Below are 144,179 nucleotides of genomic sequence, written 5' to 3' on the forward strand. Positions count from 1 at the left end.
AAATAAGGACTGGTTTAATAAAACTCTTTACATTCTTGATGATTACATAATAAGCCAGTATTATGACACAGAATGGCAAAAAAAAAAATAATAATAATAATAAAAAAAACCAGTCTGCAGTGTTTGCTACTGTGCAGTATCACATATTAGCAGACAGACCGAAGATATTATAAAATCGGGTCTCTCACATCAGAGTGTGTGAAACATCAGTGATGTATATTATTATCACTTCTCCTGGGCTGTTTGACTGCTACTTACCTCTGATACCTGTAGGAATATAATATTTTCTTCTTCTCAAATAACCCTTCAAATCAGAGTGACTCTGCAGTTCGCTCCATCAGAGCACCACACAGGCCCAGCAAATGTTCCTCCCATAGCTGATTTAACTGTCATATCACATCTGCATCAGCAGCAGTGTTGCTGAATCCTATGTTGAAACCCCTCATTAGTGTTTCAGTGCGCTCTGATTGCTGATTGACCAAATTGAGATTGCAGGCATTAAAGCTATTTCCTCTTCCCAGTCACATCCTGCCCCACATTCCCTTCCTTATTCTCTCCTGTCTGTCAAGCTTTAAGGGTTTCTTAGGGTTTGGTTCAGGTCAGACCTGTTTGCTCCTTCCTCAGGTACTGCTTTAGTAATTTGGCCAAAAAGCAAAATTTTTCTTCAAACTAATTTTAGATCGCTCGAAAGGTTTACACAGAGATTCAACAAAGCACATAATAGACTGAGAAAAAAAGATAAATTTGCATTATATTTCCCTGTATACTCACAAAATAACATTTTACTGGAGATTAAAAGATCTTTCTCTTTGGCTTGTGGCTTTCTGACAATGTTTAAAACATGCATGTCTGATGTTATCAGAACCATGTTTGCACACCCCTGTGAATATTTCAGTCTACCTGCTGTTGACAATCAGTAACCAGCAATCAGCTTACATCTCTTTCTCAAGATGAGGATTGCATTCCCTGCATCCATATTGTAGCTCCATTTAGTTTCTCTGAACTCGATTTCAGCAATCAATATATTCCATGCAATGAAACATGTATAACTGCAGAGATGAGATCCGCGGTTATTCCTTTTCATTTCCCCCTCATGTCTTTTACTCCGCCCTGATGTGGATTTCAAGTCACAATTTTTCACTCTTGATAAAACTACTGAGTCGCCTCCTGTGTTTTGGCATTAAGTTTTAATGACATGCAGCATTCATTGGCAGAGATGAGAGGGCGGTTGGTTTGAAAGGCTCTCTGAAGTGTTACGCTGCACCCAAATGGCTCATTGGGCTTTCATGCCAATTTGGTATGATCTCTGCCATCTCAAAATGTAAATAAAAAAAGCTTATGCAAATAGGAAGGAGTTCATATTTCAGCAAGGATTTAAGTGTTTGTTTATTCACATGACTCTCTGGGAGGATATGTGTGTATTTTCTTTTTTTTTTAAATATAAGAAGCTGTTGGGAAAACACATGAATATGCAGATTGTGTTGACTTACTTTTGCATTTGACGACAAGTTTTGATTTTATTTATTTATTTGGTTGGACATAATACGTATAAAAGACACAGGAGGTAAAATTCTCTGCTAGACATAATTCAACAAGCGAAAAAGAGAAATGTGTCATGCAATATTTTTTTTGACATGATAAATTGTAACTGAGTGAATCATAAGAAACAGGTCACTGCAACATTATAAGCACCTGAAAATATTAATTAAACTATTTGGCTTCAAGGGTAGATGTCAGACAGCACTGTTTTCAAAAACTAATGTCAGGAGTTTTCATTTAGTCAAAAAGTGTGAAGTTGATTATCACAGTTAAACTTAATTTGGTTTAATTCTGGAGACCTGCTTTTAAAAACACAACATACTGTGTTTTGCTTTCTGTTATCTGGTACAGACTAACCTCCATTTGTGGATGCTCAACATTTCAAAAACATGACTGTACAAAACAGAAAATGACCTGACACCGAAATATCCCATTGAATTAGCCTGTGTAAAATTTACTACAGTTGTACAAATCTGTTATCAGTAAAGAAGTCGCTACTTCCATCACAGTGACCCAGGGATTCAATCTCTGTGTAGTTAAAATGTCCTTTAGGTTCTGATCATGACTGAGATACAGTGTTTACCCTCTAGATAACAATGTCACCCTTCAAATATCGTATCAAAGGGAGCGCATTCAGCTCTGATGTTAGAGGACAGGCACATTTACAAGCAAGAGCTTCCTCAGTTGAATCTGACTGTGTGCTCTCCTCCTGTGACTCTGAGAGGTTGTGAGGCTGCACAGCTATTATAAAACTCCAACACACTGGCTCTGAGAATGGCACACAAACACGCACATGCACACACGCGTACATGTGAATGTGCAGTGGGATCCAAAAGTGCAAGTCCATTCAAGTGAATGGAAAAGGGGTCTCAGACATTTGGACCCACATGTGCAGACTTTGAATCGTTCCAGCTGTCTGGTAAAAGGATCACTAGTCACTGCAAAATGTTTTCTGAGGGAATCATCCCATTAAAACGCTTTAATTACATCTGGCTGAATACAGTCCATTGGCAAAGTGGAGTAATACATGGGATGAAACGACAATGAGAGCATTCAAGCCAGGGGGGCACTCAGAGTTGTGCGAATCCAACTGCCTGTATAAATAAAATAGCCAGATATTCAGCTTTTGACTGTAAAGATGAAAACATTGATACAGAAATCACAAAAGCAAAGAATATTTCTCAAGTGTAATTTTATAAATGGAGAGGGAGATAAATTCTCACTTGATCTCACTTGCTCGTACAAAAACAAACTACTATTTTTCATACTGCACATAGAAAAACTGAATTATGTGGACTCAACGATAACAAAAACTTTATCACACTCTAATGTCACCCATAAATGATTTAATACAACAAAAATATAACATGACCTTAACCACAAAAGCTTTAAAGGCCAGTCTCATCATCACTGGACTTGTACTTTTTGAGGACAACCATCAGAAAATGTATGCACACATTACAGATTCTTAATCCTCAGTCAGAATAAAGGTAAGCACTCTGTGTTGACTATATGGAATACCTGTTTCAGATGAATGAGTCAGCTGAATTAAGTTTATCCAGAACAAGCTCAAGCTCCAACAGAGCAGTATATAGTTTTAGTTCTATACAGCAGCACAGAAGAAATGTGTCCTTTTTTAAATGAAATCATGACTTGATTTTTATTAAAAATAGAACCAGTAACAAGTAAATAAAAGAGGTAGGTCACCAAACTGACAGCATTTGTCCTGTAAAAGCCAAATAATTGCATAAGGGTTGAATTTATCTCATTTTGTTGGTTATGCTATGTTTCAGAGTCCAAAAATGATTTAAAAAGCAATAGAGGACAATCCCAAATCTAAATGATGCAAGGCCAAAGTATTGTTACAAAATGTATGCCGTGAAAATGCTTCAGGCGACAAAGCACCCCATATCACTGCAGATACAAATATCCAAACCACATTATTACTACCTTGAGGGATTTTGTTTGCATTATTTGATTCTAATTGGGTCCACAGAGGGTCTACAGAAGGCATGCATATTTGAACTACCAGACAAAGAAGTAAGTTAAACATGTTGGCTGGGTTTCACAAGCCTACAGGATCAACAAACAGAGTCGCTGTAATTCATTCTAAAACTGCATTTATCCAAAAGTCAAAAACTCTATTCAAAAGTCACTGGATCAGCGTGTGTGTGTGTGGCCTTGAAAGTATTTTTCTGCTCAGAGCGACAGAAAGACAGCGAGGTACGAAAATATAATTAATCAGATTTTTGAGATACAGCATCAAACTGTTTCTCAGCACCATGCCCTCAGCATTCCCTCTGATGAAATTTACTTTTATAAAAGCAGAACAAGCGTCCATGAGAAAAGCTATATTTTGTTGTTTAAATGGCATAGCTTTACTAAACTACATACTATGTATGAATACATTATAACAATACTGTGACATTCACACGTTACATTAAATTAAAGGGCAACATTAAACATAATATATTAAACATAAAAGAAAATGTAAACTGATCTTCAAGAAGTCAGTGCCCTGGAAACTCATGTGACAAAGGGCTGTTTTTGTTTTTTAAGGCATGTTTAAATGTTCCACATCTTTTATCATCTGAAATTCTTTTTTTGTCTGAGGAAGGACCAAAATAAAATAGTTTGACTTTGAAAAGTAAAATGGAAGTTGACTGTGCAGTGTGAAATGCTGACCCAAAGAAGTGCTTGGATCTCCAGGGACTGTTTGCCCTGACTCTGAAGCTCTCGCTGTGTTCTCAAAGCTGTAGGCATTACTTACACTACTGAGTAGTTTAGAGCACATTTCTGCTTGGAGTTTGTGCAAGTCGTTAAAGAGGTAACTGTCTCAGGCTTTGGGCTCTCACATTCCTCTTGACATGGACTGGAGGCTCACTGGATCTCGGCTCATGTATCTTTCATTGACTCTGCTGCAAACGTCTTGTCACCTCCATCATATAGTCATATCATCATTGAGGGACAAGGACCTCATCTCCAGAGGTCTCATTTCTGTATTGAAAACTTTCCCTTCTTCATCTCTTTCACAACCTTTGATGACTTTTGATCCCTAAAATCTGTTCTTCATTTTATTGACATGATAAAGCATATAATATTATAATTAATCACAGTATAAACAAACCACACTTTCCTAATTTTTTACACACGGTAAATTTTTAGTAAGTTATTTTTTTTATGTTTTGATGTAAAGCTGATGCAAAGCAGTAATTTTTTTCTCAGTGAGAATGGAAGCTGTTCTGGTGAAGGTATTTATTTGTTTATTATGTTAAACACTATTAGACATTATAACCACTTCTACTACCATAAGGGAATTTTTTTAATCCTTTTTTATCAAAGTTGATGTAGCCTATTGTTAGCAAACATCCAGATATATTCAAAAGCCCAATATTCATTCTCCACTTAGCTCTGTTGTGGTCTCTGCCAACTCTTAAGGGAAATATATGGCTCTTTAGCTGCTAAATGTTCTGCTACGTTCACCAGCTAGTCACTAACTTTGCCTGTCTGCTATTTGGTATTTAGCATGTAGGGCACAACAAGTTTTTCAGAGCGATTTAAACGAAACAACTCTGATGAGAGCAGTAAGACTGAACCAGAACAACCAAGGTGCAGGTTGTAAAACCAGAACAATGAGCTGAGAAACTAAAATGCTCTGTAGCACAGAAGGGAACTGTTGGTGCATTGCTACAAGCTCTGCTTTAATCAGACAGGTCAACTAAAAATTGACTTTTTTTTTAACATGCATTAGCAGTCAAAAATAATGTTAGTCTATATGTTTAACTCACAGACATATACTGTTTTCAAATGTAAAATGATTATGACAATTACTAATAACCAGTGCGTAAAACCTTGGCAAGACAGTCCTTGCTCTTTCAGAATACATTTCCTATGAGCAGATACACATGTCACACAGTGAAATAATGACTTATCTAGGGGATAACTGGGAAACCATGCAGTCTAAATTGGCTTGCAGACACCTCCATGAAAATGTTATATAAAATAATGTATAAACTCACCTGACTTGGAGCACAGATTCTGTCAAAAATGCCTCAAAAATGACCTTGTGGTTTTTTGTTCATGTGCTCTGTTCTCACGGAAACTGGAGTTGTTTTATCACCTCACAGAGCCTTGCATCGCCATGCTTCTACTGCCAAATACATACAGTAAAAAAAAGGCATCCAAGCTGACCTCAATGATAAATGACGAGAGTTAGTTTGATGCTTTCGGGAGCTTTTTAGTGGTAATTTCTGTCCCACTTGATTGTTCTACAGGTACCAGAACTGAACCCAAAATAACATTAGCATCAATTTCATTTGAGAGGTGAACCGTGCACACAAGGCTGGCCCAATTCTGCCAAAAAAAAAAAAAAAAAAACTCCCCAAAGACTACACAAACAAGATAACAAGAGAGATATCACTTGAAACTCATTTGCCCTCAATACTCATCGCGACAAACAGAGCGCCATGCAGACAAATTTAGTCCATATGATTAGTGACACTATATATAGCTCAAACATTGGGTGGTGCCGTTATGTTCCAGATATAAACGCTCTGGCTGAGTCTACAAATGAGTTAAAAAGTGAAAACCATGTAAGATGGTTGAATAGACAGTGTGAGTAGATTTGTCCCGTGGAGCAGAGATCATTACTTTACCAGCTGAAATGAGTGATTATTGTGTCTGGCATCAAATCAAACTACTTTACTTTTACTTTACAACTTTACACAGGAGACTGCAAAAATGAATTATGTGTTCATGAACACAATCCATGTGTTCATGAATACAACCCATGTTCATGTTGCCTGTGAAGTGATTTCTTGCAGTTGTGCAAATACCTTCCAGAAAACACTTGCATTGGATGGGTAAATGTACAAATGCTTTCCCACGATGACCTGCTCCATGTCCCACTGAAAGGGGCACCAGATCAACAAAACAGATGGCTATCCTATTTCTGATCAATGCCTTTGAAAAGACTTTATAGGCTGTGGCTAATGACTTTGTTAATGGCTGACAAATTATTCACTAATGGAACTGTTATGAGTCATACATAAGAACTAACTTTCAGGTTGCCAGGTTGTGAAAAATCCCTCTGGCTGTTTGATATCCCCCCTCCAGCATGATAGTTGCTTGGTGTTTTTCAGATATGTTTTTCATCTCCCGTGCTCTATTCGACTTAAATTCTGGAAAAGGGCTGCAGGGCATTTGGACCAAAAGCCTGAGTGGACTGTTTATTATAAAATTAGAGCTATAGATGCATGCAGTTAGAATGCAAAGTTTCTAGCCTTCCAAAAATGGTTGTTAAATGCATTCATTAAGAATCAGACGTGTGATTTATTGATTGAAAGGAGTTGTTGGTTAAACCGGAATACACTGTGTTACACCATCTCCATACATCTTATATTTTTAAATAGTGCACTTTCCATTACTCTAACCCACTGGTCAGGATGAAACTTTAACATCAGTGCTGGAAATCGCTTTTGTCTGTGTAGCATCTGTAGTGTGAAGCCGGGCTCTGCCAATTGTAGTTGTGCAGTAAATGTTGTCAGCTCCCAGACAGCTCCCATGACCAAGTGAGCTCTATCAGTGAGATATTAAAATTACCCCTATCCCTCCCTACACTGTATATTCATGTTAACACACACCCCAGACAGAAGAGGACCCACATTCACAAGCTCAGAACGAATCAAAGCTGGATTTGCAATGGGACGTATTATAGGATCAGCAAATTATCCATCATGGATCAGAATTGGCTTATTCATCCTTGACAATACATTTGTTGCTGCGGATTTACTATCTTAGTGGAACTGAATGGCATATTGCATCGCTGACTCGGACAGTACTGACATGGATAACATAACAAATACAGAACTTTGTAGGCCTGATTTCTTTCACAGTTCTGCAGCATACAGTGATGAGTACAGTGAGTGTTCACCCGGTTAATGTAGAACTGGAAGCGCTAGAGCTTTCAGCCACATCACACAGTTTTCATCAGCTGATGGAGTTTCCTCAGTTGTTAAACTTTCTATTATCCCATGGTTGTTTCTATTATTTTGTTCAGAATAATGTAAAGTCTAAACATCTAGAGTTCTATTACACTGAGCAAACTGTGACACAGTCAAAAGCTGTGAAAAGTAAATGAACTTTGAGTTGAGACTGTTTTATCAAAAGGAAGCAGGGGATGAGAATCGAGAACCGGCTCCAGTTGAGTACTGGCTCCAAACCATGTGAATCGTGTGCCTCCAAGCTTATCAGATCCTTTTCTTGGATTTTTTTTTTCCACAGAGAAAATTGATCAGGAATCAATGAAGAATTGGACCGAAAACTAGAACTGATAATGGCATTGGTATCAAGAAATTCTTATCAATTCCATTCCCTAATGGACACGCATCTGATGGGATCTAGACTCTAATCTCATCACGTTTCTTCAAATAGATTTTTGAGCATTCTTTAGACAGGTGGCCAGGGAGACTCCAGATTACACTGCACTCTCTGTGAACATCTTTCTCTTTCAGCCTGCCCTTTTAAAAATAACCTTCATGAATCATAATATGCTACTTTTAATATATCTCAGGCTTATGCAACTTCGTGCTTGAAACTTGAAAAATTCTGAGGGAAAAGAACATGTTTGAAATGGATCCTGGCAAGACCTGGTACATTTTTGATATTGGAAGTTCTATGATGCCAATGTGCGATATTTAACACAACTTCTTCTCTGGAGTTTTGCATTACTGAAGCACTTTCTAAGCGCTACTCTATTACAGTAATACTGCTTATAGTTAAAACCACTGATCTCCATTGATAGAAAAAATAAAAATCACTCATAAAAGCACCTAGTCAAGTTCTAAGAATTTTGAAGAATTAGCTGCTCTTAAACCACCATATTTTTTATATTGGTGACAAAAAAATCCTATCTTCACAGAAAGCCTTTTGTAAATGAATGTGTATTAGCCTCCTTCCACCTCAGGTTTACACAGTGCAGCGATGCTTTAATCTGGAGACTCATTTCATCAGTTTGCAATTTAATCAGTAGGTCACCAGAATAAATATGACTTGCCTTTTGATCGTGGTAATAGAATTATGCTCCTTGCATGAGAAAAGATAAAAGAAGTGAAATTGGAAAGGGAATAAAAAGGTCAAGGAACAGAGAGAAGTCCAAACAGCTACACAAATGTTGAAATTAAGATGGCAAACCACGAGGCTGCTTTATTACACAGAGAGCTTCTTTCATAGAAAAACAACAGCTTCTTGAAACCAAATGAAGATGCCAGGAATTATTGTAGATGTGTAGTTTGGGAGTTCAAAAGTAGGAGATGAGAAAACAATGTAGAGATGAATAAACAGTAAAAAATTATAACAACGAAAGGCTGAAGCAGATCACAAAGAAAAGCCTTAGCCAGGTCCTTGGCATGTCTGCAGCAATAGATAAGAAAATATATTCATAAAATTACGAATATTGGTATAATGTTTTGCAATATGTTATTGCCTCATTGTGTATTTAAAGTGAATTTAAGGGTAGAGACTCTGTGTTCCTGCAAACATCTTCATGTCTTTCTGTCACTTTCCTTTATTCTGCAGGCTCCAGTGAATGTAATGAAAACCTCTGCACATTGATTACACTAATCATTTCAATGAAACGGCTTTGAACACAATATCTCTTATCAGTTCTGTCCAGCCAGCTGTACTAATTACAGTCAAATCTAACAAACTCAAATAATGATATTATGCTTTTATAATTGGCATCATTGGAGTCGGAGGAAATTAGTGTACCTTACTGAAAAGGTGCTGGAAACTGAGTTTAAAAAATAAAAGTTCTAAAATGTTGAAATGGATAATGAAACTTATTTAATCAGACAAAATGAGCAGTTCAGTTTTCTATGTGGAAAAGCCCCGTGTTCTGCATTGATTCGATGCATGTAAAATACCACTTCGTTGACATTTATATAAAGAGGGAACAATCCGTCACCATACTGTGGTCATTCTCACTTTAAATGTAAAATCTTTACTGATGAAGCTTTAATGGAAAGGACAACAAGACTAAACTGATTGTTTTCTAATCAGCTTTTAATTGCCAAGTAGCTTCACTCACCTCAGTTACGAGGAAATTGCCTCCCTCTGCGCTGACACTTTGATAACGGAATCATTACTGGACATTTCATCTGCCACCGCTGCGATTCAGCCCTGCAACGCACGTTGATCCCCTGCCACAACTGTGAACCCCCCGAGAGACCCAGAAACTGGCAATGGCTGGACAAAGAAAATCAATGAAAGCAACTTAATGTGGTAAAACCATGCTGACTCTGAGCCAAGCTTGACAGAGTAGAGGGCCAAGTGCTGCAACAATCTTTATCTGATTAATTAAAAACCAAAACTACAGTGTGTTTATGCTAATTTGCAGAATAGTTTGTAAATTATTTAACTTTCCAATTTTGTTAACAAATTTGTAGGAAGGTTACAGTTAGCTGAGTTAGCAATGGCCAGAACATGTAATGCTTCTCTTTGCAACCTGTTATATACTGCAATTACTGTACTGAGCTGTTTGGACATGGATAGTAAATCTTGTATCACTACCTGATGCATCCACAGATGAAAAGTAATCTCTAAGGGATCAGACTAATAAATATAAATCTCAATTTTCACACATCTACTTGTTTTCTGTTACATTTCTGCATTACCACTTACAGGTTAAAGTGTCAGCATTAAAGTCTGGGTTATCTATGATGGGATGTCAATGCAGAATTCATCCTGTATCAAGATGTGTTTCATACCGAAGGAATTGACAAAAGAAATCAAAGCAGCCATGTCATTTTCACAGATATGTTTTTATTTGTCAAACTGAAAGAGCTTTTGTTTGAAGCAACATCTTTTTTAAGACTGTACACAGTTCCTCACTCTCCTCTGCAGGCTCGAACCTAACCAGCATTATAACAGGTACATTTTTTTAGATAGTGATTGACACTCAGACGGAGGACGTAAGAAATAATATGTGAACAGCTGATGCAGAAATACAAAGACAGGATGAGTTTCCACTTTGCGCCCGTTTTTAACCCGTGAGATGAAGTTGTACAACGCACAAGACAATCAACGGTGAGTACAAAGTAAAGGCTATTAGATCTTTTATGATATGCGAGAACGTAATGTGCCGGTGGACATCTTCGTCATATTCTTCTGTTCAAACTCATATATCATGCAAACTTCCTCAAAGCTTAGTAGTTGGCCTGCTCTGTGATAAGAGCTCACAGGAAGCGAGCTACAGAGATCAGTCAGAGCAGATGCTGGCCAAGATACAGATATTTGGAAAGAAACAGCTGGAGAATCAAAATGGAAAATGTTCAAGACAAATAATCTGTAACAAATGGTCGGTTTGTGATTATTCTGTGTCCATGAACCTAAGGAATGACAGTCACTGATTTACACCAATAACAATTTTCACATATTGGTAATCTACAGCAAAGCCTTTCAGTGTAACTTACATTGAACTGACTGAGTTTGGCAACAACACAAGTAAACTTTTCCAAGATATCCCTATATTTAGACACATCAGGGTCATTACAGTATACTGTATCATACGCTGTGTATCATATTGTAATTTGCCAAACCAGAACACAATTGGATTTTCTCTGTTACAGTTACCCAGATACCAATACCAGTACTTTTGTTTTGTTTTCAGACGTCATATGGTTCCTTGTCAACTGCAACAACAACAATGTTCATGGTATGACAGCTGAAAATGACCTGGAACACAACAATACAAAGCAAGCTCCAAAATATTTGGACGGTGACACATTTCTTGATGTTTTCTTGCTGTGCTTTTCATCAGTTTGGATGTAGAAGTGAGTCTAAAAATGTTTGATTCCAATGCATTTTTTTTTAATTCATTAAATATAAAGTGATGAAAATAATAGTGGCACGCTTGTATTTCCAGCCTAGTCAGGCAACCACATCTGAAAAGGTTGGTGCATTAAATTAAATAAGGTTTTCCTATAAATGTCTTACTTTCTCTTTCAGGCTGTGCAGCAATCTTAGAACAAAAAAAAAAAAAAAAACACTGTATTCCTACAATGTGAAATGATTGGTTAGTTAAGTGACTGAAAGCTGACAAGTCGGAAGTGAAACATGAAGCATAGAAGTAGACATAACTCCTTTCAGCTCTTATTGGAGCACTTGAGAGCTTTGGGGAAACCAGTCAAGAGTGGAAACCGCTAGAGTAATCCAGGCCTATTTTTAAGCAGTGCAGAATGGGCTGTAAGGTTTGACACTGCTGCAGTACCTCAGGTACTTGTTTACTTCCATTTATTTAACCAGCCAAGCATCGCTGTTCATTTATTGCAGGATGCAGCCGACAGCAGAAGCCGTACAGTGAAAACTGCGTGTTTTGACATGATTGGCATAACAGTATCTTTATCCCCTGTAACCTTAATGCGTCTAAATATTTTGAGCACCCTGAAAGCATTTAAACATGCAGCGAGCTGCTGTCATGTCTCGTGAAAATACCCCGAAGTTCTTTAACATTTCATTACTATATTATCTTAATCCAGTATGGAAATAAAGATTAAATCCCCCGAAATAAAGACACTGTCCATATTTAATTTAGAGCTCTGAACTGTTACTGTGGTTTATCTTGACTGTAGGTTTGAGATAACAGCACATATTTATATATTATTTATCTTGGACATGTGCTCTCTTTTGAAAATAAAAAAATTAATTATCATTTATCACGTCAAAGGGATTATAGAAAATAAATGACTGCTGTCAATATTTGAATTATGCATATATTGATATGATTTAAATAACTGCTCTCACTCATTTGACATTTTCTTTAAATAATACAAAGAAATCTTTAAATAGGTGGCCAAAAATTATACATATGTGGGTTTTCTATAAATGACATCTATCCTGAGCTTTTTAATTGATTCAACTTAGATCTCCAAGACAACACTAAGACATTATACGTTTGTATGCATCGGACAGCGGAGACAAATAAATCTACATAAATACAAAAAAAAGAAAAAAAAAGGAACAAGCACAAAACAGTAATCCCAAATATCTTAGAAAAAGTGTAGCGATAATCAAATAGATACAAATAAAAAAAATGGAAACTTCTTATGAGAGAGTTTAGACATTTCAACTAGAGACAGCCTAAAAGCCTCAGTGTCAGTGCTGCAGTACCACTTTGAACTGCAGTGTTTGTTTATTGTCTCACATATCAGTCATCTTCAGTAAGCTTTTACAGTGTGTATTAATGTTTCAGAACTATTTAAAAATGCACATAAAAATAGGTCCCTAAATCAAAGCCATTTGCTCTCAGGGCTAGAGGTTTTTAAATGATTTGTCATAGTATACATTTATAATTCACGCACCATGCAATTTCTTAGTCTTTTACATATAATACAAGAGCATTAATAGTGTTTTGATTGATGTAGTAATGCCAGTGTCCATTAGGGTAAAAGCATGGCTTGAGGAAGTGTAGTAATCCAAGTAAAAATATATTTGATAATGTGATAACGTGTGATCTCTACATTGTATTTTAGACAGTTTAGTTATGGTATGAAGTTGGTTAATCATGTCCAATGAAGCACGGCAGACAGATTTCACATCTTTGTTAAAAAGTGACACTGTACAATAGCTTCCATGGCAACAGGTTAAAACCACAGTGAGAGCACCCCCCCCACCACCACCCTTTTCCAACTCCACCCCCTAACCCCACCCCTCCCTAATATATTACAGAAGTTCATTCCAAACAGGATGGTAAATCTTGAAGAATAAAAAGACAAAGATCACACTTTAAAGAGGACAACTTAAAAGACAAAAGTGGATCAGGGGCAGGTTTTAAATCATTGTACAAAAGAACAAACAGCAACCCACCACAACCAAACACCTATTCTTGAAAAATCCGTTTGGAAATTGATTTCTTTTTACAGGTTGCACAGTTTATTTTTAAAATACTGGGTGAGATACTCCAGTATGCCAAGGGACAGGGGGTGATGGCGAGAAAGATGGAGGAAAGGACTTCACTCTTCCTCTGTGCATCCGAGTATTTCTACACGCAAAGTGATCCTGCCGTACCATGACCAGGGAAGGATCCGGATGAGCCGAGCGTAGATGGGTGGGTCTATCACATTCTTTCTGTGTGTGTCGTTGTCAAAGTTCCCCTGGAATACCTGTAAAAACCGGAGCATGGAAGATTTTTTTTTAAACAAATTTCTTTTCTTCTTTTTTTTTTTACACAAAGACAGAAACACGAGTCAGGTTTTTATCTGCTTGACTGCATTTTCTCTACAAAAACAAACCACCATGAAAACCCATTAATTAGAAAAATTAATTTTAATGCTGCGGCAATATTCAAAGGCTTTTAAGGCTCAAAAAATGGTAACCAAATGCTTCAGGAGTCAACATGTTGTGGAAAAATATCTTCAGTGAAAAACCACAGAAACCAAATCCGATTTTTTTTTTTTTTTTTTACTGGGAGGCAGGTGCAGAACATTCCATGGTGCATTTTTTTGCTGCCTGATTTCTCCTGACTCCAGTTACTTTGAAGGCCTCATGCCTGAATAGGTAATTAAGTGCAGCCAATCAGAGCTTCAATTCGAACACTGCCAGTAATAGAACATTCTCTGAACTCAGCCCTGTGCTTGGCACTTTTCTTTTATGCGGCACACACGCAAGCGCATCAGCAGTTTTCCCCCTACAGAAAATTGTGCGTTGTTAGAGTGGCACAGCTGGAAGACCCACCTTCACAATTAGTGACAGACATCTACTGTTGTTTTCTCTTGTGCACTGAGGGCTGTTATTAACATGCGCCCTATGCTTGTTGGTCTTGTTTTCTTTCAATTTTGTCATGCATTTTCTCAAATTTTTCACCTTGGCATTGAAATAAAAGCTTTGGTGAATGCCAGAAATGTTGCCATTATAAGAAAAGGCTAGATAAGAAAAGTTTCTCCAGCTTTGGCTCCAGAAAACTTCCAACTACCCTCACATTCTTCACTGAAAGTACTGAAAATGTATCTGTATTTTCTTGTAACTGTATTTGCACTATGCATTAAAGTTGTCAGGAGAGAGATTTCAGTGTATGTGCCACTTTTATACCGATTCTGTGACATTTGAGAGCCTTTAGATAAGCCTTGAAACACCAGTACAAGGATTAACCAGCTGCCACACACAAACAAACATAATTGTCATACTGGGACGTGTTTTCTGTTGTTGATTTTTAGAAGCTTTGTGTTGGGGTGTGCTTAATAGACAGCAGAATGAAGTATATTAGGAAGAAATGTATCTACAGGGACTGCTTCATTGCAGGATATGATCATTTAATTTAAACAGACATGATTATGCCTGTGTAATTGGGATGTAATGGGATCCACTGTTGTGCAGAATAGAAAATCAGTGGGCTAAATCCAAGCAGGTGCTGGAGACGGGGGTTGACCTTTTTTACAGCAAAGCTTCAACTAAATCCCTTTCAAAGAATCATAGGTGCTGGTTTTGGATTTAGACAGTCAAAACATCACCTCAAAGGTTTCATTATGACAAGTGCTACAACAAAGGCCATGCACCAAAAATAACAGCAGGGATTTTGAAGAAAAATAGTTTAGACTCTGTGTGGCTGGATGCAATATTCACACACTACACAGCACTGTGTATCCCAAAATAGAAGGTCAGCGAAGAGATTAGAAAATTTATGTTTTAAGCATTCCAGCCTCTGTGCTTGGTGAAGGACAGAAATACAAACTTTAAGTACATCTGTTTTACACTGCAGTTGAGAAGATTAGAGAAAATAACACTGTAGTTATTTTACCTGCATGAAGCAGCGCGTAATTTCATCCACCTTCACAATAACCACAAAAATCTTATGAAAATAGGAATAAAAATATGATTGAGTCAAGCACATGATGGTAAAAAATTAAACAAAAGTTAAAGGAAAATCAAATTATTGAAATGTTGACTTTGATTTGCTCTTGAAGCTGGAATTTATTTGTTAACCATTATATTAAAACCTAAGTAAACTTTGCAGTTAACTTTCTTCAGATAGAACTTAAGATGACTTAAGAAGATAAAATACGAAGCTCAAACAAACAAGATATTGCTTTTTATTTTCTTTTTTATGTGGTTGCCACCATAGAGAATGAAACCCATATTTAGGCTGTTATATAATACCTTCCTCTAGGTATCATGTTTGATGTTGGTGCTTGTAAAAAAACCTGAAACATTAAAACTGGAATTTCCATTTCATTTTGAGCCTAATGCCACTTTTCATCACTCTAAAACCTTTATAAAATGATTCTCACCAAAGCATATAGTTGTATGACATATATGACATATATGTGTTTTCACATGTAATAGATACTGTTATGAGCCATTTGACTATCCAGTAGCAGCTGGAGACATAAGATGTAAGTGTCCCTGATCAATATGCAATACTGTCACAGGATATCAAACCTCTGCCTCCTCTTCCTAGCATGTGTGGGTGTGTGTGTGTGTTTCCTTTGATATGATTACTTTAATGTAAATGTTCTTTATCTGACACATATTGTTGTTTTCAGTGTTTTTTTTTTCAGGTTCTCTAACTGAGGACTAAAGTTGAAATCCTATGACAGGTGTACACTTTCATTACTTTCTTTATTTCATGTCTAATATAAAGGGGAGCAGGCCACCTTTTCATCCTGCATTCTTTTTCATTATCGTTCCTCATCTATAGTGTAGCATTGAGTTGAGACTGTAGTCAGACAAAGTTTGCATCTGCAGAAAAGCAGAAGAAACTGTATCCCTCTTGCTCTAAATGTCCTGGATGCTTTTTTAGTACAAGCGCTTGATAATGAGAGCAAAAAGCATTGGTTTCATTATTTTGTAATTCTGTGCTCTCCATATATTCTGTATATATGTATTAGGTACTTAACAGTTAATCTGAAGAGTATTTTTAAATGTTGTTGAGTACCTGTGTGGTGTGGTTAGACTCTCCCGTCTGCTCTGGCCCACACCTGCTTCATTGCTTTTTGACAGTGATTCCCAATTGCATATTGCTTACACTGATAAAATAATAAACCTAGACAGAAGAAAGTCAAGTTTTGAAACCCAGCATAGAGCATAAAATTCTCCAACTTTCTAAACCACTCTGTGCTTACTCCTTCTTTTCACCTTCTACTGTATTTTAGAATAACGCAGTAAACATTTGACACGGGATAGAGAGAAATGTGCCACTTCCAGGAGTGTCGCCACAACTGTAATGTGACAACCAGGGCACATAACAGCACAATATAAAAGGCAGGACAGGAAGGCCACACAAGCAGCAGCTGATTGAAATATGACAAGAATCTCTCCTAGACTGTCTGGGGACCTGCACAGTGTCAGATGCAGTGTCTCTAAAATAAACTGTCTGGAACAGGATATGGGAAGAATCCCAATAAAAGGACAAATAATGTTAGGGAGAGATCAGCAAGGTGATGAAAGTATCCTCCACAACCAATATCTGCAAATAACTCTCAGTGTATCAAATAATTCAGAGGCAGAAAGAAAACAAAAACAAAATGTCATTTCAGAAATTAAACATACCTAAACTGGAGGTACTCTAATGCAAAGATAGGGTGGAAGCAATTACCAGCAAAATTTGTTGACATGTAAGTAGGCGACGGAAGCCCCACAAGCATGCAATGTACAAACATTATGAAGAGTAATTGAAAACTTGTCAATATATAGATTTATTTTATTTGCAAATGATCAGACATACTGCTTTAATGAAGAATATTTCCAAATTTCTATAAATATGGAACAATTGTATTGTGGGTTAAAATATATCTTTTTCTGTGCTGATCAGGTTGGTGGATGAGCTTTTAAATTCTTCTATTGTGACAACCATTGTGACGACCCCTGCCCAGCCTGTCACTCTGTGTGTGTGTGTGTGTGTGTGTGTGTGTGTGTGTGTGTGTGTGTGTGTGTGTGTGTGTGTGTGTGTGTGTGTGTGTGTGTGTGTGTGTAAGCCCCAGTCAGATTTCTGACCATAGACCATAGACACCACAACTGTAATTTAATTTGCTTGCATTTGCGGGTCCACTCATTTTTCTCCTGGCCCTCTTGCTGTGTTATGATACTATCCAGTGACATTTTTAAGTAAAATTCACTGTCAAAGTAACCAAAAGTCCATTAGGCAAAACAGCTACTGAACTGTTTCAGTGGATCCAATTTGGACAATTTTAGTTTTTTTGTTGTTACCAAAAATATTCCAGAAATCAGTAATTTTCTACTTATGGCTGATTCTGCTTTGGTGATTTAAACCTTAATGAAAGCAGACTTACTGGTTGAGTTAGAGCAGCAGCAGAACCTACAGGTTGCTGTAAATTGTGACTTAACTGCCCAAGAATCGAATTGCTGTAACTACATTTAAGTTTCATTAAGCAGAGGAAATAATAGATTTTATTTGCGTCCCAATGCAGCAATGAGAAAATAAAATCCAAATAGAGCAGAGTATAAATAAGTCAGCTACTGCAGCTGAAGCCCAGCCTGCTGTGTCTGACCTGTGGTCAGCCTGCCTGACATTAGGAAAATAGAGGAAGAGACACCAGCAACTGACAGGTGGAGCTGAGCGGTAATATTTGTGCAAGCTGCCAAATACTGGCAACTGAAATACTTTAACAATGTGGTAGCTTTTCACTTTAAAGTATTAAAAGTTTAAGTTGAATTCTGTTGCCAAAGTCAGGCAGCACTGCTGATAGTTCCGGAGGCAAAAAAGCTGAGCGCTTCAGAGGCAGCAGCAGCACTGATACCAAAAACCCTTTGGCATTTTATCAACACGCACATCCAAGGTGTTTTTACATGGCATAGATTGATATCATTCAATGGTCAAGACACAAACATACAGGGCACATTTCTCTGTGTGTCTTTAGACTGACCCAGGAGCAACAACTCTGTTCCCACCTATTGATTTCCCAGGCTAGTTGGAGTCACTGGTACGCATTATTAAGGTATGCTTTGTGTGCCTCTGGAGGATACAACACTGCCCATTCACTATTATTTAAACCTGCTTCACAGGTCAAGGGAGCAGGTTGCTCAGATCTTTTTGCTCTCTGCCCTCTTGTTGTCTGAGCCAGCCGAGGTGATACCAGGAAAACTCAGCCCGTCTTCACTGAAAGGGTCAAGAGAAGAGTGCAGACATAAAAGAGGCAGTTACACTCAATCAAGCTGAAATGCACAACTAGTCACTTCTCCTAAGAAGCTGGGATTATGTTATCTAGTTATGTGTTTTATTAATCCTGAGCTGCATTAAACCTCGCAGCCAATATTTTCCAAGACTGTAGAGACAGAAGATATGACTATCAGTGGTTAATCTCAAGATGATTGTATTCACAGTTGTCTAACATTCAGTTACCTTCTGACCTGGAGGGAATTCAAGGCTCTAATGGCTAATTAACCCTGTGTCACCTGAGTGAAACACTATTAAACATAAATCAATTACTTTTGTGCTTGATTGCCCCCATCAACTGAGTAAATATTGACACCCAGGAAAGAACAGTGGTGCAGGAGCAGGCAAAGTAGTGACCCAGGTGTGGAAAGCGTGTGCATGTGGGAATGCGGCCAAGCCAAAATGTATAATTATGGAATGTATCCCTGCTTAATTATGTTTAAACGATGGACTATGTTGTTACTTGTCACTTATAAGAGCAGTGTGTGGGCATTTGGGATTTATGTGTAAAGAAAAGGCAAATAAGGCACTCCATGGATTTTGTTGAGGGATACTGTGGAGTGTGTGTGTGTGTGTGTCACTGTGCCCCGCTTTGACAACATCTGTATTCTGACAGAGCCTCCTCTCTCAATCTAGATGTAACTGCCTGCAGCCTCTGCCACACAGGAGCTGGAGGGGGGAGCTGAGAAGAATACTTACAAGCCTCTACCACTGTGCCCGAACCAGACACCCAGACACACACACAAACAAACAGTGTATATCCCTGCCAAGTCAAGCATTGTGGTGTGGCAGAAGGACCCTCGGGAGCCCAACAGCCAAATGTGTCCTCTAGCATTAATGGCTGCTTCAGCTGACTGAAGGGGGAAAACACCTTGAAGAATCGTACATCTGAACAGCCCCTTGGCTCCGCTAGGGACAAACTGATTGACATTTTCAGAAGTCTTGCTAAACACGCCTGCCCTCTAATACAGAGCACACTCAGATTAACTGCCTATCCTTGATTCTGCTCTGAATTATGCACTGCGAAGGCTATAGATGATTGTAGAAATGGCTTTTGTCTGGTATAATTCTTAAATCCATGCGTAGCTGCATGAAAGTCCTGCGCTCCACTGACTCTTTCTTCTGAAAATGAGATTTTAAAATAAAACATAATAAACATAATAGGTTCCTGAGATGTCACCAGTCCTTTTCTCTCCTTCTCTTTGCTATCTCAAATGATACTTGCCAGGCCTTTGGAAGGTATCCAGTCCTCAGTATTGAGATTGCTTGAGTGAAAATCATGCTGAGCCTGCAGTGGCCCGTATTCAAAGATCATCATGGGTGTTGAGATTATAAACTCCTCAAGCAAGGAAACTGACTGCAGAAATGGAAAATATTTCTGACCATCGGCTGCTGCACTGGCTCCATAACAAGGAAAAGGGCATAAAGTGATATCTGGCTATTGAGGGGTATTATTTACTTTAACAAGGTGCTGTCGTGTTTTGGTGTTAGATCTATTACACCGAACCAAACAAAATAAAAATCTTACTTTGAAATGGCAGCTGAAGTTACTACACAACCTCTACAAACTGCTCAGAATCAGTTTTTACAAGAAAGCCAGACATCATATCTGATGCTTTTATGTGCACAGACTGCAGGGCATGGACTGCAGTAGAACTGTGAAATCAAGCATTATGGAAAATTAGCGACTTTTTTAGGATTTTAAACCGTTAGAAAGCTATTCACATTGGATTCATATTGGATTATTATTTTTAAATGTGGGGAAGAGATTTGCATAAATACATGAATGTGTGCCAATATGCATTAAAGATTGAATCTAGCAAAATCTAAATCAATCTGTCTTCAATTATTAATCAAATACTTTGCCAAATAAGGGTCTAAACTTGCACTCGCAGCCTCACAAGCGTAGTAGTAGTTGGTAGTTTTTTGTGCTTGTTTAACCTCATCACAGAGGTTGCTCAGGCACAAAAAAAAAAAAAAAGGCTCCACTCGAGCATGTCGGGATTCTCTCTGCATCTGAATATCTTACAAGCACTCAGATTGAATTATCCACAAAAACTTTTCCACTTACAACTACAAATCTTTTCAGTCTTCAAATAATGTGGACCAAATTTTACACTGTCAAATACTTATTTTTTTTCAGGAGATCTTTTACACACATCAGCTGTTAATTATTCATACAAATGTCTTCCACAAGTTTAAACATGATAATTACACTATAACGCATTCTTCATATGATCATAGGTACTTTCGTATGAAGACCTGAGCTACAATGCAGATTGAAACAGAACATATTGTACAGTGGATTATGTTCTGAGTGATTTTAAGCACCTGTGCAGTATTTGCTTTTCTGTGCAATTTGCATGTGTGAATTCTGCTAGATCTCAGCTCAGCTTGATGTTCTACATTCAACACATCAACAATAAATGAATAAGCAGAAGAGGTAGGGCTTATCTTTCAATAACATAGTAAGAGGAAAGCAAACACTCCCTCTCTTGCCACCAATATCTGAAAGACAAGGGGCTTCAGCTCAAGCTATAACCTGCTGCCTGCAGTTATCAGCAGAGCGGCTGCTGCGGCCCTGCACTGTCTCTGTTGTCGTGGGCGATTGGAATGGACATGTGTACTTTGTTGAAGGGCCGTAAACAAGATTTTCAGCATGGCACTGGCCAGGCCAGGTTGACAGCACAGTCTTATCTGATCCCAAACCAGAGAGAGGGAATAGGACAGACCAGGCAACCTCAGCTGGAGCCGCAGATCAGGAGATGCTAAGGAGAAGTGAAGAGGAGAAACAGACGGGTTCCAAAATAGACATTTTCACGCTTAATACCTGTCTTTTTTGACAGCTGCTGTTTTGTATTTTTGTCTGTTTCAGGTTTCCGTCCTTCATGTGCATTTTTCTGTTGACACAGTTTCCCTCAGAATGCCCCCTTGCTTTCGTGATGTTATATATAATTCAAAACCTCAGTACTCACAGTGCCCATAGGCATGCATTTATGATTCCACTGTATTTTTCAACATGTTTGCTTTGCATTCATGTCAATAGAGACGTGTTTTATCTGAATATAGAGTCTTGTCAGACAATGTGCTGATAGACCTGTTTAAACCTGTTTGGCTTTGTCATCCTAGTCATTATGTGGTGTGAAAGCAACTTACCTTGTCCTTCCCTTGTTTGTCATCTTGATATACATTCCACCGCTCTCCATCATTACTATAAGCAACTTTGTATGAGCCAACAAACTGGACATGGCCAAAGTCTTTGGCTCCCTGGGTGATGATTCCTGTGACCTTGGTCGGCACAAGCAAGTCCACCTGAGAGAAGCATAGGTCACAAAAGTAGGGAACGAAAGCAGAAAACAGAGAAAGAAAGTATAAAGTTAAATTTCATTGCTCAAGAAACTTAACTACTGAAAAAGTTTCTAGTTTTTCTAGTTTCTAGAATCTAGTCAGCATCTTTTTTTTAAAGGTTATTAGAGGATTTACTGTATAAAGACACTGGGCGCAAGAAGTCAGTTTCAATTATTCACAGAATATTGAACAACAAGGCTAAGTCTACAACCTTGCCTCAGCAAAACAGAAATCACACACTGCAGCAGCTTCTGAGACCCAGACTGCACCATTTAGGTTAATTTTTAATAGATTCGCATTTGTTGCAAACAATTTGCAGCGCAAGGGTGCTAGGGAAGTCAACACATGAACGTGTTCCTTTTTGTTGAGGTTTTAGGGTTCAATTATACGTCTTTATTTAGAAAAGTGTGCAACGCTGTTGGGTTGATTTCGAGCTGAAGCTAAAAATGCATGACGACTTGTACTGTGTATCACCTTTATCTGTAGGCATAGTTTCAATAAGGATCAAATGTTTGCTTGTTTAAATAAGTTGAAAAAGTCAACAATTTCCATGGACTGTATGTCAACAATCTCAACAAAAAAACAACAACAAACAGCTCATATTATGACGGAAGATCAAGGGTAGTATTATAATATCAGTCACTCCCACCGATTCTTTTCATAAGCATAAGGTAGCTGTATCATGTTAGAGTTCACTCAGCATAATGGAAACTGTGCAGAAATACCTTTTAAATCTCTGCTGCACATTAAACAAAAATGTTTATTGTTGTTTTGGACACAGCAACAAACCCTTTAACACTTCGAAATATCAAAAGTGATGAGAAATTAAGGGTGTGAAATTTCCATAATTTCCCATGTGATTCGCTTTCTTTAAAAGAGCACATTGTTTTATGATGATGGAAAAGAAAAAAAAAGAAGATGTGCATAATTGATAGCATTGCCTGGGATATTTCTAAAACCTCAAAATGCTAACAGCCAAAATGTCAGTATAAAAGTGGCTCACACATACATCTATGCTGCACCAATTTGCAGTCGATATAGGATGGAAAAAAAAGGGTGCGAGCTGGCATTTTGCTGGGAAGATGGTGGCAAAATTTAGAAGCACGGAGAGAGCAAGAGAGAAAAACATAAGCATGCAGATTTATTTCTTGTGCTGAATATACACAGCACCGAGACAACCATACATCACACTAATTGGCCTGGTCATAGGCCAACATATAGTGTGTCACACTGCTCTGACAAAACAAAATAGGGGCCCCGTGTAGATTAAACAAATAAGCAAACAAACTGAAGTAATGCATGAGATATGGGCTCAGTTTCATTCCACCACCCCGTCTCGACACTGCAAAACACCACAGTGCATCTCGGCACATTGCACCACTCTTTTATTGCCTGCAATATGTTATAAGCCCCAAAACAATTCTTCTTTTTTTTCCTGAGCTGTGATGTGAATGGGCTCACTCAGAGTTTTCATCTCTCATAAGGTTTCAACACTGCTCGAGAGCTTCTTTCTCCTCCCAGCTACTCTCAGATTGAGGACTGTTCCCTGGGTATTAGAGGGGCTTTCTTAAATGCAGACCCCCTGCTGTGTACATAAGCAGGCACAGACCTGAGTCCTGACACACATGTAGACAAAGCCATGCCTTACTGACAACAAATCAAACTAATTTTTTAATTTAACTTTTAACAATGCTGTGGTTACAGGTATGCAATTATGCAGATGCTGCACACAACGTATACATGCTTCATTTGTCATGAATACACTATTTATGAAGTTTCTCCTTCAAATGGGAGCTGGCACTGCTTCTCCTTCTGTGTAAAGTAGTGCCCATTTCTGTCTCTGTGGCAGCAGTGTGGTATATTTTCCTGTGATGTATATGAATACCTTGAAAGAACAGCTCTGTTCTTTAAAGGTATATACAGTTTGTCCCGACAATAATGGTACAACAAACCCCTGGTTAAAGGGGCCAGAAAGAAACAGTGGCACGGGCTGCCTGCTTGATTTAGAGGGGCATGACACCTCGCATTGTGAGGCTTTGATTATGCTCCAGTTGCAGAACGCTGAGGTAAATCTCGTTCTAGCCAAGCAGTCTAATCTGCCACCAAAACAAAGGCACGTTTGAAGGGGGAACCTGTAATTGCTGTCACAGGTAGCGGTCAAAAAATACGACCGCCCCTAGCGACGTCAGCTCTCAACACTTTGATGGCCCAAACTGAATTAGGGAGCGAGATAAGCTTGTTAAAGCAAGGTCTCTCCTCCAGCCCTCGCCTTCTGTTCTTTTTCCATCAAACTCTCAACCCCATTCTCTCCACCATGAGCTGTTAACCCGGACAAACTAGGAGTGTGTAAAGTCTTTGTAGCAACCTCTGAATGCTTGTGGCATAGATGTTCCAAAGAAATAAAACACGAGAATCAATTTAAGGATTTTGCTTGCTGTGTCTGCGATTAAAAAATAAGATTCACGTAGCTCTAATCTAAGCTTCGAGTTTTCCCAACAATACAGCTGCACATCGAACAGGGAGACAAGGTCAATTACTTATTTGTACTTCTCTTTGATGACAATGTGCAAAGGGGAGACATTTGTACACTTCTTCCAGACAAACACTCATCTCATTTGCTCATTAAGACAAGAGTTGGTGTGTAAATCTCATGTCCCTATTTGAAGTGGTTTTGCCACTGCAGGATAAAGAGATTAATGCAGTGAGAGGCAGCTTTATAAGGAGTCAAACGAGGCCCAGTTTCCTATTTTATGCACACAGCACATGTGTACATACAGTATCCTGCTGACATTCTCCCTCCAGCTGTGCTAATTTAATCGTATGTGTTAAAGACTCATTTAATCTTCACAGCCTGTGTATGCATGTTTTTTATACTCTCCACCTAGGTCACAGTGCACAATTCAGAATCGCATGCACACAACTCACAAAGCCGTGAGGACAGTGCTATGGCCCATCAACCCCACAACAGGGCAGTTAACATTAAAGCTTAAAGCTGGTCTGAGAGCTTGAAAACAACACTGTTTCACTGCTCCTGTTTCCCCAGGAAGTCACGGAAAAACCTACAGCTGTTTGTTGTCTTTATCATACACTGAAACATTGCTTCATGCAAAAAATCTTTAATGTAAGCTTCATGTGATATTGCTCAGTATGGAAAAAAACAAAAAACAATATGCCCGGCCATATCACCATAACAACACACAGTCTTTATCATGCTTAATGTAAAAGCACAAGGTCTGGTCAAAGTCCTAAGAAGAAACCATGTTGATGTCAAAAGTTTAAAAAGAAAGTCTGCATTAGAAACTGGAGGGGTGGGATCTGAAAGAAGTGGGCATTTAGGAGGTATAGGGAGGGTCTTAAAGACAGCATTGAGTTTCCCTATGAGAAATGTAGGATCCAGCATTTCTGGAGCTTTACTAGAGTCTAAGCCATCTCTGCCTCTTTGGTTTTGATTTTGACCTTCTGTTTCTGTATCTCTTGTGAGTCCCCCCAAACTTAATAGAAGTGAAAAACTAAATTGTCGTAGAAACAGTCATCCACAGTCACTTCGTATTTTGGTGAGACTCCAACTGGAGCAGCAACAACAACAGACACCAGTCAGGTCACTGACCAGACACCAAAACCATAGTGAATGCTCACATGCGATCACTGTTGTTAGTTGACATGGAGGGAAAAGTGGGTACCATCAGTGTGTTTCAGGCCTCAGGAGAAGTGACCTGACTCTGATTCTGAATCCCATTTGTATGGACTTTTACATGAGATGTTAGATCTGCCTGCTACCTGAACACAGTATTACTTGCCACATGCCAAAGCGCAATATTCTGTGCTGCTGCAAACCTACCATCTCCAGAAAAGCCCCTTAACCCAAAAAGCAAACCCAAAGTGACTAAAAAAACCCAAGGGATGAGGCTGAAGGCAGACAATTTCCAGACAAATGGCTGACTGACTACAGCCCTTCTCTGCAGAGTGCAGAAAAGCCTGTTTGTGTCATGACACCTTTCTGAGTTTGAAAATGTGATGCTCCACACACAGCCGAGCTCGCTGAGCCAATTCTATAGGATGAAACAGGGGTCTGAGTCTCACTGAGCCTGAAAGGTTATTATGTGAAATGTGTGTCTTTTTTGTGTGAAAGCACATGGGCCCAGAACCATGAAAGTAAAAATGAAGATTGTGCGTAGCATATTTAAAGCTGTTCACGGAAATCACTTCAGCCCAAATGAATTACTCTGAAACTTGTAATAGTTAATTTTGTGTGTTTTGTTCATTACTGTAGCAAACAAACAGCCTGTAGCCTTTCACAAACTCAGCCCGTTGGACGAAGAACCCTAATGACTTATTAAAATGAAAAATCTGGGTTGCTGTTTATAAATAGCTGCAGGTTAAAGTGAAAAAAAAAAAGTTTTTCAAGAGCTAACAGCCTGTTCATGGCCAGATTTAAATATTCGGTGAAAGTACACCTTTACGGCTGCAGGTATCCTGTAACATGAGGCCGCACTGAGCATGTTTGCTAATAAACAAGAAAGTGTTTTAGGATGAAAATCTACAAATTAATCCACACATTTCACCTGACAGATAAAGATTTCTGTATGCCTCAGGGTTCAAGTTAAATATTCTGAATAAGCAGATACCCTGTTTGGAAATGTACAGCTCATTTTTAGGAGAGAATGATAGTTTGACTAAATATCACAGTTACTTACTGTTGTTGTCACCACAGATAGTATCATTTATATAATTATACAGTTCAGTTAACCACAACCTTCATATACACTTCTGTTTACTTTTTCTCAGGAAGGGGTCTCACCCACCATCACTACATTATGACTCACTATCTCTTGCTTTTTCTTCACAATACACGCGCACACACACACAAACATTCATTCTCCTTGTTTCTTCCTCTACAGTATTGTGATTTATCATTTTTTGTGTGTATGTGGCTGCTTGTCTCCTTCATGGTTTTTATCATGTTGCGTTGGATTTTACATTAAAGTCTTCATGTTAACGGGCTCCATGCAATAGCACAAAGTCAAAGGCCTGTGTCTGACATTAATGTTAAGTCCTCTTTTTAATTTCACTAAAGCTCTTATGCTGCAGACACTCAGCACACACACACACACGCATCGACACTTCTTATGACCAGGGTTTCCACATGGGGTGGTGCGATGTCAGAAGGTATAAATGCCTGCTGAGCGCTCACACAGTGAAAGGAAGGTGTGCAGACAGTCAGACAGAAGTGTGACTCAGTTGTCTGGGATTACTGAGGATCATAAAGGCAATGTCGCAGAGAGAAAACATCATACTGTGCTAGACATTCCAGCATCAAGTTAAACAATTTCTCTTTTGTTTGAAATTTGACTTGTGTACAGTGTTTTTGAAACTGCTAAACATGCGAGTGTGTGAGTCAAACACTGTGCTGAAAGAAACATCTCCATGTGGAATGAGCTGTGCTGACATGAGGACAGATGTCTTTGTTACAGGGCAAGATGACTTGTTTTGGCAGCGCATTATAAACGTCAGCTGGTTGGCTGGTCAAGGCACATCTTACAGCCAAAATGCTGGAGATATAAATAAGAGAAAAGCACTGTGCAGTGACTGATAGTGAATTGCAAAATGATGGCAGGCACACAAATTTGTAAAAACTTGTTTCACATGGCACAGGCATTGCTATGCATTGAACATCCTCCCCTCTGCTCTGCTCTATTCTTACATGGAATGATGCATGTAACTGAAATTAAATTCCTTCTTATTCTCTTTAAAAAGGTCTACAGTTTCCATCTTTATGTTTGTGTTAATATCCTTCAATGCATAATGAATAAAACCTGCATGTAGATAACCATAAGAAAGCTGCAAAGACCAAAATAAGTGCCTTTCAAAAACAGAATCCTCAAAATTCAAGCATTTTCAGTCATGCTAGCGGCATGCCCATAGGGATGGATCCACGACTTTTGACATGTAATTTAGAACAGATATTTATGGAGCCCACGGGCTAAATTCTATTGACTTTGGTGATCACCTAACTTATTTTTTTAGCTTCAGCAGCAAGTTACTTTAATTTATCCAGTGAAAATCTACTAGATGGACTGGCACAGATGTTCATGGTCCCCAGAGGATGTATCCTAATTACACTGCTGATCCCCTGACTTTTCCTGTAGAGCCACTGTGAGGTTGAAGTTTGAGTGAAATGTCTTGACAACTATCACATGTAGACCTATTGTTGTAAAAGCACAAACATTCATGTTACCCCCAAAATTAATTGTAATAACTTTGGGTAACTGCTGAACTAGTGACATTACCATGCAACTCAACTGTAGTTTGTGTTTAGTGCTGATTACCAAACGTTAGCATGCTAGCACACTAAACTAAGATGGTGAACATGGTAAACGTGATACCTGCTAAAGATCAACATCAAAATGTTTGCGTGCTGACATTAGTATTTAGCTCAAAGCACTGCTGTGCCCAAGTACAGCCTCACACAGTGGCTTGAATGGTTGGAGAGTCAAAGTGTTGTTTGCAACGACAAACACCTGCATGCTGACCTGCGTGGTCAGCTTTTTGTTTTGCAGACATCTTTGTTCCATTTATAATTTAACACCGTAAGTGCTTCAAAATGGAAAGTGTACAATAAAGTATTATTTAATTCCTACTTTTTTCCTCCAAAGCAAAGGCAGACCTTCATCAAACCCAGTGTATTAAGGTACAAAAATTACTACCTGAAATTCTAATAGGTCACTTTGAGCACACAGCCATAAAACAGATGGAGCCACATGTCAAGTTTAGTCTAAATGGTTGCAGGAACCGAGGAAGGGAATTGGCCATGGCAAAAGGAACAGGAAGGAAATCAACCATGGTGGTCTGGATCATTTAGAGCTATTACAGCAAGAAGAACAGCATCTGTACAACCAGCGGGTTGCATACCGTGTCAGTATGAGTGAAGTGAGGGATTCGGATCCATATGCGTAAAAAACGGCCTTGACGCTGCACTAGTAAGGGACTTGGGGGATTTCACACTCTGTTTAATGTTCACTGTGACTAGACGTGATGGACACTTACTGATAAAATCTAAAGTAGTCTGTCTGACTGTGTGATCTTGTCTGGAATCAAATCTGTAATTCATGCTGGAAGGAAATAAATGCTTTCTTTTGGAATATTAAGTAAGTGTAAAACCTGAAATAGTTTAATGATCTAAATGATCATTAAACTGTTCTCACAATGATGATACACGTTTAAAAGGTCCTACAAAATATGTGAGTTAAAAATAAAATCTTTTACGACTCTGACTGCTGCACTACACAGCTCATCATACCTCACTCCTCTCTACCCTCTCCTGTGTCTCACGTGGTATATAAAATATTCATATCAAAGTCTCACACATGCTGCGCAAAAAACATGGTGTGCTTCACACGCAATAAAAAAAGGCAACCATTAAATTACAAAATAGATAACAATTATAGACATAAGTGGTCTCTGAAAGACAACAGTCACCCTGATATGAATGAATGCCCAGTTTTTTTTTTTGTTTTTTTTTTCTTTTTTCCACAGAGCCTTATCTTAACTTCGGACTATTCTGAATTAATCATCATACTCTAGCATGTTGTAGTGCTGCTTAAGTGCGGTCCATCCTCTCCTGAGTGCCTAACATAAAGATGTCCTATAGAAGACAGTGGGGGATACCCTGCTTGTCAAGAAATGGCTTAGAGACATTCTGAAACCACAAGATACACATGCAAAACACATTGGACCCAATCTCTGCTGCACTGATTTAAGCTCTGGCGCCTTCACTTCTGACAATTCCTGCAGATCCCACGATTACAGCTGGCGCTGCTGCAGACTCATGAATCAATCATCCCAAGATAAAACAGATAAATGCATCCTACGTTAGCTGAGAGGAAGCGAGGGAGAGAGACAGTTGGAGAGAGGGAGAGGGAGATGAGGATCAGGATGTGGTGTTGAAGGATAAGATGGCTTCCTTGGATAATGAAAACAAGAGTACCATTACACAGGTTCCAAGCAGACCTGTACATTACAGTTGGAGGGATGGGACACTAAAAACCACCCGATTGAATCAGGGAGGCAGATGGATTTACCATCCCTTCCGTAACTTCATTTGGAAGCTAATTGAATCAGCATACTAGCTGCAGGGAAACTGAATAAAACAGAGCAAAGAAAGAGCTACATTGGACAGGATTAAAATGAGGCTCTGATGATAATGCCTTAATGAAATTTACATCAGGCATGTTTTCAAATTAGTGTGGATTCTTTCTAAAATTCTTCTTGAATTCTTGGATAATGGTCAGAAGATGATTGAATTAGCAATAGCTGCGGGCAGAATTTCTGAAGCAACATACTGTACTTATGTCTATTCAAATTAGAATAAATTTTGTATTACAGAGTCTCTAACTAGGTAGTGAACATTTAGATATCCGGTGTCAGACGGGCCCCAGAGGACATGTGTCTCCATGTCAGACGGATAATGACTCACAACAATCCCCCTTAACATTATCCTCCATACTCTAAAAACTTGCCAAGTCTTATTATCATGCACACTGTGCATGGCTACGTGGTGCAAATTTGATCTCGCCTTTCTGAAACTGGACTGGCACATCTGCAAAAGCAAGTGCTGGCTGAGGAATTTGCAGTCATGGCTACATCTGTTATCCTGGCTTCCAAGTTTTGTATCAGTGGGCAGTGCCACAGCTCAGATCTTGTCAACAAAGACGTAGCCGTATATCTGATAACAGAAGGAAGCAGGGATGCAACTTGGCGTTAAAACTACAAAACTGTTCAACTTGTTTTGCTTTTATCTACACTGACAAATTGTTGGCTCAGTTGAAAATCTATGTCTCAGTTTCTACCATTGTTGTGCTGGATAACAAACAGTGTCATGATAACACCTCTGAAGGTTGAATCGGGATGAAATTCACATACACAGAAGTGTAGCCGGACAGATTAGAAGGTATGCTCGAGCCAGTATTTCATAAATTTCATACTTTTTTCAGCATCACAGCTGTAGCTAAATGGTTGTGTGCCTCTCGCTGATTGCAACAGAAACCACCTGGAGACGTTGTCCCTCTAACATTCTGTTTCTTTAATTAGTTCAGCAAGAATACTTGGCTGCAGGTGCTGTTCCTATTAATTCAGCTATGCGTGTTAGAGTAGTAGGACAAATAATGATAAAACAGCGAACAGCCGGTAGAATAAAGGATGTATTTTGTGTGATTAGAACTTTGAATAGTCAGATCTGCAGGGACAATTGCCTTTATCTGTTTTCAACAAGATCAATATAGTAGGACAGTAATATAAATGCTGGATTTAAGATGATACCCTCCGTATGATGCCTAACAATTCATGGTTGTAAGGACTGTGGGGGGGGGGGGGGGGGGGGGGTGTCAAGCTTGAAGGACACAGAAGACGGCTCACCCTCGAAAGTCCCCAGTAAAGTCTTACTGTCCATTTCCCCATGCAAGTAATTTCAACAAAGTACTAGTCTCTTGTTCTTGAAATAAAGACATGATCACTGCTACTCCAGATGATCAAAATCCCTCTTAAATCCTTTCATGCAACAACGCCTTTACGCTCTCTGAGGCAGCTTTTCCGTTTTTAGAAAGGACACGCTTCATCTTTGCTGCATAAACACTCTCGAAAAGATGATAGTTTCAATGGGACAAATTAAAGCCATTCTTCTCTGTGGATGGATGAAACAAACACCCAGCTAATTCTATTGATTAAAAGAAATAGTTTGTTGTGAGCAGAGCTGTATTTGAGGTAGCAATTTGATTAGGAAGCTGTGCTCGGCAAAATTGGTGTAATGATAATACCCGGTTTGATTACAACAAATGCACACTCACAGGCACTGAGCAGGAATCAATCTTGTATTATGTCGACTTATTGTTCCCTCTAGCCTGTACTCCACATGGGGACAATGCTCTACGTTAAGTGTCACCACGCACTGAAGCTTTAGTAACCATTGGAAAACAGCTGGGGTAATTAGCTTGTTTAGTATATTAATTTATGCAATTTGAATTACACTATTAGATAATTACACTTTTGGAAGTATGAATTACACTGTTAAATAAAACATACTTTAAAATGTTTACAGTGTGATGAACACTTTATAACACAACTAAACCGAATTGCTGAAAAGTGAATGATGGAAAGTATTGGAAACACACGACTGATACTGAAACTGATTCACCATGTTAGCTGTCAATAATCACTTCACTTATTCTGGTTTAGCACTGTATTTAATGTCTCGAGTTTGTGTTTGTGTCAATCCAAAATCCACAAAGAACTTTTTCCCATGATAGACCAAATCACTCTGTCAGTCCCTGTTTCTTCTAGACTGTAATGAACTGGACAAATGGATTTTGCCAAAGTCAGGGTATAAATTGCTGCAACCCAGTTCTGTCATACAGTTTTCTGAGGATTGCAAACTTCTACCACCAGAATGTCCACTTTTGTGGCAGTGCCATTTATTGTTCTAACATCCTATTCACACCTGGACTCTTGAGGCAGTGTGTCAGTGTGTCACCCTGACCATCATGGTAGTCATCATGTTAGAAGCTCCATTAGTTTGCATGCTGCTCTAACCAACTGTCACCAGTGGAAAGAAACTATGATGATGGCAATCAAGAAATGCATGCAGGTAAACTGAGGCTAGAGTAATAACACTGGCAGGAGGCTGTCGATGGTTCCTGCCAGTGTTATTACAGCGATGACTGTGATAGGTCACATTACTTATGTCTCTCCACTTGTCTTTGTGGATCAAACTCATCACAAAGCTCGCGTCTGTCTCTGGTGTTCGTTCTTTCCCTTGTTCAGTGTCCTTGCTGATTCTCCAATTGTAGTGCGCTTCATTTATAGTCTCCCACTCTTCTTTCTCCTTGGTCCTGTGTGTTCCAGCAGAGAGACACTTTCCCCCCGTGTGCCACGCAGTGCCTTACCTGCTAAGCTGCCACAATTTACCTCATCAGCAGCTGCCTATGCAAACCTCTGCTCTCACGGTAGTCATTTGCTTAATTGTTATGTGTGCCCTGCTCTGCATTTGTTAGTCTACATTTACTCAAGTTCCTGGGATACTGTGATTTTACTGCACTGCCTTCATTAAAAAAACAGCTACGTTCTAATCCTGCCTGCAGCTGAGTGTTTTCATTCGTGTTCCTACTCTTCTTCAAACCAAGCAGCAACAACCATATCACTGTTTTTTTTTTCTTACATTGTTGGTTAAGCCTCTCTAATACAGTGGAAACATCCACTTTGTTCACCTATGTAGAACATGAAAATTATAGAAATCCTGAATTTGTGTCTTAGTATTCACAGATCCTGATGACAAAGGTGAACTTGTATGTAAAAATGCTACGTGCAGGCCTTTGGTCCACTTATCCGCGATGACTTAAATTACCTGGTCAGGCATGTAAATGACATGTCAGCACAATAGGATGTCATGCTACAGCTGCATTACTGCATTATCCAGATTGTGCCCTGACGTGTGACGATGACTGCAACCTGAATTTGACATTAGAACCAATGTATCATTTGTACAGGGGCTACTGTTGTTCTTTCAGAGTTTTCACAGACAGGTTTTAGCTCACTCTGCATCATCAGAGGCAGAGGTGATTATCGGGGTGCCACAGCCACACACCACACATATTTATCATTTTAAGGAGATAATTGAGTGTGAAAACCTTGGAGACAGGGTATAACAAATGAACCACCAGAACGGAATTACTTTCATAGCTTGTTTTGTAACCTTTGCAGGCCACAAATAAATTTAACAAGTTGCAAATGAAGTGATGATTGATCAGTGTCTAAACAAGGCCACATCTACACAGCACCATACAATGTTAAATTACATGTTGTAATGGTGTTTAAAAAAAAACAAAACTATACCTTATCATTTACTGTACAGATGTATATGTATACATGACAAGGAATGTACATGATGGAATTATGTAGGGTATTTATGTGACTGAATTACATTGTACATGGCTTCATGTTACTGTGTTTATGCCTACAAAACAAACACATTTGGCCTTGTTTGCAAAATCCTGGCAAGGGTTCTTGGTCTTAAAAGAGTGCACTGGCAACTCCCACTTGAAACTGGGGAAATAGAGGAAAAAGGGTAATGGGGCTTTCAGACACAACGTGGCATGGTGACAATGACCACTGCGCTCTGCGTAAATCGTGTTGTGCCTCACGGGGCCATAAGGCAGTAGCCAAAAGTGGAGTTACATAGCTGTGCAGTTTCATAGAGAACTAAGCTTTTTCTAAACTGGGAGGGAAAAATGGGGGCAAACAATAATGGAATTACATTTTCACAGACATGAACCGCAACTGTGTGGAAAATATCTGATAGTATTAAGAACCTTAACTCTAACATACACTATATTGCACCTACATGGCAATGGTTGTATCAGGCACCTAAACTGCTTGTTTAGATGCTGCGTGACAGAAAAAGAGATTTTCCTGATATGAAAGAAAACAAGAGTGTGTGGAAACAAGCTTAGTTTTCCTTAGGTGAATGCAATTTGAGACACCTGGGACCCTAGATACGAGATCTTATTTTCAGTAACAATACATTGTTAGTCAGCCAACATCCAGCTCATAGCTAACTATTAAACTGATATCTTTACATGCAGAAGGATTACAAGTCTGTCAGTGCTGAATGGATCAGTGGAGGCATAACACCACAGAATGTGGTGCTCAAATTTGACATACATGCAGATTATTTGAGCAATTTTCTCTTCACACATGAGAAACTTTAGCAAGATGTGTGCATTTGGAGAAGAAGAAACATTACAAAATACAACATTAATTAGTTAGAACATGTTTTTCTGTCTGCAGATTTATTTGGCTTCACTGTGTGCAAAGGCATCCATTCCCTGCACAATACTCAGTGCACCCAGCGTAGCTACTGTACAGAGTTGAGCTCTTCTTTTTTTTTTTTTTTTACTTTGAAAAGCTGATGTTCTCAAATTTGGTCTCAGATCAATGTCAACATGTCATTACACAGTGGAAACTTATTCAAGGTATATAATATAAGGTATATAAATATAACAATGTTTGATGTAATTTTAAGTTTTATTTCAGATATTTAAATACATTTAAATAAATAAATCAAATCATGTGTTGGTTCTTACACTAACACATGATTTGATTTACCTCAAAGCATAGCAACAGGAAATGATAAGTAAGACTAGGTGTGTCACTGGACTATTTGTTCTCTGCAGTTTAGTAGAGAACACAAAACTTATTTCAAATTTTCCTATTCATCACTTTCTGTCAGTGGACATTCCGTGAGAGACACTCTCACTCCATTACAACCTTGTTTATTTCTTTGTTGGAGTAATGTTTACCATAATCCACCAAAAACACTTGCCACAGTCCTGCAACAGTACTTGCCAGAATATTTGGAGTACACAATGTTGCATTAACAGGAAGAGTGAAATTGAAAAGTAGCTGCTGTCTCTGGCTCTTTTTCTTTGCTATGTGGACATGTTAATGTGCACAATTAACTAATCAGCTTATGCCAGCTGGAACACTTGGCAGCTCAGTCTGACAGCTTCAGCTCCTCTCATGAAAACATCTTGAAAGATTCTAGTTCGGCCTCCCTCCCTGTGCAATTTTATCTCCTGCCAGGCTAGAATAACTTCGTGGGCACAAAGTTTAAATTCTGAAGTATTTAGTCTGCTGAAAGCTATGTTCTCAACATGTTAATCAGAATGATGACATTCAAATGATTCATCAAAGGTTTGAGCTGTCAATTGCTATGGTGGACATAATCATTCAGTGGAGCAATGTGCTAATTACTGATTTAAAAAATAATGTATAGTCAGTGACTTGCCAAACATACATACTTAGTGTCTGTCAGTTTTAAAAAAAATCTTTGAAAATGACAAAAGACCCTTTAAAATACTCTGGCAAACAACTAAAATATACATTAAAAACACAAAATGCAGAGAAGAAAAATCCTACTTGCCAAAAAAAGGCTAAAAGACAAAATCTGTGCATCAGCTTATGTACTGAGTAGCACTGTGTGCTATTTGACTAGGATCTTGTCCAGTCCTAAGCATCAAGAAATCCAGTTTGATATTTGGTGTCTGTAAAGAGTTTCCCACTGCTTCCACTCCACAGCAGCGCAGTTGTCTTGATTAATAGGAATACTTAATTTGTCATTAAGGCTGATTAATTCCATTAATCTTTAAGGTTTAAAGTCATTCAGTAATGTCTTTGGGAATCAATTATTTTCCATGGCAACCAGTATAAAGGAGACACTGAGTGTGGGAGTTTAACAAATGCATATAAGATGATCACTAAATATTAAAAACTGGTCAGTTCTAACAGCTGTATCAATATAAATGTGAAACAGCACTCTACAGTACATAACTCTTTATGTCTTCTTTTCAGACGCGTGATATTGTATATGCCTGTGTGTGCAGAAATGGGCCTTGGCAGTGGAAGCCATTGATTTTCTCACAGTGTCTGTATAGCATCTCCCCTTTCCTGCCGGCACAGCATGTAATATGAGACCACAAGTTTTCCTTTACCCACAGCAATCAATTTTGCTTAGCCGTGCTCCCTGGCCTGGATGGGGTCTGGCTAAGTACCTGTCTCCTCCGACACACAGCCCTGCATACCCTCACCCTTGGCAAAAAAGCTTTCAGCGTAATAAAAAACATATCTGACTCAAGACCCAACCAATCTAATAACGGCCAGACAAGTCAGTGTGACTACAGCGCGCTAACTGTGTCCCTGCTAGGGAGGCGGTGTGCGTGGAGCGAGAGTGCAAGAGAAAGGCCAAGAAAACAAAGAAATCCCTCTGATCTTCAGTTCCCTGAGAAGATGATTCACATCACAATTTCTTCAATGCTATCAGTTTTACAGCTTGAAGTAAGATGCGGTTTCTCAGTCTGAAAGCAAAGAACATTTATTGCCTTTTATCTTAAAAGAAAAAAAAATCCAATATATGGGACCATATGTGAGGGCATACTGGGCATGATTGAGTCTGATTGATATGTATCTTGAACTCCCTCAGCCTCTATCAATCTCACGTATTGTTAAGCAGAAAGACTGGGGTGTAAACGTTCACTTAGAGACGTGTCTTGTCCCTTTCAGGAGACATTTTCAGCCATCAGTTACTGTAATGAAAACAAATGGATTGGCCTGGTTTCATAAAGATAGAAAGTCTGGGCTGCAGCCAAAGATAACAGGGCTAAACTCTTCCAACAGAGGCAGTGTGGGTGTGGGACTGAGAAAGACTGGCATGGAAAAAAATAAGATATGACTACCTATTACTGACTGTTTCTAAGAATGATACTGAGAGCTAGCTAATAGAGGTAGGATTTTAAGATACAATTTCATTCAGAACTGACACTGTGCCCATCAATGAAGTCTTTGACTATGAAATATAACTGAATCCATTGGCATGCAATACCATGTACACACCATCAATTACTATGCCAGGGAGGTAAGAGCTAATCCTTTAGCAGAGTGAAAGTCAGCTATCTGCAAGAAGATGGCTGTCTCTTCTTCTTTTCCCTGCTAATATATTGATCAAATCTCTACAGTAGCTGGAACAGATTTGGATCAGATAACATCTTACCTGTAGCCACTGTGACTGGTCACTGTGTCCAGCTGTCCACGCATTGACCTTGCCCTGTTTGTCCAACCGGGCCTTCCCGGGCTCCCAAGTGAACATGTCCATGTTGAGCGTCCTGAAGATGCTGGAGGCCGTGACCTGGTAGTCCTGGATATGGCCCGACTTCATTCCCAGTGGTTCAGAACAGCCTGGCAATAAGAAAAACAGATTTGTTCTAACTGTACTGACTGTACCTAACCCCTCACATCCCCCCAAAAAGAAAGGATATCCTCAGTGCTGTGACCACATAAAAAAAAGGCAGCATGAAACAACTGTGCAGGAGTCTCACTGCAGTGGATTTTGAGATCAGCTCTGATTTTGTGCACACAGCTGGATGAAATAAGCTCAGCTCACTCACCTGTTAGCTCACAACCGAGCAGCTCCATGCGTAAGGTACAGTGCCTCCTGCAGACTTGGGGGTAAATGCGCACGTACTGGGCTTCAATGGGAGGGGTGAAGGAGTTGGCTGATGGAGCGTTGTTATCGACATTTCCTCTGAAAATCTGTTGCAGGGGATGAAATAACAGCAGATGGGGGGCGGGGAGGACGGTGAAGCAGATCAGTTTTGCCGTAATGTAACAGTCTATCTGGCACTGTCTCTAGTGTCTACTCCACACTCAACAAATTGCTGTCATTCAAGGTCAATGAGCTAGAATTACAGGGAAAAATAGACAATTTCTCGCACCATTTGAGCCTGTGATTCATAAGAACAGTGGTGTGTTTTAAATTAGTGCTCCAATTATATAGCCATACCTTCTGGAGTGTTTTATCCAAATGACCTGAGACTGAATCTGACAGAAACTCTCTGATATGAGTGACTGATGTGCTGCTTGTGCGAGGTACAGAAAGACAGGGACAAAGAAAGAGAAAGCAAGGGAAAGACTGAGCAGTGTGTTTCTGCAATACTGGAAATAATTGTGTACAAATTTACATTTGTGCACAATCATGCTTTCTGTATGCCAAATTGTGACAGACAGCTACACGCTTAAAAACAAAAATACAAGACAGGCAAGGAACAAAACCCAGATCACAGACTATTCAATCCCAGGCTTATTGTTCTGTGTAATAAATTTGAGAAGAAGTTTGGAAGTCAGGGTCATTCGGAGCTCGGCCAAATGGAGGACAGCCGTGGTTTGCTGTCAAAAATGATAGAACGCTGTGTGGCCTATTTGGTGGCTGTTCATCCCCAAATAGTATAAAAATTCAATCTAGAAGTCATAAAAGTGGAGGGGGTAAGGGGCAGCAAGATGGGCCCGGTGTGTGCTAGCTAATTAAAAAGCCATCTCATCACGTCCTCCACCCTGCCCTTGACTGAGTGCATAGTCTCATCGCTGTGTGTGCATGTGTACGAGTGTGTGTCTTTGTCTGCGTGTTACAGAGTGAGAAGCTAAAGGGAAAGAGTGGAGAGATGACAATGAGTGTGCATGTCTGTGTTTGTGTGCACATGTGTGTGTCTCACCATATCCTCGTCTTTGCCCTTGACTTTGTATGTTCTCCAGGTCTTCCCGTCATCACTGTAGGCTACCTTGTAAGACTTGACGTACTCTGGGCTGCCGATACGCTTTGCGCCCTGGGTAATTAGGCCAGTGACCCTCATTCTCCTCTGCAGGTTTATCTGTGGAGTCCCAAAAAAAAAAAAAGGTGAAATCAAGAAATTATAGCTACATTTTTAGACACTATAAATTCGTGTATCTGTATCTGTCTGTGTGCTTGAGCACTGTGGGTATGCAAGTCATGGGAATCAATTCACCCCCTTGTATCTTTTCTGTCAGGGCCATCCATCTTATTCAGAAAGTCTGTGATCAAATGGAACATTTAATCAATCCTCACGCTCCAGATCCATTCTGTCAACCCTGTGCAGACTGTCAATATGGTGCCAATGTAAAGTGGCCTGAGAGCCAAGAGGAAAAGAGGGAGAGCTTAGAAAGAGGAAAGTGATGAATGCTTCGATGGATCCTGCTTAGCGCCGACATTGCAGGATCATTATTATCTAAGCACGACGGATGTGTTGCACACCAACGTGAGGTTTGCTTTGACACACTTTTCACTGACAGGTCACACTGAAAAAGTACATTTTAGCAAAATTGCACCTTTTCCGCATATTTGACAAAGAGTCATACATTTAGAAGAATTCTTCCTTGACTGACAGGAGTCTCAGCCTATCACTCTTGTGGTGGGTTGGTGATTCCTCAGTCCTGCCAATCCTCCAACACCTTTGGCAAATTTTCAATAGCCTGCCCTTGATTACAGGATTACAGCAAGGTTCAGCAAGCTATGAGTATCATTACATATGCCGCATCCATGCTTTTCAACAGTCTACGTCTTTAACCCGTCACTGTTGGTTGCCTCACTCGCCCTGTAATTCTGGTGAACATGTATCGAGAAAAAAAAGGAAAAAAAAAGAGAGAGGAGACTCCAGAGTGACAATATGAAGAAGCCTGAGGTGAATAAGGAGTGGTTCTCGCTGGCAAACACACCACTCACTCATAATGCTTTTTTTATAGTGAATTTTAATATGTATATAAGAAAAAGTAGGGCAGGATTACACAAGACAATTTCAGAATTATAATACTGCAACCCACCTTTGATAGTCTGTGACAACTAATACGAAGCAAATAAATGGTGATGACAATTATTCATGAATCATTTTGGCACTACATTCACACCAAGCTGATTCATTTTCAGGAAGAAAGAGACAGTTTGGCTCATCTAGCTCACCCTCTGACAAAATGAAAAAACACAGCTGTCTATTCTTCCACAGCCGCAGAACTGAAGGGCAGCAGTAATACAGTATAGAGTAAGTATTCAGCAAAGGACCATTAACCTGAAAGGGCCAAATCTAAAAAAAAAAAAAAAAAAAAAAAAAAAAAAAATCCCACTGAAAGAGAATTAGAATTACTCCAATGAGTCTGGCTCAAGGTTGCATGTTTTTCTTCATGTCATTTTGATATTGCAAACAAACAAGGTTGTGTTTCAGCTTGTGTTTGTGAAGCTGAAGACAGTTTCTTTTTAAGAACATAAACCATTTTAAAGCTGATCCACCAGAAATGGAAGTCTAACTTCACTGACAATGCGACCATATTCAGGACAGTGTTCCGGGGGCTTGAGCTCATTTTCCGGTACAGAAATGGTGGCATTACTATGAAATAAGGCAATTTACAAGTGAAATATTTGAGAGCAAAAGCTCAAACAGATATGCAGAACCCACTAAGTTATACTCTCCTTTTCTGTTAATGAAAAAGCTCTAAGCTGTGTCTCCTGAGGACATTAGAGATTAGAGTATTGGCTCTTACGGATCCAGAAAAGAACTGTTTATGTTCACTGACCTTGTCTGAAATGTCAAAAACTAGGGGAGTAATGTATAATAATTCTATTGCAGCATGGATTTCTTCACTAATTTCCATTTGTAGCGACAAGACTCAATTACACATATTTTTTTTTACACATACTTAAACCAACGTATCAAGTTAATTATACATAAGGACCCCTCTTAGAGCTCTGAGAGCTGCAATGACCCACTCTTTCTCATTCACAGCATTTCTTGGCTCTTCTCAATTTTCTCCATAGAGATAGATACTTCTCACACTAATTAGAGGCCCTGTCGCTAAAAGGCCGCTGCCTGGGTAATTGGGGTGATCCCTCACATTTTTAATGACCACTCAGAAACACACCTCTGTCACTTAAGCGCTAATAGTGATGCATTTATTTGTTTGAGTGAGGCATCGTTGGAAACATCCTGCGTGTGCAGACCTTTGTCTACAGAGTTATATGTGTCAGTCTGAAGGAAAATGTCTCACTGTGAGAGATAATTAACCTAAATTGCTTGAAATGCACCCAGGGGTGTATGAACATTACACTGACAAACATAAATAACACCACAGCAAGTCCGTAACATGATTGTGTGAACCAAAAACAGTTATGAATTTGTTTCTCGATATACCATTTTTCTATATGTCACCATTGCGGTTGCAATGAGGCTGGCTTCTTTCAGAATTTTCACAGTACATCTCCATGAAAGGACAAAATTACGCACATTTTTCACACATTTTTCCAAAATCAGTATTATGCTGAAAGAACATAGTTTGAGAATTGTGTGTCCTTAGGAGGTCTGTGCACTCTGTAAGACTTACTAAAAAAATAAAGTTTAGAGTGAACTCTTACCCTTTCACCCTTTCCTTTTTCTTTGACACACACAGTATCTTGCGTCTGAAGTGCTCTGGGTAAAAATGCATGAGCCTCTGCAAAAACTTCTGCATCAAACCATTTCTGTTCTCGAACTTCATTTGCAACACAAAGAAAATAACCACTTGTTTTCATGGTGTGATTTAACCTGTTTTCTCTCAGAAAGATTTTCACTGCTGTGAGAAAATGTTCCGTTTGTAACCCTCAGCAGCATCCTGGAACTGACTATTTCCTGTAGCTGTAATTATACACATACTACCTGGAAGCTTCCTCAATATCCGTGGAACTGTTTTCCTATAGTAAGTCTTACAAAATTATCAGCTACTTTAGGCCATGGCGCTACTGACAAACATGTCTTTGATTTCCTGTTGGTCCTTTCAGATCACAGGTATGGTTATAATGATAGCAGCAAAAAATAACTGTAACAAGGCGAACAAAGCTGAAGACTGCATTAAGATGATTTTTGGGTCAAGTGTGGCTCTGAGGAACTGTAATGGCCAATTTTTCATTATTTTACAACATTTTGTAGACAAAAAAACATTGAGTGAAAACAATGAAATAATTACGAAATGAAAATAACTATTAGATTCAGCCCTAATCATGACTAAGACTTCAATTTTTCATCTCAAATGCTTATTCTGTAGTGCTGCTGTTAGGGACTGCTTCACTAACTTACGTCATGTTACAGTAAATCAGAACATGAAAGTCCTCTGCTAAACAATGAAGAAAAACATCAAATAACTTTTTTATACTTTCCATTAAATTCTCTCAACGGCTCATTAGGCCCTATTTAAACAGGAGAAAACACATTTATTTACAGCAACAGCCGTCGGGTGAAAATGGAACTGACTACACAGTGGCTAACTTCCAGTCATTTATACTGATAGGGCCGCTAAGTATTACTAAATATAATCATACCAACAAGCAAGACCTCACATGCACATACGTGTATAAAGGTGAAGAGCATATAAAGTGAAAAGATACCCTGTGTGATTGCACACTGAGATCAAAACTGTTGAGGGAATTACAGTGGTATTGTAACAATTAGACTGTCCTTGAAACCACATAATAGCCCGATGGCACTGTTGTGTAAAAAAAAATAGTATGTGAGTGCGTACTGTACTCACACTCAAACACATACACACATTTGAAGTCTTTCATTGTGCTGTCTTTATCTACTACACATATGCGCAGACATAAGGTACATATTCAGATTACATTGTTTTTCTCTTTCTTTTTGGTTTATTCATATGATGTTTGGTGTGTAAGGTAACCAAATCATATGCTCTGTATATTGGACCTAACCACAGTCATTCACATGTAAGAGAAAGTCTGAGGTATAAGTGACTCTCAGTGAGAGTGGCCACTCAACCAATATCCCTCCTAGAGCACAAACAAAGCACGCTATTGGTCATTTGAACCTCACAAAGGTTGAAATAATTTTAAATGGTTTGAACTAAAAGCCCAAAACTAAACAACACTGACATGTTGCGGCAGGACCAGAAATTGGAAGGGCCCACCACTGTCAGCGATTATAAGCAGTTCTCCCTGGGAATAGATGGCCACCACAGCGATGTTAGAGACTCATATATTACTCACACTATACATCAGGTTAAATCTCTCAGCGCTAAAGGTACTGCATCAAGTTTAGGCCTGAGAACCTGAACTCATTTTTTATCTAAGAATAACTCTGGTGGGAAATCTGAGAGCATTAAGTCCAAAAGTGTTCTGCAAAAATGCAGAAACACTTTTTTTTTCTTTACTGCAGCGTATGTATCCAATGGCTTTATTCAATTACTGTTCCTTGCTGCCATGCTGTGATTACAAAATAAACTGACAGAAAAGCATCTGTCGAGGTCACATTTCAACCACATAACAGAATGTTGAATGTTTTAATAACTAAGGTTACACTGGAATGAAAAGGGAAAAGATCCCCTGACAGACACAGAATATAGATACACATACACATATGAGGCACATGCCAGCAAATGTGAGCACAGTGATGGAGATCTGCATCAGAACATTATTTCATAACTGTACAGCTTACATTAAATTATGTATAGACCCTCTTAGCCATCACAAGTGATTAGGATTGTTTCATTCATCCAACACAGTCCAGCTGGCTGGAGCTATATTTTGGTGATATTGGTCAGACAAGCAGCATATTTCCCTTGAGTGTTCAAATGCAATTTTATGTGTGAGGTGGTAGTGGCGAGGCAGTGGAAAACTGATATTCTCACAGTACGTAGATGTGTGAACGGTGGCGAGCTCACACGCACGTACAATTCACAAACATGTAAACTGACATAAACACAAACAAACACATTTACAGTGTTTGCATGCTCTGTCTCCAGCTGTATGATGTATTATTCAAAGTATGTTGCTCTATGTTTGATTCATTTGTTGTGGTTTAGGAGGAAAAGAGCTGAAACTTTGGCTGACATCCAAAGTTACACACCGCACAAGAGAAAACCTTACAAATAGCCAGACAAATCCGATCCCCATCCTGATAGGGCTGTCATCTGTCAGTGCAACCTGTTTCACATGACAGACATGCTAACACAGTCATGCCACATCGCTCTGCACAACAAAAGCACACCACCGACTCCTTAGCATAATCCCAAAACACTGACATGACTGTACACCTCTGTACTCACGTCCCAATTATCCAGACCCCTCTGTAGAAACACACAGTGCCTACAGCATCCCGTGCAACATCCCACATGGCATCATTAAAGTCAAACAAACCGCCTGAATGTTTTATGTTCCGTTCTCTTCACCCTCTCGATGTACCAGGCTCCTTTTCTCTCACTCATGTTGGTTGTTTCTTTGACTCTCTCTCTCTCTCTCTGTCTTTTTCCTTTTTTACAAATCCATTTTTGCCCTGTCTTACTAGTCTTACTATTCTCTTGTTGTTAGGTACAGCTCCATTTTCTCCATCACGCTGTCAAGGTGTAGCATGTTTTTCTATTACATTTTGTTTACGGTTCACTGTCTGTGCATCATGTATCTGATAACAGCTCACTTCAAAGGTTGCTTTCAGCATTTCTGTCATCACAGAAGTGAGTCCGGTGTAAAAGAAATGTAACAAACACAAAAAAACCCCTTTTTTTCCTGTAAAAGTTAATTAATTAAATAGCTGTGGAATTCCTGTGAAATCTGTGGGACTGGACCAAGCCTTGGAAGAGAACTAGAGTTGAGGGCAAATTTATATACCATAGCTATACATCATCTGAGAGTTGTTTTATATGCCACAGCCGTTTCAGTGCAGGGTCTTGATGTATGACTATTTGCTCGACATAAATCCAGAGCATCAGTTACAGACCTACACAGGTCTGTGTTCATACACCAGATCATCTCAGGTGAGGAAGGTGCAGAGGCTTCAACATTTATCATTTACATAATTGCGTGTTGCAATGAGACTTACTATACAACAATGGTTGAAATTCTGCAACACCACACGTGGGGAATGATCATTTAGGATTAAAACAGGTGCAGAAATAAGAGCCCAGGGGTCTTGGCAGGGTGAGATTGGCAAGGACTGAAGCTTGAGATGTGACTGAAGAAATAATTCAGGACCACCAGGCAATCTATCATATTGATCCAACTATGTAGCTCTTTCACAATAAGCACTGACTAATGGCACAGCAGGAAGGTTAACTTTAACAAAGCCTAAGTAAAAGGAGAGCTGAATGAATTATTGTTTTGCTTCTGTAAACATCTAATCTAATTCTTTTCATTTCACAAATCACAGGTTGTTATAGATGAAGGCCCTTAGGTGGTAATTGAAGCAATGTTTTACAAAAGGACAAGAAGAGGCACTGAATTTGTGAAGCTGAATTCAAGCTTTTTTTTAAAATGAATAACAGGGACATTACTGCTGAGTGTTGTGCAAATCTATAGATCAGATCTCTCTCTTGACAGCACAGTGATAACATCATAATTTACACAAGACATATGAAAGTGTCAGTGCGTTGAATAATTCCAACAATGTGCACCGTAGTTTTGTTCTGGGACTCTCTATTGCCAAAAACTTAATTTATGACACTAAATACAGCATACGAACCCATGCAGCTATGACCATGGGAATGTCACGGTTAAACGTGAAAACAAGAGATGACACACAGTTGAGTAACTGTTAACAATTCATCACCACAAAGTGAGACACCCCAGCCACTAACTGAAAACAGTTAGGCCGGTTCACATTGTTCCTCACACTCGACTTCACCTGCATCTGTTCTGTCCCCAGCTCACACTTTTATGGCTCTTTATTACCAGTAAGCGAGCCATCAATTTTACAGTATGTATAATTAATTCTGAAGTTAAAACTGTTGCCTTTTCACAGTCAAAGTTTATGCAAACCGTCAACTACAACCAAGTGTTGTTATATGGCAGGGAACTTTTAGTAAAACTGTTTAAAGTCCCAACAAATTAAGATTGTGTCTGTGTCTTAATCTGTTTGTGTCTGGTCCTGGCCGGGGCTTTGCGTAACACCTGGCCTGTGACTGTGCTTTACCTGGATCCATGGCCATCTGTCATTTTCGGCAGCAGTCCAGGCATTGACCAGGCCCTTCTTGTTGAGGCGTGCAAAGTACGGGTACCACTTCTGCAAGCCAAAGAGAGCGCGGTGGGTGGAAGAGGCTGTTATCTGTTGGTTGGAGATTATACCGCCCTCCATGCCCAGTGGTCCAGAGCATTCTGAGTGAAGAGAGGGAGAAAGAGACAGATCATCCTTCATATAATTCGAGCACTCAAAAATGTGTGCAGCTTAGTTCATGGAATGCATTTATATTTTCAAAAATACCACAAAGACCACACTTTGTAATGTCATTTCGTCCTCCACATCTTGCTTCATTTTTCTCTTCACTGTCTGCACATCAGAGTCAATATCCTTGTTTATCTCTCACTCTCAGACATGAAAACCTCAGCATCCTCCACTACAACCGGAAACAGCCATTAAAATTGTAACTTTTTTTTTTTTTCATTTTTAGTCATAGCTTTGTGGCACCCTCCTATGATAACCTTTCCTTTTTGAGGTCATCATCGCTTTGTTCACCCTGACTCCTTTCTCTCCCACTGTGATTATTGCTTTAATTCATCACAAGAAAACTTCAAATGTTTCCATTATGGCAAAAATAGGGAGAGGACTCCCCTCTGTCTCCATGCTGTCCCCATCTGAGGGACTAGCAGGTTGCTCCTCCATCAATAATAGAGCACTCAAGCTTCCTCCTCCCAAGGAGCTGGGGCCAGTTCTGGACAGCATCATCCCCAAAGTCAACAAGATTTGTGACAGCTTTAAATATCCTACAGGCTGCAGCATTTAAGTGGGGAGGCATGACAGTGACTGGAAAGCACTGTCCTTTCTTCTTAAAGCGGCTTCTTTTCCCTCTTAATCCTAACTGGTAAATCCAGGCAGACTGAGAGCATTTTAATAGACATACCTGTGGTGAAAGGGATTCTGGCAATGTTTATCCAATAGAGAATTTATTGTTCTCCAAAACAAGTACTTCTTTGTGTTTCCATTAAAAAAAAAGACTATTGGGAAATTACATAATAACAGAAACACATGAGAATTGAAACACAATGTAGAAAACAGATGGGAAGGGGGCATGTATCCATATGGTATGTTAGAAAACCATAGCACATATCACAACATAAAATTTTACTCTTTTTAAGTCTTAAAAAGTTGCCAATGCTCCCCAAATGATGGTTTCCTCATTGCTCATTTACACACAAAACATCTGGTTTTCTATCAAAATCAGATTTTGTGAGATTTAGCCAGCACCAGGAAGGATTCAGTTAGGATGTGAAATGCATGCAAATTGTATACTTTGCCCCCACCACTATAAGCTAAAGCCTGTGGAAAGGAATCATCACAGAGGACTCGGTTGTCTCAAGAAAACAACTTAAACAGTTCAACTGCCTTTGTTTGAGTTATTGTTCAAAACAGCTGTGGGATACTGCCACCAAAATGAATCAGATGTGACCGCAGATCTTCAGAATCCTTCATCCTGAATAAATTGTGTTACAGAGTTATGCAGCTGCAATGAAATTATCTCTCCACTGGATATCATACAAACTTTAAGTTGTAATATGCAATTTATTTGCTTAAAAATAACTCAGAAAGTGCTTTCTCATGCGGTGAGAGGTGACACAAAGCTCGTCTGAATTCTGCTCAGCAGTCAGGATGCAAAGACCCCTGCATCATTACATTTCTTCTCGCCTCCAGTGTCTCTTAAAAATAAACAGCATCACAGCTGTATTCCGCCTCCTTGGTGTTTATTTCTAATGACAACAGGGATAAAACTGATTAGAGCAATAAAACACAGGACATATGCAATTTATAACACTTCTTTTTTTTGTGAACAGTGGTGGATCTGATTGAAATTTAATCAGGCTGATTTCTCTCATTAGCATATGTCTGGTTACAGATGATGAAAAAAGTTGGGTGTAAGAGCCTAAAAACCCACAATTTAGGAAAAGCTGAGGGAACCTGCAAGTGCCCCAAAAGAATGAAGACATCTCAGGTGAGGAGTTCAGCCAGAGGCACTGCTTGCTTATGCCGGATGAACTGTAAGTGTCCATATAAACCAGCCTTCAGGGGAGGCCTGGAGCAATGGTCACTAGAAAGCTGTGATGCCATCTTCACCATTTAAGCAAAAGACCTGAGCATTTCAAACCCAGCACTGACACGCAGACACACAAGGCACACACACACACATACCAGCAGACAATGAAACTGGCAGCGCTGAGGGCTGTGAGATGACTTTCACCACACAAAAAAGCCAAGAGTGAGAGAAGAATGGAACAATGAAAACAACCCTTGCACGACTTATCCAGCTGGTAAAACAGTGGGGTTCTAGTCAACAGGGAGCCAGGGAGACAGTGAGTAATGTCTGAAGATAGTCCGGGGGGATCAACTGGAGGAGAGAAGAGAGCAAAGAGTATATCTGTGTGTGTCTGTGTGAGTGTGTGTGTGTGTACTGACAGGAATGTGTTTATATATTCCACTATGGTAAATCACTCTCGCTTCACTAGTTTTTCCTTGTGTGTGACTCACCGCTTCCAGACTGATGAGAGCATGGTGTAGGTGGCTGCGGTAGCCTACTGCTGAATCTAAAAGAAGCTTGGGGATAAACAGCTTTTATCTTGAGACGTGGTAAACCAGTTTAAACCAAAAGCTTTGGAAAAAGAGAGAAATTGTGAGATTAGCACTTTCCAGAATGACCAGTGACCAGTGATACGCAGTGATCCCAGCTGCATTTGCATTTTAGCACTGTAGCCCTAATCCTCGTAATTCAGGTTAGGATACAATACCTTATCAAAAAAACATGAATGTCTGTATAAACTTGTGAGTCAATCCAGCTCAAAGATGGATATTTGCATATTTTTACATATGTAAAAATTTAGACCTGTTGATGGACCTAGGGGAAAAGTCATGGGTGTCGTCAAAATCATTAGGATTTGTCCTCTGGGGACCATGACTGTCTATACAAAATTTCATGGTAATCCATCAAACAGTTGTGTTAAGATAATTCAGTTTGGACTTAAGAGGCAGACTGAAAGACATGAAAGACAATGTCACATGCATGGCTAGAAACATCTGTCAAACTGATCCATAGAGGGAAACATATGATCAAAATATCATCATATTCCCCTCATATGAATGATCTGATGAACACAACTTGCTCTGTCCAATTAGGCATACCCATACATGGCTAATCTAAGGTGTGTTAATTGAGCTGAGGGTGATATCTCCTGATGAAAAGTGAAGAATGATAAGACTTTCAGTTTGCTAGGGACCCTGTAGAGTTATATGTACTATTCTGGCACAAGCACCAAATGGCATTTCACTCTGATTTAACTCCTGAAAGTGAGATGGAATCTATTTTTTCCTTGTTAAGACCTGACATTAGGGCTGAGGTGCAATGTTGCATCATCACAGTATCATATGTCTAGATGTTGTACTTCTTGGGCAAGCTCTCTTGTAAGATATTCTATGTGGATGTTGTAGCAAGACACTGTTGCAAAGCCACGGTCCTGCTCACCTTGTGGCAATGATGGGCCTCTCTTAACGAGCTGCCTGCCAGTCGTCTGTCAGAGCGGCAGAGGCAGCCAGCCCCCGGGCCTTGGCCTGCTAGCCCCTGAGCATACATCAGCCCTGCGACAGCACACATCACTAACACCAGCACTACCATGATGTGACAGCTGAATCCATCTCCCCACAAGCCCTACCTACAGCCTAAACAAATTAAAGCCCCACAGAAATTAATGCCAGCACAGCAATACTAATGAGCATGTGGTGGAAAGAGGGGCTGAGGAAAAGAATAATAAACAAACAAAACAGACGTTTGCTGTAAAACAGAGGTTCCACAGGTGACAAATGAGAGTGAATCCAGTGCATCTGTACGTTTAATATGTAGGTGTCTGAATGTCCACATGTTCATGTGCAGCTAGTTTAAAAGTGTGCAAGACAGCAATTACTATTTTAATCACACACATTTAATTATAGTATAGTTAATACTATAATTAAATAAACAGGAACAAACATAAGTCCATGAATACATGTTTTCGTACAAATATACACACGTATTCACATTTTGTTTGCCTGGTGTGTTTTTTTATACAGTGGAGTCTGGGTGGTGTTCAGCATACTGAATAACTAGTGCAGATGCGTGCTTACAATAATAACTGTCCCAAACTGGGTGCCTTAAGGACAAGTTAAGGGTGCCAAAATATTTCTTTACCGCTGTATTCTCAATAACTATTTAATACAAAGTTACGGTAAAGCTAAGATTAATGTGACAACCTCATGGTCTGGCACGTGAGTGTTCTGGGTATGCCGCAGTCAGAAACGGTGACTGTCAGGACAAGCAATGGAAAGATGGAGGTAAGGTTAAGGTGAATTTGGTGTACTTGAATCGATTTAGTTTCTGCTCACAGCAGATGTTTCTGCAATCATGTTAGCCTTAAGACGCTTTTGGGAAACGTAGCCCTGTACAGCCACCACATTTCCTCAATATTGGATCTTTAACTGACCATTTAACCCATATTAGTGTCTGAAAGCGTGAATGTCTCTTGACGATTACGGCAGTAACAATTCCAAATTAGTTCCAGCAGAAAGGCTGGTGCAGCTCATTCCAATTGTTATCTCACTGTATTTTATTCTTCCTTGTGTATTTTACTGGGATTCATGTTGGCAAGTGATAGATACGATTCCTCTTCTCTGTTCTCGCTTTCCCTTGGATCAAAGAGAATCAATATTGAAGGTGCTGTAATTATTCCAGTAAAATAGGATAATCACCGAACGAGCAGGCGATGGCCAAAATCCCACTACTGCTTTCACATAATATTCTCATGTTGATTTCAGGTATAGTACAGTACAGCCAGGAAATGTACAGCTGCTTAATCTGCAACAGCCAATATGTGTGCGTGACTTACCCACACACACAATGTGGGCTGAAGGAACAAGTCAGTGAAGATGATGAGTCCTCGCATAGAAGTGCATTCCAGGCATTATACCTTTCCCTGTGTACACAATATTCACTGGAGACCTGACTGTACCTCTGCAACATATTCGACAAAGGGAGGGTGTATGCACTGAGCAGTGCTATGGGAAATATAGGTCCCAACTTTTTTGGAACCTGAATTATACCAGGGACTTTAAATCTGGATATATAGGCCTCTGCTGCTTCGAGTTTGACTGCATTACTAAATTGCTGGTGCACATCTTTAGTAATATCCTGCTGTTACAGTTCATATCATGTGTCCACTTCAAGAAATCTAGGTGTGCTTTCCAAATTTTGATGGTCATTGATATTAGTCGGAGGAACAACGGCCAAATGTTGTCACTTCACATTTGTCTTTGTAATGTTTTGAATTATACATTTTGTAATAGAATACAAACCTTTATTGTATTTTTGTTTTTCTATTCCTGTTCCTGGTAATCCAGACTCTGCAGGCTTGTCAGAAAACATATAGCAGAGTCTGAAAGTTTTAGAGCTGTGGTGTATTTGGCTCTACTCCAGTGCACTTGATTTCAAATGAAACAAAAAAAAAAAGAAAAAAAAAGAAAGAAAGAAAGATTTTATAGTGCTGACTTTTAGCTTTAGGGGTGTTTGGGGTTGTTAACATCTACATTAGGTGAACAGTGTGGGACTTATGGCCCTTTTTCACCCTTGGGGTATATGTATAAAAAAGGCTAAAATTTCTACACAGTTCATCTGCAGCTGATGTACACGCCATCAAATTAAAGGCGAGAGTCAGCACTTTCAACTCATGGTTATTGTTTCATTTCCAATCTAGTGTGTTGAAGTACAGAGCCAAAACCAACCATTCTGATGCTTACACTGCACTGCAACTTTGAAAATAACATTCTGAATCAATGCTTGTATAATATACTTTACAAATATTGAATTTATATGGTAAAATGGAAATGAGCATTGTTAAACAAATGATGGAGCCTAGCATATGTTCAATCAGCAAGACTAAATCTTTCCTCCTACAAGTGAGTCTTTCAGTCACTACATCAAACTAATCAGCCAGGCTGTGCCTCTTGATTCCTCTCTATTCACAAATTTCCTACCTTCTGTCATTCAGTTTTTAAAAAGTAGCTCCCAGAATTTCCTCTTCTTCTTTATTCAAAAATATCTCATGGACTTACTGGTTCCTTATGAAGCATCCAGACCCCTTAGATCATCAGGGACAGGCCTACTGTGTGTTCCTAGGGTCAGGACTAAACAAAGTGAAGCAGGATTTAGTTATTCTGCCCCTCACTTGTGGAATAAACTTCCGGAATACCTGAGGTCAGCCCAAACACTCAGCTTATTTAAGTCAGGCCTGAAAACACACCTTTTTACCGAAGCATTCTCTTAAATTGTCTTAACTGCACTCTTCTTATTTAATTATTTTACTGTTTTCTATTTTTTCTGCTCCAATGTTTTAATATATTTCTTTTATTCTATTATTCTATTATTTATGATTTTAATGTAATATGATTTGCTTTTATTCTATGATTTTAATGTAATCTGTAAAGCACTATGAATTACCTTGTGTACGAATGGTGCTATATAAATAAACCTTGCCTTGCCTTGCCTTGCCTTATTCAGACTTGTTCAATATTCCTAACTGCAGAGGTCTAGTCTAGTCTGTCTCAGAACAACTGTGCCGCACCTAAGATAGAAAATCTGATGAATTAATTTGTGAGTAGCAGTGCAGGGGTGGCTCAGGGCTCCGAGTCCACTGATACATTAATCCTAATATGTTCCTCGACTGAGCAGACAAAATCCCTACAATAGCATAATAAACACATGAAGCCCCTTTGAGCTCTCCGGCGTCTTGCAAAAAGAAAGCCACTTCTGATAAGACAGAAGCTCCTTCTCTGTTTCCATAAAGCCACTGGGCAAAAAGAAAAAAAAAGAAAAATGAAATGAGGGCTTGTCTGCACAAAGTGACTTCTCAGATTTCAAATGTTTTGATTTTTTTTTTTTTTGTATCATTATGCTTTAGAGTTGCAGAATTTGAGCGCTTTTCTTGTCATTCATGTTTTCCATTAAACTAATATAAGAAATTATAATAATTATACTAAATTTAGATTTGTTTTTATGATGTTAATGACATTTGAATAAATGGGCTGGGCACACTTCTGTTGCTCATATCTTATGTTGCTCAGATCTTACTTTCAAGCTTTAGAGTTTAAACATCAGATAAACAGAATCAAGCAATTCTGTCTTTTTGGCTGATAACTGATCTCAGCTGATGGATTTCTGGATATAACCAATGATGCCTTTAATTCAGAAAGCACGATCATCGTTTGAAATGTACAGACTCCAGATCTTCAAGTTTTATTACGCTCCTCTAGCTATATCAACAAATATACGGGGGGAATTTCAGTTTATGTGTGTACCTTCCCTGAAATCCATCCTGTCCAGTATCAGATAAGATCAACTCATACCCCATATGTATTCTCAGATATAATCAAGGAAGGCTTATTTCATAAAAGCTCACGATTTTCTCTTAGACATTAGAGAAAACCCTGAACTATGTGCCAAAACAAACAAACCTTTCAAATGACAACTTCAAACTTTTTTAAAAAAAAATGCTGTAAGTGCCTTCGTCTCTTCTCTATCCTCAGTACTCTAATCTGTCTGAAATATATTCTTCACCTGCAATGGTGCACACTGAGCACAGGGTGGCTCTTCACTTGACAGCTCACACTTCTGCCCATCTGACTCCTTCACTAACATCAAGCAGCCAGGATGTAATTTACAGCTTTCTTATGGCCTTACAAGATGTCTGTGAATGTTCTCATTCATTCACAACATCTATTGCTGTGAACAAGATAAGATCAATTGTGGGTTACATGTAGCCAAAAACACAAAAAAAAAAATCTATAAAAATAATAATGGATATTACGAAACCACATCCACAAGCAAAGAAATGTCCTGAAGACTTAATAAACTTGTTTAACCACTGACAAGTTTTCATCAGAGGTCGGTGCACTATCCACTGAAGCATGGTTAAGATGTTCTTTATGGGAATTACCAGCAAACTGTCTCTGATCGATCAGTTTGCTTGGCTAATACTACCCACTGTGCAATTACCTGCAGCATCAGGTGTCCTGTTGAAAATCAGTGGGAAGTTGTAAAAGAGTTAAAAGACAGACATTGGAAAAAAAAAAAAAGGAAACATGGACACTTACTATATTGACAGTTCCTTCCCATGTATTCCCCGGGGCATTCGCAGGAATAGTTGGCAACCAGATCTGTGCAAATACCACCATTCTTGCATGGGTCCCTTTCGCATTCGTTAATATCTAGAAGAGTTAAGAAACACAAAGAAAAAATTAACTAAAAGGCGCATTCATTTATTTATTTATTTAAGGAGACATGCGGGCAATTAAAAAGACCTCATCCTTATTAGAATGCATTGGTAGGGAGCATATATTGAATTTTCCCTGTGTGCTACTTGATTCTGTCTGCCCATAGAAGTCTCTCACCGAGACACTGGTTTCTTGAAACTAATAAATCAAATTGCTCCTTGGGAGACCATTAATGCCCGGACACAGACCCAAGTTCTGAAATGTTAAGAACAATTAACCTAGTGTACTTTCTTTGTAGTCTTTGTAGAACGATCATACTTTCTAGTGTGATTTCCAATGTGAAAACTGAACAGAACCTATACTTGCTCAATTCTACACTGACAAGTGTTATTGTTGATGCTGGGCAGTTTCCAGAAACTTTAACTTAATGTTAATGATAACCCGATGATGTGTTTGTGAGAATTAAGAATTGAAATAGCAATATTGATTGTATTTGTTGAGATATTTACGATGGGGTTGCAGCCCTCCTTTGGGTGCTACACAGTGAAATAGCATTTGTCGATGCAATGCTTTTTGACTGGGCCACTATGGGGCTGAAAACTGTTGGCCTGTTAGATTTTTTTTTTTTAATCAGTTTACATCAAATCTAGCCAAAGGAGAAAAACTACCAAAACTCTCCCTCTCTCCCCCATATATATATATATATATATATATATATATATATATATATATATATAGAGGGAGAGAGAGAGAGAGAGAGAGAGAGAGAGAGAGAGAGAGAGAGAGAGAGAGAGAGAGAGAGAGAGAGATAAATGACACAAAATTTCACACCACTGACGGCAGTTTTGCAGTAAAAGTAAAAACCCTCAGTCTCTTCCATCAAGTGTCACAGAAACACAGACAAGAACAGAACTGACTATCAATATGATAAATTGTCATAGAATTATCATCTGCTGTACAGCCACCTTTGCTCTGTAATTGCTCTCTGAAATAGCCCTTCTCTGATTGATTCATCTAACCAATTACACAAGGTGACAGACCCCCTCAACCCCACCCATCACACCAATTTGCACGCTGTTCTATTATAGATACAGTTAAAGGAAAGGAGATTATAGGGATGGTTTAGAAGGCGAGGGAGGAAAAGGGGTGAACTTTTGAACGCTTTTTAACAAATTTCTAATGATTTCCAAACTTGCCCATGGCAGCTACAAGACTTTTAATCCTCTAAAACTACCCTGAGTCGTCTGTGACTCACAGGTATATTTTGGCTTCATGTATATGTAACTAGGCTGGAGATTTGGAAAGCTTAAGAAAGTGAAACATGATTAAAGTAAGTCTGTTACGGTGCTTCATCTCTCTGAGGTTTTATCGACAAAATCTATAACAGTCACTCGGGCACATTTGTAATATCTCAAAATGTATCTTTTTTTTGCAGAATGTCTTATGCTCCAGAGAAATACAGTCATGGTCTTCACACATAATGGTCACTGAGGTACTGTGACTAGCAGCGGTAGCATTTTTAATCTTCAGCAGAGCAGAATACTAAAAAATAAATGAATGAAAAGAGTGAAATAAAAGAGAGGGATAGAGGCACAGAGAGAGAAATGAGTTGTGATTCACCCCAAAATCCTTGAGGGATCTGCGAGACAGTTAGATTTGGGTGAAAAGATGTTTGATGAAATTGAGCTGTAAAACCTTTCTCAAAAGAAGACCGAAAAAAAAAAAAAAAGTCACACGGGTTGAACTTGAAACACACATCTGTTTTATCTTCATTTATCTACCATGCATGAGGAGACACTCTGTATGCATGTCAGCCTGGATATGTCGAGTTGTATAGAATCTTGAACACAACCTCACAGTGTTTTTATTTATTGAACGAATTAATTATTTATTTTGTGACCGTGTAGCAGGCACCTTTCAAAACAAGGCCTGCTGTGTCTTGTGATGTGATGGCTACATCACAATAAATCAAATGTAATGCACATTAAATAAAAAGCAAAACATCGATGCTGCAAACGTGCTGCAGCTCATCTTGTGTATTTGCACCATTACTGGACAGATTTAAGAAAATACTTGCACTAGCCAGCATGTCATCTCGCAGCTTACAGAGCACAACAAAAAGAGCTGATTTTCACAGTTGGCACTAAAAATGCAACTCTTGAAAGACAGACTGCATCAATGCACAACTATGCTGGACACAAAGTAGGTTGATCAGATGCAAACTGCAGGGTCCACTCATGTTTGATTACGTTAGAATGTATAAATTATAACAGAGAGATGTATAACTCCACATATTTACGCAATTATTTTGACTCTCAAGCTGTGAGGATGCATGCATATGACATTTGTTATGAGGGGTGTTGCATTATGTCTGCATTTCGCCATTGAACAGATGGTTTATGATTGTCTATTTGACAGTATGTGTGTGTGTGGCAGTTTTTCTAGGGGTCTGTTCCCCAAGACATTTTCAAAGCCATTTAATACAAAGCCATTAAAGCCCCAATTCGCAGTTGGTGCACAGTCCCCATCTCCCCAAAATTACATCAGCGTTAGATCAGAATTTGTCTAGCGTCCGCTGGGGACCATGTAGCTGATTCTACGTGGTTTGCATCATGGAGACTCAACCTACATGCCCTGACTGGAGAAATGCACTGCATAGTAAATATGGACTGGGGCTTCGAAGTGAAGCTTAGAGAGGGACAAAAACGTTTTCCTGATTTTAATGAAACGATAACCACTCTGTGACATTTTCATAGCCATTACAAAAGTTGAGAGGAAGAAAGGGGATTTTTTTTTAAATCACTTTGAACAGCATAAAACACATCTGGCTTATCTGATGTATGTTATTTCATGAAACAGTGTGGTCAGTCAGGTGTGTCATTAATGGGGGGATCTGGATGTTTTTATCTGTTATCCATTTCAACTATTCAGTAATCAGTTCTTATTGTACTCATTAGTAGGTGATTCCAGTATCTATCAATGTATTAAATGTGATTCAGAATCATGCTTAAAGCCATTTTGCAGGTTTGCCTGTTTTTTTTCTTTCTTATGCTTCACCCTTTACTGTAACTGTACTTTGATGAGCTTGCACAGGACAATCTGAGATAATTACAAATCTAAAAACAGCCAGCATGACTAATACACGAAACTAGCCTCCTACAGAGAACACATTTTTATCACAGAGATGAGCAAACAAGCACTTGTCAGAAGGAACAATCTTGATTATGGGAGGTTACTGCAATCAGGGAGGGATTATGTTTTAATTAATTCCAGTTTGAGGGGCCTTACAATCCCATTAAGAACTATTACCCTGAAAAATGCCAACTGGAGTCCGCCTTGTAAAGAAGAACAATGGCCAATCCTCATTCAATAATTGAGCTTTTCAGTTATTTTAATGGCTGGAATCCTCAAAAACCACTAATGGTTAGCAACTGTGACAACAACAATAAAAATACTGATGCAACTATTAATCAAGCATGGCCATATGAGACATCATTCATGCATTTCACAGCAGAATAATTTGTACAGGGAATATTTGGTCTTTACTAATTGCCTTAATGGAACACTCAAATCGAAATATGATTTTATAGCCACTTGTGAACATTGAGATATAATGAATTCAGTGCATTAACTTAATGTAGCTCCATCTGCGAACAAATACTGCAGCATTAATATGAAAATCTTAACACAAATGACATAATGTTGCTTTAGATTTTCACTGAAGAGCTTTGTGTTCCTCGATAGAGGCTGTTTCCTTAAATGTCACAGGGACAGAAAAAAAAAATATGGTAACAGGTATGCAGCAGGCATGCTCATCTTGTTCTGCATAGAGCACAATCTACTGTTATTTCACCACCGCAATCATGCCCACTTAGGTAAGTAATGCTGTTGTTGCCCTTTAGGTTCATATCCTGCTTTGTTGTCACCAGTAGGTTCAAATACAGAGGTGAGCCAAATGGGCAAGCCACTCAAACAGCCTGGAGCACAACATACCACAGAGAGAAGAAAACACAGCCAGCCCATCTTACGATTTGCCTCCTTTTTATGAGAGGCCATCAGCCCCTGGGAGATCAGAGCAGGGAAAGTGAGACTTAAGAGCGGTGTATTGCCAGTAAATCAGGTGGGAGAAAGGGGATTACTTCAGGGAATGCAGTTAATCCACTGAGGAAACATGGAGAGGATGGGAGGAACAGAAACTGTGAAAGAAAGAGAGGAGAGGGTGGAAAAGAAAACATACAGAAAGGAAACGATGTGCTATAGTGGTCAGGTAAATAAACTCTGTTTACACAACTGCCTTAACAAGGTCAGAGCTACAGGCATGAGTCCAAGGAGTTTCCCTCACTGATAATAGTCCAAGACTACCATTCTGCATTTAAATATGTTCTTTAAAGCCTTAAACATGATAAAACAACATTTTGCAACTGATGTCTTCACTTTAATGAGGATGGTGCTATCTTGGGTACAACAATTTAACAAGCCACTTTGAGTAAAGATTTCTACAGTGGATGGAGACAGTAAAACTACCAGGCGTACAATTTAATGCAATCCAACACACAGGCTCTCCAATAATAGTACTTTAGTGACGCTTGTAATGTTCAGTTTTTGTTGAAACCATGCCAGAATGATACTGATTCATCAGAGAGTGTATTTAGTGGGTTATTTTGACCCTACAATTATTATATTATAATCCTAATTATTTTATTATAATGCTACCTAATGCATAAAGTCCCTACATACAGATCAATAAATAAAGAAACCGAATAAAATCTGATACAATCTCAACAGAAACTAAACAGAGTCAGCACTGTACTATAAAGGTGTTGGTTTTATTTTTTCAATTCCATGTATTTTAGTTTGATCAGTTCCATAAATTAACTGGTTGTTCATATCAGACATATTAATATTAATAAATATCATGAAATTGCATAGATATAGTATTGTGCTATCATTATTACCATCATCTATTGCTAACCCCTGCACAATGCCTCCTCTAAAAATAAGGCTCTCAGCCCCAAAATGTATTCCTTCAGTCTCTGGTCACACTCTCATCATGCTCTCATCGGTCCACCGAAACGTCTCGCTCCCTGGCTTTGCTCCTCTATCGCTCTCTAAAAAGTGTCTCAGTCGGATAATAATGAGAGCAATGAATGGAGCTATGTGTCAGGAACTGGCTGGTACTGGCTGTGAGCGCTAAATTGGCTATGGTGTGTCCAGGGAGCAAGAACAAGACCTGCAAAGGGAGAGGTCACCTATGCCCTCTCCACTGGGCTGCACTGACCTCTACACAGCCCGCACCTGATACAGCCACACAAAAAAAAAACCCACACTGCCCAATGAATCTGCTTTCCAGTTCATTGAACAGTAGAGATATCATGTCGAATCTCACACTAAGGACGGTTACTGAGGACGTAAATATGCCATAAAGTTGAGGCAAAAAAAAAAAATGAAATTCCATCAAGTGTATTAAACCTTTTATTGTTACCTGAGTGTAATTAATTGTGCAGTAGCAAACTGACACCAACCACAGTTACAAAACAGATCATTTTTGCAGTAGAAACGTGAAATAATTAGTATTGTACGGTATTTTGTTTTTCCTTTTAAAATCAGATTATGTTTTAAAATAGTCTACCTTTGGATTACTTTTTATAAGGGTAAGAAAAACAGTACCGTTGGAACATACTGTACTCAGGAATGTTACTTTAACCTCCAATCTCAGGGTTGTGTGTTTGACAGACAGCTCGTCCAGCAGGGGCATTGAGACACAGTGTAACCGGATTACACACCATGGGACATGGGCAGACATTGTGATGTTAGCAGTGGTGTTAAAGAACAACACAGTTTAGCATGGAAAGTGGCCAATGCTGACATTTGTGATGATGCCCATATGTACACTTCTCCCTTGCGGATGTTTGTTTGACAAGACAATGTGGAAAACAAGACATTTGGCCATGCTTGTAAATAAGAAGGATATTACAGCTAGAAAGCTTGTCATGCTGAAAGGTGAACTAGGTGCCAACTCTGGAGCAGGTTTTCTTTAAGAACCTCTCTGTATATGGCTGCATTGAATTGCTACAGCATGATGCTGCCACCACCATGGCTCATTGTTGGGATGGTATTAGCCAGGTAATGAGCAGTGCCTGGTGTTCATAGTGTTTGGAGTTCTGGAGTTCAGTTTTTGCCTAAATAAACCAGAGAATCTTTTTCTTCATGCTCTCAAAGTCATTTAAATGCTGCTTGGCAAACACCAAGTGGACCGTCCAATAGGTTTTCCCTTCTCTGCAGAGAACTTCTGAAGTTCTGGTGACCGTTCAGTTCTTGGTCACCCCTCTGAACAAGGCCCTTCTTGCTCAGTTACTCTGGAAGAGTCCTTCTGGTTCCAAACTTCATCAGTGCTCCATAAGCTGCATCAATTATTGAGGCCACTGTGCTCATGGGAACACTCAGAGCTTTAGAAATGGTTTTATTCCCTTGCCTTGATCTATGCCTCACCACAATTGTGAAGATCTGCAGAGAATTTCATAGTTTCGGTTTTGTTCTGACCTGAAGTGTGAACTGTGGGACCTTAGATACATAGATCTGTGGCTGTCTTTCTTCCACAAGAGGACTTGTAGACAGTGCAGTCTGATGGGACAAAATGGGAATTTGGTTAATTTAAAATGAAGTCTGCAACATAATAAAGTGTGCAAAAAGTGAAAAGGTCTGATTACTTTCTTAAATATATATGCCATAACATCAGCTTAAGCCTAAACTGGCCTCAAACAACAACATAAATCACACAAATCAGTGAAATAAATGCCACCTAATAGCTTGTAATCCTCTCACGCTTGTAAAGCCCCAAAACTTAATTAGCAGAATGAAAGGTAATGTCCCAGCAGTATTGCCCCTACATCTCACCCACTTCCTTCATTAAATTACAGTCAGATGTTGGGTAAAACAGGTTAAAGACTTTTTTTTTCCTATCTCAAGACAGTGTAAGTCACATAATTTGAGGTTAGTAAAGACTTCTCTTTCGAAATATATATCTCATTGTGTTACATCTCTGCAATCTGGACTTGGTTTAAAACTCATTCATAGTTTCCCCTGGGGAATTTTCATCTTATCTTGTTTTTAATGTCACAGAGCCAGAACATCCAAAAATGTAATGGGTAAGATGATCCCCTTGAGCGCTCTGTTTACGCAAAGCGCTGTGGTCCGACCTCTGCAGTAAGTGATTGACAAGAATGAAGTGGAACACACATAATAAACCCCTGACCTTGAACACTCATACTTCCTTCAAAGTAGTCAACCTTTTTTTTTTTTTAGCAGTTAGGGTTTCCCCTATGACATACTGCTGCTGTTGTTGCTGCCCTGTATGTCCTGCCCTGCTGTCCCACAGATGTTGGATTTGACACTGAAAAGAAGATTTTGCAATCTTTGGGTGCACAGAATTAACTCACGAGGACGAAAAACACAGCCAATGATTTATTTTACTTGGATGCTACTCTGTGCAGGAAGAATGTATATCATTAGCCTATAAGCTCGGTGACAGCACTTTATTAGAGAAGTTATGGGATCAAGAATTTATGAGAATTTTACGGGTGAGGATAAAGATCATTTGGTATATTTATATGGGATCAACCTCAAGGACATAATATACAACAATAGTTCTAGGCTTACATATAATGCACATACTCAACAGCACATGGTGTTACCATTCAGTGACCACCCAGACACAGCTAAGGCAGCAGAACATTACACATGATTGAGTGCTTTTCATGCAGATAAATAACATAAAAACAGTGCCGCACAGTCTGTTCTGCTGCACATGCCAAGTCATACACATGCAACAATACTGTATTAACACCACGAGACAATATAAACACATGTTCAGCCAGTGATCCAGTTGCAGTTTTGATGAGAACAGCTTATAATGTTCTGTCCAGTCTTCAATTCCCACTGTGATTAGTGTGCTCATCAATCCTGTGATGCAACCCTTGCACTTATTTATTTCTTCTATGAATATTGCTTTCCCCCACTCATTTTTGGCAGTTTTGATGTAACACAGCACCCTCTTGAAGGAGGCGGAGATAAAAGAGCCATCTGCTCATATCTCAGTGGGAAAGATCGGACATCTCGGTAGGTTGTGTGCACAGAGTGAGGGTTTTATTACCAGTAGAATTCAAGATACATGCTATGTTCTCTCCACCTGCATTTCATCACATCATATCTAATCTCATCTCTCTCGTACATACAGCACCTATGTGGAATAGATTATTGCTTGCCTATGTGAATTTCAGGCAGGATAGTTCTATAATTCTACTGTACTTCAAGAAGTGCTGACATATCCTCGGAGCTGCATCTTTGTAAATGGGCGATCAGCCTTAGATGTTGTGTTTGACAGGTCCTGGTGCAGTGAAATGTGTCTAGTCCACACTACACAAGGCCAAGACAAGCCCTGTCTCTCCAAGTTCAGTCAGAGATAGAAGATAGAACAAGGAAGTGCCTGTCTCCACTGTCAATCTATCATGTCAATCTATCCTTCCCTTACCCATGCCAGTGAAGTGACTATCACCACATAAGACAGGATTCCTATCCGCTGTCTGATGAAGTCTCATAACCAGCTGAAAGAGAGACTTAACATCACCTGGTGTATGCTTGAAATTGCATTTTCACTGTGATTTATCTGAGTCCTCGTCATACACATCGAGGCTGGAGTATTGATTTTATTGATATCCTTTAGAGGATTCCTCATATCTCATCTCATCTCATATGCAGGTTAGTTTTCACAGTGGTACATGCTGTATGTTTCAAGGGACATGATGATGCATGAAGCTGTGAATGCTGGATTAAGAATAGTGTATTCCAAGGACATGCTTTTTGAAGTGGGATTAGCCCACTGAGAACTTATTCACAGCTGCACTCCAAAAGCCCTTGAAAAGGTATCTTAGGATGCACTGCAGAGAGGTTTGAGTATCTGAGAAGCAAAACACTCATCGTTTTGAAGACATGCAGACCAGGGGGCTCCGCCGAAGCTGGGATGTGCAGAATGTGAAGAGCCCTCAGCTCAGAGGCAGAATGACACTCGGAGGAAAGCCGTAAATGTCATTTTAAGCTTACAGATGGAGCCTCCGCAGCAGGTGTGTGAGGGGAATACTGATCTAACTCGGAACAACAGTCTGATACACAAGCTCTTTAACATCACTGAGGTACACTTACTAGAATGTTTAAATAAAATATCAACCTCATGGTGGTCCTTGAGAAGAAGTCAGGGAACCATCCAAGTCATTAGAGTACATTGTCTGGTGACCACGAATGGCTGCAATTAATGTTGTGCCAATCCATGATGCAAATGTATATATTTGACCTGCTGATGACACTAAAGGAAAGGCTAGAGTATCCTCCAAGTGATTTTTCCTCTTGTGGCCTTGGATATCTATATAAAATTTAATGATAAATAAACTGCTGTTGAATAAAGAATAACGAGGAAAAGTCAAAGGGCCATGAAAGTCAGTTGGATATTTCAGTCAGAACCAAGTTGGGGGACCAACTGACCAATATTGCCTTCCTAGATCCATGATGCTAGCATGGCTAAAATGTTCTTTAAAACCACGTAAAAGGCTGTAAATAAAAACTTATGTCATTTGTCATGTTACACTAGGACATGAAAAAGGCAGATGTACAGAATTTAGGATTTAAGTTTATTTTAAAACATAAAAGAAGTTGCATCATGACTAAATAAGGGACAAACATGAAGGATTCAGTGCCATCTAACAGTGAGCTTGTAGACCACAACCAACTGACTACCCTTCCCATCATTCCTCCCTTTCCAAGCTTGTGGTGGCCTTCACAAAAGGCCCTCTCTAGAGCCAGTGTTTGGTTTGTCCGTCCTGGGCTACAGTAGAAACATGGCAGTGCAACATGTGTTACGAGGAACAGGACCTCATCCCCATGTTGATATGAAGGTCTCATTCTAAGATAACAAAAATACAATGGTTCGTAGGTAATTATACACTAAAGAAAACATTATTATGAATATCATTTTTAATTTCTGCCAACAGATCCCCCTAAATCCTATGTATCAGCACTTTAAAATCATATCCACTAAAAGAAAATAGTCTTGACAAAGGTCACATTCTGAATGACTCATGCAGAGTTTAATATTGATAGTGCTGCCAAATTAAGATGCATCAGTGGTTTCAGCAGAGAGTAATTTCACACTGATTTTATTAATTCATTTCCTTGCCGACCCTCTCTCTGAACTACCCTTTTCTGTGTCTAATGAACACAAGAGGAGATTCCATGAATGCTTAAAGTGCTATCATCCCTGTAACGGCCATTCACCCAACTTTGTAATTTCTTCCATGCTGAGTCATATTTATGATTAAATCAAAGGTGGAATAATGAACACTAACACCTCCCTGCCACGCACCAGCCAAACTTCTATGTCATGGTTTACAAACTGTATATTCCCATGACCATCAACCTTACTCTCAATTTTTTTCTGTCACACTGAATGAACTCAGTTTGCAGTAAAACAACACTGATACTAATCTGGCCACACACTGACCAACCTGAATGAATGCAGCTCTGTGTAGTCAAGCTGAACATTTATCAGTGTTCTGTTTTGGCTCACAGTGCCAGCCAAAAAGCCCTGGGCAGGACTGAGTCTAACTCTTTTCCACCACCTGGGATTTGGAAATGCATCTCTATTTATGCTTTGGCCATCTGCCAGCAGGTCCCATCCTTACTGCAGAGGCCAGGAGGTGACAGCGCAGCTCAAGTGACCAAGGGGGCCTTACACAATTAGGCCCTGGTAACAGCTCGTCCCCTACAACTCCTCCACAGGAAGGATAAACCAGGTGACTGGGTGCTCAGGGACTGGGAACAAGGGAGGAGATAAAAAAAAAGCACTTATGTGAACAAATACAGGCTCCTTTTTGGCAATTCTCATCTCATTATTTTCTTGCCGTTTTTCTGCATAACATCCAAAGTATACATTTCCAAGACTTTTGCTTCTTGTCATTTTCTCTGATAATTTCAACAAACATAACTGAAGAAATACAGGCACTAACAAAACTTTTTCTGATGCACTTTCGCACATTCACATTCTTTTAAAAGTGCTGGCCTTTCCCCAGAAGATGATGTTTTGCTAACAAGACTGCACTTCAAGCCACCGGTCTGACCATTTCATATAGCTTCAACTTCCTGAGGGCATTCTTTTCCATTATTATTGGTTTTAACAGCAAAGTTGCATTGTGGAAAAAAAAACTGTCTGGTCTGTAATTTTGCTAGCAAAGCACCACCTCGCCAGAGAAGAAAGGTCATCTTACTGAAAGTATGTTTCTACAGCAGTTTTTATTTGGCAGGATTTGCAGAACTGAGTGCTTACTGAAGGCATATGGAAAAGGTGACATGTCACTTCTATATTATCAGTGATGGGCAAGAGCACTGACAGATGAGACTGTGAGAACAAGCATAAGGCTAACACCAACCAAGATCAGGGCCAAGCACAAATGCATCTTAGTACACAGTGTCTGGTGTCATTCTTTGTTTTCAATAAACTTGAGAAAAAAAATTGTCAGTTTTGATCTGTCAAGCAAATGCCTCCATCTGGAAGGATAAATGAAATATCTCTAACCGTGGCAAAGAAAAAGTGTCCCTAAACATTTTTCATATTGTGTTGTCCACTATGCCCTTTGACTTAGGTGAGAGAAGGTCAGCTCCTCCTGGGATGGAGAAAAGGGGCAGCAGGTTACAGGGAATACAGATATTTGAAGTACATACATAAAAAAGCACATCCACACTGAAAGCAAACAAAAACCATATATAGCTGATATGAAATTATTATAGTATACTTTAACATACTGTAAAATGCACTATAGGTGGGTTTGGTTTTAACATACCTCAACATCTTGTCCAGTAACTGCCTTTATGCTGTCTTTACTCTCAAATAAACAAGACAGATCCTTCTGATAAATTTAGCCCACTGAACAGAGGGAGTATTTTAAACTATCAACACCTCTTATTAAGACCAAATATTAAAGACATAAAGAGAAAAAGGACACAAAATTTAAATGAGAAATTGTGACCCTTTTCTTTGCACCTTTTCAGTGAGATCACCATAGGCTTTGACGTCATCAAATCTTATTTCTCTGATTTCTCTACTGTGTACAGAGTACAGAGTCATGGCCCAGTTACTGAAACTATCTTTTCGTGCATCTACATATTCTATATGTATGGAGGCCCTTTGAGACACGCTGCAAGGAGACACGAACAGTGTTGTCCTTCAACAAAGTAGAATAAGAGAACTGAGACTTCTGAGACTTTCAAATGAGACAGCACCATCTCCACCACCACCGCACATACACACACACACACACACACAGACATGTATACGTGTATATATAGCATAGCAAAACACTGCCAGATACAAGCGCTGCTACATCAAGCCAATATGCCAGACCCTCCCACACAATCTTGCCAGTTTTGAAAGACACTAAGAATGAATCAAAGTGAAGAGGCTGTACATGCCAACCCAAAGGATGCAGCTGAATGGAAAAGAAGGTCATCTCTCATCTGGGAACACTGATTTACTGAGGCCCATCAGGGGAATCATTAAGGACACTGTGTCTACTGGTGGAAACACCAGAACGGGTGCCTGCAGCCACCACATTAAGACAGTAGAAATGAAGTGTAAATGTGGCTAGAGCAGGCAAAATAGCAGTTGTGCAGATCTCAGGAAAAGTGGCTCCACGCCACAAGGCCTGTGATGCCACAATGCCGCAGATAAAATAAACCCTAACACCCTCTGCAGTGGCACATGAGCACCCATGTAGACCTCCTGTATTACATCCAGAATCCAGGTTGGAAATTCAGGCCTTTGACCGTGAAGCCTCTGTGCTTGCAGCATGTTACCCTTTGTTAGGGCAACAGGCCAGACACACCTTTACTAGTCTCTCTCCCTGAGCCAAAAAAGAACAGAGAACTGTCAACAACACACAGAAGCAAGTGTGGGTGAGAGATTCCCCCGCTCTGGATTCGAATGAAGCCTCCTTACTTGCAGAGTACAAACCCCTTGTCAGAGTAATATGCCAGGTACGCCTTCACTAGCCCAACAATGGAAATAATTATGCATCTGTCAAGTAACCCAATGCTGGATACATTCTGCAAACAGCAGACATCTGCTTCCACTACACCATTTTTCACAGAAGCCTCAAGAGTAGCCAACTCACCAAGAGCCAATCAGCCACCATGAGAAACAGCTGTACCACTCACTAAGTCTAAGAGAGAGCTCAAGTCTGTAGCCACTTCACAGGCGGTTTGTCGTAAAGTAATTATCACATGACCCAGACTTCTGCTTCTTTAGCGTACTCAAAACCATAAATTATTCAATAAACTGACTTGTTTTACTGTAAAATGGGAAATACGTTGCCTAAAGAGCTAACCAAACTAATCAAATAAAACAATTTTGCTGAATTAAAGCCGCTCTGGGTTGTTTGAAAGCTTTTTTGGTGAGACTAACTGATTACATCAACGAAACATGATAGCATCATCAGAATCAGTATAAATGGGAACCATTCATGAACATAAACAACTTATCTGGATCTTTCTTTTTTTTCTTTCTTCTGCTAGTTTTCTCCTCCATTCAATGTATGGAAAGTAAATATGGATGTTTTGCTTTTAAATATTCCATCTCATGGTCTTACAGCTGTTTTAGACACCAATCTCTATTTCTGCACACAGATAGGGGAAAAAAAAGCAAAAACATAAAAGTCATCTTAAGGACGGATTGACTGGCCAGATTATAGCTGAACCACCACATAAAGAGGTGCTCTGCTGTTTCCATTGACAGAAATGTGTGGTGCTTTGAAGGAAGAAAAACCAAATGTGCAGTGAGCTAAAACAACATGACTGTTGGCCCACAAGCATATCCATCTTTCCATTTTGATCTGCAGAGACTCCTGTGAGACAGACAGAGAGTGCGCAGACACACTCAGTGTCTTTCCTTGAGTTGTTGATCATTGGCGTCTGTCGGTTTGGCTGTGTGATTGTGGTGGCTTCTTTGGATGTTTGGTGGACTGTGGACCCTTCCCCCAGGATTCTCAACACTCATCTATTCCTATAAATGCAGCTTTCTAGCCACAGACCGAGAGCAGTGGGTGGGCTGTGGGATTGTGAATGCGATGTTGAGAGGGTGTCTGGAAACGGCCATGTCCTCCACACAGCTCTGCATCACAGTAATGGTGCAGTGGGGAGTGCCTCGAGGCTGCCTGTGTTCACAATAGCTCTGAGGCCACTTCAGGTAGTGGGGCACATTTTTAGATCTGTGATACAATGATGACCTTGGGAAACTCTAGCAGGAGTGAATCTATACTCACAAGACAAACAATGTGAGCTTTTTGAAGAGTTTCACCAAATACCAGCCTGTGAAGTACATCAGAGGCTCTTGAGTGAACAACCTAAATACAAATGCTGAATGCTGCTGTATTGACATACTGCTACCCCAAACTGTTAAACTGAAATCAGGCGCATTTATCAGGTGTGTGTATAAATTTTGTTATACAGAGAAAGAAAAAACAGTGCTAATAGGTATGCATGGTAATTCATGCATATAAAAATAAAACTGGGGTGCAGATTAGCATAATTTCAGTAAAACTTCCCAACTCTTGTAACCCAGAGGCTGTTAGGATGAGACAGACTTATACCTACAAGAACAGACCTCAGGCACTATAACTAAACTGATGCCTCTTGTTTACTTTGAAAGTAGGGTGACTTTCTGTGGACAAAGTATTCCTTCTGCCTGTTTACCAAGTAAGAGTTCTCCTTTAACAAACTTTCTCACTAACTTTTAGTTGTGCTTAAATCTATCTTAATCCATTTAGCTAAGCCTGCCCCCAAAACTTTTTTTTTTTTTTTTTCAAAAACTCGAAGTGAAAATCCGCCCTAAAACAAAATTCAGCTATACTGCGTATATGATCTAAGACAGTCAGTGGATTTCTGTACATGAACAACTTTCCCCTGGAGCTATAAACAAAATAGCAACAACACTTTGCGGAGCTTCAGTGCTGAGATGAATAGGAAGCTGATTTTGTGGACACAGTGGCGGTTTGCAAGATCATTTGTTGGAAACCATTTTCTGGTTCAGAACGGTTATCATTCTACAAAATAACGTTCACTGTGGACAGAGGGAGCAAACAAACACTCATTTAGTCCACACGGTCACCATTCTGTTTACTGTCAGAGGAGCTGCCCCAGGAGTGATAGTGCTAACACTGCTGATGAAATGCAAACTCCCAGCATATTCTATACACATTTATATACATATATATATATAGGTCTGGCAAAGAATTGCTCTTGATACTTGCACACACACACACACACATGCATGTATCAAGATCAGTTCTTGATACATGCATAGAATGATTCAGTTGCCTACAGTTGTCCTATTTTAGGAGCAATATATCTATATTTATAACACATAAGTATGATTCTTCAAAAAGCACTTTATTGTTTGTTAGAAAAGAACATTTCACAGTTACTAATTGAAAGGATATGGGATTTTTTTTTTTTTTTGCCCCAAGAGATGCCGTTAACATTTAAGAACAGCTACAAAAAGGAAGAAGGAAGTCTTCATGCTTCATCATGATCTTTTCTGGGGTTACTTTAACAGTGCAGCCTCACAGTCAGAAGGAGATAACAACTGCGTTAGTCATGGTGAGTGGGAGCAGGAAACCAAAACCCCACCAGTTTCTCTCCAACTCACCCACTGTCCTCTCTTGGTGGCTTCCAATGGGAGGAGAGGAGGATTTGCCAGCTAACGAGTGCTCTCCGCCTCCCTCCCCCCCTGCCAGCATAACATCCTGAAGATCTTGCTGCAACAGAGTGACCTCCTGTGATGCAGGGGCAGATTTAAGAAGGGCGAGTCATTTTTCGCTTGAAGAGATGCAGGTAACCACTCAGAGGTGCGCTAGTAAAGCGAAGTGGTGGGTGTTCATGGGGGCAGAAGGGGTACTGGGAGAAGCTGTTGGACCTCTGCCTTGCACCTGACTAACAGAGTATAAAGCTGCAGTCAAAAGTTTAAGGGTTAAGATGCCCTTTTGATACTAATTCCAGCTGCCTCGGACTGTAGTGCTATTGTCTATGCTATTATCTTGCTCTTGAGAAGTAAATTGAGCACAACAAACAGATGAGAGTGGAAAATAAGTTGGATTTCTATTTCTCTTGCTCACATGCCATTAAAATCCATGAGAAGGCGAGGAGTCGGAGGGCCTGATGAAACATTAGAAAGGAAAAAAATAGACAAGAAAAGAAAATGTAAGTTCAACCTGATACCTCCTTATCAACTGCAAAACACACTAAACAGGTCACTAATGCAGTCCTAAGTGTGGTATCAAAGAGTAAGCACAGGAGCCAGTCCTTATGGAGTCTCTTTCTTTCTGTTGTGCTGATGAAAAGCAGTCTGTGATCAGCCCCAGGTGAACTGACCAAGAGTAATGGCTCGTTGTGGTTTTATATAGGGCCACAGCCACAAACACTGGCTGATTATCCTTAGGTAAGAAGCTGTGGAAGCAGCAGGGCTCATACAGCATGATAAAAACTTCCAATACATGATCAAATACAGGAGCCATGCTTTCAAAAAAAGAAAAAAAAAAAACTCACACATCCTGCATTTAGCCTCAATCAATCCTACCCTGCTGGTGTGTTTCAGAAAGAAAAGCAAAGACATGTATTGATCAAATTGCAAGATGGAATCTGGTCAAAGGACATAAAGGCCATGAAAGGATGGAAAAAGATAGAATTAGATAATGAATACCAGTCATGTAAGAGACAATTTATCTTGTTCATTCTTTTCTTTTCTTTTTTATTTTATTTTACAGTGCTGGTAAACATTCCTGCACAAATAGCCATCAGCCTAAAACATAGTGGTTCACAATATCTGTAAAGAGTTTCTTTATTAGCTTTAATTTTCTCTTTGATTTGCAGTGAGCTCCATATACAGCATCACTGAGTGCTACAGTACAGAGAGTAAAGAACAAGGAGTGGCAGAAATTTCTGATCAAGCTCCACTATTCAAAGAGAAAAGCTGGCAACATATTTTCATCTGATCTGACATCTTTCCGAGACAGGATTTAATATTACTGCATTAAATTAAAAAATGATTTTCATTTCAACCTGAACACAAGGTGGGCCTATTATGTAAGGCTGTTTATGGAGCAACATTTCACTAAAATTCAGTGCAGAAAAATAAAACAAGAAAAAAAAATGCTTCTCCAATGAAAATCCCATAAGTTTCTACCTCATTTGTCCTTGATAGACTAAGAACGTGTGACCTAAAAATGACGACTGAGGCAATCAGTCCCAATCTTCACACTGTGACAGTTCATTACAATGTTTGGCTACTTGCCCAATAACGTGGCACTTGTTCTCTTGTCACCACAGGGATGTGACGCCACACTATTGAGAAGATGAATGACTTTGTGATAATAAGGGCTCTAATAATAAAAGCAGTGACACTTACCCAAAGTTAACTGGTGGTTTTCTGAGGTGGTCTTGAAAGTTAGACCAGGGAAAACTGATTTAAAGCAGGTATTAAACTCTATCAAACAGTGGTTCTGAGTAATAATTCAAAAGTAAAATTTAAAATCAATGCTTTGGGATAAAAACTTAGTTCTTTACAAGCACATTATTAATGCAAAACGCAAAAGACAAGTAGTAATTTATATCTTATATCTGAAGATACTGTGAGATTTGATTGCATATAACTATAAAGTTGCATATAAAATGGCTGAGTGAAATCAGACTTATAAAACTTTCACTAAAATGAATGACTTGCAGCAACTGCACACTGCCACCACCTTCAGCTGTGACTGTCTGATGTCTGCACTGGATATGGAAATAACACCTTAGGTTGAGTTATTGATGGCTGAATTCTAAAAAAAAAAAAAAAAAGACAGAGAAACATTAAGTACTTACAGTGCCTGCCCATCACAGAAGTCTGAAATAGTTTATACTTATCCTAGCTGTCCATGTGCGACATCATTCCAGGATGTGCTTCATAAAGCTGGTCTAACAAGCAGGATATGTAGTGCATGTATTTAGGATAACGTTCAAAGGTGTGAAATTGGATTTAGCTCTGACAGAGCAAGGAGATAGTCAGAGCAAGAGTAAAAAGAAAGAGCTGGCTTTCATATATTTTATGTTTCATCTGTATCGTACACAGTATACAAAGCTAAACATCGATCTGGGCCAATATGGACTTAAAACACTGGATTAGATATCACATAAACTGAAAGGTAATCCTACAATCAGGTACCATCCTGAATCAGACTTTAAAAGAAGTTCCTGTAAATATTCTGAGTGAAGGGTTTGTTTTCTTAAATATTTGCTTTAATGTTTTACAACGAGTAGAAATATTCCAAGCAGCAGACATCCATTCTGTTGTAACAGCTGTGAGCTTATTAAAGCAAAGATTAATGAACGTATTGATGAATTTATAGTATCGACAGATGCTGCACTTAAAAGTTATGTACTAGTTTGAACTCTCATCAGCGGTGAAAAGGCTTACATCATTATCTACCCATAGAATTGGGTGACACTCATTAAAACAACACGCAGATTGTAAGACAGATTGTTCACTATCCTATAGAATTCTCAGCCAATATTGTTTTCTAACTTTAGCTTGTCATCCGTTAAATGCCAACATCATACCGCAACAAAGCCGGCTTAAGCTGTCATTCTAAAAGAACAATTATTTATGTGCCTTTATCATTTAATTGCAGGAACTATCCAGACGCTAGATTTGATTATTAATATCTTCAGGTACAGAATTCTCTCCCTCCCCCCCCCCCCCCTCTCTTTCTCTCTCTCACCCACTCTCATCCATTCGCCTGTAATGACCGTGAGGGAAATTGGCAGACATTAATGTGCATTCAGCCCATATCGAATCAGTTTCTCACCACCCTAAGGGCTTAATAGGAAACAATAACTGAATTATGACATAAATGCAAGCCAATTGCTCACAATTCTGGCTGGAAACACACACAATGACATACCGTTGATATGGTGACTTGCTCCATTTGCTTTTATGTTTTGTGCTTTTTTAATAAAACAGGGGGGAAAAAAATGATGTGGGAACAAATAAATGGTTGACGCTGCCCGTCCCAAAATAAAAGCCTTTTTCTTATTTTTATTTCCTTGTTTAACCTTGGTGTAAATGTGGCAGAGTTATGAGACAGATACGAATGGTTTGTGTTAAGTGTCGGTAAACAGCTCTTTCTCTGTGTGTGTGTGCATCCCTCTTTTTCTTTCAAACCAGTAAGGATCCATCTCACCACACAGTTTGAACCATGATACATTAAATCCATTACTTACAAGCACACCTGTGATGAAGGACAACTGTGCTGTGCAGGCTAATGCAATGCTCAGCCAAGCACACTCACATGCAGGGCAGCCACAGGCCTTGGCCTATATATCATACTGCAGGATTAGCAAGATTTAGCACCTGACGACAAAGCTACATGCTATTTCCAAATCCTGCCATCTACTGAAAATGCTGGATATTAATGTCTAGGTTTAATCCTATACTTATGTATTTCTAATGCTGGCTAACTCACGTTGATTCTACCTATTGTCAGTCTATTAACTGACATAGTAACTAGGCTTCACTTCATGACAGTACTTCCTTGAACTGTGCACCTTACCCCTCCCCTCTTATATTTTTTCCCTTTTTTTTTATAATTCTCTTTTCATATTTTTGTATAGTTATCTTTTTATATATTTTCGACATATCTGCACTAAACTTATTTACTTTATTTTATTTTTTTATTTACTTTATTTATTTATTATATATAATATTTATTTTTATATTTATTTTTTATTTTTATTCTATTCTATGTTGTATATATTTACACACATTTGCACTGAAGAAGGAGTTGCTTTTCATCTTGTTGTACATGTAAAAAAGATGTATGACGAAAAAGGAATTCTATTCTATCCATTCTATCTATTTAAATAACAGACTATTTTGATAAGTGGTGCTGCAAGTAAGATTAACACAACCAAGCATCTAAATATTTGCTGTGAAACATACATCAGTAGTGCTGAGAACAGTAACTACTACAGATTACCATTTAAAAGTGAAACGACTTTTTGATACATCAAAACAACTCGCTCAGGCTGCTACTTGTTGTTGCTGTGAACAGTTATCAAATCACACAGCTCAGCTGTTGTTGTGGAATTTCACGAGAAAGGATGGAGAAATCAATAGATGTTTTTGCTGTTTTAAGAAAAGTGATGTTTATGGTTTCCCTGTGTTTTGCTTTCTTTCTTTCTTTGCAAAATGCCGTCAATAACATCAAAATACATGAGTAAGACATCTAATTACATCATGGTTACACACAATTGCAAGTATGTCCACGTTTGCTGCTGGTGTTGGTAGCATACCTCATGTGCTTGTACCTCACTTTTCCCCTTGTGTCCAGTTTCGGGGCGTTAGAGGCTTTAGAGTTCAGAGAGTCAGTTTAAAGAGAGAGAGTAAATCATACTGGGGTTGAGAACAATGCTCCTGGACAAACGTAAAGTATTATCTCATAGGCAGCAAAAACCTTCTGACACTAACCTTTATTAAGAGCATGCTCAACAAAAGAAAGCATGTTCAGCACTTCTTTTCTCCACCAAACCCACTATCATTTTGCTGAACTCGTCATTTCAACAGTGATTTACTTCCTGTCGACTGTTCAACATTTATTCACTGCTCAAGGTCGTTATTTGTGTTGGAAAATCTTTAAGATCAGACAGACAAATCATACTTCATGGAAATGAGCTAAAAGAGGCACATAGCTTCTCTTCTTGAATAAAAACTATTTTATTCAATATTATATTTTATGAGAATTCAATTCGAGGTTCTTTAGAGAAACAAGGAAGAGAGTGGTGCAGCTTACTGTGTTGGCAGTGAACTCCACTGAAGCCTGGTGGACATTTGCAGACGTAACCAATGAAGGTGTCACCCCTGTAGGTCTCACTGATCTCACATGTTCCTCTGTTGTGGCAAGGGTTTGGATGGCAGGGGCCTGTTAAGAAAAGGAGGAAAGCAGTGTTAAGAAGTTTGTTTCATGCTATTAAAGGAGCGTGTTAAAGCTGTGAGACACTAATAATGGGCTGCAGCTTTTACTTTCTCATTTACTGTGTATAAAAGAACACTGTTCTAGGTAATAGATACAGTCTGGTGTAGCACACTGCTTTTTAGTGTGTGTATGAATAAAATGAAGATCGCCAGGCCAACAGTGACAAAAACATTCTTACCCAGCTGGTGATTTAAGAAAGAAAATAAATCAAGTTTTGTATTGGCTGTGTATTTGAACACATTTACAGTGAAAAACTTTGAATGAATAAATTACATTGGAGTTGGACCATGTGAGACAGTGTATAAGTAAAAAAGTTTGACAGGGCAGAAACTGAGGGTGACAGGAGAGCGGGGTGAGGCTGGCTTTCGGTGACTGCTCCTGGTCTCTGTGGTCTGGAGCGCAGCCCAAGGTACCGTCTAAAAATCACTGAATATGTCCCCTCCAGGAAGGCAACACTTCATTCTCGCAGTGCTAAGTAAAGAGCCCAGACTAGCTCCAAGGTAGACAAATATCGCCTATATGCACAAAAAATATTCACGCCAACACACATCAACATATACCGACACTTTCACACATAGGCACATGTAAAGTGAGAGTGCAGGGGAAAAGTGAACTGGTAAATACTGAGTGGAACAACATGACTTTGAAGAAAAAAAAAAAAAAGATCCTCATCCTTCAGTGCCAACACGTGAAATCCACTCTGAGGAAAATGGGCATCACCAAAGCTGCAGGACCAGACAGGCTGTCAGGCTGCACACTGGGATCATATGCTGACCAACTAGCGGGGCGTTCACCAGCATGTTCAATCTCTCCCTACATCAGGCTATAGTCCCTGCCTGTCTGTCTTAAATCCACCACTGCTGTAACTTTGCCCAAAAAGACAGTAGTTAAAATCCTGAAATGACTATCCCTCAGCTGTCCTCATACTAGTTATTAGGAAGTACTTTGAGAGGCTTTTACTATCTGACATCAAGTGCCGTCACCCTCTCTGATCTGGACAGTCACCAATTTGCTTATCGAGGAAACAGATCTGCGGAGGACGCAGTCTCTTTTGCCCTGTCCCACCCGGAACATCCAAACACATATGTCAGGAAGCTATTAGTTGACTTTCAATACTATAATCCCCAATAAGCTAGTAGACAAACTCAACAGCCTGGGATTAGCCACTTCACACTGCTTATGGGTTATGGAATTCCTTGCTAACAGATCACAGAATGTCAGAATGGACAACCTTGACCCTCATCTCGAACACAGATGCACCGGACCAGGATGTGGTCTGATCTTTCAAGAGGGGGGAGAGTGATAGCGCCGTAGGCCTTGTAAACATCAGCAAGGTCCTGTCTCCTTTAGCAGTGCAGTAAACAAACTGAGTGAAAGTGGGAAGAGTCTTGTCCAGTGTCACATTACTGATTTATATTTTGAATAGCAGAAGGTATATACACACAGTAGTGTTTATACAGTAGTGGCCGGGGCTGCAAACAACCCCAGACACCGCAGAGAGCTATCACACCAATGTTTGAGCTTTTCTGGTAGTTAACTTTATACCAGACTGAATAAATAGCTATTCCAAAATAATGTTCATTTCAAATGTAAATTAAAAAATAAATAAATATGAGCTGTGTTACAGTGACATTTATTCTAACTCTCCAGATATCTATGTGAGTACAAGACATATTTTGTGTGAGTTTTTATGGAAAAAAAAGACAGTGCTCTCAGGCCTTTCATTCAGTGTTGCCATTTGATAAGAAACTTCATAAAGTAGCCAATTATACAAAGTCTAGTATAAGTTTAACAACAAGTTTAAACTTGCCCCTTACAAGATACTGCCTGGAAGCACTGCTTTCATTCATACATGAATGTATAAGTTTTTCAAAATTTGTATCAAGTTTTTACTTAAGTTTTTTAGTTGTTGTTGTTAATTTCTTTTTTGTGTTGTGCATTCAGTGTATTCAGAACTTCCAATCACTTTAAATACAGGCCCGCTTTGTAAAAGTTTGCTGTGCCACACCACATGTGGCAGTTCAGCATTCGCACTGAAAATCAAAGGGTGTTTATGCCGTGCTCTGTTCGAGAGTCAGTCCAGCCCAGTATGGAAAAGGCCCCCTGTGTGCTAAGTGTAGCCTAACCTGCAGCGTGGGGCCAAATGTAAATAACAAGGCTCTGGTTCACCGTTATTGGTTTCATAACTCAAGGGCATGCCAAGAGCTGTGTCATCTTTTAAACATTGTTGTACAACGGCACTGAGGCTGTGAAAATTTTGTGGACTCAGATTGGACGTGAAAACTTGAGGAGTCTTCCACTGGATATTAATGCAAACTTGGCTAAAGCTCAGCACATGTTGAACATAAAAAAAACAAAACAGTGTGAAAAGAAAGTAGAGGAAGAAGAAAAAAAGGCATGAGCCTTTTTTAAAGCTTCCTGTCTCTTGATAGAATTTCTATTCTAATGTTTTTAGAGTCATATCTTACCGTTGACAGGCAAACTGTGCTTTGACAGGTTTCTTATTTCATTTTAAGTGATAAGCAAAAAGAGGAAGTCTCAAGGGTGAGGCTATCATGCCCTTTCAAGACAATTTGACAAATGAACAGCCACAAGCACAAAATTTGACAATGTCAAGTAAACAGGTGCGGCCTTGAATTGTATTCCACATCATCTGCTCAACCATTTATGTCTAGCCCCAACCCAGAGCATGTATAGGCCTAAAATTAACTCAGTAAAGAAAATAAATAAATAAACACCACTAGCAAGCTTATTATTGTTCTCTCATTGGAATTAGTAGGCCTCTGGATATGAATTACAAACAAGGTAATCCTATCGAAGTCATGCCATTTCAAAGCCAGGGCCTGTATCAGTAAAAATGAGAACGGTGGCTAATCAGTTGAACAGAGGAACGTATAATAGCTTTCACCGAGACCCTGCTCTCTGAGGGAGAGGGCGGTGTGACAGGCTTCAGGGCTGTTTTGACGTGACGATCTATAGCCGCACCAAAGCGTACTGACAGCCTCCCTAATGGAGAGCGCACAAAGTGGAAAAAAGCAGGAAGGGAAGGAGGAGGAGGGAAAGAGAGAGTCAAAGTGAGTGTGTGAGAGAGATACAGAGAGAGTGTGTTCTGTACGACATCTACGTTTGAGTCAGAAATTTGTGATTTTTTTTTTCCTTTAGATAAAAAAGGTTCAAAAACATTACAAAGCAATATTTCAAAAATATTGATTTACTGATACTGTGATTTATGAAGCTCAATGACAATCCTGAAGCAAGCATACTTCAAGGTCAGAGAAACACTGAAACATTTTTTCATAGCCTGTGTGTTGAAAAAAGTCAAAACTTGTTGAACTGCAGCACTGTTGGGAGCCAGGATCAGATGCCACTGGCACAAAATACTTTTAATACATGTATTTCCATTCTGGTAAATAAAGTGCAATTTTGTGCTTTAAAGAACTAAATTCACTCGTTCACTGCACCAACTGACCATTTTTAGTAAAGCACCAATGCATAAATGAGTGACTGGCATGTTGGAAGCAGCAGGGAGGAGCTGGGCAGAACACATCTAAGAGAAAAACAGGCAACTTTTCAAGAAAAGACAAAGAAATGGACATAGTGGGTCATCTGAGAAGATCTCATCAGGCTGTCAGTGGATGCTCACTTTACCCTGCGTGTAAGTTGTGCGATTCGTGTCTGGAGGAAACACTGGCAGCTTTCTTGTGTGAATGTCAGCTGCTGTTCTCCTGTACAAGTCAACGCCTGCTCTGTGATTGATGTGGGCCTGTGCTGTTTCCGGCACGAGCGCTGTGATTTTCTTTTCTGGCAGCAAAAAAAGGCCAATCAATCAGCTGTGAAAACCTGACCAGTGGTTAAACACAGGAAAGCATCCTTTGTTTCCTTGCAGATCAATCACCAATGCCTGACATTTTCAGGGTTAAGGCTACATATGTGCTCTTACATCTTAGCTGACAGCTGTCACAAACATTAGCTCGTTCCAAATGTACAAGCGATGCCGATTTCATTAAGAAGGATAATGTAGCGTGTTCTGTATATTATAACGTAGCCCCTTGTAAATATTGTTTACAACACCAAATTTTACAATGAACCACTGAAGCCGAGAAGCTTGAGGTATTAAGACTCACTTGACTTCATAAGAGGGATATAATTACATACTGAGAATCTTGTTCACTCTGTTTTTCTATTAGAGAGACTCAGCTACACCAGTGTTCACTTAATCTGAAGAGTTTATACATGATTGTTCGGGGTCATGAGGAGGCCAGACAAAGCATTACTGACTGTTCCTTGATAAAGATTTCTGCTGAGCCCAGTCAACTGGGTCATGTTGTGGGGCCAGCTGACCATTTACTGTACAGCAGCAGCAGAGGGAGTGCCCCTAATCTAATAGCTGCACTAACCCCAAACAAGCATCTGCACACAAGGTTCAGTCTTTGACTGACGACTGCACCGAGCAACCCTCCCCCAGTTACAACCACTAGCTTTATTTTTAAAAAAAAGAAAAAAAAAGAAGGAAAGAAAAAGGAGATTCAGCAGCATCAATGGAAATGACTGTCAATGAAAAACAGCTCTGAAAATGAAAATTTTCGGCTCTGAATTTCAGTCCTAATTTCTCCATTTTACACAGCACAGAGTTAACAGTGACAAGCAGGCCCATCAATGACGTTGTTAACCTTTCATAAAATCTAACAAAAAAAATCACACACACACACATTTTACCTGCCTCAGGAGTGTGAAATTTACATTCAAGCTTCTCAGCTCCAAATGTGCACCCAGCCACATCACAGAGAAATCTTGACATGGCCTAATTGTGTCAAATCTATTTTAACCCAGCCTCTTTTTCCTGTGATGGCTTCACTGGTTCACAGGCTCATGGTCACTGCACCCATCCTTCACCTCAACTGATGAAAGCTGGCACTCTACCGCCAATGTTACACCAGGGCTCTCAGCGTGAGCGGCCATAGGTTCGTGCTTTCAGTGAGTCCTTGGCCTCCTATCCCTCCTGTGCCCTTCTTATTCTGCCATTTCAGCCCATCAGCATTTGACAACGTCAGACAAATGCACTTAAGAGCTGAAAGTAGTAAGAATCACCCAGAAACAAAATGGTTTGGAATATGTCAAATACATATCTGAAGAGAGAGGTCACAATGAAGATCAGCATCATTCCAGGAAGATTCTGAGAAAGGCAGAAAGGGAGGTTGTCTTGTCTGAGACTAAATGCCATGAAAATGTCAAAGCAGTGTCCCTGCCTCCCAAAGGTCTTGTCTAAAAAAAGGCATTTTCCTGATGGTTGTGAGCAATGCCAAACTGTATATGGAAAGAAAGAAGAAATCAGCTGTAACCTAACAAGATTTCAGATTAGTAGATGGAGGCTGTCTCTAACCTGTTCAATGGTGGACTGTTGCTCTGCTTGGAAACTCTTAGTTATCCACTTAAACTTCAATTAACCCTCTCAGTGGCATCTGCAGTATTTTGAGTTCTTACGCCACGTTTACACTGAAAGCACCTGGTTAAAATTCATCTCAGAAAGTGCATATTTCCCGATTACCTTATGAAATGAAATAACTGCATGTATTTTTGATATGTGCAGCCTCTGTGTAACGGGCTTTGCAAAGTTTTAATTTGTGGTTGGTGTGTCAAAGCAAGAGCCCATCCCTCAGGAGGCCCCCTGAAAGAACTGCACCCTGCATACCACAGAGGCATTAGGGAGTTTTGGCTTATCAGTAACAGGAACAGTGTGGATCTGATGGACTGATGTTAGGCCAAACATTTGTTGAAAAGTAAGACTCCTCAGCCAGTGAGACACATTTCACACCAACAAAGACAGCCACAAGAAAGCAACCCTTAATTTTCTGCTACTTCAAGCAGACAATTAGGCAGTTGAGATGTTTAGAGATTTACTCTTTCATTCAGTGTAAACTTAGAATGCGCCTTGATGCTAGAAATTCAGTCTAAAAGCAGAGTTAGTATGTGTGATGTGTGCACGAAGCATAAACTATAGTGCACTTGAATATACAAGAGCAATATATCAAAATATACCAAACTTACAAAGATCTGTAAAATGGACCATGGGTTTTAGAAGACACAGTTCTCATTTCTCAGATGATCACACAAGTATATGACAGCATAAGTTTCACAGCACTTTCTTTCTCTCTGTCTATAATTTTTATACTTGGATACTCAATACAGAGAAATGAATGTTCTCCTTAAGACACTGTCTTGTACTCTGTATGATGAGCTCATCTGTTGGTGCTGAAAGCCCCTGAAGAGTTCTGATGTTCAGCATGTGACAATCCGAGAGGAACGATTTTTGAAGAGGGACATTTTTTCTTAATGTGGATATCTGAGTATAAGAGTATAAGAGTCTCTTTACAAATAATGAACCAGTGCCCATTACATTCACTTCTTATTTATAAAAATGTTTACTATGCAGATTTTTTTTTGGGACTGATCTAATGGCATTAAGAAAAGGTGCTCATTTAATACACTAACAATCGATATTCAATTTAATTATTAAATTCAATTAAATTAATTAAATTAAATATAATTAAAGGGGGAATAATGTAACTAAATGCTGTAACATGCATCACTCAGCAGCAAAAATGTACAGTAAGTCACCCATGTTCTTTGTATTTTTAATGTAATAAAACTTCTTACAGTGTGAAAAGACTTCCCTGGGTTCAAAGAACAGATCCTACCTTATGTAGAGAATATGTAGCCAATTTACTTATTTTAAAATTCCACTGGAGCAGCAGACAAAATGAAATCCAATTTCCTGTCAAGGTTAGCTCACTAAGCATATATTCTCTACAAACTTCAAACTCTCATTTTTAATAGTAGCTTCAGATGCCATGTAGATGGTTGGCAAATGTTCATAGACTATAGCACAATCCAACCAAATCAGCAGGTGCGTAGACACAAAGATACACACAGGAGTTTAAGAAATACAGAACAAACATGTTGAAGAACAGCCCCCCTTAATATGAGCCCAGACAAAAGGTGTGAATATGGAGATTAAAGATACGGAGACTGTGAAATAGCAGCTGATATGCTAAATTCTTCAAACCTGTCATAAGTAATTTGGCCTTCCACATCACCCTGTCCTATTTTCCCTCTATTCTCCAGTTCCAGGTCAGTGGTCACAAGTCACACCTAATTGGGGTCATTTTCAGACCCGATAATTATTTCTTGTGCTGTTTGACGCATTGTCTCTGTTGTCTGGAATGTGTACAGTACATAGATAAAAAAAAAAACTTTGAAAAGACTTTGGCTACAGGATTCATTGCAGTTATTCTCGCAAAATGCAAGTATATTGAATATCTACTCTGTAGTTTGTGTATTGCATGACATTTATTCCACCAGACAATTACATTTCAAATGTGCCTTCTGACTTTGAACTTTGGAGAAAAAGTTGACATTTGAATGTTCACATTTAAATTTTCTTTTAAAATTGTTAATTATTTTGTTAAAATGAACTTTTAAATATTCACTTTTCATTTCATTGAAAAGTTACTCTTGTAGCAAATGTATATTCACATAATGTACATATATGTGTGTGTGTGTATATGAACACATGGATATGTGTATCTATTTTTTTGCCTAGCTGATTAGAGACTGAGATTACACTGCGCTTAGCATCATAACAACAAACTGCTTTGAGTTGTGCGGTATTATGTCTCATCTAAATAAATAGTATTCATCTAAATAAATCACTCTTGTTTTAACCCATCTGATCTCAAATAATCCAGCAGAGATTAATATTAATGAAAGAAGCATAGACAAAGACAATGTGATGCTGAGGATGCACTTAGAACTAGGAAGTTTGTATTCAGTTGCGGTACTTCCCCAGGATGTGAAGTGACATTTTAATTACATCACTGATGAAGATAAATCAGGTCCTTGTTTACTGTTGTCCTCTGTGGTCTTGCTTTTGTAATAAAGCTCTAGTTACATTAGTTCTTTCAATAATGAGAAGCAGTACTTCTGAATACCAACTATGGTCTCAAATAAGATGATTTCAAAAGGCAGTTTCTGTATGATAACTCACTGTTCTTTACTTTGCTAGCTATTATATGCAAACACTAAGAGCAGCACAAAACACACTCAATGCAATCCTCAGGGACTGAATACACTGTACATTCAGACTGATATTAATGGCTCACATTTAAGGATACAATGCATTGCACTCTAGATAAAAGACAGTAAAGTTTTTAAGATACAGACATTGCAGCAGATTAATGTTGCTCTTAAGTTAATGGATTTCTAAAGTCAACGCTCACACAGACTAATTTTCAAAAACAGCCCTGGAAATGATGCTAAACGCTCAGCTATAGAGGAAATTTCATGATGAAAAGCAATCAGGCAAAAGCAATCATCGGACTGAATTGGACTGTGAACGTTCTGAAAACAATCTCAAAACTCTGTACCAGACAAAGACGAGAAATTTCTCATGTGCCACGATTTTAGAGGAGGTTTAAATCAGGCTGCCTTTGTGAACTGAACTACCAAATGATATAATCATAAGTGCTGCTGACCAGGCATGATCAGTGAGTCGATGCAGGAATTAGAGTCAGTAGTAATGAAGAAAGGAAGGGGCTTGGCGAAGATTTAGAAACTGAGAGAGCTCTTCCCCTCCCTCTCTCTATATCTCTCTCTCTCTCACAGACACACAGACACACCCACACACACACACACACACACACACACAGACATACACAAATGAAGGGAAATCACGTTACCAAGCATAAAAATTTCCCACCTGCTGAAGTTGGTTCCTCACCATCTGCTGCTGTTGAGACACAGATCAGGAAAAAGAAGGAGGAGGGGGAAGAGAGAAAAATTATATTAGCTTTATCACAACAATGTCAAAGTATCCACGGCTGCAGCTGCATGTAACACTGCTGATTCAACCATATTATTAATTGCACTTCACACCACCATATGCGCAGTAACATCTGACATATAATCCAAGGGAGCATACAATACGTAAAGCCAGACACACCTGCTACCTGTAGGATACAACATCCTGCCAACAAATGCACCACACTGCTGCCATGAAATGTAACCTGGCACTGTGTCAAAGCCCACCCCCCCCATTTATACTCTGCAACTATGCTACGTCCTGGTCGGTGGCCTTTGACTAATATGTGTTCATCATTCTGGACCACTGTAAGATTAGCCCCCGTGGCATACATACTCGCATGCTGCATCCTTGGCTTCCCAGCCTCAGTCCAGCTCCATGGCTGAGATTTGGCCTGTCTACCGTCATTACCACAACCCTCTATCTCCATCATCACTTGTAAAATTGCTTGAAAAAAAAAAAACGTGTCTGGAAGCTGGACACAGTTACAGAGGCAGAGGACCAAGGGCATGAAATGCATGGGATGACAAATGAAATTGCCATTATTGTTGGGGATGAAATGTGTTACAGCATGAACCAATTCCCTTGGAATGGGTCATTGGATGGATGGATGGATGGATGGATAGATGGATGGATGGACAAAAGAAGCCTGAATGTATTGGGATTTGGTGCTTAACATTAAATATGCATGTCATTTCTCAATAGCTAATGATACTGCCTACCAATGAGCATGCTCGCTTAATTAAAGTATGATTCAATGTCATGTACATGTTTTCATCCACAGAGTTGAATACTAATTAGGTATTAGCATATGGAGAGGGTTAAGGCCACATAGATCATGAGGCAGACAGGGGGACTGTTATGGATGCCAGGATTTCACGCAGCTGCAAATGCACCCAAATCTTAACCAAATCTTTGAAAACTAATCAAGTCACATTTCCAATCATAACATGGAGAAACATGCACAGAGTATGTTTTTCTCCTCTTCACAAACCAAACATCAGTGCTCTGTCAGCCCGCATTCCCTGCAGTGTTTTTTTTAGAAGTGAAAATAAAATCGCTCCGCAAAGTGCTCTCACAGGGTTTTAAAATCTTTTATATTGCCAATCTAATTTAATGTGATACCTTATTCCTATGGGTGGGGGTGGGCTGTATTCAGTGTATCTAAATGTCTACTAAGACAAGCTCAGTTGACAAACTTAAGACACCCTCGGATCATATGATTTCAACTCAGACAGCAGCTGCGAATCTTTTCTCAGCAGCTGCAACCTAAGGGAGAAAGTGATTCACTCAGACACCATTGTGATAAACAGACAGAATTAAAGAGTGAAGCGCTGCCTTTGACACTGCTTTAAATGTGAGAGAAAGCTTTAACTGAAGTAACAAGGAGCCAAAGCCAAGCACTTTCCCAACCTCTCATCTGTTTGGCAGCAGAAGCTCCCTTTTGTGATTTCCCATGCACATGGGCCAATGTAATCCCAAACCAAGCACATTCCACGCTTCACTTAGTGCGGTTTTCTTTCTGCCATTTCCTCTCTCCTCTCTTACCATAAGGGTCAAGAAACACACATGCAAGCCCACAGACACATATTGTCTATAGTATACACACACACACACACACAATTACACACTCACAAAGAAAGAAAGAAAGAAAGGAAAAAAACAACAACATATGCCTCCGAGTGCTGACAACTATTCACACCCACACATAAATACACATGCTGAGAAGATGGAGATACATAAAAGGAAGTTTCTTTGTTTTTCCAAGTGTTGGAATGGTGAGTCATAAGAGTGCATAAAATCCGTGTGTTAGTTGTACAATACACTGGGCTAGCACGATTTATGTCTCAACTGTTGATTTTCCCTAGATGAGTCAAAACACCCTATGCCAGATGCATCACATGGCTTGTTTCCCCTAGAAATAAATATCACTGATTATCTATCACTGTCTGACAAGAGAAAATGTATTCCCCATTCAATAAATAAATAATGAAGAGATTAGAGGATGAGCAGCGTGTTTGGCTGAAACAGCAAACTTGTAACTACTCAACCAGTCACCAGTACTGGATAAATGCCAAGGCATTTGCAGACAAAAATGGCTTCATCTCACATTTGTGCACGTGACGGTTAGAAGGCAAATAAGAGGCGTTGGAGACGGTCGTCATTAAAAGCGGTGGTCCTTCGTTCAAACACTTAAATTGTTTATGCTTTCCTGACAAATTACCTTTTTCAGTCATGAGAGTAATTGCAAAAGCAGAGATAACCTGACATTGATATAACAAAAATCTCTTCAGGAGGAAATCAAGATGGACAGTTGGGTTAACGGAGTGTGTGACTGTGACACGTGAGTTCACTGGCTTTTCTTAACCATGACGGTGATGGCCTCCTAACCATACCCAAAAAGTTTCAGTTGCCTAACCTTACTCAGACCTTAACCACAGAGCAGGTATGTACAGTTTGTGGAACATGGGTTAGACTCTGCCAAGTGACCTATTTTGTCGTTGAGGTATGAAGATTTTTTTTTTTTTTAAGTTTTGTTACAACCAAAGTTTACTTTAAAAGTGTGTATTCTAAAGGTGCTCGATTTTCATCTAGCAATGTAAAGTTTAATTTCTTTTTTTTTTTATTTAGGTATGTATTGTATTTATTAACAACCATGCTTTGTTGAAAAGACACAGGACACAAATATTAAATACGGTTAATATTGTGTTACAAAGCCACATGAGAAAGGAAAAAAAGGTATCATGACTACTGAACTGCTGTGCATACACTCAGTAGTGAAAAAAAATTATTTTAGTCGGATCCTGGCAACAGGACTTACAACATGTGTGCCCTATTTCGTTCTTAGAGCATTGAAATGGTTATGTTCATAAAATCCTGCAAATCTAACAGATCTTAAACTGTCCCTCCCCATAAAAGCTGTCATCAAAGCTAAACCAGCGTACTTCCTTCAGCAGTGGGAAAATAAACAGACCTATAATGAATCTTGAAACAATCATGATTTACCACTCGTGTGTGTGGTTGCATCATACTGCATCCCAAAAAAATTGGATGACATATTAACCTTAAGCAGCCCGTTCAGTTTGATATCCATCATCAAAACCCCATCCACATCTGAGCTGTGAGGACACATAACACCAAACAACTGAAGTTATTCTTCTCCATTATTTAGTAATATAAGTGTTCTGCTAACCAACAAGCTACAAATGGGTTTGTATAATCTATTAAATGTGTTACATGGGAGTACTATTACAGGCAAGAGTGTTTGTTTTTTTGGGTTTCTCTTACAGTAGTTGTACTTCAGGTGGTGAGAGTGTAAGACAAAGTCATTTTGTGGTTACAGTCCTAATGTTATTAAGACAGACAGATAGATACAGTCTGTCTTTACGACTGTATTGTTCTGTGATGCTCTTGACAGGCAGACAAGAACATTACAAAACATACTGTTCCATTTTGTGCAACAAATACTTGACACATGGCTACACCCTGAGACTGCACTAATAAATTTGTAAAACATGCAAGGTTGTGGAGATGACTTATTTAAATGGCCCCTCCTCCTCCACAGGAGAAGGTCCTCTCTGTTGCACGATAAGCCTCCATCCTGGGACATATTGGTTTAATCTGACTGACAGCCAGGAGGCAGTAATAACCATCCATAATCTAAATGGGAACCAGCCAGCCTGTCCAGCACAGGGCTGATATGACCTCAAGGTGTTCAGCAGAGATAGAGGGGCCGGTGTGCAGGACGAACAAGTACAAAACCCATACAAAACACACCTACATTACACACACAAATGCACACACAGGAAGATGCACATGAACATATTAAAGCACATATACTGAGGTGCTCACACAGATGTAAAATGACAGGCAAATGTGTTCTTGTGATTCTTCTTTTCAGTCACCATTAGCAGCAGTTTTAACTAAAGTCATTCTGTTTAGAAAATGACTCAAAACCTCTGAAAGCAAATGTTATTTTACCATAGCCTTCAACAGTAACAACCTGCTGTAAAATATATTGACCAACAGCGTCTAATTATCTGCTTGCCCTCCCAAATAATGTCCTTGGGTGTCATTTACAAAACCTACTTCACCTGAAACCAAAAAAAGTTGCTTCATGTGAAAAAAATTCAGATTTAATAGTTTGGTTATATGAGTCACAATGACCTTAAAATGGTGTGCAACCCATCCTATTAATAGTTAGTTAATAAATGGATACAAATGTTTATTTAACTCAGCTCATTCATTCAGTTTTAAGATGTGGAGCAGAGGTAGACTACTAGTTGTTGAGGTTGAGGCCACACATTGTGAAACGGTCCTGCTGCTGGTATGACAAGTAAGTGAAAATTTGTGACCTGTCACAGCAGTGAACGCTGCCAAATGAAAGAGCTGAAATTAACAAGAAATGGTCGGATATCAGAGCTGATGACAAAAGTGCATCGATCCAACCCTTTAAAATAAGACTGCATCTTCAGTTCTGTTGTTCCTGAGACACCATGGGTAACACAGACCTGCAAAAGATTTTCCCCATGCATCAAACACAGGAATCATCTAGTTCTAATTTACAATCAATTACTCAACAGTGAGAGTCTCCCTATGAAGATCAGTAGGCATACTGAGGAAACAAACAAGTCTTCAAGACCTGAGGTTGGCCTCAAAATCCAGCCACCATGTTATATATATTATATCTCTTACTATATAGCCTATAGTAAAGGATAGTTGTTTAAGATGCTGAACTGAAGAGTGCAGGGTTAGAAGTAAAATCTAGCTTAACAGAAACATCTCTACTTGGTTAAAGCTGATCAGCAGAAAACAGATCATAGCCAGTGAGTAATTTCCTCAGCCAAGATTCAAAATTAGTACAAAACCAAACTGGAATTTCAGTAAAATTAGGAAATAAATACTCCCGCCCTTGCTACAAACCACATCACATACTGTGCTTTAACTTGGCCTTTTAAGACTGAAATGCAAGATTTCCATGATTTTATAGAGTTGATGGCAGATGTGATATGAGCGAAGCAGTGGGATTAAATTTTGGTGGTGAAGTGGGAGCATATGCAGCCAAAATAAAATCTGTCCGAGTATCGACCCCTGAGGGACTCCACAAAAACATTTTCAATTTGTCAAATAAGAACCAAATCAATTCAGAGCTATCCTTTATTTACTAACCCATTGCTGTAGCCTGACAATCAGACTTTCCAAATTTGCACTTTAAAGCCTGACCCCGAGCTCAGCTTTAAGATTTTGAGCTTTAGTCCAATCTTAGGTTTGTGCTGATGTAATTTATCTCGCATTTAGACAAAGCAGTGTGTGCTAATCATTTAAGCCTTGAAGTGCTAACTAGTTTAACGCTGTCTTGTCACTTCACTCAAGAATCATGACACAGGTGTAGTTTTACTTTGAACCAAAATAAGTAAAAGTTTGCTCATTGTTTGCTTATTCAACGCAATTAAAAGAAATTAAGACAAAGCTAAAACTTGCCTTGAAACAGTGATCATGCAAGGGAACAACAAACAGACTGCCGCTGGCAACCGTATTAGGTGCCAAGGGGAAAAGTGGCACATTTGAAGTGATTGGGGGTGTGAAATGAATTTGGATCACCTCTGATAAACCATGTGATCACAGTTTCACAAGCTGACAGACACCTAGAAATGGAGTGGAATCAGAAAAAGTGAGAGAGCGGGAAGGAGAGAAAGACAGAGAAAAGCCTAAACACAAAATAAACCTACAGTACCTACAGTTCTGTACTGTAATGCCATCCCATTAGTTCACCACTCACAACTTACATGAGAGACATTCTGTTCTCCAATCTTCTGTAAGAGTTTCACAATAAAGTGCTTCGTCTGGTCTAGCTGTGTTCAGTTTTTCTCTTTAATGTGCAATCTTAAATTTTAACAAGTGAAAGCTCAGCCCCACTTAAATTCTTGACAGCTGTGAGTGTCATAGCAAATAATGTAAGTGTAAAATGATTTCTCCGGCAGTGAATACAGATGACAAAGTGTCTACTTTTCTCTCACTATCACTTGATGAGATGACAAAAGGTTTGGACTACAAAGATTTTTTTTAGGATACCTGTTACCTGCCTAAAATACCAATATGAAGGCTGAGTGATGAGATAGATCGCCGAAACCCTGCGAAAGGGTTTTGATTGGTCAATTTTCATTAAAGAGAAACATATGTAGAATTTTAAGAAATAATTGTCCATTAGGTTTAATGTGATGAGGTAAATACATTTGGATGGCTTTGAGTGGGACGAGGTTGCGCAAAATATTTGATGTACTTTTTCAGAGTTGTTTCCTAAGCATTAGCATTAACCTCCTAACCCTGTAAGGCTTTCATACTAAAGACAAAAGCATTGTTTTGATGTATCAACATTTGCCTGGGCGCGGGGGTCAACACAATGATTGCAATACTTGTAATTATGATAGCAGTCCATTACACGGTCATGGGAGCCAGCGTCGCTCATACAGTATTATGTTGTGTTTTATGACATGACCTGGTGGTTGTTTTGCACACTGGAGAGGCTGTGGAGGCACTTTGTTTTAATGTTTAGTTTATTGCAAGAACAGGCTTTTTGCTGGTCATGAGGTGGTGTATGAACATTGTTTTAGGGATATACTCACCTAATAGTCCAAGACAGCAGGTATGCTGTAACCATCACTGACTGATTTCAGACAGATAACTGTTCTACTGAAGATGATAATAATCCTCTTTTTGCCAAACTGGTCAAATTGTCTGCCGAAAAAATATCCAAAATAAAGTAAAATTCAAATCATTAACCTTAGTTTGTGAAGCAGCAACCTTCTTTGTATTGATTTTATTGCCAAACAAATCAATTAACTGGGATTTAACAACAAAAAACCTGACCAAAATTAGCTGGACAGCAATAAATTGAGCTCGTTCTGACATAACAGCTCTATAGAGCTCATCACTGTTACCTTCATGGCCAGTCGGCCAATGACAAAGTCAAAAACAATCCGGGTAATGGATCACGTTCCCATTTAGCAAAGCAGCATCAAGACTGACAGTGGGTTGTCACAGCAGCCCAGACACCACTCAATGGAGCTGACAAATCCTGTTTGTGTCTGTCAAATGTCTCTTGTTATGAATCTCAAGCAGTGAAACTTTTGTTGAAGTTTTCATGTTTCTTTCCAGCATCTGTCAGTGAGTAGGAGGTTTGAACTCTTTTAATCAGGATACTGTAGTTAGAAAAAGACAGGACCTGAGAAGTTATCACAAGAACCAGTTTAATTTGCCACAGGACTGCATTTAATTACTATGTGATTCGAGTGACGGTTTAAAATGTTCCATGTGTTTTCAGCCATAAACGAACAGCAATAATTATCACTATAGACTTGCCAGGCAGCTGCAGAATAAGAATGACATGAACTGTAATCAACTGGTTGAAATGGTCACTCTAGGTAAGAGTTATCATTAATGTAAGTGACACAATCCAGCATTTACACTCACAAAGTTTTAATACTGCTAATTTTACTTGGTCAGATTAGTTGGAAAAGCAGACCAGGCTGTTGAAATTGAACAATGTGAACAATGTCTGTTTGTTTGAAGACAGCTACAGAACTCAGTCCAGCTGGCAACAAACACTGTCAGAAGTTATATTGTCTCATTTTTTTTCTTTTTTTGACAAGAAAATAAAAAAACAATGCCTGAACTGTTTTGTTTCAAATGAGGATTTAGTTAGCTCCGCTGTGGCACATATGGCAATCTGTGTACATGCGCTACATTAGCACTACAGATATCACCTTTCCTTGTCCCCCTACCCACACACGCACACACAAACACGCTCACTCTCCAACCTCCAGCAGATGCTTGCTGCACATCTATCTCCCACATAACATCACCCTTAAAAGTGTGTGTTCCATCATAGCAGGGCTTATTAACATTAAATCATCTTGCTATGGAGTGGGTGGCTAACTGTGAAATGACTCACAAACACAATACCAACAATAATTAGGGAGGCATTGTTGATGTTCTTCCAACTAATGACAAGGAAGTGCAGTAGCAAAGCCCTTTTTATCAAGTGGATTGGTAAACACTATCTCTCTGTAAGTAAATAACCCATCTATCCTCATTTTACATTTTTGTCAGAGGAGCAAGAAGTGCAGGGTAAAGTATTAACGAGTGACTCTTGACATGTGGTTTGGGAAGGGAAAAAAAATTACACCACTTTCAAGAATGAGATCAGGGATTTTTTTCCTTACAAGTCATCTGGTTTGGGGATGCTTTACAAGTAATTTCAAACTCCTTGTATGGATGTAATAGTGCATGAAACTAAGAATATTTTGAAAAACACAGCTGTGTTCTCCTGACAGATGCAGGTGCAAGCTGCAGTAAGGTTTACAACATATAATATTTTTGCTTTAGGGGTTAGGGTTAGGCAAATGTAATGGTGAAAACACTGCCAAAACAGTTTATAATGGGAATTTATGTGCTGCTCTGTAAAGCAATGACAGATGATATGTGTTTCAAAATCTTGATTATAGTTTATTAAATTTTAAAACTAGCTGTAGTAGAGTCAATCTAATAATGTGCACTTTATAGTGGAGGAAATGTTAAATAATGTCAAATCACTGTATTTCTTCTAGTGCTGTAAACAGCAAATAAAACTTCATTCTTCTTTAGGCATGTGGTAAACAAAACAAGCATGAAAAATGAGTTCTCTCTTTTCAGCAAAATGCATTTGCCTACTGTAATTTATCAAATGACATACTGAAATATATGACAGTACAATATTTATTTCTGTTATTATCATGTCTTTTTGGTTGTATTTCTTGATATATTCTTGTTTCACTTGGCAGGCAAATCTAAAATAACACTGAGTGAGGAGATTCAATCAGTATGTTCAGTGGCAGTCTAGTGGCACTGAACAGTGGCAGCATCTAAAACAAATAGTCCACAGTGTTCAAACATGATCTCAACATCAATATGAATTTAACATATTGATCTGGGCTTAAAAAAAAAAAAAGAGAGATCTTTGTGTATTTTTTTGTGTTTGTGTCTGCCTAAGTCAAATAAAAAAGAAACCAAACAACTGTTTAAAATCCATATCATCACAGACTGTGTACTGTATGTGATTGTTTGTGGAAGGGATGTTCAGTCAAATAGAGCATCGGATTACTATTCCAAGCATAACATAAAAAAAAAAAAAACACTGGCTCAGACTGTCTACAAGGAAGTGTTTTTGTAATGTGGTCAATACAGAGTACAGACATATCCAAGGCCTGATTCATACTGTGTTTTCGACACGCAATCAATATGTTTTCTAAAGTCTGCTCTTAAGTGTCAATGCACAAAGCCAAGAGTCAGCAGATAATATATGTTCTCAATAGCACTATGGTCAGTATTGATTGTCAGTACCCTATAGGAGGCTACCTCAAGAATACAGAAGCAGACAAAATTGACAGTTTTACCAACAAGTGTCGATAAAATGCAATCCCCGATGCTGGTAACTGAAGATGGGCACAAATTCAGAGATTTGATAGATTCCTCAGGCACCGGATAGAAAACTCAAACATGTTGCTTGCCATCCATTCTGATCACAAAACTGTTCATTTACAGATTAATTATTGCTATTCTTCCTGAAACAATTCCAAACTGAATCACGGTTGTTGCTCTGTTTAATGAGCAACGACCAGATGCCTTGGCAAGGGGGCTGATATGCATGGCAGTGCATGTTCAAGTGCTCCTTTTCAGCAGGGAGACATTTTTTCTAAAGCATTTTTTTGCATCCTGTTTTTGCTTTGTGTTCTACTGTGCAGCAGAAATGATCTCATAACTCACATGTCTATAGTTTGAAAATAATGTGATGTAAACGTGTTAAACCTGGCACTTTACTTTCCACAATGGGTGGGGTTTGTAATGTATATTTTTTATGTGATTTGATAAAAAAAGAAACAAAAAGGAAAAAAAGACCACTATTCCTGCAATCACAATATGTATAAATAGACATACTATACACATGAGGTCAGATCAAGTTGCTCTGGTTTCACTTTTTATGGCTTTTAAAACTATAAGTAAAACAAAGAATATATAGAGAGAAGGTGGGGTCATTCAGCAGAAATGCATGTTAATTCAATCTTTTTATTCACATGAATAATACAAGTAGGGATTATAACTAAAACAGTGCCAAGAAGAGGAGAAACTGAGGAGGGAGGTACAGACGAAGGAAGGGAAAGTAGAAGAAACAGCAGCTTACAGCAATACAAGGGACACTTCATACCAGAACATGAAAATGCTGTCATCATTACCCTCATCCTCATCCTCACGTATGTAAGTCAAATTCTGCCGAAGTATGTACGAATAGTAAACAGAAGCAAATAAGCACCAGAGTGCTAGAGCATGCTGACCCCATTATGCAGCACAAGCTGTTTCCAGAAATGTTATGGTAATTTTCCGCCTCTTTTTGGATAACAAACCACAGTTTACTTTAATTATCTCAGAAGGAACTCTAAAGGTTAACTCCTACACTGTAAATGCCAATATTCAAATTAATTAGAAATGATTAGTGAGTCAAACTTAGAAATCATCAACCTGTTGTCAACACTAATCTTAAATAAGGAACTGCTACTTTCAGGTTGGAGAACACGCTTAACTTAGTGAAGTCCACTTCAGTTAAATTAGAAAGATTAATTTATTGTCCCAGAGCCCTTTGGGCGTTATTTCAAACATGCGCAGACCAGTCCCATCTACGCGCGGTCTTTTCATCTTACATGCACCAGGGTGAACCGGAGGTCAGCGAAAAGCATCCATTTGGTAAGTTAATTTTTTTCTCTTTTGTCAACCGTGGAGTTATTTTGTTGTGGTATAATGTTATGGTGTTTTACTGGCTGGGTGCGTCGCAGTCGCCAAACTCGTTAATTTCACTTGTATTTCCTTCATGATTTGCTAGCTAGTTCATGGGTAGGGAGCAGTAATGGTCCCGTGAAATGTGTGTTGTACTGTTGTTCGGGGAGCCTGTGCTCTGTTAACGTGAATGTTTGTGTGCACACGCGTGGGGAGTGGGTGGTGAGAGAAACAGAGCCGAGGGTGAAGTGTGTTGTTGCCGCTCGAGCTGCTCGCTGTGTTGTTGTAGTTACGTGGTTACGCCGACAGTAACCGTCCAGAATAATAAAGAAATACACAACGGTTTATTGACGCCTCCTCGTCCATTCCTGACCATGTCCGGCTGAACGTTACATTACAGTCTATCCGGCAGCTGGATAAAATACGCAAGCATTATATTTTTGCTGGACGGCGCACACAAACGCACACATTTTGCCCAGCGCAGCTCGAGTGCCAGCGGAAAGTTGGATGCGGCTACAAATTAAAATTTTCGGTTACTTTTCTAAATGTGCGCTGCGCTTTGTGCCCCCCTCCCCCTTCCCCGTCATATGAGATTTGCGAGAGGGGTTGGGGTGGGAGGTCGCGCTGTGTCAATTAAACTCAATCTTGACCAGGTAATCAAAACTTTTTTTAACTAGTGGTCAATGCTGAAATTCTCTTCTCTTTTTTATTATTTTAGGTCAAGCCGAGCAATTTTTTTCCAATGCAGTGGACGTGTAAGTACTGCACATTTCTTGCTAAAAAGAGGGGTGCTTTGCTTAAACATTACCGTTTAAAACATGGATGCCATACTCGCACATCTCGACTCCCATGCCTGCATATGGACTGCCTGTGCACATTTAAATCTTTTAATGCCCTCCAAGTACACCTGTCAACATGGCATAATAAAAAGGATTCAGGCAAAATCAGGGAAACTGCATTTCATTGTCAGTTGTGCAACTTTGTGGAGCTTTGCACAGAAGCAGACTTTTTTACTCATTTGAGACGACATCTTAAGCTGAGACAAATGGTTGCTTGCCCATATAAAGACTGTTACTTTCAAAGTAACGTTTATTCTACCTTCAATGCCCATAGAAGCAAAGAGCATCCGATGCACAAGAAGATGGCATTCAAACCTGAAATTGTTTCAGCAAATGTAGTTGAAGAACTTCCAACTAATGCAAGTTTTTAGTTGGTCTTTGCTGAGTTTAATCGCATAGCCAGCAAGAATCTTGAGGGCAACTTCTATGAAGCTCTGGACCAGCACACACCACGCTTCATGGATCTTTTCAAGTCCAAAAAAGGAACTGTGGGACAAAAACTGAAAGACTTAATGCAGCACATCAACTGGGTGGTAAGGATTCTATTGTGTTTTGTACTATATTTCTAATAATTAGTTTTATGCATTCTCATTCTTCGCCTTTTTTGGCCCTCTACACATTTTTATGCTGATTGACTATATAATATTGATCCTGTGAGTAACACAATAAAAATAAGATTTCTTTCTATATTTCTTTCTTGATTCTGCTCAGACAAGATTAGAGTTGCAGGAATTTGATGAATCCACCTGATTGTTTCCTATTAGAGGCCTGCACTATCAGAGGAAATATAGAACAGTATATCAACACATATTCCCCCAAACTCTCAAAATGCTACATAGGTCTGAACTTATCCGTTCTCTCTCCATTCTTAGTCACCTGATGTGACGGCACTTCGTACTGTTGTCCTCAAAGGTCTTCCAGTTCTACTCAGTGAAGACTCCAGTCAAGTCTACACGACTTGCTCCGTGAGTAAAACAAACATTGATCTCCATTATCCATTTTATTGCAAATCATATTTAATTATTTCACAGCATTGTAAAATATTTAAAATTCAATTTTTGATTGAAATTGCCCAGATTCAATAGCTGGTTCTGTGTGCTTTTTTGCAGGATACAGCAAAGGAAGAAGCATTTGCCTCAGTCACAGTTGGAGTGCTGACGTTCAGATTCATTCAAGTAGTCATGCTTGGACTGGGCAACAAAACCCTCCCTCCAAAGCTGGTCACACTGCAGAATACACTACTGGGGTAGGCCAAAGAGAGAAAAAACAAGGTAACTTGTTTACTGTTCCAGGTTTAATAATGTTCAAATGTAACACTTTGATGGTGTTTGTAACAAAGTGATACAGATTTGTTAATTGGCAGAAAGACAGTGATGCATTTTGTTATTTATCACTGCTGTGCACATTAGCAGATAATAACATGTTTATTGTAGTTCCAGTTTGATAGAAAGGGCCAGTTAGAAAGGAGGGAGGTGTGTGGGTAGGTAGGTAGGTAGGAAGGTGAAGAGGTAGGTAGGTGTAGAGGGATGGAGGGAGGAAGGTTGGTATGAAGGTAAAGAGGTAGATAGGTGCAGAGGGAGATAGGTGCAGAGGGAGAGAGGGAGCGAAGTAGATGTAGGAAGGTAAGCAGGAAGGTTGGTATGAAGGTAAAGAGGTAGGTAGGTCCAGACGGAGAGAGGGAGCAAAGTAGGTGTAGGAAGGTGCAGGAAGGTAGGGAGGAAGGTAAAGAGACAGATACATGTATTTATTGTTGGGACATATATATACATATATATTCTTTCCACAAACGTGGAACATGTTTCTAGAGCCTTAAATGTGTTGTTCACATTGCATTTAAAATAAATGTTAATTGCAAAGTAAATCCAATGTGTTCACCATTCATTTTGTTTTGGGGGCTCATTACCTTGTATTGTGTGTGTGTTTTTTTTTTTTTTTTTTTATTAAATTAGCATGTGTCCTATTGTCTTTCACTAAAAAAAATATTTAAAAATATTAAATTAAATTGGCCTCAATATGAAGGATGAGTAAAACTAGCGAATTAAGCTTTCACAATTCATGAATATTAAATTAAATGTACTTTTCTGAAATCCATTGATTTGAGCACTGTAAACTTAAAATAAATAAGTTCATGTAATCAAATTAATATAAGTTAATTTGAGTACCGCAAACTCAAAATGAATAAGTTCATGTAATCAAATTAATATAAGTTAATTTGAGTACTGCAAACTCAAAATAAATAAGTTAACCCAATTTAATTTGTCTAAATCAACATAAATTACTTTTTTTGAGGCAACGACTTTGCATATTTTTTTTAAGTAAAGTCAGCTTATTATATTTTACAGTGTATTGTCTTAGGGAAAAAAAAGAGCTATATACAGATTCGACTGACATCAGGATGTTAATTTTTCATTCTTGGGTCATCTATAAAACAAGAACACTTTATCACCAGTAAACACTTATGACATTACTCCAAATTGTCAGTCAAACATGCTCCAGCTTTATAATTTGTGGCATAGAAAGCTGCTGTCACGGGCTTTGGATGCACTCAACGCAAACACCTACCGGAGCAGCCATCTGTTTTAGAGGATTTAGTTCTCACTTCACTTGACACTGTATACAGTATGATGCACACTAGTAGGGGTAAAAAGATTTAAAAAAAAAAACAAAAAAAAAAACAAAAAAAAAAACATGTTTTCATTCCATTTCTTTTATCAATACAGACTGTAATATCAGTGATGATACAGGTCACACAGTTTTTAAGCACTTTATTTCTTAAGTGCACTTAAGATATTCCGGTAAAAAGAAACGCATGAGATGTTTTTAGCAGGACTTGCAAAAGAAAGGTGTTTAAAGGTCATCACGAATACTGTACCAATACGCGGCTCTGCTTTATATTCAACTGAAGGGCCTCTGAAGACAGAGGAATTGTTCATGCGGAGCTCTGACTTATGCACATCTTCTGTGGAAAGAAGGAAAACCAAGGGAAACCATATCACTGTAAATCAGCATAACTGACATGATTACTATCAGAACAGCTGACACTGTTCACAGAAAGGCTGGGAAAGGTGCTGCAGGAATAAGGCTTAGCAGTATGATGACAATCTCAGCTTGTGACCAGTAAAAAAAGAAAGAAAGAAAGAAAAAAAAGAATATATATCACAAAGTCCCTGTGTACACATATATATTCATACTGTTATACTGCAAATCCAGTTTTTTGAAAGTCAAGTTGAAAGAGAATAGCTGAAATGAAAGAAGGCATCAATCCACATCAAGTGCTTGCTTCTGCCATTGTGTATCTTGTTGTTCACCAAATGACAAAGAATACAAACTTAAAAGAATAAACTGGATCTTTGTTTCCTTGCCAAATGCGCATGTGAAGTGCAATTTGTTCACATCAAAGAAGAGAAGAGAAAACCCTGACTCATTCCACTGTATTCCACATTGTTAGTGTAGAAAGGGAGGAGGGGAGAAACTCTCACTCCCCCTAATTGGATGTAATAGCTAGAGGGAATAAGCTCGCTTTGGCCTCTGGGAGGGGAAAGCAAGAGGAGAGAAAAGATGTTTAGAGAGGGCTGAAAATGCTAAACATCCATGGAAGAGCAGAAAGACAGACAGTGTGGTCCTAGTGAGGCAGACACATGCACAGTCTACTGTTCAGAAATAACCCTATAAAGAAAAAAAAATGACTATGCAGGAATGTGGACTGGAATTAAAAGGAGCCAGAGAGAAGAGACACAGACGATGGATTTGAAAAGCATGTCACATAGATGAAATGGGTATTGATAAGAGAGAACATGCTGGCTGCTAAGCCTGTGAAATCTTTCAGGAGGACCTGGTCCAAAGAGAGAATATCTAGGTCTTCGTTGCAGGGACATTTGAAGATGAAAGAAACCTTAGGAGGTCCTATGAAGTCAGTCAATTGCTGAGGGCAGGCCTTTAACACCCCCCCCCCCCCCCCAACCTCATAGAGTTAAATAGCCAGTCTAACTGAGGCAAAATGGGTCTGTATTAGTGTTTAGAGATGTCCAGCCAGTGATTTTCTCAATTCAAACAGGTCAAAATCTAAGGGCTCGGTCAGATCAGCATTTGTAAAGGAAATTTCAGTCATTTCACTGCAGTAGAATTCACTGCAATAAGTTATTTTGCTCATGGCTGAAAAAATCAGTGTTGAGCTTCTGAGGAGAAGTCATTGTTGGTCATCTCTGACATGCAAATTCGAGCCGCTGACCAATCGCAAACTGTCTTGACAGTACTGACCTCTGAGGGACCGTTGACCAGAGAGTCCCAAAATGAAAGAAACTATAATATTAGCTTTGCAGAATCATCCAATTCCATCTACCCTGCAATCTTGGGAACATAACGGCTCCTAAAAAGAGATGCAGCATGGTTTGCAGTCAGTTGTGAGACAGGAGTGGGTGGGATGTATATGTGTTCTTGTCCAGTTAGCGTAGCTTAGCTACACTGGAAGTGTTGGGGGTATAAGGCACATAAAACCACAATTTGTCATTTTTGAACATAAGTTTTTTTGCATGGATTAAACAAGGCATGCACATGTTAAGTAGTGAGCTTCAGAAGGTGCTGGTATACAGATTTTTGTTACCTCCAACTATTCCCGCCCTTTATGCTAAGCTAAGCTTACCAAGTTAATGTTATTCATCTGTTGTTGGGCATGAAACAAACTTTTGTTTTTACTCCGTTACTGCTCCACCACCACACAACATGATGTAAGATCTGGGCCAGCTTAACCAAAACCTACAGCTGTCATGGCCCAGAATCAGCACCCATAATCAGTATGCTGTGGCTGAGCTTTGGTCACTATGAGGTTAGAGGCTTCGCCCAGTGCAATATTCACCTCAAATGCTTGCACACACAAAGTCCTCTCTTTGGAGTCCTTGTCATAAAAACAACTTCTGTTGCCACAAAAGCCTCCAGCCACAGCACTCAAAAGAGAAGGGATCTTTCTTCCCAGCCAGAGGTATCCTACCCTCTTAGGTCTGGGTAAGCTCAAACCACTTTCTCTGAGAAATGCTTTTAATTGTATAAGACCACCTCCACTGCTACTCTGACTTCACACTGGGGGTAAACTAAATTTACTTTTCAGACAGTCTGTGCTAAGATATATTCCCAAAGGAGTCTTAAATTCCAGATAAGACCATCAAGGCTACAGTGCATGGTGTGGTTAAGACCTAAATTGTGCTCAGAAAAACAGAACAGAGTGGCTTGAATTGGGGGTGGAGGGAGGTTAAATAAAAACAAAACAAAAAAAAAATGCCCATCTAGCTTCTGTCTTTTCTTTAGTGTAAAGGTCTCCATCCTTGTTAGGAATAAGCTGGTGCCCAATTCTGCCCTCTATTGCTCTCATTACTGTGCATCCTGCCTCAGCCAACTCTAAGTCCTGCAGAGGTGCGCAGAGGGCTTTTGTCTGAGGATAAGATCGATACCTCTCCTCATCATGGGCCAGGGGCTGCGATAATGCACTCAGCCCAGGGCCTGGGGGGGGGGCTTGCAGGATTTTGCAGCAACCTGGGACCGGGAACTCTTCACTCACTTTTCATGTGGTGAAACCATGTACCGTGGCTATACCATGAAGTCACTATGGAATAAATATGTGCAGTGATTCCAAATCTATAGTGACATTTTAGATGTGCATATTTTAAGATATTAAAATATATATCAAGGATTATGTTAATTCACAAAAGGTGATTAAAAAAAAGGGATATTACACCATGCTGCCATTATAAATCACGATAACACACATTCAGGTGTATAAATGTTAATTATTCACTCCCTTTCATGAATGCCTAATGCATCTAGTAGTTAAAAATTGGATTTGGCTACTTTCGACAGGTGGTCCAACCATGCAGAGCGCACAACGCAAGATACCTGAGCATTTTTCTTTCATATACAACATCCCACCATGACACTGCAGGCTCAGTAAAATTTAATATCATCAAAGTCTCTGACCATAACACTAAGTTAGCTAACCTTTGCCCATCCTTAGCTGGTCTCACATTGTAAAGCCATTTATTTTATGTGACAGCCTCAGCAGGTGACTGATAAAAACTGCTCAAGGGCAAGTTAACTACTTCTTTTAGGTTTACTATGCCTTCAGGCCTTCAGCATAGAGTAATTAATGATGATTATACCACTGTTTATGTTGTTTCATGTATATGTGGTGCAAGCATTGAAAGTGTGGCTAGAATACTGAGTAGAAACAATATGACTCCTTCACAGCCTAATGAATAAATGACAGAATTATTAGATCATAATAATATTAATATAGACACACAGTATTCCCCAAACTAGGGAATCCAAACTATAGAAAAGAAAGAAAAGTTTAAAACATACATTAAAACTCATGTCACTCTTAATTTTAATCAAAAATACATAGTCACAACAAATAAACAGTGTCTTAATTCCTGTTCTGCTGTAAACCAGAGACACAGCATCAAGGCCATTTGATGGATGGTGTTAATTAATGTAATTCATAAACACCCTCTTTCAGGTTCTTGCTCATTAAGAGCCAGCAAAGCTCATTTGGTTTAGCAAACATTTTACTGGATTCACGATATTATTTTCAATATTCCCATTACATGAGGCGAGTAATGTTATTATGGTAATGGAGTGACATTCAATTTTAAATGGTCATATTTACCAGATTATGGCTGCCATGTTTGCAGAACGGTTTCTTGAATTTATATCATCCTTTACACGTACAGTAAACATTTGGCAGTGTTGCCAAAGTGTTGGATCTTGCAGCATCCATCTATAAGCTGAAATTGTTTACGCCCTGATAAAAATCAAGCTAGCAGAGTTTCTGGAAAGACATACAATTTATGTCTGAAGGAGTAATTACCAAATTCATTCAGTATCTCTGAGTGGGAGCTATGATTGACAGCTCCTTCCTCCTAACATTCACTGGGCAGCTGATGTTACAGCTTGTGGCTCAGTTCACATTTGCGACATGCCTCTCTCTGTTGTCTCTGCACCCCCACCCCCCAACATCTCTCTGCACGCTCATTACAGATGCCCTAGTTTGCTCATGAGCCAGGAGAGCCGTGCTAGCCTCATTACAAACTTGGACACCTCCCATCTTTTGTAGCTTTTTTCCAGACAAGATCTCCCACATTCATGCTTGTATCCCAGAAGTAGCATAAAGAGATTCATCAAACATGTATAAAGAAGTGGAGCTCACATCTCTACTGAATCTTCACAGTAACCGCTGAAAAGGAAGGTGTCTGTGATGGAAAGTGCCACTGCAGATTAATAGGCGAGGAAAGAAAAAACGGGAAAAGGGAAAATGCTTTTTTTTTCTGGAAAACTGTGTCACAAATTCACAGGGTTAATACATATTCAGCAGCACATGAAGGCATTTCTCTGACCCTGTTCGTTAAATGTTTACCTCATTAGCTCTCTTGTTGTCATGATGTTTTCTATGTGGCATTTTGGATGAAAGGGAAATTATGCCACACGAATACACTCTGTGACTGAGCAACCCTCTGATTCAAAATTCACAAAGGGTGCACTAGTACGGCAAATTCAAATGTTTAGTCTTTTTTGTCGCGTTTTTGCGAGTGTGTGGAAGAAGCAGGGAGACACAGGGACAGCTTCAAAGAACCAATCACAAGTTTTATAAATCCATTGAAAGCATTTAATTGAAAATTTCCAGATTTTTGGCTTCTTGATCATTACCTTGCTGGAAAATATGCTTGTTCGCTTTCTTGTCAAGGGATACAAAGGAGGATCAATACCACTCTCATATGTGTCTGTTCAATATGTAGAGTACCTGGAGCTAGCAGCTGGTTAGCCAGACTGGTATACAGGGGGAAACAGCTAGCCTGGCTTTGTCTGAATGTGATAAAATCTGCCTACCAGCTTCTCTGAAGATCAGTAAGAGCTCAGTGCTGTCAATCAACATGTGAACTTTCAAGTCTAATGCTAGCACTTGATTACTTGATTTCCAGAACATGAATATTGAAGCTTTAAATGTGCTTCACTGCAGCCTAAGCACAGCTTAGCACAGCTCGCACTTAGAATTCAAAATGGTGGAAAATATTACAGTGAAGCGACATGTGATGTTGCTCCACAGCACTACTGTAGGTTACATGCATGTTAGAATAACATAAAGAAGCATTTACAAAACATCTTCTGATCCTTGTTCCTCTCTACTTCTACTATGCTTCACACCCGCTGGCTTAAGCTGGGCATTGTGTGTACTGAAAAGGGCAGGCCTTGACAAATTGAATTTTTTCATCCTGCTTACCCCTTGGTCAGTGAATTTCATGTAGCAGGCACTACTCACTCACAGAGACTCGGTGCTGAGCAAGACAAGGCTCAGCGTACAGTAGCTTTATCGGTCACGGGTGATGACGAAACATCAACTTGCGATACAGTAGCTACTTTACAGTGATTATTTTGTGTCTGTGTAAATAAGTTTCATTTCAGTTGTAGAAACAAAACTGACCTGGACAAACGCAAATAAACTAACATAGACTTAATCTTTACACACAGGTTGGAGATGAAGAACTGGCTGACTCACAGCATCAAACACAAACAGGGATGCATCTGCAACATAAGCACATGCTTCGCAATTCAACACAGGAGTCCAGTACACAGCGATGGGACAACCTATCCAATAGCTTTATTCATAACATTAAACCAAATCTTTGCCCAGCTGCAGCAGCCACCCAACAGCAATGGCTTGATGTGTTATAATTATAACTTCTAGAGTTTGTGTGTGTGTGAGAGTGACAAAGAAACAGACATAGAGAGTGTGAGATATCCCACAAAGATTCATCTTCACTGCACTGAACCTGGTTAAAAATACACACTGTGATTTAAACTTTTGAACTTCTTCAGCTGCTAATTTAACTTGTCACGCTCTTCACAGCTTCAAGACTAAATTCGGTACAAGATTTGCAAGCGCCGTGCTCACCATGTACCTCAGTACGATTTTGCCTGCATCTGCAGTGGAGCACACCTAACTAGAACAGCTGAGACAGGTTAGAAAAATCACACTGGTTAATATTTCATACACCTCAAACAGTGGTGAATAATAGAAAGACCGTACCGTCAAACTACCTGGCTTAGAAGCAAAGAGGAAGTAAGACAAGTTCACCCCAGTGAAAGATGTCAGTGGAATTAGTGTGAATGTACAATGTGGAAACAAAATAAAATGTGTTTTTTTTTACAGCAAAACTGGTAAATAAATGGTTAATAAGGTCTATATATTTGTGCAGTTCATGTTACAGTAAATGATCAAATAGACATCAAGAGATATGAAACAATGGTGTGGCTTCCATAAGGAACATAGAGTAATACATTTCATACACTGCATTAATTCCTACAACATCCATTATTATAATTTCACTTGTCATACTAAAACAGTGAAAACCAGTAATCAATAATTTATTACTCATTGCTATTTATTTGCCAGAAGGTGGAGAATGTGTGTCTACATTTATGTGTGTTGGTCCTGTCACAGACACTGTGTCCAAGGTGTATTGTGATTCACATCCAATTCATGCTGGGGCTGGCTCCAGAATGAGCAAGGTGGATATTGGAAATCGGTGGATGGGTGGATCCCCCAATTTAGGCAAATGTTAGGATCAGTGGCAAGGAGTGATGACTTTAATGAGGCAAACAATCACATTTGTAATCACACAAAACACAAGTTTTGCAGAGTAGCAGAGTCTCATCACCACTGCGTCTGCTTTATCTTGTGGATTTTGCTGTTCACAAACAGCTCTCTTTCTGAAAATACACAATCCAGCCTGATAGTAGCAGTGTTAAATTACTGATATATGCTATGTGTACCAAAAGGCATTATTGGCTTTTAATATATTAATAGAATAGAATAGAATAGAATCTTATTAGCTTTTAAGTTCACTTTGTCATAATAACCCCTCCACTCTGTTCTTTTAACTTCTGTCTCCGTGAACAGACAGTGACAAAACCTGTGTAAGCAGCAGCAGCAGCAATCAGGTTGTCCTCAGTTTTATTACTGAACTAAATAAAAGGAGCTTTAGAGCAGAAAAACACAAGCTGAATATTGTCCATTGCTGAACCACATCACTGCCTGTCGGCATTAAGTTGAATTCAGCTTCTTCCTGTCGCCAAGTGATCAGAGACTAGTAATCGTGCTGCTCTTTGTCACTCCCTGTCTTTCAGTGCTCATCTGCAGCTAGTGACTAAGGGCTGCCTTGTCGCTTGCTGTCGCGGCCTGAGGCTCAGAGGAGTTTATCAGGGCTTCAGTTGGCCTATGATTGCCCTCCATGGGTGCTAAAAAGAAGAATTTGTAGAAAAACAAAAAGTCATCTAATCACCAGTATCACACCTGTGCCTCACACTTATCAGAACAGTGTGATGTGTTGCAACCTTTGCCCTTTTTATAAGTGACAGTGGACCACAATCACACAGCGGAGAAGATGAGGCTTTTTTCAGTTTTCTAATGGGCTTTACTTTGAACTTCGAAGGTGAGTGGTTGCTGTTCACTGAACTTCACATTAAAGGGGAGTTTCATTCTGGCTCTCTTCTCTCTCTCTCTCTCTCTCTCTCTCTCTCTCTCTCTCTCTCTCTCTCTCTCTCTCTCTTTCTTTCTTTCACTCACTGTCTGTCTCTCTCTTTCTCTCTGTGTCCCTGTCTGGTACTACACACCCCAAGGGTAATCTAAAACATCTGGACTGGTGATGCTCCACTTTAAAAAAATGCACTTCAGTCCTCAATGGATAGCATATACTTTATGCGATTACCTCAAATAACTCTTCTGAAAAGTACCTGGCAATAGTCCAGGGCAGTTTGCTCATATTTTTAAAATTGAAGAACAGGGTTTTAGTTGAAATTGGGCATGGTACAGATTGATGATATCAAACCATACCAAGAACATTTCTTTTTTTTTTTTTTTACTATTTCTCTTAACTGATATACTCTTTCTTGTTCCCAATCAATCACTCATCAAACACTCCCTTGCTGGCATTCAGCACAATTTAGCGTAAAAGCAGGCTGGCTGACATGATAAATAAGGGGATGCTGTTTTGTTTTTTTGGCAAATGAGTGAAGTACAGCTGCACATCCACACTGTGCAAAAGAGCCAGAATTGCTGCCTAAACTTCGTGTGATGACATTTCTGGGTTACCTCTCCAAGCTTCGAGCACACAAACCCATACATCTGTGCACACACAAACACAGTAAAGCACACAGCATACTCGCTACAGGTACTGACATAATCAAATATGAGTTAAAATGCTGTGAACTACGGAGCTGATGAGTCTGGGAACGAGATGAAATGTACAAACAAATCGTCAGATCAGGCCTGTGTCTGCTACACATTACCGAAGTGAGAGAGGAAAATGAAACAGATAATCAGAACGACAGATGGATGACACCTGGCACAATAAAGTTTTAGATTTGAGCATTAATTGTCAAACAGTGACCACTGTTTAATTATTTAGGTGAACGTATCTCTTTTTTCTTAGCTTCTGTGGCATCACTTAATGCACATTCAAGCATAAGAGTGTTAATGATTCAACTTCATAACCTTGGTAACCTGGGAAACTGTTAGATGGGACTCATGATTTAAGCATGTCTCTAAAACAGAAATGCACAGCCCCATGTCTCTTTAGGGCTTGTTGTAAGACCTTAAGCCACCTGCACCCATCTGATCTCAAATAAGTAGATTGGGTTGGTCAAAAATGCAGTTGAGTTCCAAAGCCCAATGGAGAGACTTGCTTTATTTCCTCAATCTTATTTTGACTAAAGCTGGCTTAACTTCAGTCTGCAACAACTAAAGCATGGCTGTCCAATAAATACAAGCAGAAATGTTTCAAGCTTTGGGTTTATTTGAAAATTACCCACAAATCTCTGCCCATTACAAACTTAATATGAGCCTGGATGGCCCACACACCTGACAATGCCATAAAACTGAAAGCATTACACACAAATTGTTAGGACAGAGTCTTTAAGAAGTGGAAAAAACTACATAAATTACAAGCACACGTTCAAACACTAAACATAAAAGAGGTTTTATATCCTCACAGAGAGCCGACATTACATCGCAAAAATGAGTCAGGAGCTGGCTTTTTGTGTAAAGATAAAACAGTCAAGCATTCAAAGGTCTATGTATCATTCATCCATCCACTGTTCAGACTTTAAACTCTGCAAAAATGACATTTAAGTTTTAATCTTACTGTCTTAAAGCTTCGGCTTCACATAAAGCTTAAACAAGCTGAAACTGCTCACACCTCGGATTCACAAGCTACTGCAGTTCCACACTTAATTCAAAATAATGTATTCTGCTACATCGATCTGCTGTGGAAAGGTGGACTCTTTCACTCGTGGCCAGCACTGATAATGAATGGCTGATGCTGCTCTGACGCCACCCTGACAAAATGGGTGCGTCCAGAGCGCTGAGTAGCCACTCCCACTACAATACAAAACCTGTGCTTGGCTCGCATAAGGGACGCCTTGAAAATCCATCCTGATGCCGATGCTCTTGCCATCCTGATGCTTTGCATTCCTGCCTCCCCACTCCCTTCCTGCACGCACGCACACACACGCACACAAACATGTGCAAGCAATATCTTAACAGGCTGACTCACTTTTCATCAGTAGAACCAGGTGTTAAAAAAAAAAGAATTAAAGAGGCAAAAGAGATTAAATTATAGAGTAAATTACATGGCCCTGTTGTTGGCATTGACTGCAGGCTTTAAGGTGCTTTATTGTTTGTTTGCAGTAAACATAGCTATTGCATTCCTTAAGTTTGAAGTGCAGTATAAACTGATGTTTTTCTTATGTAATTAGCTCAGTTCACCTTCACCACCTCAAATATTACTATCTGAATGAAGAAAAATGTTCATACTGCAATTAACAGTGCAAAGGATGTTGGCAAAAATCCATCACAAGGCTAAGTTACAAAACTGCCGCTCTGACGCATGCCACCATCTACTGACAGCAAGGCTATCCACTGTTCAGTAATGCTGAATAGTGTTGAACTCTGCTACACCTTAAAATTCACCTGCTGCATACTGAATGTTAATAATGATCTGTCTAATGACCAACTGTGCCATAAAATGACATTATCTGCTTCAGTTTAAAAGTGTCCTGTCTGGATTCCTTTTATCTTTATATGATACTTCTTTAAAAAAAAAAAAAAAAAAAAGACCTGAGTCAAGAAAGTAGTGAGTCTCAGCAAACTCCTGAACAGTCCCAAACAATATGTTACATGACACGATACAACTTCATTATCTGCTATTTCTTTTTGTCACACACATACTGAGGGCTTGCACTCTGGACCCTCTTGTGCCTCCAAAAGTTGACTCATTAATCATGACCCAGTGGGATTACTTAAAACCAGCATGCAGCCTTATGAATGTTAAGACTTAGAAAGGATGGACTGCTCCATGTTCTTAGCTGCAAAAGTGAAGTACACTCATGAACTGACACTACAAACGAAACATTCATATAATCCTTTTCTGTTCCAGAGGGCTCCTTCTGTGTTTTATTTTTTTTTCCTAGTACAGTCACGGTCTGAATTTTTTGACACTGGCATTAATAGAATGCTAAGAAGATCACTGCTTAAGCCTGCCTTCATAACGTTACATACTGCTTTTAGTCAACCATAGACCTGTAACATGTCTGGGAAAATTCACAATCAATGTTTCCAGAGTTTTGTGAATAGAAACATCAGATATTGATTTAAGGATTAGGGAAAAACGGTTAAAGCCTTGTGTGAAAAGAGGCTATTTTTGCTGCTGATTAGTCTTTGTGTTCTGTGTGATGTGTTTAAACACTGTTCCTTTTCCCTCTCTGATGTACAAATGTAGACATGATAAGCATGAAGTCACCTTGAAAATCTAGAACTTGGCCTAAAGCACAGTATGTTGCCACCACCAATACCTTACTTGAATGAGACACAAAAACTGACATGTCACAACAGTGACACATTCATTTTGTTTCTGTCTGAAAGCTTATATGAGTGTGTTAGTTCAAACAACTCATTTTACTGCTGTGCTGCCCATCTTCATCTCAGAGCCATATTAAAGTTCTTTGGTAAGCACTTCGTCAGAGTCTGTCCTTGCAACCTCTATAACCGTCCCTCCAGTGCCCTTTCAATAAGTCAAGCATGAAATGTAGGCAGGACAAAAGAGGCCCGACTACAACAAAGATAAATAGCACTGTATCCATTAACTTGTCAACATAGGAGACAAATGAACTCTCCTTCAAGTATTAATGGGATTAAGGGGCATCGGCACTGACAGTGAACATCCCAATCAAGTTCTGCAAACACACACAAGAAAAAAACTTAAAAGACAGCAACCAACCTCACCACAGCAGCAGGACAAGACTTTGTGGAAATACTGATTCCTGTGTTCTGATATCCCATGTTGCGTTTGCTTATGCATGGGTTGTCGTCATTTGAGTTGCTTTGATTCCATTGGTTATCATGGCTGCTGATCTGACAGAGGTCTGGCCTCTCCCCACTGATTGAAGACTTTGCCATTTAAAACCAGAGTGAAGGGCACCGTAGAGGTAGGTCGCAAGCCATTGTTATCAAAAGTCACCAGCACATCAACCATAACCTTCAGTGGCTGGTGAATGTAATGAGTTTTAGACAGATTGCGGTCATCTGCATGAATTTAAGAACATCTTCCATTAATAGCGCCAGATGTTTGGAAACACAAGCTCTATTTTTTTTCTCTTCTGTGCAGGGGCAACGAGTTGACTAACAATATTTCACATTTAAAGTAAACCAAGGACAATTTAACAAATAACACTTATTTGTGTCTATTCATGTATATCTCCAAGGGCAGGAAAGCAAATTATAAAGGGCTTTTTTAGACTTTTGTTGAAAACCCCAATTCAAGGGCGGCAATTCATGATTACTTTCATTATCTATTAATCTGCCAATTATTTTCTCAATTAGTTGTTTGGTCTATAAAATGTCAGCAAATAGTGAAAGGCAGCTGCTGTAATTTCCCAAATCATCACATTTGAGCAACTTTAACCAGCAAATGATTGGAATTTTTGCTCCTTAAAATGACAAAAAATCAGTTATCAAAACAGTTCATTTTCTGTTGTTCTACTAATCGATTAACTATCTAATTGCTTGTCCTCTAACTAATACTGTACTGCTACATTGCATGAGTCATGACAATTACAGCCCAAATTTGAATTTGCTGTAGTAAAATGAGGAAAATTTAAGTGAATTATAGTTTGCACTGTGTCTTAGGTATTCCATGGCCCTATGAAATCCCAGGCTGTGTGAAGTTACATCCAGCCAATATTTGCATCCCTCTCATTTCCAGCCAGGTCTATTGTTTATCCAAATGTACCAGATGTCATTCCTGCTAGCAAGGAAGTAGCCTTCTGTCAGTCTTTCCCTCAAGTTTTCAACCCACGAATCTAAAGTCTGTGAGCACGATGAGCATCTGATCAATTCCACCCCAAAGCCTCAGCCATTCGAGGAATCAAAAAAGTTTCTACATCAATTTTGTGTTTGACAAACTTCTTCATCAGTGTTAAGCCAGCGACCAACAATATTAACACTAATCACGATTCACCAATAGCAGACAATCACATCGCCTCTCCAGATGGCTGTCCATTTGCCTAAAAGGCTCTAATTGTGCACCCATTATGACAAGACTGAGACTAAAATTAAGATGCATAAAATTAATTAAAACTGATTCTCTACACAAGCACAAAAGCATCTTACATTTCCATACAGAAGGGCCCACGAGTACAGTCATGTGCTTTGTCCAGGCGGACAGGCAGGATCCCAAACAATGTGTGCGAGTCAGCACCAGTAACCAACCAGAGGAAGTGATGTATTGCACACTGACTTGGAACAATGCAGTCTGTTTTACCTGAAGGCGAATGTTTCTACCCCATCAATTTGTTTCAGTGGACAGAGGCGCCCTGTGACATCCTCAATGGAGTGTTTGTTAGCAGCTGTCTCTGAAGACACCTGCTACCTCTGAGCAACGAGGAAAAAGGTAAACAGATCATAGCTTTTGTAGGATTCAAAAAGATTTAATTAATTAATTGTGATTTAATTATCACAATGCATTATCTCTACCTCTTCCTATATGACAAGGAGTCTGAATGCTTTGGAGCCATTTTCAGACTGACTCTGGGATGTTTTTCTGTTTTTACATGAGCCTTTTCTCCTCCAGAATTCCCAGAGTCAGACAGATGAACTTGTTAACATTGCTAGAATAGCTGCCAGGGTGACAATTATGGTTATAAGCATGTTCACACGCACACACAGATCAAATACTGCTAACACCCTCCATCTCCTCCTCAAAGCAGCTCCTCACTGTGGATGAGGTTACAGCTGTACTTGGTTTGGAAACAGATGGACCCAAAAAAAAAAAAAACCCATTACAATACCACAAATTTAACTGGGATATGATTAATTGGGGGACTAGTTCAGGGTGTATTTTTAACTCACTGAGGCTTGAAACAAGTCGACCCACGGCAGCACGGCTCCCTGCATTTCCTCTGCATTCATTATGTCAGCCTAGCGGGGAGTATTATGTCTTGGAACGGCTGACTCTGAGTTAACACTGCGAGGCTTAGGGAGCCTTAGAAACTCTGCTTAAGGCACACTCCTGGTGTAGAGACTGTGGTCTGTCTGACATGTGTGACTCCTGAGGCAAGCATGTTGCTAAATGAATAGAGACAAGGGAGGATGGCATGACCCACTTCCATAAGGGCTACGCTGCTTTCTTTACACAAATCCCACAGGTACTGTTCTGCACCGTTCGTAGAAAATATACAAGGGGAGGAAAAGGCTTAAATATTCCTATCACCAGACAAACGGAAGGGCAAAGGATGTGAAGTGATGTGAATGCTGATTCACTGGCTCAGGTGAATCTATAAGCTTTCAACAATCTCCTCTCTACAGAAAGCAGTCGGACAGTTTCTGGAAAGACTACATCAGACTTGCAATGCGCAATTAACCTTCTCGTGATGTCATCCCAGTCAATAATCTTACCGCGATGCAACTAACACAGGAGGCTCTCTAGCATATCTTCTCTCAGTGATAGCATCTGGGTCTGTCCAAAGAGCACTTTTCCCTAATTCAGTTTGTTAAAAAAAGGGGAAAGCGGTGATCTTTTCTGTCTTCATCGAACGGGGCCATACCTGGACGCACAGCATCTGATTTTTTTATTTTATTTTATTTTATTTTATTTTAAACCCTGTGGAAGCATCAGAGGGAAGCGAAGCAACGAACAGCTTAAGATTACCACTGTGAGGGCGCACAAAATACTGGAGCCGAGCATATTTTCTATCTTAAATGTGCGCGCCTGGTGCACGCACGCACGCACGCAGTGATTTACCCCCACACACTTTTATCACAGTGAAATTACGCACGAATAAAACATTAAGTCATGTGTCTGATCGACTCAAACAAGTGTCCTTTAAACACAAGTAAAGCAATTAACTAGGCACTGGTGCACATATTACAAGCGGTAGTTTTCTGTAGGCAAAGCGTGCGGACAGACAGCCCGTGTTCCGCAAAAAAAAAAAAAATATTCCACACACGCATATCACATTTTGCTCAGCTATTCGCTTGGGCTTCATCCATTTCAAAATTATATATTCACTTGGTCACTTCCAAATTCGCGAAGATGCTCCGATCGCTATTGATCAGCTTGTGGCACTCCCACGCGAAAGGGGTAGTCGTGAAAAAAATAAAAAATAAATTAAAGAAAATGTTTTGACAGCCAGTCACTTTTCCACTCACCTTTCACATGCTGCGGGACAGCGGCGCTCAGACACAGGGCGATGGAAAGCAGTAGCGGTCCCATCCTCTCTCACAACGTGACCAAGGTCTGACTTCCAAGGTTACGGAGATGTGGTTTAAAAAAGAAAAAATCGCGGAGCAATAGCCAAAAGTTCTCCCTCCTTCGCTCTCGCTGAGCTGCAGGAATTGTCCTGGGAGCTGTTGATATGTCCTCTCACGTAAAGTCCTCCTCTAGTGATAAAGTCGGCGGAGAGAGAGACGCACACACACACTCGCCTCCTGGATTTTGTCGTGCAGGAACAAGTGAACTGTGCCTGCCGGGTTTCTCTCCCTCCCTCTTTCTCTCTCTCTCTCTCTCTCTCTCTCTCACTCACTCTCTCTCTCTTTCTGCTGCCTTCCCTGCTCCTACCGCAGTGGTGCGATGTACTGGAGAGAGCGACGTGTGCGCTCAATGCTCTCGGACAACCGCTGTCAAAACTCCCGGATTTAGAAAAGCCAGCGCTTCCTGCCCAGACTTCCAAAATAAAAAACAGTCAATTCGTAAATTTTAATGTAAAAGGGTGTTTCACTATATATATTAATTTAATCGTTAGAATTAAAAGATCGTCTCCAAATTCCACCATTGGACTGCTCTTTCTCCGAAGTAATATATATGCGTGCATGTGTTGTTAAGTTTTTGTTTTGAAAGTACAATCCCTTAACATCCAGGTTAGGCAGTGTAAATTGACACAGCTTCCAGGACAGTCTTAAAGGGTGGATGCGTGCTTCACCGTCTGTCACAGTAAACCGACTGAGGCGCTGTCTCGCTGATGGAGACAACTCTTCCTCCTCCTCCTCTTCCTCCTCCTTAAGAGCACTTCCAAAAAGCCTGCCGTGTTGGGACTTTAAATTGTGTATAATCAGCCACTTCATCCTTTCCTTAACCTCTTTCTTTTTCTCTCCCCATTGTTCCCTTTTCGAGCCTTAGGAAGTTGGATGCTCACTGATGAATTTAGCTGTTTCAAGTACCTTTTCTCTGAAAAGCCTTGCTGTGTTTTAAAGTGCAGATCCAGCATTGCCATCCCAAAGGCAAAATCTGGCAATGCTGTAATGTTAATAGGGTCTTAGTTAAAACACAATGTATTCATAAATACATTAAAGTGCGAGTTGTAGGTCTTCTGTGGACATCCTGCATATATTTTGTCATTATAACAATAATGGTCCTTTTGATTTTTTTTATTGTGATGTTGTCTCTGGTTCTTAGAAAAGATAGATGTGAAAGCGGTGACATGTGATGGTCACCGAAACACAGTGTCCCAACACGCAAGTTACTCAGACTTCAAGGATATCAAATGTAAACTGTTTGCCCATGCTGCAACATGCCTATTATGACTCTGTGAAAGACAGTAACACCCATGCAGACAATTTCATGGCCTAGATCTTGCTGTTCTACTTGAAAAGGCACTTTAGCTTCATCCATTCAGACACCACTGACAAGGCACTGATGAAACTAGAATGTAAACTGCTGTAGGTATCTCACTGGGCTGTGGCATTTTCAGAATTAGATTATTTTGCACAAGGGTGGCGCCGCACTGATTGTTCTTACGCCACGTGAGGTATTTCAGTCAGCGCTGATTGGAATTTGATGGAAATTGGGGTTAAAGGAATCTGACAATTACACTTTGGCGATTTCGAATTTACACTGATTAACCCACGGTGGGGATTATGATTACAGGCCCAATCAAGTGTTATTTTTCACTATGTATTTTTGCATATTTATTGCTCTCGTTGATCTGTTAAATATAATATTTGATTATCAAAATAGGAAGTTTTTTCTTTTTTACTGTTTTCAGTATGTTGAGCTGTTGGTTACAAGAATGACATGCAATTTTGGATCTAATCTCCTCAGGTGACATTTGCTATAGGTCAATAACTGGTGTCTTTTTCCAATTACTGACCTACAGTATAACATTATTTTTAGGGGACGTTATGCATTCCGTTTAATACCGCACTAGTTAACTCTGTTTCTCTTTCCATACATTTTAGTGAGAATTTTGCACAACTCAAGACGGCACAAGGCTCAGACTTTGAGCTGATGCCATCATCCAACACCCCGTAGTTATCAGTCTGACCTTGAGGTGTTTCCGAGCTCCTCATCATGAATCATGAAAGATATCAAGTGTCTTAGGGTTTAATGTAGATAGAGACCTATAAGTGTATGAATATGGTCAAGAATAATAAATCATGCACAGTGGCCAGTCTGCTATCATCTTAATGAGACGCTGCCCTCTACCCCTAGGATCACACCAGCTCCTATTGTTTCAGGTTCCCAGGCTCTGTATCCATAGCAGATCATTCTTAGTGGTAAATGTGATCTCTTTAAAATGTATTATCACTAAGGAGGATTATTAATGAGAACAAAACAACAACTGTGCACTGAAATGTCTTAAGCAGTTTGGTTACAACTAATAAATCCACAACAAATATCTTATGCTAATCCTGCAAATAAAGACATCAACAAATTGCTGTTATTTCAGTGGTATTACCTTTTGTTTGGAGATTGGATTAAGAACATTCTTTAAATCAGATACACATAATACCTTTTTTTTCCCATTTGACTAGCTACTGTCCATTTACAAGCATAAAACTCCACAACAGTCCTCATTAGGCTTCAGTTTCATCTGTGCCAGAAAGAGAGAGAGAAAAATCAAACAACAGAGAGATGATCAGAGAGATGATCAGAGAGGATTGGCCACCGGCACCGAGGCTCGCTGGTAAGTCTGTACACTAAGTACAGGCCCCCTGACCTCCTCCCAGTTTCCACTGCCTGCCAACCTACACATTGAGCACTAGCTTTCACAACTGTATTCTGTAAAATCCTCCACGCTAGCACATCTAAACCTCACCGCGGCCAGGCCATCTTCAAACTCAACTCCTTTTGCCCTTGTCTTTCCCTTGGCTTGTCAAGAGGCTGAGCTCAGACCAGTGAATCCTCCTCAGCTCACATCCATCCTCATTTAGGCCATGGGGACCCATTTAGGATGAGCAACGGGCTGGAAAACACAGTGACCTTCTCATATTTGACTCATTTACTGCCGTTTTTATTTCAGCCACTAAAAGCGGGCGCTGTGTTTTTATTTCTGGCAAAAGTTACAAAGTTGGAGAGGAGTGGCCACTGTTTCTCTTCCAGCGATAATTCACACCTTCAGTGGCGCTGAGATTGTATCCTTTTATTGAAATGGACAGTGGGGGCTAAGGCACCTTTAGGACACAGAAATAATCTCAAATTGAAACATAATGCGCAAAGAATCTATGAATTCAGCCTGAGCATGTACTACTGGCATGAGGCTTTATTATCTATCAAGCCCTCGGCATTTTCATAACCACAATTTTAATGAGGTTAACCTCTTTAAAATAGTGGATAAGTGGAAAGCCACTTCTTTCCTTCTTTGCCTGTCTTTGCTTCCATCAGTACGCTCCCTCTCCTTTCCCATTCCCTCTGTTACTCGCAGGGGGGGAGAAGAAGTTTTTCATATCCACTCGCTCCCTCTCTCATCTCCCTTGTCTCCAGGTTCTCGCGCTCTCCTTACCAATAAGACTGCTTGAGTCATGTTCAAGGCCTCCCTCTTTCTCTCTGCTCTCGCCACAAAGACAGCCTACCAAAAGCCTAAGGCGGAGAAAGGGAGAACGAGAGACAGTAAAGGGAAAGAGGTGGCGATGGTGGTTAGAAGGGTGGTGGCAGTGGTGACGGTGCTGATGCAGAGGGGAGGGCGGCTCAAAGCAGGATGGAAACAGTGAGATAGTAAAGGAGATGGATGAAGAAAGTGGGAGAGACGGAGAGAGCGAGTGGCAGGCTGAGACAGTAAGGAAGGCAAGCAACACTAAATTAGATGCTCTTGGAGAAGAGACAGTGAATTAATTCCAAAGAGAATATTGCATTGTATCTTCTTTTCCCTTCCTGTCTCAGCACTGGGACATAGAGCAGAGTTATGTTCCCCCAGCAGGCTACTCCATTTCTCCCTTCTCTCTTCTTTTTAGTCCCAGACCGTTCATACCACTGGCATCGGCTCATGTTTTCCCTCTCTTTGTCATTCTGCTTATTATTATACTTTTATTTTCTGCAGCAAATACGCTGAGAGCTAACATTACAAATGCACCCGAAAATGAGATTATGATTGAGCTATGATTGTAATGTTCAATATAAAACTACTTTTGAGCGTTTGGGCATTTTGTCATTGAAAATCAAACAAATTGCACAACTGCTGTAATAGAACTGTGGATTTCATCTCTAAATAATGAAAAAAGAAAAAAAAACAGCTGTCAAGATGTTGCTTTCACATCAAAAATATTCTTTTTTGTACTTTTACAATGTCATCCATTGACTTTTTCTTGTCTTTTTTTTTTTTTAAGTTTTCCAGAGTGAATGAACCATGATACATTGCCTCACAAGGAACATTTTCCATAACTTGCCCCCACTGTGTGACCATAATAACAAAGATCTGCAACTGTGCACCCCATCCCATCTGTTTCCACTATGAATAGGTCCAAGGCAACAATCTGGTGGTTGCCTGAAACACTGGCCTGAGCCCCCAAGATCAGAAACCTGCATTTCTTATTTAAACTACCACTATGGAAATCATAATATTTGGCTGGGTTTTCTGAGGAGTCAGCTACGCTCCGCTGCCGTTCCACTCTACAGCGTTTTTGTCAGTTTGTGCTGAATACATAAAAGAGTGACACATATCAGGTTTGACTGAAAGAATGACATGAGCTTTCACACTATTCGAAACTTTCCCTCTCATAGCATATTACCATTGTTTAATTACCGAGTCATTTTTAGACATCTAACATCTGACAGAACTGACTTAATGAGTAGTGTGAAAGTAACCCCACACACAATGCTGCTTCAGCGGAATATTCGCTGTTTCCAAGTCTTTAATTCAGTACAGTCACTGTCAGTGTCTGAAAGTAATTTCATTTCAGACAGCTGAAGATACCAATAATCACCAAATTTAGGATGCGAAAACAAGTGTTCCAAACAAACAATCAGTTATTCTTTGTCAAACACAGCAAGGCTCCTTTAAACTAAACTCCACAGATTCCTCAAATCAAGAGGACTTAGCAGGGTGTCATTTAAACAGACTAACGCATTTCCTTGTTGGGCGTTATTCAGCTTTTAATTGCAGGCAGCTTTGTTTATTCAGACGTGGAGGATTCAGTTTTGATTATAGCTAGTTTACAGGTATCCCTTAAGTCCTGACACGTTCCAGATTTTGTTCATGTTACATAACTGCTGAGATCAAGGAAAGAATTTTATCAGCCTGCAAGAGGAAGATTTCGAGTTTGTACTCTCGGATTGAGCAAATATTTTCTTCACCTGCTGAGGCTCGGGACTAAAGAACAATTGGCACATCAGCCCTTTACTGAGGATTTAACTTCAAAGCCTGCGTAAGCACCTACTGCAACCGTGACACACAAAACCGCAACAACAATTCTACTTCAAATACAGAACAAACATTTACAACGGCTAATGAAAATATAAATGCACGGTTATGTTGACAAGTGGTTCTTTTGGTCTGTGAGTCTGATCTTTTTCCTGAACTTTTTTTTTTCCACACCACATCTTGTGCAAAGACCACAAAAGTCCTCCCGCCCTCCTCGTCCACCACCCTCACCACCAAGATCTGCGTGACCCCCACCACCAAAATACCCCACCCAGTCCTTCCCCCTCTCGCCCTTGTTAACTTCAGCAACCAGAACCGGCAAAATGTCCACTAAAAGGTATTATACACGCTAAAGAGGAGTCTTTACTGATCGAAAGCTTCACCTTGTTTTGTCAGGATCTTGAATGGATTGAGTTAATTACAGCTTTGATTGAATTAGTATTTCAACCACTCAGCTGTTCCATTACTTGCAAGTTGATCAAATCAACATCCTCGGTATACTGAAATATTTGGCACTGCTCTGCACCTTTTCAGCTGTAAACAGGTATAAATGCAGACAATAGGAGCCAGCATGAGCAATAAACATTTGTAGTATTTGTACATTCGATATAAATGCTCTTTTTAGCAAGTTTACAAATGACATTGCTATTGTTGTGTGTTCTGTAACAAAGCAGGAAGACAAATTTAGCTATTCCTGGTGAGTATCCCATTTGACAAGAGTGATTAAAGGCAGTATTTTGTCAGTGTCAGCAGTGATGATAAATCTTGTTTGAAGTTTGCTTTTCAGCAGTAAGCAGCGGCAGCTGGCCCTTGTTTGCCCTCCACACTAACCTCAATCTAGACAACCCAAGACAAGACCAAACATATCTGGTGAAAAAAATGAGTCACGATAAAACTGGGCCTTGATTTGGATTTTCCTAATGTAGGAGTTCCTAGAGGTTTGCTCTGAAGTTCACGTCTAAAGGACAGAGGCACGTGGGTGACTCACTCACTTTGAAGAGTGAGAGCAGACTTTTAGCCGAGGCAATGGAATCAATCAAAGGAATCATTGGTCTGTGCCACAATTGCCTGAAAATAAATTGTATCAGTGGAAATATGTGAGGGATAATGGTAAGGGGTTTCAGGTAAGGAGACATCATGCTTCAGTGAACTGCTTATAAAACCATTTACTGAGGTTACTTAAGGCCTCTATTCCAATGGAACCATAGAAAGTATTTACTGACACCCAGAGGGTCTCACATATTATCAAGCTGCACACAAAAGGCATTTAGAAATAAGAAAGAGTATTTGTGTTTTTATTGCTTTTTTGAGTAAGTGTGTGCGTGTGGATTATTTGCCTGTTATTGTATGTGTTTGAGTCATAAAAAGGCCACATTAACCACAAAACATTCTGTTTCATGGCAGTCTGACTAGAGTATTAGAATAATTGTTAAACACTGCAAAGCACATATTTCACCAATAAGGATAACCACCTAAAATGTCTATGTAGCGTAACTTCACATTCATAATGTCATCTCTTGAGCTAACACACACACCTTTGTTCAAGTCATTTGAGTCAAATTAAGGTTGAGATCAAGGTAAGCGTAATTTGACAGACCAGCACTGTGTAAAATTATTCAAAGAAAAGTTTGACATTTCAGGAAATGTACTTATTCGCTCTCTTGCTGAGAGTTAGATGATGAGACTGATACCACTCTTATTTTTGTATGCTAAACATGAAGCGATTGCGAAGCAGCCAGTTAAGTGAGGTAGATTGCTTGAAAGTTGGGTGTGGGCTGTAGGTGGGCTGCTGGTGGGCTGGTGGTGGGAGTGGGGGGTCCAGGTAACAAAATCCCAGTCAAGATATAGTTCAGCATTAATCCCTCAAAAAATGGCATAACATGTAAATTTGTGAGCTTAGAGATCCTGGTTGGTGAATTTTGCTATTCCTATAAGTTTTCCCATTCATAGTCCCTGACTTATTCTCTGGCATTATTTAACCAGGTTAGTGAGCACCAAATTTTACTGATGTTCAGCTACTGAAAGGGCTTTTTTTCCTACTTGTCTCAAAGGTTTCTCGGGGATTCCAAAGGTAACAACACTGAAAACACACTGTAGCTGTGGAGGTAATGAGCTAGGTGCCCTGTGGCTCTTTTCTGCTGAAAATAAAGAGAATACCTGGGTCTGGATTGTGTGCAACTTAAGTCATTCATTTCCAAAGATATTTTAAACCTTTGACTCAAAGTATGAGTAAATGTTTCTGTGTCTCTGAACACTCATAAAGCTGTTTTTTTTTCTCACAGCCCAGGCATGATGATGATGATGATGATGATGATACATCTTAAGCCAAAGCACATGCAGTCACTCTGTGGGTGGAAAAGGAAGAGATGAAAGAGAGAAGTAAGAGGCAACACTTTATCTGAGGCTTCCATTTATAGAGTAAACAACAGTATTGCAGTGTTTACTTACTCACAAATGACAACTTCTCTTTTCTAAATTGAATTATTGCCTAACTTGAGGAAGGTGTTGACAAACTGTAATGACCGCTGTTATTTTAATTGCCCTGTTCAGTTATTTGAGGGAGGATGTTCAGTTCAGATCAGCTTACTCTTACAAACATTTGTGCAACTCAGCAACTAATGTGAACTGCAAACTATTATTACTAAACCATTATGCAAGTAGTGTATTTAATAGGTCAATAACTTACAAAAGAAGCTGTGATGACGTGTCTTGAAAAATAAAACAGACAGAAAAGAAGGAAAGAAAGGGAAGAAGCAAAGAGCAAACACAGAACAAACCAAGGTTATATCCTCTTTTGTCGTGCATCCCAAACTAAGGACCTCATTTATAATGGAAACAAGCGTCTGTGTATGTTCAACAATCCAATGCCCTTGTATTAGCAAGCTACAGAGACATTCCTTTAACTTGTATTGATAGACAACAGCGCCCTGGAGACCAGCATCTTCGAAAAGCTGCCTTTTCATGGTACGTAATCAACCAGAACAGAAGTGATTTTTTTTTTTTTTTGTATTTATCTTTTGGTTTTAGCTGAAAAAAAAAGTTAAACACTTTCGGTTGAAACCAATCAAAAATACTCTGCCCTGACATTACACACTCTGCAGGTTTATTCATAAAGACAGTGGGAAGATAGACGTTAAGGATGAATCCCTGCATCACCATTGACTGTCTTGGCAAAAGCTATTAAATGATCTATACGTTAAGAGGGGCTCAGTTGACCACTGACACGATAGCAGTATTGGTCCCTGGGTTACGATCAATATATCGACCCTGCTTGCAGATACTGTCCCCTTTTTCTCTATAGACTCTTCCACCATCACATGGTCTGAGGCTGAACACTGTGATATCATAGCTGTCAAGGAATATTTGTGTCCATTCTTGCCCAGCCAGACATGTAACAGTAGTGTTTATGCAACCCCACCGGAATATGTAAATAATTCAGAGGTTATGCTGCAAGGGATTGTCTTGGCTGCGACTGTGTCAGGCAGCGAGAAACTCTGTGCTAGGCAAAGGAGGATTGTCAATTTTCTCATCAACCCCCTCCCTTCTTTACAAAGCAGTACACTTGACATTTTTCCATTCCAATTCAAGAGCCATCTTTGAGCAGCATAAGCCTTCCAAAATTTGTGTCTTTTTCCCTTGGAGATCTGGAATACAGCGGTGGGAACCAAGGATGCTGCAGGGTAATAGGCACACTGCTGCTGGAAGAGAAGCTTTGAAATCCGCTTTTCCTCATTGATAAGGAGATTTCAGCCCTTCATGAGACTTCTGAAAATGCCAAGTTACAATGCAAAGACTATTATTTCTAATGAATTTGGATACAGTTCACTGAGGCTCAGCCCATCACTATAGCAAAATGTAAAAAGAAAACAAAAACACACAAATGGAGACAAATTATCCATATGAATGTATAGTATTTGTAAGCACATTTTGTACATTCTCATCCTATATACAAACTGCCACTAGAATCATGTTGCTAAATGTCAGCAAACATGACTAAAACATCATATTAACATCAATATGTGTAATTGTAAGAGATACAGAAGGAATATGTTCTTAAAATCCATGAGTGAGGTAACTCAAGACTCAAAAAGACCTGCACTGAGACGAACATACAAATGTAGCACATAATAACACAAGGATTTTGAATTAATAGAAGGACTTTTAATTAACACAGGGGTTTCGAATTAATACCTGGATCCAGGCTCTGCATGGTCATTTAGCAAGGCCACACACATTATCTACTGTGAATCAAACCTGGCCCATCAGTATAAGAGAACCTGAGCGGGTAAAGGGTCTCTCTCGAGTCCCCCACAACCACCACCCACGTAGGTCTCCATAGAAACTATGTATCTCAGGGGGCGTAAATAAGATAAACAAACAAATACATATCTGTAGTTGTGTTCTGCATCTTTACCACAGTTAATTACACACGTGTGGATTACAGCATTTCTCTATATGTCCATGGTTGATTTTTATTCATTTAAATATTTTATCTGAAAAACTGTTATCATTTAGAACAAGTTGAACACAGACACACACGCTCTTACAAACACACACAGACACACAAGGTACAAGCAGTGAGTCTTCTTCTTGTCAGTTCTAGGTCAACAATTGATCAGGTGCACAAATAAGGTGCTTTGATCTGAATCTGACGTCAGCAATCTGACAAAACAATACCTTTGAAACCCCAGCCTAGATAATACACTCAGTTACTCTATATATATATATATATTCCGAATAGTTCAGATAAAGGACATGCTGTGTGCCTAATTAAACAGCAACAAAAAAATTAACAAACCAAAATGCTAAATATTGGATTTTAAGAAAGCATCCGCTCGCGTTGTTCATGCCGACATGAAACACAATAAACAATCTAATCACAGGTTCCAAGGTGAAGAGTGCAAGAGCTTCCAAAGACTGTACAAGAGTGCATCTGAGGTTTCATTGTTTAAAGACCTCAGAGTCTCGATGGCAACCCAGATCCTGCTTCACTTCAAAATCTCAGTCATTCTTAGTTTAATATTTAAACGAGAGCTAGAATTCAAATTGTGCTCTGGGGTCTTTAGGCTGATCGAATGCAAGATTGCCTTTTGGGACCACACCTCCAGGCCTAACTCAAAGAAGAAGAAGAAGAAGGTTACATTGCTGAATTTATTTGTTTCCTCAACATGAAAAAGAATGCCGATCAATGCCGCTTCTTGCCAAACTGCAGTCATTTTATTGAGTATTTGTGCAAGATCAGTACAAGAAATTTCCGACAGAGGTTTGACTCCACATCCTGGTACCTCAGGCTTGGCCTACATTAGTTGTTTACATTCAGGTTTTAAAGCTGTTACACTTTTCCCTAATGCTTTGATATGACTGTTTTTCTTTTGTTGTTGTGACAGAACAATGTTAAGGCGAAATGAAAAGCAATGGACATATAATTTTGCTAAACTATATAAATGCATTTGCACTATATGTTCTGCATTTAATGCTGCAAGAAGATCAAACAAACATGAAAACGTTTGACTCAGTGTTATGTCCCTGTTGTTTTTTTTTTTCTTTTGGCATGCAGAAACTCCAGGAAAAGTTCACCTCATTAATCATACGTTCAGTTGAACTAGAACAAAGAGTAAGTAAATGGACAATAACACGTGCGCAGCACTGAGATACACTCATGTATGTGGAAGCACCGTCGAACGACCAGCACAATGAGAACAACTGACCTGAGACAAATCACAGTTTGAATGCAACAAAACTATGCAGGCCTCCACATGTTTGGATTTCCCTCTTGTTTTATCAAGTGTTGGCAGCGCTCATGAACATGAGACTTTGGGGAGCTGCACTTCCCAAATGGCCTGTGTGTTTTTTTTTTTTTTTTTTTGTACCATCTGAGGAATTGCAGCTGTTTTCCATTCAAGTGTGAGGGTACTTGCTTTTGAGAATTTGCAGGCTTTTTGTTTTTTGGTGTCAGGTGCTGCTGACGTGAATGTGTGAGCATGCATGCGTGTTTAAGTGCTTAATCATATATATATATTTTAAGATAAGGAGAAGAAGAGAGATAGTCTTGACAGAGCAACTGCACAAATAAAAGGTACGGTCTATAGGGTGGAATATTATTGTTTCTGCTTCTTTTTTTCCCCCTATTGAATACAGTACTGCACTTTCTGGTGCAGCATTGAATTCAACAGTGCTTATTAATAAGTACAAGTGAGTTTTTACAATTCAGCCAATGCAATGTCGACATACCTACAGCGAAAATGCTGGAACTCCATCAATTTCACACATGAAACTTTTGTTTACACATCTTCAGGAGTACTTCTGAATATTTTATATATTATGAAAAGTTCCTGAACATTGTACACATCAAAAAATTAAACAATGGTTTATAATAATTTCAAACACTGGGTCTAACGTATTCAAAATCCACCAAACGTTGTATCAGGTTCAGCCAGAAAAAGATTCATATATGTAGGGAAGCAAGGGAAACTTTTTTGGTGTTTTCGCTGTGTGAGCAGCACTGAAGTGAATGAGCAGCTATGTTTGAGTACCTCATTCATTGTATAATACATTCATGTATTTACTTCAATCCAAACCCACCATCAGATCTGGCAGTAATGTCTGTACATCGCTTCAAGAAGCCTCGTCAAGGGAACGAAGTGGCACTCGTGACTAAGTGCCACTTCAAACACTGGGAACTGGTATTTTCCTGCCCACTTCATTTTCAGTATGGGTGGCTCATTTCCAGGGGGTCTGCATGCATAATGTGCATGCATCACCACTGAACACGTTGAAATATCCAGCCCCCATTTGTCTGTGTCTCTGACACAGACTGATAAGTCACCAGCTTTAGTATCGCTCGCATAGGTGCCTCATGGCTCGGTTGCATCTTCACCTGAGAAAAAGAAAACCAGATATTCGAAATCGACCAGACCAAATTTGAGAAGTGTCCTGGCGGGGCTTGACTGGAACCAGGGTAGTTTAGTGTCACTTATGCTTATCAATATTTAGTTCCGTTAAAGTTAATGTGCTGTGCAAAAAGTTTTTTTAATTGCATTTTTATCTTGCCAGGTGCCAGTCATGCCTTTTGGGGCTTTGTCACAACAGGGGTATATGCATCAGAGGGACTTTCTTGGCCTAAATTAAGACTCTCAGACTGCACTTAGTCTCATGCTGTGAGCTTGCTGGTGGAACTAGACACCTGAGAGGAAGTGCTGCCTTAGAGGCTTAACTCAGGGTACAAAACATGCCTTGGCTGTACCTGCCAGGTTAGTAACGGCACTTGCTATGAACCTAAGTAGAACATAAACAATGCCATGACATAGAGATGGAAACATGAGATTTTTGAGTGCTTTTTTAGTCTACATATGCATCAATCTAGAGTGATCCACGTTGTGTTCACAGATGATCCGTGATATCCAGAAAGTAGTGGCCGCACATGTGGTTTTACCTCTACAGGCAGGATATTTTGTATGCTCCAGGATAGGATTGCAGTATCCTGCCTTAGCATACATCTGTGGGGGTTGTTGACGAACACTAGAGGGAATGCTGCGTGTCTCTGAAGGTAACTCGATTCCTGCTCTGCAGAAATACTAAATGTTTACAGGCAGTATAATTCACTTTGGGTAGCATGGGTTCCCCATCGGTACCCCATGGGTGACTGTGTTGCAATAAGGAACACTGAACACATACCAACCTGACATATGGTTTAGCTCTGTGTTGGGGTTTGGATTATTTGCAGTGCTCTGTGCATGTTAGGCCATCTATATGTACATGATCACAGCATAATGGCTTTGCGATTTAAGCTTGAAAGAGGGAGAGAGAGAGATGTCAGCGATACCATGCCACAACGCTACCTTGGGTGTCGCAGAACACAATATGTTAACGTTCAAATTATTAAAACTTTAACCTTTTATGCCACTGACCTTTCAACGCATGTCCAATCAGATTATAGATGACCCTGACTACCCTCAAATTAAGTCTGTATTGGCCTTTCTTTAGCATGGATTTAAAGGAATAGTTTGACATTTTGGAAAATATGCTTATTTGCTGAGAATCACATGAGAAGATTGATACCACTCTCATATCTCTGTGGTAAATTCAGATTTTCAGCTTTTTCTCTAGCACCTAATGTATTCAAGTAATGCACAATATCTTAGCGTTTAAGTCTCTATTATGCTAATAACTTTGAACTGCAGTCGCTTGTTTACTTCATTTTAAACTTCTCTTGGTTGCAAGATGTTTTCAAGCCATTTAAAATGATAAACCTATATGCTGCTTCTGCAGTCCCCCGTGTTATTTACATGTAATTACAGCATGTAGATGGAAAATTACTGAACCTTGACACAGCATGGAGTCCAAGGCTGGGAGCCAATGTCACACACTAACAACACATACTGTAATTAAACGTTGCATTAAATACAATAAGTTAAAGCACTTGAATCTAAATTGAACATTGCACAGAGTTAGGGCTAATATGTTCTGTGTCAGAAGGGAGAAATTCAGTGGAACAAACTCCCACTCCAGTGTGTAAATCTTGAAAATGATCCATATTATCCTTTACTGACCTTGGTATGATATAACTTGTTGACAGACAAATGGCACCTTGCTGTATGGAAATGAAAAGCAATTATATTATTGTCCTTTTCATGCATTAGACCTCAAAGACACGAATATGGCACATTGTTACTGGACACCTTTTTTCTGCGCAATGCAATTCTCCCATCTCCATACACGGTGTTTTGTTTTTGTTCTCTTTTCTCACTCCCCGCTCACAGCTTCTCACTCTGGGGACAGCATGTGAACAGCACAACAAACTGGTGGTGGGTGTCGGGAGAGTTGTTGCTGGTGATGTGAACAGTGTCCCTGAGTATGTGTGTATGTGTGTGTGTTATTCCAGAGTGTGGGTTTGCTGTTTACATGAGTGTTATGTAGAGCGAGACAAAGCATGAAAAACTTGTGTGTATGTGTGTGTCACTGCGTCGGTGTGTCTTTCTGTCTGTTAATTACAGTGAGTGTGTATAGTTACCCATGACTGGGTGTGCAGGGGTTACTGTAGATGCTATTTGCTTTTCTGGTTAACTATGTGGCTTCGTTCAAGCTCCAGAGTTAACTGTGTAATTGTTTATTCTTAACATGGGCCTTATTTCCCTTTTGCCGTGGGCGTTGTGGAGACTTGCCTCTGTTTTATAGCATCGTAAATTGAATATATTTGGATTTCGGACCTTTGTTGGCACAAAACAAGACATCTGAAGGTGTCACGTTGTGCTCTGGAAAATTATTACTTTTTGATCAATTTCAGATGAAACAATTAAATAAAAAATAATCAGACTAATCAAAAGAGTCCTGACTTGTATTATCATTCTTATACCGTGGGCAAAAGCAAAAGCAAAAGCTGGGTTCAAACGCTCAATCTCAAATGTATCATGTAACTGTATTTAGCTTGATTTGTTGTCGGGTCCTTTTCACTGGAGAGAGTCAAGTGTTATTGTGGCACAAAGTGGAAGTATAGTTAATAAAACCCAGCTGTGATGTTGGGTATAACGGAGTTGAACCTTTTTAACCCATAGAGGTCAGTGGAGCAATGCATTTCCACCACAGCAGATTTAGTGTGGCGAACTGGCCACCATGAACCTTAAGACCTCAGGAAGGATGGATCTCTACAACGAGTGGCCCCTGCTGCTGGGCATTTTATCACAGTCAGTTTAATGTTTCCGTTGAGGCTGGCCTGTGTGAGTATTTTGGCTCATATCACCACTACTGCACCAACTGTAAACCACTATAACAGTTTTTTATTTTCCCTTTCTTTTTCCTCCATGATATACAGCATAGAGCTTCAGGCTTTAAAGCAATGACTGTTCAAAGCTGTCCTTATGGAGCCTGCTTGTCCATACTGCTACTCGCCTAGCACACTGTTTTTTTTTTGTTTGTTTTTTTTTTTCCTGTGTTGATCTAATCAATGCCCTGTACAATATAATGAAAACTAACATTGCCTCTTGCAAACATATCACTGTGTCCCTCAAAAACACAAGTGTACTCCATAATCCAGCACATCAGGCAAAGCCAAAATGCTGAGTCCAAGAAACCTGCTTTCAGCAATCCGCGCTGCCTCCCGTTTTGCTTTTTCTGCTTACTCCTACACTTTATATGCATGCAATATTTACCCAAGACATGGGCCTTCACCACACAGACAAGAAGATGCTGGCCTCTGGCTTCTGATTTCTCCGTTTCCTGTTGGATCTGAGCTTGATTAATACAACTCGCCCGTTGAATAACCTATCCATAAAGTTGTCTTTGATGATAAATGGGAGCCGTGTAAACAGGAGACGTGGGATATGTAAATGACTTTGTCTTTGGTGTGCTGCTTGGTCCCCAGTCTGATATCACATGGGAGGATCCTCCACGTCTTGGATACAGAAGAGAGGAAGTTTGATATGAAAGGGGTTCTTGGGGGTTTGTGCTCATGCAAGCATGTTACAGTGGGAATTAGCTCTCCAACTAATGCAGGCAGTTGTTCTATCAAAGGAGACTGTAAAATGAACCCAATATACAATACTCAGATATGACTGAATCATTGATGTCTTACATTTGGAGCAGCGAGTTCTTTTATGTGTATGGAGGGAAAGACATTAGGATCTCTTTTTATGGTTTTGGCATTTACGCAGATTGGGTAGTTGTTGATGCAGAGCTGAAAGAATGATAACAAGTAAATTTAGGATTCCTTCAGATTAATAGCAAATGGTGCCTGGAGATAGCAAAGGCTGAGCGGGTGCCAGTGGAGATAAAAATAACATGTCACAATGAAATAAATAACTTTTTCAACTCGTTAGTGTATTCTCTACATCATAATGTATATGTCGCTGGTTTATATGCATTTATTTACTTTATTTTTTTATATTTATATATTGTATCGCAGAAGAACAACACTATTAAAATGTTGTTTCCTTGAGGCCTGAGGTGTGTTTAAGCCAGTATTGGTTTTATAACACCAATACAATTTTGCAGTAAACAGACCAAGACCACTTTAAAAGCTATCTGAATGCAACCGCTCAGATCAGTTTGCTTTTAATGTCCACCCTCAAGGTTGTGCGGGTTTGTCTCAGCTGTTCGGTTGCCTTCCAATATCACTGTCAAGCACATCCATATATTAACAACACAGCTTGGCTGATCCAGGTCAAACCTGTAGAAAGACAACGTCAGACATTGTTCAGAGGATCCAACATAACTCCTGGGGTCAGTGTCCATCTCGTATCACGTGGCTCTCCCCACTGTGATAGTTTACAGTCACCACAGTGGGGCTGTGGGAAAAGATATGGACCTAGCAAATCCTAACGGAACATTTACAGGAATTCACAGCCCACTGCAGACCGGGCAAATTCCTCAGTATATGAAAGGTCGTGGGCAGTTTTGAAACCAAGTGAAGACTTTGATTAAGTCTAAGGTGTCATACAGTCAGGATGAAAAGAGTCCTGATGGGGATATAAGCAAAATTCATAAGACTGACAGATCCCTTGGATGGAAAAAAAAAAATCATGCTTGTAAATGTTTCATGCACTGTAGTTTATGCATGATACAAGTAGAGGTATTTTGCAATGTATAAAGTATAACTGATCCTGGTAGTCTAAGAAAATGGCACCAGGGAATGCTGGTGTTTTTATTTAGAAAACGCAATCTTACTTTGAAATTCAAACCGATGCAAGGTCAGATATACAGTATTCGTGCTACACTTATCCTTGTAGTATGTAGAATGCAGCACTGGCAAAAAGATGTGATGGGTACAAATATAAAGAAGAAAAGGAACAGGACTGTTTAATTCAGAAAGGAAGAGCATTTTAATGCTTCAGTGCGATGAGCAGTTGTTTAAAGTACTGACATAATTTGGCTCGGACAGTAAGTGAGTGAGTTTGGCATATTTGGAACAAGCTCTCTATCTACTATCTGGCAAGAAGACAGTCACTCATCATTTCCAGGGGGCCATCTTGTCAAGGGCCTTTATTTATTTCTCCATGTGAGAGCTGTGCAATAGTTGGAGGACTCCAGGCAAACATAAACCTGCTGTAAACACGCTGTAAACTTCCTTCCTCTCTCCTTTACTGATGAAGCGACATGCTTGTCACCCTCCTTTATTTTAGATCCAAACAGATTTATCAAGACCACCTCACAGGGTCACGTCCAGGCTGGTTACCAGTAAATCAACCTCGGCTTCATCTCTGTGTTCAACACCCTTTGTGCACAGATAGAGAAAAAGAAAAATGAATATGTACCTTTAGCACACACTTTACTGCAACATATCAATTCTTAGGAATGTTAGAAGATGCCTATGATGTGTAGATGTTTAGATTATTTATAGTTTATCTATTTTTTTTTTCATTTCTCGAGCTTCACATGCCAATGGTGTTTTGCTTTGCCTATCTCCAGGCACAAGAGGATGTCTGTCAGTCAGCAAGCCAAACTGGAGAACCGAACAGACTGCTCACCTACTGTCTACCTCTGTGGGGAAGATAACACCAACATTGGTGCACACACTCACACACACGCACACACACACACACACACACACACACACACACACACACACACACACACACACACACACACACACACACACACACACACAGACACAGACTTGTATTGTGTTGACTGCAGAACATTCCATGCTAAATATAGGATACAGTATCGCAACGATGTGCATAATGCAGGTATCATTTTAGTTTACACTGCATTATGGCCTTTATGCCGACCGCTCTCTTGTGGATGTAACAGAGGCATCGTTTACCTTTTCTGACCCACTTTCCTGTGTGTTGTTCAATGACAGAGAATTCTGGGATAGAAATAGTTGCTTCTATGTCAACTTCAAGGCTGATATTTGAGTGAAATATGGATTGATGATTAAAAATAATCCATTTTGCAAATTTGTCCACATTGTTGAAAGAAAAAGATATTAAAAAAAAAAAGCTTCAGTGAATCCTTGAGAGATGATTATTGTTGTAATGTCAGTGTTCACAGGAACACTGTTAATGTTAAAATACTAATATTGTATAAAACAGGCATTTTTGTGTGGAAATGGAATAAAAACTGCAGATAGAGATTACAGCATGCAAAATAATGTTAACACACACACACAAGAGGTTCTAAACATGCAACTAATCTTCCAGACAAATTAAATTTAGTTTGGATGCTGCAAAAATCGCACACTACACAACTCATGCAGATATGTACTGCTGTGTTTGTGGCTCGCTGCTCTCACCATCTGTGAGTCTTGAAAGTATTTTTCTGTACGAAATTTATAAGTGGAGATCAAGTCACCAATGGTTTGGTGCTCTGCCAGGGCCGGGGACACTGGCAGAGAAGTAGCCAAACACTACATGATTGAATGATGATTGGCTCAAGCAGCAGCAGTGTGAGGAAAACCTCTTATCATGTCTGAACAGATTTCCAATACTTCACTGCCTAATACAGCATTAGTGTGCCAGGCCAGCATTTCATTGTTTCAGTGCGCCTTACATTATATTACAGAGAATGAATTCAACACAATCGACTACATTTCCTCAGCCAGGATGACTCAACCGTAATTAAGTGAATAAATGATGTGATCCATTGTTGTGAGCACGCTGATCATAAAACAGAATAAAAGATCTTGCTTAATATCTCCAAAACACAGGCAAAAATATGCACTGTAGATTTTTATCACAAAGAGAGAAGCTACATTTTTGGAATAATCACTGAATCACAATGTGTGAGCTGCTAAATTAAAAATCTAAATCAATTTGCATGTTGACATAACAAATAAAGCTTGTTTGTTTTATTTTATTATGTAGCTAATTTGCAGCTCACTAAATAAATCAAACACCCCATCAAAACCTGAGGCTTTTATTTTTTTTTGAGAGAGAGCGTCCCCAAATGTCTGCACAGGATGCAAGCAAAGCATAACAGCAAAACAAATATGATAACAAAACAAAAACGTTCTGCCGTGTTATTTGCCTTAAAGTACGAGACTGATCACATGACAATGAATCATCATCCGGAGCTGAAGGCTTCTTTCCACTCAGAACTGCTATTAATATTGTATGCTACACATTTACAGCAGACTATTTGTCATGTGTCATGAAACTGCAGACACTCTCACATTTAAAATATTTGTAATACCAGGGAGGCAGACACACACTAAACCAGAGATACGGCCCACAATGCTGAAGAATTACAACTAGTAACGTGTTGACTGGAGGATGACCGTTCTACAGTACCTTCTTTTCTTTTTGCTCAGTATAACATACTTTATATTGTATATGATTGTCCCATTATGTATTTCTGAATAGCTGCACCATACACAAACAGTAACTGATATGGATTTACACCATCAGCAGAGCAAAGTAATGGAGCGGTAGGGATCTTTACGCTTTATGAATATTTCTCACAAATGATGTTTACAATTCATTCCACATAACATTATAATACACTCACACAAGATAACGTTGCAGGGTAACGTGCCTGCTGAATTAATTTGGAAAATTTAAATAAGTAAAAATTAACAGCGTTTCTACAACCTCACTGAGAATTTTACTGTAAAAGTTTCAGAGTTTCCTATATAATTCAATAAAGACTCAGCCAGTTTGAGTTTAGACTACTCAGAGTGCTGCAGGTCACGGAAGCTTAGAAGAATTCGCTGCATGACACAACTGATGTTGGTCTGCTTAGGAAGATTAAATTATAAAAAGGCATATGTGGTTTTGCTTAATCCTACCCTAACAATGAAATAAATGCAATTTAATTGTGTGACACCTTGCAATCATTTACTGTCTACACACATTTTTCCCATCGCTGTTAAAAGCCAATGTTGAAGTCCTTGCCCTAAACCAAACATTAATCCTTAGTCTTCCTCAGTAAAGTTCTGAGGTGAGTGAGTGAGTGAGACAATAAATGCATGCACCTTCAACTGAAATTGGTAGTGGTCCGACATGTAAAATTTATTAAGGTGGTCTTGCAAGGCCAAATGTCTGCATGCATAAACTTTGCTCTCCACTGTACATGGCAGAGTGATAGTTTAGGCAGTACATGTTTACATTCTAGCAAACTGGCAGCATCAAAAGTATGCTGAATTAGCTATTAGAAGCTCCTGTTAGCAATGTACACATTGATCACCAGATTACTTTGATACTGAAGAAAACTTTAAAACCGCGTTTTGTTATGCGTTGTTTTTTTTTGTTTTTTACAGTTACACTGAATCTAAAAATATCTTTTTATTTATCGTGTCTGTATGTTCAGATTTGATTTCAAGGCAGTGTACGGGTTTCGACGTAAATTGCGACGATCAAGCGCTATAGGGGTTTTAAAATAACTTAATATGAGCTGTGCCTCAAAGCCACTGCTAGAGCTCCAACTGCTGAGCGTGCTGGTAAACGGGCCATATCAGCCAAACTACAGTAACTCCCAGCTGTTTCCAGAACACCTGCATGCATCTGTACCTTGCACCTCAAAGAGTATCTTTGCCTTACATCTCTTCGTCCCCACTTCCCCTTCAACCCTCCTGTGTTTTTTCCCATTTTTTAAAACCTCTGGTCAAATTTAGATGCACCATGAAACACAAAAACAGATTTTTCTGTTGCAGAGATCTACTTTCACCTACTGATTTCTCAAAAGTTTAATTGCTTTTTTTAAATGATTGAAAAAAACTGATGGTGCCAAATAAACATGAAATATATGCAATATTACATTGTTAAGGACAGTGAAGACACTGAAAAAGCTTCTTTGCAGCTCAAGAGAAACTTTGGAAACCTCATTTTAAAATATGTGCATTCCTCATGGCCTCTTCCCCATCTTTCCCACAGGGGTTCAAATGTATCATTACATTTTATGGCATAAACCAAACAGACAATCAACATAACTGCGACACATCCAGAGAGTGCCCTAACATTACACCAGCACCTGGGCCTGTTTATTGCAAAACACCTGAAATACTTTAAAATGGAAATTGAATTTACTCCCCTGGAGATTTTTGATGAAAGGATCTTAGCTGGAAATCGAAGTGCTTATCAAATAGACGATGTGGCTGGCAGCTGCTACAGAAGTTAGATTTGGGATGACCTCATAGATTCCCATGGCTCAACACTTGGCTGGAAATAAGAGATGATGATAGATGGGCAGATGGGCATGAAGACAGGGTGCTGCAGTGACACAGAGGTGGGAAGCAAAAGCTAATAGCTAGAGAGAAAAAAGAACCCAACAGTGATAGAAAAAGTAAAAGAGACACGAAAAGGATAAAGAAAGAAATTCCTGAATATTTTATTGGTGTCAACACAACAAGACATGAGATATGTAGGTTCACCGCATGAATGTTCAATAACAATATGCTTAAGAAGAATCCCATGGTCTGTATAGTTTAGTATACGCTAGTATATAATATAAGTATATAAATATATCTCAGCACTATATCAAAATAAAACCATAGCAAAGTTGCTAATGGGGACAAGGACTGCTGGGAAGGCAACGTTTCTAACTGGAGGAAATTATTTTCTTTCAGAGGAAGAATTTACTCTTTTAAAGGCAAGAAGTGAACAGAGCTCTCAAGAAACCCAGTGCAGCAAGAATGCAAGGTCACCATTCCACAATTTTCTTTATAGGGAGAAACATCTGTGCTCAAAACACAAAATTCACACCAAAGACAGTTAGACTGTACATTGATTTTCTCAGTCAGAACTTGGAGAATTGGAAATTCAGCACATCTTTAATTCTGTTAATCAGGAAATAGAGGTCTTCAGGCAAGGCCCTGTAGGATGCACCAAAGAAGGGCAGACTGGCACTGCTGTCAAAAAAAGAAATCTATAGCATTATTTTCTGTCTTCTATTATGCACTGGGCCCATCTATTTCTTCAAGGGCAAAACATGAGGTAGCAACAACACACAAAATGATTATAAGCGATCATCTTGGCACTCTATCATCCCTAATGCCTTTTTATAAGAATCGCCAACAATTCATCTGACATTATTCCTGCTTGTTGATGAGATTCTGTAACATCTCTGTCATGCTTTTCAAATCACAGGGTGAAAAGGGACATTGTCATCCTGGAAAAACACTGTTCCCATCACGACAGAATTTCAGCACAGAGTGAAACCGTTGCATCTTATAACAGTGCAGAACTACCACAGGCTTTTACCTATGGGGAAACATTAGCGTTTCCGTTGTCTTAACTTTCCTTGCAAGACAATAAAACAGTACTGTAATGAAAACATGGGCAATAAGTAAAAAAAATATGGGCTCTACTTTTGCTCACAACTGAATTAAATGAGTCCAAACCGAAGTTTAATTTAAACTCATATCCATTTCTCTTCATACATTAAATTAATGTGACATTCTCAAAGGAAACCAAAGCTGAACTGGACTGAACCCACTTACACTGTATTTTTTCCCACATTTCCTTTCTTCTTTAAGTGAGGATGTCAATACTCTAAAGAGCCACAGAAACACACACACACACACACACACCCTTGTTCTACTACATTTGTGAGGACCTTTCACTGAAATAATGCGTCCTCTAGCCCATCACCTTAACCTTAACCATCACAGATAAATGCCTCAACCCAAACATGACCCTAACCTGAACCTAATTCTAAACTGAACCCTCACTGAACCCTTAACTTTCAAACAGCCATCAAAAAGTGTAGGATACAGCAGTTTAGTCCCCACAAGTATAGCGGGCTCCCAGGTTTCAGACCCCATGAATATAGTAAAACAAGCCCACACACAAACACACACATACACATGGAGTGAGGGCCTAGAGAAATAAAAGGCTCTAGACTTTTTCCATAAACAATATTATCCTGTCCTTGAGCAGAGACATTATTCCATTGAAAGTATACACTTTATATGTAAATGCCAGAAGTGATGATTATGTTATTCTAATCAAAATAGCCCTTTAATATTTTATAAGTTGTGGGTGGAAAGAAGAAAAAGAAAAAAAACACTGTGGCTGTAGCACTCAGCCCCACGCCGTAAAGCCTGCTGTGACTGCTAACTGCTGCCTCTGTTTGTTGCAGAGGTGTAGAGAATGCTATAAGCCATTTTTGATGTGACTTTTTTTTTGGCTCCAGATAAGTGACTGTTACACTCCTAAATTAGCATGTTTATTGCTTGCTGTTGCCCTGCCATGCCTGTTTGCATATCAAGCTCTTAGTCCATATACCCTCCGTCTGTTTGGTTTGAAGTTGTGGGATTGTTAGGCACACGTTAAGTGGAACTATCCCTGCTCTCACGGCGACAATTGTTCAGCTGAAACACTGAGCTTCACATTATGCACTATTGATCTTCTCACATATTGCATTTGATCTCTTGGCCTCATTACAACACCTTTAAAACCTTAAAAAAGGTTGTGGTTTTATAACCAAAAAAATGGGTTTAAATTTATACCTGCATTAACTTTTATTTGGCCACTTGGAGCCAGAAAAACAAGCAGCTCTAAACACGTTAACAAATTAGCAGCTTATAAAGTTGTTCTGTTGAGCGTGTTAGGAAACAATTTTCTATTTACTCATCCAGTTGATCTGAAGCAACATTAGCAAAATATCTTCAGCCACTCTTTAGCTGCTAAATGCTACTGCCTGCTGCATCAAGAAGTGGGGCTTATGGACTGTGAAGCATGAGGCCAAAAACAAAAAAAAAACAAACAATAAGATGAAAGATCATTACATATAGCCATTTGATCTATCGTTAACATAGAAAAATATTCATACAGGAAGCTTTAAAGTTGCATTTAATTGCTCACAACAAATCTCTTTAAACATCTAGTTCTACTGAGGATTTCATACGTTACTGACCCGTTTCAAGCCAACACACACATATGACCCACAACATACATACACAAGCAGTCGCTTAGACTGAGTCATTATTTGTTTTTTTCCTTTCAAAACAACAACACACTGTATTTTTGAAATCTCACAAATGATATCACAGCTTCACCACACAGAAACCAGATTTTGACCCATGCCGACCTGCATTTTACCTCAAGTCCCAGTTCTCAGTGTTCTGAGCTCTGCTGCAATGCTTTCGCTCTGCATGAGTGTTAGAATATGAGACAGAGGGGGAGTTAAAGATGTTGCCGGGTCCCCCAGGTATAAGAAATTAGGTCACGTTATACAGAGAGATGAGAGATTTCTGTGTACAATATACTGTAGTAATTTATGCAGGTTTTCAGGGTCTCTACTCACAGACTTGGGTGTTGTATCTGAAGATCTTTTTTTTTTCCATCTCCACATGCCTAAAACAAATCAGTCCTTGAGTTTATTTCTGGCATAGCTGTGATTCAATTAATTAGAACAGAGGAACAATGTTTTCTCAAAACTACCGTATGAAACATGTTTTTGTCTTGAGTTCTAAGTTCCTGAGACAAAGCTACAGTATTCATGAGCCCACCATCACTTGTCATACTGTTACAAATAATGACACCCTGACACAAACACTATTCTTTATTTCTTTCTTCTTTTTTTTAATGAAAATCTTCAGTAGGTGCCAAGGTGGTGCAAAGAGGAAAAACTGGCTCAACACTTTGGCAAACCAGGTTCAATGTCAAGCTCTAACAAAAAAAGGTTGGCTGTTCTCCCCTGGGAAGCTGGTAATGGCTGGTTAGGGCTGGGCAAATAGCCACCATAATTTGGGAGGGAAAAAAAAAGGTAAGAAAATGCAACAAACATAACCCACAGTGTATCTTATTAACTGCAGAACAGGAAAAATCTAACAAGATAAAATAAAAATGTTATTGAGCTGCAGATCCAGTTATATAACAGAGGGAAAAAAATATCAATTTAGTTATCTAACACAGCTATGTGTAAAGATTTCCTTTTGTACTGACACGTTTACTTAACAAAGCTATCTCAGAATAAGCAAACAGAATGCACTGAAACACATATCATGCTGAGAGACAAGCTTATATGACTTGAAACAACTTCCAAAAAATTTGTAGTTAGTGGCGTACAAATATGTGCAATGCAAATTAAACAAAAGCGTCCCATGCGCGCACAAAGAGAAAATGACAGGATTCCCATCCTCTGGAAGCTGTTTTACAACATAGCAAAAAAACAATAATAAAATGCCAATTTCCATTGGAAAATGTATTACACAAACCACATATTGACCAGAGATGGGATGAAGGTTGTAATATAGGTGAATTGTTTGTTATCAGATCACCACACTATAGGTTCTCAGTCTAGACACCCTATACTGTGCTGGAAGAACCAAATATTTTTTTCACAAGGGGATGCAGGTAAACTTTGATCTGTTATTGATTTTTTTTTTTTTTTTTTTGGGTGACTTTAGTCATGAAAGGGGAAGGGTGATGAAAAGGAGAACACAAATTAAAGTATAAAAAAGTATAAAATATAAGTATTATTTAAAAAAAAGTATAAAATACTTAAATCCCCACTAATGTTGCACTAAACAGCACAGAAATCTCTGAGGTTTTGTTTTATTTATTTATTTATTTTTCTTGAGGGGGGATTTTGTGCTGACTAAAAAGACCAGACCAAAAACAAAACCTCCATGGCAGGGTTTAAATTCATTGCTATGGAGTTAACAGTGTTTCAAACGGAATCCAATGTTCTCACAGTAACCAAGGCATACAGAGTAACCACATTAGAAAACTTAAGCCCAGCCTCCCTGTCTGCACTGTCTGGGATGTTCTGAAAATGGAAAGCAAAGTCAAACGGTCAAGCATCCAGACAGAACCAATTTCAAGTTTCATTATGGACTTCCTCAATAGTGTTGGTTGCTTTGCTGGCTCACTATCACACAACAAAGAACTGCCATTTTGATGCTATTGTTTTATGTCTCCTGTGGTCAAAGCCACTTTGTACTCCAATACTGTCAGGAGGTTTTTGACCCATAATGACAGCCACAGCGGCTCATAACTCACATCAGAGCACTTCAGTGATGAATGCTGTCTGCCCTCGAGTGAACCCTGATGCAGATTCCCTCAGTGGTCTAACTGGGGTGGTGTTGATCATAGTGCTGCAGAAGCATGCATTTCAAGCACCCCCTAGTCAGCTATAGAATACAAACTCAATGTGTAGTTGAGGGAACAGAGAAGGGGGTAAAAAAAAAAAGAGAAGAAAAAAAAAAGCATCAACATATTGCTGAGTATGCTAAAAAAGAATCCCATCAACTGTGAAGCTGTCTGGAGTGGCTTATACTCACAAACAGACACACACACTCACACACACACACCTGAATATGCACCGCTCATTAAGGCAAGCTATTGTTCAATTCTTTTTCAAGCTATTGTGGTCATATTTGCTTGTTATGTAACAAGGCAGTCTAAATGCATAACAGGGATGAATCCTGCAGGAAGACATTCACTGTCACAAGTTGTCTGTTGTGGTGTGTTTTCAAGAGTGGACTGCTGCTGCATTGTTAAAAAAAAATATCCAGTATAAACTGGATATTTCAATAAAGTCAATAAAGTGCATTACCAGATGGATTTATTTTACAAATGCTTCTGACATTTTTTAAAAATGTATTCAGTTTTCGGTTCACTTCTGACAGCGCTGCTTTGGATTCTGAAGAACTCTTTCCCTATAGTCCCCTCTCCATTGTGAATGAATGCGGCCTAATCTCTTTTTGGTTGATATTCTTAACAGCGGTTATCATCCCAGAGTGCCTCTTTCTTTCTCCCCCTCTCTCTCTCTCTCCCTCTTCCTCCCTCCCTGCTGAGGTGAGCAAAGCGACTTAGATGTGGTGACAGGGAATGATTCCTCAGCACAGCTGTACAGATGCGGGAACCGTTCAAAGAAGCTTATGCACGTTTAAGGCTAGCAAAAATACTTTAACAGAGGGGACACGGCGCTTGTGATCTGAACATCGGTTGATATCAGCATAAGTACCTCACTTATTCCTCAGCATAAGTACCTCACTTAATCCAATAACAAAACATTTGTTCTGCACAAAAAAACGTGCTTTTTTTTATAACAAAATGTGGCCATTATGTAACTCACATGGAACTGTTATCCTGCTTATGATATACAACATCAGATCATGAGAACATGCAATGAGCAAGGCACCCAGAACAACCAGTACAGTAATAACTATTAAACCCTAAACATATTCCAGCTACAAACTGCCTGATGAAACTGAGATTGATGACACCACATTAGCTATGTATGTTTGCGTGTTATATCGGGGCTGTCTGATTCCCCCCACCTCATGTACTACAACTCACCCTCTGTCCCTTCCCTCTCTCTGTCTGTCGTCCACACCCTTTTGGAGGACTTACTTACTCTAGATGTACTACTACTACACCATTACTCAACCCCCTCAGGCAAAACCTGTGTTCCAGGCCACCCGGCCCCGAAATTGCTCATGATCTTTCACCACTGGAAATAGAAAAAAGAAACAAGAAAAAAAAATCCACAACTGGATGACTCATTTCTAGAGCTTCAGCATGTGATGAATTGTTGTATTCATGCACTTTTGCATTGGCAGCAGTTGCATTTGTATCTTGATAGTGGATACATGTATTATGTTGTCTTTACATTACATGGTACACCATAAGCTTTTTAGTTTATGAAGCTGCAACCCACACATCTATTTTTTTTTTTTTTCATTTTTAATAAACGTAGCATAATTGAATTTGATGATCCAGCAAGAGAGTTAAAAGAATAGCTATTTGAAGACCTTTCTGGTGACACTTGAATAACTGTATTATTTTTTTTAAAACAAAGCCTTGAAAGTGAAAAAACACAAGACCTTATGGAATAAGGGCATTTAGTGTGGAATACTTGGGGGAGATGAAGAAAGGATCTTTTCCCAGTTAATTTATCACTGGTAGAATTCCTGGAGGTCTTACGGAGCCCTTGTAAATCATCTTTTCGATTCTGGTGATGGATGGGCACTGGGGCCCCAAAAGTTAAACTATGGTGCTTTGGGAGTTGTCGTATGTTAGGAAATATGATTTTAACCAATTCTAGTGAGAAATGGCTCACTGCTCATAATTCTTCCTTTCTCCCCAGTGCATAACAAGATCACATTTTTCTGCAAATTCATGTAAACAAGAGACAGGAGAAGAAGATCTCTGAGAGGTGATTTTTTTTGTGGAATGTACCTAAATACCTTGTTTTGCTGGTTATTTGGTGAGCTGTGTTCTTCATATCTATTAACTGTGCTCACTAGAACTCACAGAACTGTGTTGGAAAATTCCTCATCTTTAAGCTCTTAGGTTTATGATCCTTTTTAATCATAAAAACTTAATTAACTCCACAAAAATGTTGAAATTTTTTTGTAAACTTCTCTGAGTGCAATTAAAAGTGTGAGGTTTGCAGTGGTGTCAAAAGTCTGCATCAACTCTCTCCGTCTGCACCAAACCTCATTTTAGAACTGCAGTAATTGGTTAAAAAAAAAGCAGTTTGGTTTGTGTCACGGTTTTCAGAAAAGGGGTCCAAGAGCACGACTCAGGAGGCAAATGTAAAAGTAAAGAGTCTTTACTTTGAAATAAACAAGGATACAAAAATCCAAGCAGGCAAAGTACAAAGGATCGGGATGAGGCAAAATCCAAAAAAACAGAGGCGAGGTCCAAAACACGATCAGGTTCAAAGTAGACAGGCAAAGAACAGAGCACTGGAAAGCTAAGCTAAGACACATGGACTATGTTGAGGAACAGATCTGGGAACGGCCACAAAAACATTCTGCTGCACTGAAGATTCCCAAGAACATAGTGGCCTCCATAATTCTTAAATGGAAGAAGTCTGGAACAACCAGGACTCTTCCTAGAGTTTCGCCTGTTTGGAGTTTGCAAAAAATCACTTAAAGGACTCTCAGACCATGAGAAATCATCTGCTGAACACCATCCCAACAGTGAAGCATGGTGGCAGCATCAAGCTTTGGGGGTGCTTTTCAGCGGCAGGGACAGGGAGGCAGGTCAGGATTTAGAGAAAGCTGAACAGAGCAAAGTACTGTGATATCCTTTAAGAAAACCTGGTCCAGGACCTCATACTGGGCCAAAGGTCCAACTTCCAACAGGGCAATCACCCTGAGCACACAGCTAAAACAACACAGAAGTGGCTTAGGGACAACTCTGTGAATGTCCTTGAGCAGCCCCTGACTAGAACCCAATTGAACATCTCTGCAGAGACCTGAAAATGTCTGTCCACCGATGGTCCCCCATCCAACCTGACAGAGCTTGAGAGGATCTGCAGAGAAGAATGGCAGAAAATCCCCAAATCCAGGTGTGCAAAGCTTGTCACCTTATACTCAAGTAAACTCAAGGCTATAATCGCTGCCAAAGGTGCTTCAACTAAGCACTGAGTAAAGGCTCTGAATACTTATGCCAGTGTGATATTTCAGTTCTTCCAAGGACAATATTTTATAGAAATCAGGCAAATTGTATCTACTGGTTGTGTGTTGCTCTCTCGGTACATAACACTGGACTGAATTAGTTTACATTATAAACTGTTAAGGTGGAATTCTCACCTTTGCAAACAAGATATACTTTGCAAACAATTTCAGAAGCAGCATAAAATTTGATGTAGGTGAAATAAGATCCATTGGGATTTAATGGAGGCACACAGATTTTAAATTCTGGCTTTTGTCCCAAAGTGGTGAAATTATAACAGAAGGCACAGGAAATGTGGTTTTGTTGATTTATAGGTGAATGTATGTGTAATTTGCTATTGATTAAAACAGGACTACATTTGGCAGAAAAGTTTTTTTTAGACATTTATATAACGATATATATAACAAATAACCATTGTTCAATGATATTTTAATGACTA

At 39.4% G+C, this 144,179-nt stretch overlaps 1 protein-coding gene across 4 annotated transcripts; it reads right to left on the reverse strand.

Annotated features, from left to right (window-relative positions):
- Positions 1-13,289: 13,289 nt before the first annotated feature.
- Positions 13,290-114,384, reverse strand: LOC121184567 (EGF-like repeat and discoidin I-like domain-containing protein 3). 4 transcript variants are annotated; one of them, XM_041042331.1, is made up of 10 exons: positions 114,028-114,384; positions 84,538-84,564; positions 75,600-75,728; positions 54,562-54,675; positions 46,378-46,559; positions 39,139-39,294; positions 38,038-38,182; positions 37,644-37,828; positions 21,860-22,015; positions 13,290-13,697 (listed from the first exon to the last, which is right to left on the reverse strand). In XM_041042331.1, the coding sequence occupies exons 1-10, from the start codon at positions 114,089-114,091 to the stop codon at positions 13,548-13,550; spliced, it is 1,308 nt and encodes a 435-aa protein (XP_040898265.1). In that variant the 5' UTR covers positions 114,092-114,384; the 3' UTR covers positions 13,290-13,547. The 4 variants fall into 4 exon arrangements, with proteins under 4 accessions (XP_040898265.1, XP_040898264.1, XP_040898266.1 ...); XM_041042330.1 differs by having other exon boundaries at positions 84,538-84,567; XM_041042333.1 differs by lacking the exon at positions 13,290-13,697 and adding an exon at positions 18,589-18,646 and having other exon boundaries at positions 84,538-84,567.
- Positions 114,385-144,179: the final 29,795 nt, after the last annotated feature.

The sequence above is a fragment of the Toxotes jaculatrix genome, chromosome 7, assembly GCF_017976425.1.
Source record: "Toxotes jaculatrix isolate fToxJac2 chromosome 7, fToxJac2.pri, whole genome shotgun sequence".
In the NCBI taxonomy this organism is placed as follows: domain Eukaryota; kingdom Metazoa; phylum Chordata; class Actinopteri; family Toxotidae; genus Toxotes; species Toxotes jaculatrix.

What these genes read in the sequence shown, in the direction of transcription:
- LOC121184567 (XM_041042330.1), bottom strand. Translation starts at nt 114,091, where the DNA reads ATGGGACCGCTACTGCTTTCCATCGCCCTGTGTCTGAGCGCCGCTGTC. An exon ending in TGAGGAACCAACTTCAGCAG is followed by an intron (nt 75,729 to 84,537) that starts GTGGGAAATTTT and finishes TTTTCTTAACAG; the next exon opens with GCCCCTGCCATCCAAACCCT. An exon ending in ACAGATGGCCATGGATCCAG is followed by an intron (nt 39,295 to 46,377) that starts GTAAAGCACAGT and finishes GGGACTCCACAG; the next exon opens with ATAAACCTGCAGAGGAGAAT.